This window comes from Zingiber officinale, chromosome 11A (genome assembly GCF_018446385.1).
Source record: "Zingiber officinale cultivar Zhangliang chromosome 11A, Zo_v1.1, whole genome shotgun sequence".
In the NCBI taxonomy this organism is placed as follows: Eukaryota; Viridiplantae; Streptophyta; class Magnoliopsida; order Zingiberales; family Zingiberaceae; genus Zingiber; species Zingiber officinale.
Genome location: NC_056006.1, coordinates 94,924,957 through 95,067,119, shown reverse-complemented (window position 1 = coordinate 95,067,119; position 142,163 = coordinate 94,924,957). Strand labels below are relative to the sequence as shown.

Below are 142,163 nucleotides of genomic sequence, written 5' to 3'. Positions count from 1 at the left end.
ATTTCTATCTTAGAGCCCATGGAAGATAAGAGTGCACTTTGCATTGGTTGCGGTAGCTTGGTTGCATCAAGATAACTGATGTTTACCTCCTTCGTTACCATCCCATGTTTAGATAGGTGGGATTTTCTTATCCGTAACTCTTGGTCTGTTTTTGAACCAGAGATTACTGATAGATGGAATCTTATGGACCCTACCTGTTATACAGGTAGGGTCCATAAATTTTCACCTATAAATAAAATGGTCAATCCTCTGGATTGTACTTTGTGGTCCAAAGGATCCAATCATGCTCATGAAATAACAGGTAGGGTCCATAAATTTTCACCTATAAATAAAATGGTCAATCCTCTGGATTGTACTTTGTGGTCCAAAGGATCCAATCAGAGTGAGCAAGATCTCAAAATCTAAGTTAAATCTAAATAATCGAATGAATTATTTTATTTTAAAAGTTTGAGTGGGTTAAATCAAAATTTTATATTTTAAAAAAATTAATCTCAATTTATTCGGTTCAATTTCGATTATAAAATTTAAATTCAGTTAAAACAATTAAATTGAACTGTCAATAGTCAACTGATACATTATAATCAATCAATTGTTGATTCACAAATCAATCACAATAAATTTAGAAATTAACTTATGCAGTCGACTATCCATATAGTAGGCAATTGTTAATAAAAAAAAGTTTGATTAATTTGATAACCGACCAAATTAATTATTTTATACTAGTTCGATTTACGATTTTAGTGGCAAACTTCAATTAATTCGGTTTGTTAAAATAAATGATTAGTTTGATAAGTTCGATTTTAATAGAATTCTCGACCCTACTCATGTTACCCTTAAAAAAACTTTCATCTTTTTATAGATTTCTATAAAAAAAATTGCATTTTTTTTTTTTGCTGAATTTGGAGATAAAGGTTTGTTGCGCAAAGAGAGGACAATACCTCTCAACCTCTAAACCACGGAAGAAGATAAAGAGAGAAAAGAGATCGCGTGAAACAACAAGACAAAGACGTACAAAAGGAGAGCAAACACGAGGAAGGAGAAGAAGAAGATAAAGAAAAAAGAATTACCGTGGTTCGGCGACTTACCTACTCCACAAAACGGCCGAAAATTTATTAGAATTCTCTCTACATAAGAGAATCACATCTAATGATTCTTGTGTTTTTGTTGTTGTGCAACAGACTTACAATAGTCCCTATAAATAATGCTAAACTCCATACCCGATAAAATCATAACAGAATTTTGTTATGAAAAATCACAACAAAATTCTGTTATATAAAATCTTAACAGAATTTTATTAAGAAAATTTTAACAGATTTTTCTTTCATAACATCCCTCATATTAACCTTTATCCAAATATCATTTCTCATATTAATCAAAGGATGTTAGGCTTCTGGGCTGGTTGTCACATGCGCTTCCCGATTTACCCTGGTGGCCGGTGGGAAACTTCCGTGGGACCGGGCCGGTTACCCCAGGCTCGACGTTACCCAGCCTGGTTAATCATTTTTTTTTATTCAAATATAAGCCACCCCCTCAACAATCTCCACCTTGGTGAATATTCACCACTTCGAAGAACACGAGTATCTGAACAAAACTCCATCTGGATCTCTAGGTCTGGGCTTCATTCCTCTAGCATCTAGAGATATGGATCAAGTTCAAGTAATGTTTAAACTTCTCTATGGTCACTGGCTTTGTCAGCATATTTGCAGCATTGCCTGCAGTATGAACTTTCTCAAGTTGAATTTCCCCAGAAGTAATCAACTCTCTGATCTTGTGAAACCTCACATCAATGTGCTTGGTTCTCGCATGATACACTTGATTCTTCACTAAATAGATAGCACTCTGACTATCGCATAACAACTTGACTCCACCTTGTTGAACACCCAGTTCTCTGACCAACCCTGTAAGCCATAAAGCTTCCTTCGCTGCTTCAGCTGCTGTCATGTACTCGGACTCCGTAATAGACAATGCAACAATAGATTGTATAATAGATTTCCAAAAAATAGGTCCTCCTACCATAGTGAACATGTATCCTGTAGTAGACCTTTTGTTATCTAAATCTCCTGCATAGTCCGCATCTACGTATCCAGCAACTGAAGGATCTTCCGGTTGTCTATTGAACATGATATCATAATCAGTTGTATTTCTCAAGTATCTGAAAATCCATTTCACTACATCCCAATGTGGTCGACTAGGATTTGAGAGAAACTTGCTCACCATATTAACTACTTGCGCCAAATCTAGTCTTGTGTAAACTATGGCATACATCAGACAACCAATTGCACTGGCATAAGGAACCTTTGCCATCTTTTGGATCTCGTCATCTATCTTTGGACACTGTGTACTGGATAACTTGAAGTGATGCACCAGGGGTGTGCTTACTGACTTTGCATTCTTCATGTTGAACCTATCTAATACCTTCTCCACATAGCTACGTTGAGACAACCATAATTTCCCTGCAGCTCTATCCCTGTGAATCTCCATCCCAAGAATCTTCTTTGCCTCTTCCAAATCTTTCATGTCAAATTCCTTGCTCAGTATTCTTTTCAATTTGTCAACCTCTTTCATCTTCTTCGCAACAATGAGCATGTCATCTACGTATAGTAGTAGGAAAATCAGTGATTCATCTTCAAGGCTCTTCACATATATGCAGCAGTCATACTCACATCTCTTATATCCGTTTTGAATCATGTATAAATCAAAAATGTTTGTACCATTGCCTAGGAGATTGTTTCAATCCATAGAGCGATTTCTTCAACTTGCAAACCAATCGCTCTTATCCGGGCTAACTAAATCCCTCGGGTTGTGACATAAAAATCTGCTCCTCCAAATATCCATGAAGAAATGTTGTCTTCACATCCATTTGCTCAAGATGCAAATCGTGATGTGCCACTAAAGCTAACACCGCTCTAATTGACGTATGTCTTACCACCGGAGAGAAAATTTCTTCATAGTCAATCCCCTTTCTCCGTGAATACCTCTTTGCTACCAACCGAGCCTTAAACTTAATTTCTTCTCCCTCTGATATTGCTTCTTTCTTCTTTAATATCCACTTGCACCCTATATCTTTCTCTCCTTCAAGAAGTTCCACTAGATCCCACATTTGGTTCTTATACAATGACTTCATCTCCTCTGTCATAGCACATGTCCACCTGTCCTTCTCAGAGCTATGTATCACCTCCTAAAAAGATGTAGAGTCTCTGCTACTAGTTATAAGTGCATAAGATACCAAGTCTTCGAATCCGTATCTAGTGGGTGGTTTTACGACTCGTCTCGTTCTACCACTAGCTATAGTGTGATGCTTCGTGTGCTCTGAGCTAGAATTATCAGAGTCATGAGTCTCTAGCTCCACCTGCACAATATCTTTCTCCATATTACTTTGTGGTGTTTCCTTTTCTTCTTCCTAAGTACGCTGTAATATGACTTTCTCGTCAAACACCATATCTCTGCTGATCACCACCTTGTTTGCCTTAGGATCCCAAACCTTGAAGCCTTTAACTTCTTTTTGATACCCCAGAAATATGCACTGCTTTGACTTCACATCCAGCTTTGAACTTTCCTCACTAGATATGTGCATATAGGTTGGACATCCTAAAACTCGAAGATGAGAGTAATATACTTGATTCCCTGTCCAAACTTCCTCTGATAATTTACCTTCTAGTGCTGCCCTTGGTGATCTATTAATGAGATAACATGCCATGTTAACCGCTTCCGCCCAGAAATTCTTTGCAAGCCCTACATTCAGCCTGAGACATCTTGCCTTCTCAATGATTGTCCTATTCAACCTTTCCGCTATCCTGTTCTGCTGAGGTGTTCTGCGAACCGAGAAATGCCTCATTATCCCATGCTGCTCACAAAATTCCTGAAACTTTGAATTCGTGTATTCAGTCCCATTGTCTGACCTAAGGCATTTGATCTTCCTCCCGGTCTGATTCTCCACTTCAGTTTTCCACAATTTAAACTTTGCAAAAGTTTCTGACTTGTGACACATAAAGTATACTCAATCCTTTCGTGAGAAATCATCAGTAAAACTCACAAAATACAAGTGCCCTCCACGTGATGTTACACTGGCTGGTCACCAGAGATCCGTATGTATGTAGTCCAGAATCCCCTTTGTCTTGTTTGCTGCCGTCTTGAATTGCACTTTGCTCTGTTTCCCAAGAACATAGAATTTGCAGAATTCAAGCTTGCATGTCTTGACACCCTTCAACAAATCTCTCTTGTGAAGTTCTAGCATCCCACGTTCACCCATATGCCCTAGCCGCATATGCCACAAGACAGTACTATCTGATTCAGACTCCATCGAGGCGACTCCACCTATAACTGAAGTCCCTATCAACTTATAGATGTTTCCTGCTACCTTTTATCCTTTCATTACCATCAAAGCTCCCTTGCTGACTTTCATCACCCCGCTCACTGATTTGTAATTACAACCAATACCATCCAGTGTGCCTAGTGAGATCAAGTTCTTCCTTAGCTCTGGTATATATCTGACATCACATAAAGTTCTGATCACACCATCAAACATCTTGATTCTGACATTCCCTATGTCGATAACTTTGCATGATGCATCGTTTCACATCAACACTTAACCAGAATCCATTGCCCTATAGGTGTCAAACCAATCCTTGTTTGGAGTCATGTGATATGAACATGCAGAGTCTAAAATCCATGCATCCGTCAGCTGCTTCCGAGCTTGACATAACTGATAGCATATCTCCATCACCGCTTTCTGAATTTCTTCTTTAACTATGTTTGCAGACTTTGCCGAACTACTTTTGTTCTCTACAACATATTTCTTTATCTCTGGACAATCTCTCTTGATATGACCTTTGCCTCCATATTTGTAGCACGTGATCACCTTCTTCCTTCTTGATTTAGAACGAGCCTTGTTGTTGCTACCCAATTCATGTCGAGATTTGCTCCTACCACGCTCTTGGTTGCTATTTACCACAAGTCCTTCTCCTTGAGAAATTTCATCGCTTGTTTTCTTCATTTGGTGAAAACCTAGCAACGCACTTGTGATCTCCTCCAATTTGAGAGTTTCCTTACCCCCACATTAAAGTAGTAACCAAATTCTCGTACGTAGGAGATGAAGATAGAGAATTCAACAACATCAGCGCCTTGTCTTCCTCTTTGATCTTCACATCAACCCGCTTCAAATCACTTACAATCTGGTTGAATACGTTGATGTGCTGGCTCAGATCAGTTCCTTCTTTCATCTTCAGCCCGAATAATTTCTGCTTGAGATACAACTTGTTTGTCAATGATTTTGACATGTTCGGCTTTCCAGCTTTTGCCAAACTGTCACCGGTGACTCCTCATCCATGACATGGTACATCACGTCATCCGTAAGACAAAGCCTAATTGTTGCTACTGCCTTCGCCTGAAGTTCTTCCCAATCTGATCTCTCCATGCTTTCCAGTTTTCTGTCTCCTAGCGCCTTCACCATGCCTTGTTGCACCAACAAGTCCTTGACCCTTCTCTACCATAATCCAAAGTTTCCGGTTCTGTCAAACTTCACCATATCAAACTTCGTAGAAGTCGTCCCCGACATGTTGAAGAAATCCGGCAAAAAAACCTGTAGCTCTGATACCAATAGTTGCGCAAAGAGAGGGCAATACCTCTCAACCTCTAAACCGCGGAAGAAGAGGAAGAGAGAAAAGAGATCGCGCGGAACAACAAGATAAAGACGCACAAAAAGGAGAGCAAACACGAGGAAGGAGAAGAAGAAGAGAAAGAAAAAAGAGTTATCGTGGTTCGGCGATTTGCCTACTCCACAAAATGGCCGAAGCTTTATTAGAATTCTCTCTACACAGGAGAATCACATCTAATGATTCTTGTATTTTTGTTGTTGTGCAATAGGCTTACAATAGTCCCTATAAATAATGCTAAACTTCAGATCCGATAAAATCGTAACAAAATTTTGTTATAAAAAATCATAATAAAATTCTGTTATATAAAATCTTAACAGAATTTTATTAAGAAAAATCTTAACAGATTTTTCTTTCATAACATCCCTCATATTAACCTTTATCCAAATATGAACCACCCCCTCAATAAGGTCAAAGTAAATTTGCTTGTAGTTGGAAAAAATTACTGTGGAACACTATTTATCTCTATGGAGTTGTGTTAATAGCCGAAACAACAGGTTCAATAAATAATTAAACTAATTAAATCATAATTATTAATTGCTAGAATTTTAGTTTATTATTTATATTAATTAGTTGGGATTCAATTTATTTTGTATCTGCACCTTATATAAACATTGACATAAATAGAGATAACAGTGTATTTATCTATCATTTTGTTACCGAAAACACAATAAAGCATACAACTCTAAACATTGAATGCCAAAATTTACATAGGCTTGTGTTTCAAGGAAGCAGAAAGTAGATTTGATAATAATGCTGGTGGTGGTAGCTTAGGTGAAATGCTTTATATCAATTTGCATCTGAAATGATCATCCTAGTTTGGATGAGTGTAGGCATCCAATTCTACCGGAGGCACCATCCTCAGTCGAGCCGGGCGGTACGCAACTCTTCATTTACTCTGCTTTTCAAATCGAAGCACTTAGGATAGGATCTCAGATCTTAATTTCTTCTACCCACTTGAATCTCTAACTACATGTATTCTCCATATATGGCATGGCGTCTTCCGGAGGCTTCAAATCATCAAATGGTATCAGATCTGGTAGGCCGATTCAATCCTAGGTATCATTCTAGTGGTGAAGATCTGAATTTACAGTAGATATATTTCCTACTCATTTTCGGCTCTTCGTCATCGTGCGCTCGGGCAAAATGAAGAATTTCTTTTAATTTGGTATAATGGGGATTTTTTGCCTGCGGATGGATGCCTACGGAATAGTTTGGACTGGACGCTAAATTGATCCAGTATTTTTTTTAATTTTATTTTAGGGTATATTATATGTATTTATGATTTAAAAGTTTAAGATTTAGAAGTTGAGTTATAACGGATTTGATTTAATAAGATTTTTTCTTTAGGGTTCAGGTTTCTTTTTTGGATTATAGTATTCCGGATTAAAAATTTTAGATAATGGAGTATATTATATATATTTAAAATTTACGATTTTAGAATCTAAAAGTTAGGTTATAATGAATTTAAGTTAATAAAATTTTCCTGGTTCAGGCTTCCCTGTTGAATTATAGTGTTAGAAATAAATTTAAATGCTGATGAGGTATAATATATATATTTAGAAGGCTTCAGATTTAAGATTTAAGATTTAAGATTTAAGATTTAAGATTTAAAAAAAAATGAGGTCCCTGGATTAAATCCAGGTACCTCGACCAAAAAAATTTTAAAAAAAAACAATTGAGATGCGTGGATTAATTTCAAGCAACTCAAAAAACTTATTGCGAATAGTTCTGTAGTGAACGATCGAATAGATGAATTTTCCAAGTAACGAGGGTATGATATCCATGTGGCACAAATAAATTCGTGTGGTGTTCAAACCACTCGTGGTATTGGGTTGTCTATTGTGATCCATCTACACTTTCCGGTTTTATTCGGTGGTCGGTGTGAAACTTTCATCGGGTTGGATTGGCCACATCTAGGTGAATGAAAAAAAAAATACCACTGAACCAAAAAGGAGCAGGCCGATTTTGTGGTAAATTGTAAAGCAGAGTTCCATCTGCTAAGCTTCTTACCACCACAAGAAGTCAACCGGATCGGAGCCTACGAGTCTGTGAAGGAGCTCTGAGAGAAATTCCTTGAACTACATGAAGGAACCTTGGAGGTGAAACTCGCGAGATGGGATCTGGTCAGAAACCAGGTCAGCAGCATCAAATTGGAAGAAGGCGAAATCGTTGCACACCTTCACTCAAGGATCAAGGAGTTCATCACTGGACTCACGAATCTCAGAAAAAAAGTACGTAACCGAGATTCACTAAGGTACGTTCTTAACACATTTCCTAGAAATACTGAATGGGTATCATTAGTAGATGTTTATTATATATCTAAGGATATAGATTTAACTACTTTAGAAGAATTATTTTCAACTTTTGAAGTCCATGAAACGATATGTGCAGTTCCAAAGAAGGAGCATAACATTGTCTTAGAGGCAAAGGCGGACGAATAAGATTCAGAATCTTCTCTTGATGATAATGAAACAACAGTGATGGTATGTAAATTTAAAAAGTTGTTTAAAACTAAAAGATTTAATCAAGTGCAGGGTAGAAAAAGAAGGATAATATACTACCACTACAATAAAGAAGTGCATGTGAAAGATAACTAACATAAATTGAAAGACAAGGATAAGAGCAAAAACAAGAAGCTGACCCAAGCAAACAAGTACAAGAATATGAAGGTGACATGGGATGAAACGTCGTTTGAATCAGAAATTAAAGTCATCGTCGGACTTGCGCTAGTGGCAAGTCACCAAGAAGAAGGAGATGAAGCAAGATCATCCGAAATGAGCATCAAAAACATCAATGAAGGGGAAGCGATATCGGAAGAAATCAGTACATCAAGGCTGCCAAGAAGAGTCAAATGAGTCGTGAGGGTCCGAGTGTTGAGAGAAATATACTCGGGATGGGAACCCTAGGTTTAGGGTTGTACCAGTCGACTGGTACTGGGATCAGTCGACTGGTGGTGAGCATAGAAGCTCTCTGTGCCCAAAACGGCTGGGACCAGTCGACTGATAGATAGTCGTTGGTGCAAGGACCAGTCGACTGGTGCAAGGACCAGTCGACTGGTAACGGGCAAATCAGCAAGGTTGATTTCCCCAAGCTCTATAAGAAGGAGATTGGTATGGCTGGCCAAGGTGACGAAATTAGACTTGATTAAGGTCTAATTAGTAGTCTACAAGTGTTCAAGAATTTCCCTTGTGTCCAAGAGGTCTTGGTGAGTTTGTGGTGAGGTTTCTCCACCCACAAGGAGGTTTGAGCTAGCCGGAGGTCTTCCAGGGAGTAATCCACCGACGATAGGGATCGTCCACCTTACGGACACGCCGTGGAGTAGGAGCTTTATCTCCGAACCACGTAAACGATTGTGTTAGCGGTTTGCATTTCCTTTCTTAGTTTTAGTCTTTCTACTTGTTTGTTTGTATTTCCGCTTGCGCACTAACATTGTAGAAAGAAGCAAACGATTTGGGGGTGCCGTCTATCCAACCCTCCTTCAAGCCGGCCACCGATCCACCTACAATTGGTATCAGAGTGAGGGCGCTCTCCGTTGGACTAACCGCCAAGGAAGCATAAGAAGATGGCCGGGTTGATTGTCCCTCCAAAGTTTGAAGGATGAAGCCTTGGGGACATCACATTTTGGATGATGAAGATGGAAGTCTTCTTCGATACGGATTGGGACACCATGATGGTGATCAAGGACCCGTTCGAAGTCCCAAGAAACAAGAAGGGAAAAAGACTCTGACCACGACATTGGACGGAGGAGCAAACCACACGATCGAAGGTAAATTCAAAGGTAATATCAATGCTGATTAATATTTTGCCTAATCATGTGATAAATGGTGTAGGTGAGTATAAGAATGCCCACGAGTTGTGGAGCAAGGTGAAGATGGTTCTACAAGAAGAACCTAAACCTACACAAGAGGAAGAAGAACCCAAGGAGATGGGTTTAATTGCTCAAGTTGAGGAGGAGCAAATGGAAGTTGAGTCACCCTCAACATCCGAGGAGGAGAAGGAAGATGAGGCATCATCAACATCCTCAAGAAGTGAAGAAAAATCCAAGACAAGTGAAGAGGATGAAGAAGAAGTCTTGGAAGTCAATCTAGCAAGCACCTCCACTGAAGTGAAGTCAAAGAACAACATAATTTGCTTCGGTTGCAATGAGAAGGGACACTACAAGAGTAGATGTCCTATGGGTAAGAAGGTAACTCCTAAACTCATTCAAGTTAATTTGAATACTAACAAGGGTTGTAGGAATGAAGAAACCCAAGAAAGGAGGATGCGCATCATATGCTTCACGTGTGGAGAGAAGGGCCACTACCACACCAAATGCCCCAAGAAGGGAGAAATTAAGAAGCTAGCGCATCTAAAGAAATGGGAGAAGAAGGAGAGAAGAAAGTGTCAAGGGGGAGCTTCAAGGGTAAGGGAGGTATACCCTAATTTGAAGTGTAATTCAAATTCAAATTCTTATGTTCCCATGCATGCTAGGAAAAATAATGATTATCATTATGTATCAATGAAAAATTTTGGATTTAGATATCATGATAGGAATAGGGTAAATGTTAGAGATAACCCTAGGAGACCTATGCATGATAAATCTAGAAACGGTAGACCTAAGGAGAACCTAGGCATTAATCCCAAGAAGGGGAGACATATGCCTAGAAATGGTAGGTCTAGGAATGTCCATGGTGGGCATGTTGACTCTAGGTTTAGGAACCTAGAAAGGGAAAATCAAGCTTTGAAGGCAAAGCTTGATCAATTAGAGAAATTCCTTAAGAGATTCACTATTGGATCTAAGGGATTAAGTATGATGTTGGGTAGCCAAAGACCCAATAATGATAGATCGGGTTTGGGATACCGATCTAGTCCCTCCAAGGCTAAAAGGAGACCATGTGCTAGAGTGGCACATGATAAGGGCAAGGGAGAGTCATCTAAAGCCAATGAGAAGAAATATGCTAGGGTTGCATATGATTATGGCCAGGATGATGTGTCCAAGGTGCACCATTATGGTTTAGCCATAATGGAGAAAGTATCTAAGAAGATGGTTAAGGCTAAGAGCTCTAGGGGGAGCTCAAAGAGTCAAATTGGGATTCGTGGCCAATGGATCTCAAGTGGGTACTACTTGGGAGTCTATAGGAGCCATGGAGTGTGCCAAATGGTTTGGAGACGGACTTAAGTCTTAAACCTAGGGATTTGGTACACATGGTTTGTGTTTCATGCAAGAAATATGATATTTGGGGTCATATAACATGATAATTGGTTTTGGATATATAGATGCTGTGTAAACCAATGCTAGGGATACATTGTGGGTTAGTATGGGCAAATACATCAAGAGGAAGCCAAAACTAGGACTTTAGGTCAAAGTTCAATTGAACCATTTAGCTAGTTTTGGATTTTGTGTCAATATTGGGATTGGTGATAGATACATTTTTTTAATATATTTTTCCCAAGTAGACAAGGGTATAATAGACCTCTCCACAAATTTTGGGGATTTTTGGAGGTCTAGGGAATTTCTGGTGCATTTCTGAAGTTGGCCTGAAAAGGTTAATTTTTTCATAAATAGGGTACCAGTCGACTGGTACAGATACCAGTCAACTGGTAACAGTGTTTTTGAGTACAGAATGTCTCTGTAAGCTCATTTTTATGAGGGAAGTCGACTGGTGCCGAGACCAGTCGACTGGTAACAGTAGATTTCGACCACAGAATGCTTCTGTAAGGTTCTGTCGAAGGGGGCAGTCGACTGGTACTTGGGGCAGTCGACTGATACCAGCCTGATATTATTTTTCAGAGTTGTTCTTGACCATGTAAACTCGCTTAGATGTATGGGATCCAAGGGGGATCAATACATGAGTTTAGGGTCAGTTTGGATGATAAGTTTTCAACAATTGGGATATTATTGGAGAACTTTTTGGATGTTAGGCAAAGGGGGATAAATAAGGTTTAATTGGGAAAACCTTAAGTTCCTTTGCGTAGGGGGAGCCTTAGGATAGGTTCTTAAAAAGCCCTGTGATAAAATCCTAGCTCAATGGGGAGCATAGGTGTAGGGGGAGCCTTGGGATAGGTTCTTAAAAAGCCTTGTGATAAAATCCTAGCTCATTGGGGAGCTTAGGTGTAGGGGGAGCCTTGGGATAGGTTCAAATGCATGTTGCATCTTATTTCTGCGGTTGCCAAGTGTGTAGCCTTGGCAACGTAAGTCCATTCGGCGGTGTAAGTCCAAGTGTGTAGCCTTGGCAACGTAAGTTCATTCGGCGGTGTAAGTCCAAGTGTGTAGCCTTGGCGACGTAAGTCCATTTGTTATTAGCATTGTTTATTTGCTATATGTTTTTCCTAACTTAAACGTATTGCCAAACACCAAAAAGGGGGAGATTGTTGGAGCAATCCCAATGGTCCGTAAGACCATGTGTTTTGGTGTTTGGGCAAAGAGTTTAAGTTAGGTTCACCCTTGTATTTGATATATGTACTTGAGTTGTGCAGGACTGCAGGTGACACATGTGACTCAGGTTGACGGCTTCGGGTCCGGTGAAGGATGGCATTGAGGATGAGCCGCGGGCTTGTATGCATCCGAGGGACCGTGGACAAGGCAGCGAGGACAAGGGCCGAGGGAAGCGACTTCGAGGCATACACAAAGGATGGCATTGGGACGAGCCGTGGGCTTGAATGCATCCGAGGGACGAGAGCCAAAGGAAGTAGACTTAAAGGCAAGAGGTCAAGGCTGTAAAGAAGAGTCAAATGAGTCGTGAGGATCCGAGTGCTGAGAGAAATGTACTCGGGATGGGAACACTAGGTTTAGGGTTGTACCAGTCGACTGGTACTGGGATCAGTCGATTGGTGGTGAGCACAGAAGCTCTCTGTGCCCAAAACGGCTGGGACCACTCGACTGATAAATAGCCGTTGGAGTGTCGTTGGGCTGGCACCAGTCGACTGGTGCAAGAACCAGTCGACTGGTAATGGGCAAATCAGCAAGGCTAATTTCCCCAAGCTCTATAAGAAGGAGCTTGGTATAGCCGGCCAAGACGACGAAATTAGACTTGGTTAAGGTCTAATTAATAGTCTACAAGTACTCAAGAGTTTCCCTTGTGTCCAAGAGGTCTTGGTGAGTATGTAGTGAGGTTTATCCACCCACAAGGAGGTTTGAGCTAGCCGGAGGTCTTCCGGGGAGTAATCCATCGACGGATAGGGATTGTCCACCTTATGGATACACCATGGAGTAGGAGCTTTATCTCCGAACCACGTAAACGATTGTGTTAGCGGTTTGCATTTCCTATCTTAGTTTTAGTCTTTCTACTTGTTTGTTTGTATTTTCGCTTGCGCACTAACATTGTAGAAAGAAGCAAACGATTTGGGGGTGCCGTCTATCCAACCCCCCTTCAAGCCGGCCACCGATCCACCTATACTTAGGAGCACAGGAAGTCAAGTGGAAGACGCGGCTAGTGAGAAGGACGACACGGGAGAGAGTCGACGGGCTCGGTGCGTCTGAAAGACGAGGTGTTGCAGAAGAGTACATCGACGGATAAGAAGGACGCGCGAGGTGGTCCGAGGGACAAGAAGCCGGAGCGGAAGTCTGCTCGAGGAGAAATCCAAAAAAAGGGTTCAGGTGAGCTCTATTCCGGTTGGTTGAAATCACCGAGGCAATTGGAGTGGCAAAAGAGCATAAAATGACTGTAAGCGCTGCTGGAGCCGCCTTCAAAGGAAGTTGAAGACGCCTTCCTTGACTGTAAGGCACTTTCTATGAACAGTACGAAGGCGCCTTCCAACTCTATGGAAGGCGCCTTCAACTAGGCAGATTTTGTCGTTGGAAGTGGATAAACTTTTATCCACTGGCGCCTTGCTGGAGGCGCCTTCCAACCCTATGGAAAGTGTCTTCCAACCCAGGATAAGATTTTCCAAGGGCTATAAAATGACTTATGAACCTAGGAAATAGAACACAACACTTGCAATTGAATTTTCTTGAGTTCTGTTCTATAATTGAGTGTGGTTCATTTTTGAATCTTCTCCGTCTGAAAGAGAGTTTTAGTACACTTTTAACTTCCTTGAATTAACAACCTCCCTGGTTGTAACCAAGTAAATCGATTGTGCCTCTTTTTCTTTATTTAATTTGCAAGTGTTGGATTTAATTACGTTATAAAAGTTCAAGGAAGGTTCATTTTTTATTGCAGAGCTATTCTCCCCCTCTAGCCAGCCGCTACCGGGACCAACAATTTCTCCCAGAGCTCTTTTGCAGACTCGTAGGCTCCGGTTCGGTTTACTTCTTGTGACAGCAAGACGTTTAGCAGATGAAACTCTGCTTTACCGTTTGCCATGAAATCGACCAACTCCTTTTTGGTCTAGTGGTATTTGTCTTTGCCTTTGGATGCTACAAAACTAAATTCCATTATAAAAAGTAAATCAAAATCAGTTTTGAAAAATACCTCCATCTTCTTTTTTTTAGTTGGCGAAATCCCCCTTGAATTTTGGTGGGTATAATGCTTGATCCGGCCATCTTGTATGCTTTATTTGGTGGTTAGTTCTCCTGAAGCGAACCTCGCTCTGATACCACTTGTTGGCCCAGTTAGGCCGGAGGGAGGGGAGGTGAACTATCTATTAAGAAAAACCTTCCTCGAACTTTTAACTCAGATTAGTAGTGCAAAAAAAAAAAAAAATAGAATAAATGAACAACAAAAAAAATGAGGCCAAAAGAGTTATTTGATTACAACCAGGGAGGATGTTAATTCAAGGCAAGTAAACGCACTAAAGATCTCCTTCTTTGAAGGCGAAGAAGCCTCTTACACTCGTTAGAAACTCAAAAAGTAACTAAGAAATGAATATAGAAGTTGTTACCCTATTTCCTAGGTCTAGGGGTCCTTTTGTAGCCCTTGGGAAAAGTTATCCGTGGTTGGAATGCACCTCCAACAGGTTGGAAGGCGCCTCCAGCGAGGCGCCAAAGGATAAAGCTTTATCCTTTGGCAACAGCTAAACTCAGCCTGGTCGAAGGCGCCTTCCAGCCCTATGGAAGGCACCTTCATACTATTCATCGAAGGTGCCTTCCACAGTGAAGGTGAGGAGGCGCCTTCAACTCCCTTTGAAGGCGCCTCCAACAATGTTTCCAACCTTTTTTTTTGCTCTTCTATTGCTTCGATCGCCTGGGTGATCGCGGTCATCCGAGATAGGGCTCATCCGAACCTATTTCCCAGTCTTCTCCTCGAGCAGGCTTCCACTCCGGCTTCTCGTCCCTCGGAATGTCGCGCATGTCCTTCTCGTCCACCAGTGTACTCTTCCGTAGCACTTCGTCCCTCGGATGCATAGAGCCCTTCGGCTCCCTTCTCGTGTCATCCTTCTCGCTAGTTGTGTTTTCCGCTCGATTTCTTGTGTTTCTAAACTCCTATACACTTAGACACAAAGGTTAAACACTAACAGGACCTAACCTGACTTGGATAATCACATCAAAACTACCACAGGGTACCAATAGTTTACCGATGGAATAACATATTCTGTCGGTAATTACTGACGAAATAGGTGATTCCGTCGGTAATTTTTGCTACGGAAATTCTTGTTCTGTCATAAAATAATAATTAAGGGAATTAATTCTATTAGAAATCACCGATTAAAAATAAAATTTCGCCGGTAAACTATTTTTCTATGAATTATCTCCTGTCAAATTAATTTTTATCGTAATTCCGTCAATAAACACCTACACCGATGGAATTACGATGAAATTTCTCATCAAAAAAGCCGCTTATTTTTGTTGTGCTCTAGTCCTGATGGAGGTCCCTTGGCACTTTGATCTAAGAACCCATAGCATGCCCCGATAGATGGGCATCTCTAGCCGCATATATTACCACACTCTGACTCTTCCCCACAGCTAGTTAATTAGCTGATATATGAAGAAGACATGCTTCAAAATCTCTTCTTCCTATTGACATCATGTTATTATTAATATTATAATAAAAAGTAATTATATTTGATACGGTGCTTAATTGTGAGGTCGGCAAGATGAGGTGGCTAGTAGTTAAGACTACGGAAGGGTCAGAAGTTCAGCCTCCGTGGCTGGTCGTGGTCAGAAGTTAAGTTTACGTAGAAGTCAAAAGTTCAGCCTCAGTGGTTGGTCGCGGTCAGAAGTCAAGCTTACGTGGAAGTCAAAAGTCTAGCATCCGTGGCCGGTCAAAAGTCCAGCCTCCATGGCTGGTCAGCGGTCAGAAGTCGAGTTTGCGTGGGGATTAGAAGTCATACCTACATGGCTGTAGTCAGGGCCTCGGTAAAGGGGGCCATCGAAAGATCAAGTTGGGCTAGGCTCGGCCTTGGTAGCAATCAAGAACAAGACCGAAACCCACAGTGCGGCATATAGCTGAAAACTAGACCCATGGGTCGAGTACAGCTGAGAAGTAAGCCCACGAGCTAGGTACAGGCGCAAAAGGAAAGACCTTCGATGAAATGATGCGGGTCGGGAAACAGACCCGTAGTGCAGATCGGGACGTACAGGCCGTGGATATTAGCAGATAGATGTGGGTCGGGAGACAGACCCAGAGTGCAGGTCAGGACGTACAGACCATGGATATTAGCAGACCGATGTGGGTCGGGAGACAGACCCAGAGTGCAGGTCAGGACGTACACGCCGTGGATATTAGCAAACAGATGTGGGTCGGGAGACAGACCCAGAGTGTAGGTCAGGATGTACATGCCATGGATAACAGCAGATAGATGCGGGTCGGGAAACAGACCCATCGTGCAGGTCAGGACGTACAGGCCGTGGATATAAACAGACAGATGCGGGATAGACCCAAAGTGTAGGTCAGGACGTACAAGTCATGGATATTAGCAGATAGATGTGGGTCGGGAGACAGACCCAGAGTGCAGGTCGGGACGTAGAGGCCATGGATATTAGCAGATAGATGTGGGTCGGGAGACAGACCCAGAGTGCAGGTCGGGACGTAGAGGCCGTGGATATTAGCAGACAGATGTGGGTCGGGAGACAGATCCAGAGTGCAGGTCAAGATGTACATGTTAGAGTGTATACTGAAAGCCTAAGCTTTTGTAAACATTTATTTTGAAATAAAAGAATCATATTGGTCAATATCTGCATTTATTTGTTAAATGTAATTTGTTCAATTAATTTATATTGTAGATAACATGGTGTGTGGTGTCACACACAGAAGATCGTGTTATCGGTTCTTTATAAATTATAAACAGTTGCTCGCGACTAAGATAGTAAGGAACAAACTATCAGAATAGTCGTAGTGTAAATAAGTATTAGTTTATCTTGACTAATAAATTACACTGATACACTTTAAGTGTATTGAGTAGAACCATTTAGGTAAGTTCTTTTTGTACTGACGTAGTAAAAGAACTAGACCTTAGTTATTATGGAAGTGTGTGCTCTTAATCCTAATATAATAACAAGCATATATATTTAATATTTATTTCTTTAACTTATCAAAGGGTGAGGTTTAGCTCGATAAATCAATATACCCGATAAGTTGGGAAATGATATTACTTATAGTATGTGTTGTTGATTATAGAAGGAATCTGTGTCCTAGTTATCTAGGTTGATAATGTCCCCAAGAGGAGCTCATAAGGATTGCCATGTTAAACCTTGTAGGTGGACTTAGTCTGACGTGACAATAAGGTTGAGTGGTACTACTCTTGGAACTAGATAATAATTATTTGAGTGTCAGTAGCTCATTTAATTAATGGACATCCGATATCTTAAACACAGGGAGACTAACATACTCATAATAAGAAGGAGCCCAAAATGTAATTTGGGATTGGTGCGGTAGTTCAATAATAGTTCTCTAGTGGAATGAATTATTATTGATAAAATTAAGTTGTGTGTTCGGGGCGAACACGGGATGCTTAATTTTATCGGGAGACCAAAACCAATTCCTCCTCTCGGTCCCTATCATAGCCTATTAGTTATAGAGTACTATACACACCTATACCCACCTTCGTACCCATATAATGGGGGCCGGCCAAGCCTTGCTTGGAGACCAAGCAAGTGGCCGGCCGAACCATGTTGATTATGGCCGGCCCAAGCATGGGTTCAACCCATGTGTGGCCGGCCATTAAAAATAAATAGAAAATTTTATTTTAAATTTTTTCTCATGTGGTAGATATGATTTAAAAGAAAAGTTTAAAAATTTTCCTTCATAAGGTTTTACAAAAGATTAAGAGAAGAGATAAATCTCTTTCTTTATTTGTAAATTAAAAAGATAGTTTGTAAATAACTTTCCTTAATTATAAATCATCCACAAGTTGAATAGATAAATTTAATTTATAAAATATTTCCTTTTATAATATCAACCATGAAGGGATTTTTGAGGATAAATTTTATTTTAAAATTTTTCCGAAAACAAATTAAAAAACTTTAATTTTTCTAGCGAAAAATTTCCTTCTTTGCTTCCATGATGTGGCCGACTATAATGAATAAGAAAGGGTTTTAATTTTAATTAATTAAAATTTTCTTTTTCAATGGCAAAAGAATTAAGGAAAGTTTTATTAAATTTTCCTTATTTGCCAAAGCTAAGTGATCCTGTCCGAAAGCTGAATCAACGGACGCTGGGCACGTGGCGCTTCCCGGTTGTTGACGAGGATCTCTGATCGGCTACCCGGACCTCCGGTGAACCTGCACAAAAGTCGGGCTGGGAAGAGGTTCCCGGCGACGACCCTCCGACGCTCAAGTCAGGTAAGCAAACAACGAAGTGGCTCTTAATAGCGTAGAATGCGTACCTCTAGCGAAGTGTAGAACCCCTTATATAGAGATGGGAAGGAGCTCGTACACATATACCGAGGCACATACGTGTCCTCAACCCATACCTCAATAAGGGCTTGTCAGCAGGCTTACCTGACACCATGCTGCTGCAGTCCAAGCATGTCTTAGATGGGACAGCAGAACCTCTTGTCATGAGACTCAAAGCATGGGCGGAAGACAGAGCATGCCCTATGTCAGACGATTCCTTTTGTCCTCTGCTCCTAGGCTAAGCGTCCGGCCGTTCGGCTCTCCTATTTAGTCCGACCGGACGCTTATATGGGTGGGAGCTTCCCGGTCAAGTGCTTGGATGAAACCAACAGCATGGCTACTTCATATTTAGACCGAGCTGATTATCCACTCGGCCTGGCGATCTCGATTACTGAGCGTCGGTAACCCAATTTCTATTCGGGTCGTCTTCATTTCTGCTTATGGGTCGTTAGGCCGATCGGTCACTTCTCTACCTGCTTTGCCGGTCGGCCGTCCTCACAGGTCTGCCCGTGAACCTGTTGACCTCCATGTGGCCTTGACTTCCCAGAAGGGGAGGTTCCCTATTCTTACCGCCGGATCACTTGCCTCCCCTTCAAGTCCAGTCGAAGGAGGCAATTAGTCCGACTGACTGGACCATTAGTTAATCCAAATGGCTTACTACAACTACCCTCCGCTCGGAGACACAGGGCGTAGATAAAACGCCAGTCAACGGTTGCCTTAATCGGCGTCTTTTCGAAGTTTTCGCCAATCCCAGTCATTAAGGTTGAGCACGCGCCCATTAAATGTGTTCTAATGACTGGCTGCCACGTGGTGATGCTATCGTAATCGTACGATGGCAGCGTGGTGCTTTGATGGGATCGAGGCAGTTCGAAATGGACGGTACGACGCGCGCTCTGATTCCCGTGACCTGGATCCAACGGCGGAGGCCGTTCGGCCTCCTCCCTATAAAATCTTCGTTCTGCTCCTTTCCACTGCATTTGCTGTCGTGATTTCTACCTCCGTCCTTGCTACTTTGGTGCTCCGGCGATCTCGCGTCTGCTCTCCGACGACCTCCATCTTTCTTCTTTCGACTTTCCTTCCCCGTAAGACTTTCTTTGCTATATCTTCGTTTCCCGGCGTTGTTCTTTTGTGTTTCTTTCCCGAGTTTTTATTCCGGGGTCACTGTTTTGTCGCCTTCTTCTTTGATCGTTATTTTTGATTCTGTCCGATCGGACCATGGCCCAATCTTCTAACTCCCCAGATCGATCCCTCGGCCCATGGTACACTACCATGGAGCCGTGCTTCGATCGGCGCGACGCCGATCGATTGATGAATACCTTCGAGATCCCCTTGGATATCGAAGTTATCTTACTCGGTCCCTCCGCTCGGCCTCACAAACCGCCGCGCGGAGCCTTCTGTGTTTTTTGTGACCAGTTTATTGCTGGTTTGCGCTTTCCTCTTCATCCCTTCATATCTGATATCTGCAACTTTTTCGGCATTCCGCTCGGAAGCCTTGTCCCCAACACTTTCCGCCTACTGTGCGAGGTAGTAGTCCTCTTCAAAATCCATAACATTCCCCTCCGCCCGGAGGTTTTCTATTATTTTTACTACCCCAAGCAATCCGAGCCGGGTACCTATATGTTTCAAGCTCGGCCCGGCTTGGTCTTCTTCAATAAACTGTCTTCCTCCAATAAGCATTGGAAGGAATTCTTCTTCTATCTTCGCTTGCCCGAGCAGGCTCCCTTCCGAACCCAATGGCAGGTTGGAAATCCTCTTTCCCCGGAACTCAAAAAATTCAAGACCCGACCAGATTATCTCCACGCTACTAATCTGCTGTCCGGTCTGCGGGTGGATATCAACAAGTTCCTTCCCGAAGGGGTTATGTATATCTTCGACCTGAGTCCGATTAGGACTCATCTTTCGGGCGGCTTCGATAAGAATTTCGCTTGGTAAATTCATTTTAATCGCTAACTGATTTTCTGGTTTCCTTTGCAGCTAATACTATTATGGAGTCGGTGATGACTGGCATCCTAAAGAGGAAGGCGGCGGCACTCGAAGCCGCAGCCGCAAAGGAGATGGAAACGCTGGGTATCCAGCCGGTCGGCTCTCAGGAAGAGGAGAGCGAGACACAGGCCGGGGAGCCAGCCGCTCAAGCTTCTCTCCCAGAGCTAGCGGCTGGTGCAACCCTTAGTCAAGAGCCTTCCGCTTGGGATGAAGGCTCAGCGCCGGAAGAGGAACAGCCTCGATAAAAAAGGCGACGCGTGGAGACTCCCGCCCGATCAGCCACTTCTGCGGTTCAACCGCCCGCTCGAGCTACTACAGGCGACCGAGGCAAGGCTCCTGCGGTTGAATCTATTTCATCCGATCGGACTCCCTCAGAATGGGACGAACCGGCGGACCCTCTTGAGGCTGTTCCGGTCAGCACTCTTCCGCCTGCTCATCCATCGGTTCAGCGTTCGACCCTCCTGTCTCAATTTTCGGCACCGGCTTCTGATCCCCTTCCGAACGCCGGTACAATCCCTGGTCGCGGTCACACGGTTCGGGTCACTCTGCATCTTCCAACCGAAGAGCTGCTACCAGAGGCCGATCAACCAACCGTGCCCGAGCACACTATCACCTTGAAGGGACCCTTAGCTGAGATGTGGGCCGACGCTCGGGCGAAAGTCGCGATGATTTCGCTCAGCAATCTGGCCAATAGCCACATGGGGCAGGCTACCGGGGTAAGTGCTTTTCCTTCCAAGTCCCTTATGTAAGTCTCCCGATCAGACGCTAACAATGATTGTGTTGCAGCGATGGGTGGAGGAGATAGCCGTCTCCAATCGCCTGGCGGAGGTGGAGGTAGAGCTGAAGCAACTAAAAGCTTCACGTGGTCCGTCCGGCTCCTTGGGCCCGACGTATGCCAAGCTGGAGAATCAGCTTAAGAAGACTAAGGATCAGTTGGCGGCCGAGCAGAAGAAAACGGCCGACCAAGCTCATCATCTGGCTGAGTTCGAGCGGCAAGTTAAGTCGCTCGACCAAAAATTTGCCCTGGCCACCACTCGGAAGAACACGACTATCTCCGATTTGGAGAAAAAGAATATGGAGGCCCGAGGCCTAGAGCAGAATGTGAAGGAGCTGATGGAGCAGCTTGACGCCGAGAAAGCAGGCCGCTCGGCTGACCTGGCCAAATAAGAGGGGGCGCTGCAAAAACTGTAGGAAGCCCTAACTACCTCCCAGACGGCCTTCAAGAGTACCAGGAGGGCGAGCCGAGTCGCGTCGCTGCTTTGCGCCAGAGCTACATTCGCTCGTCGGAATTCTCTGAAAAAGTTTGCGAGCGGATGTACACGGCCTTCAACCTTGCCATAGCCGCCACCATTACATATCTGAAGTCGAAGGGCCTTCTTCCAGATTCCACCGCCATTCCGGTCGGCGACCAGGTGGCGCTTCTAGACAACATCCCCAAGGATGTCTATGATTATATTGAGTAATCCTGTACATGTAATTCTGTCGTTCGGCTAAAAGATAGCCCTTTTGTAGTTAGGTCGCTCGGCCTAAAGTTCTAATTTAAATGCAACTCTTTCCTTTCACCTGCTTTGTCCTTTTACTAGTCCATTTGTACGTTTTTCCGCTCGCCCGTTATCGCATCCCGTGCCCCCCGGATTTGTCAGCAATCGTCGTAACCTTCTCACTCGGCTAAGTATACCATGCTACTAATTGATACAAGTACCTTTGGGTACTGGGCCGAGTGGAACGTAGAAGCAGCCGGACGAATTTGGCGGCAAATCCCTCGGATACTCGCAGTCCTTTTCATTACCCCCGTACGTTCGGAGGGTTTATAGACGTCGATCCGTCTCTCGATTTTTAACGACGGAGCTCGTCGGTCTTCCGATCGGAGGGTTTATAGACGCTGATCCGTCTCTCGATTTTTAACGACGGAGCTCGTCGGTCTTCCGATCGGAGGGTTTATAGACGCCGATTCGTCTCTCGATTTTTAACAATGGAGCTCGTCGGTCTTCCGATCGGAGGGTTTATAGACGCCGATCCGTCTCTCGAGTTTTAACGACGAAGCTTGTCGGTCTTCCGCTCGGCTTATTTATAGACGCCGGGTCGTCTCTCGATATTTAACGACGGAGCTCGTCGGTCTTCCGCACGGCTTATTTATAGACGTCGGCTTGTCTCTCGATATTTAATGACGGAGCTCGTCGGTCTTCCGATCGGAGGGTTTATAGACGCCGATTCGTCTCTCGATATTTAACGACGGAGCTCGTCGGTCTTCCGATCGGAGGGTTTATAGACGCCGATCCGTCTCTCGATTTTTAACGACGGAGCTCGTCGGTCTTCCGATCGGAGGGTTTATAGATGCCGATCCGTCTCTCGATTTTTAACGATGGAGCTCGTCGGTCTTCCGATCGGAGGGTTTATAGACGCCGATCCGTCTCTCGATTTTTAACGACGGAGCTCATCGGTCTTCCGCACGGCTTATTTATAGACGCTGGCTCGTCTCTCGATATTTAATGACGAAGCTCGTCGGTCTTCCGCACGACTTATTTATAGACGCCGGCTCGTCTCTCGATATTTAACGACGGAGCTCGTCGGTCTTCCGCTCGGCTTATTTATAGACGTCGGCTCGTCTCTCGATATTTAACGACAGAGCTCGTCGGTCTTCCGATCGGAGGGTTTATAGACGCCGATTCGTCTCTCGATTTTTAACGACGGAGCTCGTCGGTCTTCCGCTCGGCTTATTTATATACGCCAGCTTGTCTCTCGATATTTAACGACGGAGCTCGTCGACCTTCCGATCGGAGGGTTTATAGACGCCGATTCGTCTCTCGATTTTTAACGACGGAGCTCGTCGGTCTTCCGATCGGAGGGTTTATAGACGCCGATCCGTCTCTCGATTTTTAACGACAGAGCTTGTCGGTCTTCCGATCGGAGGGTTTATAGACGCCGATTCGTCTCTCGATTTTTAACGACGGAGCTCGTCGGTCTTCCGATCGGAGGGTTTATAGACGCCGATTCGTCTCTCGATTTTTAACGACGGAGCTCGTCGGTCTTCCGCTCGGCTTATTTATAGACGCCGGCTCGTCTCTCGATTTTTAACGACGGAGCTCGTCGGTCTTCCGATCGGAGGGTTTATAGACGCCGATTCGTCTCTCGATTTTTAACGACGGAGCTCGTCGGTCTTTCGCACGGCTTATTTATAGACGCCGGCTCGTTTCTCGATATTTAACGACGGAGCTCGTCGGTCTTCCGCACGGCTTATTTATAGACGCTGGCTCGTCTCTCGATATTTAACGACGGAGCTCGTCGGTCTTCCGCTCGGCTTATTTATAGACGCCGGCTCGTCTCTCGATATTTAACGACGGAGCTCGTCCGTCTTCCGATCGGAGGGTTTATAGACGCCGATTCATCTCTCGATTTTTAACGACGGAGCTCGTCGGTCTTCCGCTCGGCTTATTTATAGACGTCGGCTCGTCTCTCGATATTTAACGACGGAGCTCGTCGACCTTCCGATCGGAGGGTTTATAGACGTCGATTCGTCTCTCGATTTTTAACGACGGAGCTCGTCGGTCTTCCGATCGGAGGGTTTATAGACGCCGATCCGTCTCTCGATTTTTAACGACGGAGCTCGTCGGTCTTCCGATCGGAGGGTTTATAGATGCCGATACGTCTCTCGATTTTTAACGACGGAGCTCGTCGGTCTTCCGATCGGAGGGTTTATAGACGCCGATCCGTCTCTCGATTTTTAACGACGGAGCTCATCGGTCTTCCGCTCGGCTTATTTATAGACGCCGGCTCGTCTCTCGATATTTAACGACGGAGCTCGTCGACCTTCCGATCGGAGGGTTTATAGACGCCGATTCGTCTCTCGATTTTTAACGATGAAGCTCGTCGGTCTTCCGCTCGGCTTATTTATAGACGCCGGCTCGTCTCTTGATATTTAACAACGGAGCTCGTCGGTCTTCCGATTGGAGGGTTTTTAGACGCCGATTCGTCTCTCGATTTTTAACGACGGAGCTCGTCGGTCTTCCGCTCGGCTTATTTATAGGCGCCGGCTCGTCTCTCGATATTTAACGACGGAGCTCGTCGGTCTTCCGATCGGAGGGTTTATAGACGCCGATTCGTCTCTCGATTTTTAAAGGCTAACTTTAATGAAGTCGCTCGGCGAACCCATTAGCCATCTTTTAAATCATTTTTGCTTCCTGCATTACAAGGACATGGGAAACTAACATATTCAGAAAAATGAGTTGCATAAGGCTGGAGATGATTTGCGCTCCAGGGTCGGTCCAGCTGCCGCCCGTCTTCATCTTCCAAGTAGTAAGCGCCCGAGCGGAGCTTTTCGATAACCTTGAAGGGGCCTGCCCAGGGAGCTTCTAGCTTGCCGACATCGCCGACCGGCTTTACTTTTTTCCAGACTAGGTCGCCGACCTGGAACGTTCTGGGGATCACGCGCCGGTTGTAGTTTTGCTTCATCCTCTGTCGGTACGCCATCAGCCGGACCGATGCTTTGGCTCGCTCCTCATCAACCAAATCCAGCTCCATGTTTCTCCGCTCAGCGTTACCCTCATCGTAATTCTAGATCCGGACGGATTCGACACCTACCTCGACGGGAATCACCGCTTCGCCGTCGTACACCAGATGAAAAGGCGTGACGCCCGTTCCTTCCTTTGGAGTCGTTCGTATGGCCCATAGGACGCCCGACACTTCATCCACCCAACTTCCGCCCATATGGTCGAGCCGAGCCCGCAAAACACGAAGAATTTCCCGATTGGCTACTTCGGCTTGACCGTTGCTTTGAGGATAGGCTACAGATGTGAAGTGTTGCTCGATGTCATAGCTTTTGCACCAATCTTCAAGCAATTTTCCTGTGAACTGCCGCCCGTTATCGAAAATAAGCCGTCGGGGTACGCCGAACCGACAGATGATGTTCTGCCAGATAAACTTTTTAACCATCTGCTCGATAATCTTGGCTAGCGGCTCGGGCTCCACCCATTTGGAAAAATAATCCACCGCCACTAGCAGGAATTTCCGCTGTCCGGTCGCCATAGGAAACAGACCCACAATATCCATCCCCCATTGGTCGAACGGACAGGATACGGTAGCCGCTTTCATTTCTTCCGCCGGCCGGTGAGAGAAGTTATGATACTTCTGGCAAGAAAGACACGTCGCGACTGTCCGAGCGGCGTCTGTCTGTAGGGTCGGCCAGAAGTATCCGGCTAGCAATATCTTCTTAGCCAGCGATCGTCCGCCCGGATGTCCTCCGCATGATCCTTGATGCACTTCCTGGAGGATGTACTTCGAGTCTTCCGAGCTCACACATTTTAGCAACGGGCGAGAGAAAGCCTTCTTGTAGAGTTGATCTCCAATAAGTGTAAACCGACCGGCCCTCCTCCGGAGAAGTTGGGCTTCGTTATCGGATGGAGTAGCTCCTGAGCGGAGAAACTCCATGATGGGTGTTCTCCAATCACTTGGAAACGTGAGGCCCTCCATCCGGTCGACATGTGCTACTAGCGATACTTGTTCAATGGGATGTCGGCTGCTGACCGACATTAACGCACTCGCCAATTTGGCTAACTCATCTGCTGCTTGGTTGTCCACCCGAGGTATCTTCTGGATAATAACTTCCCCGAAACCAGCTTTAAGTTTTTCAAAGGCTTCGGCATAGAGCCTGAGCCGCATGTTGTTAATCTCAAAGGTACCAGAGAGCTGCTGTGCGGCTAGTTGAGAATCTGAATACAGTATCACCCGTCCGGCTCCCACATGCCGAGCTGCCTGCAAGCCGGCTATAAGGGCTTCATATTTGGCTTCATTATTTGTATCTCGGTAATCCAGCCGGACGGACAAGTGCATCTTTTCTCCTTGGGGAGAGAGTAGCAGTACTCCAATTCCGCTTCCAAGCCGAGTAGCCGACCCATCTACAAATATTTTCCATATGGCTTCGGGCTCGGGTTTTTGCACTTCGGTGATGAAATCTGCCAAGGATTGAGCTTTTATGGCCGAACGGGGTTGGTACTGAATATCAAACTCGCTTAACTCCGTTGTCCATTTAATGAGCCGTCCGGAGGCTTCTGGATTCAGTAATACTCGTCCGAGCGGGCTATTAGTCTTGACAATAATGGTGTGCGCCAGGAAATATGGACGAAGGCGCCGGGCGGCGAGGACCAGAGCAGAGGCCAACTTCTCGAGCCCAGTGTAGCGAGATTTGGCCTCTTTTAAAATATGGCTCAGAAAGTACACAGGCTCTTCTCCGCTCGCCCTCACTAGTGCCGAGCCGATTGCTTGCTTGGTTGAAGATAAGTAAATACAAAGTGGCTCACCTGCAGCTGGTTTGGCTAATACCGGGAGAGAGTTCAGATATGCCTTCAAATCTTCGAACGTCCGGTCGCATTCTTCGCTCCAGTGAAACTTGGTGGCCCTGCGCAAGATTCTGAAAAAAGGAAGGCTCCAGTCGGTCGTTCTGGAGATGAACCTGGACAGAGCCGTTATTCGACCGATCAAACGCTGCACTTCCCTCGTGTTTCTTGGAGGCGACATGTCTTGTAGAGCTTTCACCTTGCTGGGATTTGCCTCAATACCCCGCTCGGTCACTATTTAGCCCAGGAAACGTCCTCCTTTGGCTCCGAACAGACACTTCTGGGGATTTAGTTTAACGCCATACCTCCTTAGTGTTCGGAAAGTCTCCTCCATGTCTTCCAAGAGGTTGGCCGCTCGGACAGATTTGATGAGAATGTCGTCCACGTACACTTCTAGATTCCGCCCGATCTGCTCTTTGAATACTTTGTTCATCAATCGCTGATACGTGGCTCCCGCGTTCTTCAATCCGAACGGCGTCACATTATAGCAATAGGTGCCGTTGGCTGTAACGAAGTTGACTTTTTCTTGATCTTCACGGGCGAGCGGCACTTGATGATAGCCTTGGTAGGCGTCGAGCATACATATTAATTCGCAGTCAGCCGTAGAGTCCACCAGCTGATCAATCCGGGGTAGAGGATAAAAGTCTTTCGGGCAAGCTTTGTTGAGATCCCGAAAATCTATGCATACTCTCCACTTGTTGCCCGGCTTGGAGACTAATACTACGTTAGCCAGCCAACTCGGGAATTGCACTTCGCGTATATGGCCGGCCTCCAGAAGCTTCTCAACTTCCACCCGGATGATGGCATTTTGCTCAGCACTGAAATCTCTCTTCCTTTGTTTCACTGGTCGAGCGTCCGGTCGGACATGGAGCTCGTGTTGCGTTATACTTGGAGAAATTCCGGGCAGCTCATGCGTTGACCAGACGAATACATCAAAATTTCTCTGGAGGCATTGGATCACTCCTTCCTTTTGACTCGCCTCCAGATCCGACGCAATGAACGTTGTGGCCTCCGATCGGGTGGGGTGGATTGGCACTTCCTCTTTTTCTTCATAAATTAAAGAGGGTGGCTTTTCTGTGATGGTGTTTACCTCGATCCGGGGCGTCTTCTGAGCGGAATTGGCTTCTGCTCGGACTATCTCGACGTAGCACCGCCGAGCCGCAAGTTGATCTCCCCGTACTTCTCCCACCTTATCTTCGACGGGGAACTTGATCTTTTGATGGAAGGTGGAAACGGCTGCTCGGAACTCGCTGAGAGCTGGTCGTCCTAAAATGACGTTGTACGATGAAGGGGAGTCAACCACCACGAAATTTGCTGTCCCCGTCCTCCTGAGCGACTCTTCTCCCAATGAGATAGCCAGTCGGATCTGTCTGACCGGCAGAACTTCGTTGCCCGTGAACCCGTATAGAGGGGTCGTCATAAGCAGCAGATCGGCCCGATCTATTTGTAGTTGGTTGAAGGCCTTCTTGAACATGATGTTGACCGAGCTTCCTGTGTCAATAAAAACGCGATGAATGGTGTAGTTTGCTATTACCGCTTTGATAAGGAGAGCATCGTCATGTGGCACTTCAACTCCTTCTAAGTCCTTAGGCCCAAAGCTGATATCGGGTCCACTCGCCCTCTCCTGGCTGCAACCGACCGCATGAATCTGGAGTTGCCGAACGTTCGCCTTCCTTGCTCGGTTGGAGTCTCCTCCAGTCGGTCCACCGGCTATGATGCTGATCTCTCCTTGGGCAGCATTATTTATGTTCTCCTCTTCTCGAGTGGACGGTCGAGGCCGTTCCCTTGATATCCGAGGATTATTTTCGTGCCTCGGAGTGTGCTGCCGCTCGGGGGTTTGTCTTTGCCGTCGGTCAGGTCTCGTCTGATCGGCTTCCCGAGGTCTCTGTCTCCTGTCGGTGGATGGTGATCGTCGACCGCTACTCCGAGGGACGGGATGAGCGATCAAAGGTAGACTTCGATAATCTCTAATGTTGTGTGTGTCCGTTCGGTGAAATGAATAGAACATAGGAGTCCATCTTTTCTTCGGCTTTGGCTGCTCAGCTGCTACTTGTTGCACATGGGATCGCGCATGGGGGGAGCGGATTGCTTCAGCTCTCGGTCCTCGAGGCGGTTGATGAGCACTGTGGGGCCTTCGCTCAGTCTGTGGAGGCCGGTCGGCTGGAGTTTCCTTTTTTCGGGCCGCTTGGGCTTCCTCCACGTTGATGTACTCATTGGCCCGGTGTAGCATATGGTCGTAGTCTTGGGGCGGCTTTTGAACGAGCGAGCGGAAGAAATCCCCATCCACGAGGCCTTGTGTGAAGGCGTTCATCATAGTCTCCGAGGTGGCCGTTGGAATGTCCATGGCCACTTGATTGAACCTTTGGATATAAGCTCTGAGTGTCTCCTTGGGCTCTTGTTTGATAGCGAACAGGCTGACACTTGTCTTCTGATAGCACCGACTGCTCGCGAAATAGTGGAGGAAGGCCGTGCGGAAATCTTTGAAGCTTGTGATGGATCCGTCCGGTATCCTCCGAAACCACCGTTGAGCCGATCCCGAGAGGGTGGTGAGAAAAACTCGGCATTTCACCCCATCGGTATATTGGTGGAGGGTAGCCGTGTTGTCGAACTTACCTAAATGATCATCCGGATCGGTGGTTCCATTGTATTCACCAATCGTTGGAGGTACATAGTGCTTGGGCAGAGGGTCTCGCAGAATAGCTTCTGAAAATTGACGGTTGATCCGTTCGGGCGAAGAGTCCGCTCGGGGGGCCTTTCCCTTTCTGCTATCACGAATAGGCGCTTCATCTGATGAAGAGCCTCTGTCCCGATCGGCTTCAGCGGCTTCAGGTGTGCGGAATAGAGCCCGGTGGAACAGAACTGTAACTGGGGGGGGCTTCCGCTCGGCCACCAGATCCTGACGTTGCTTGTTGTTCAGGCCGGTCGGTCGATGCCTTCTATTTTTTCTCCACAAGTTTGGCGGCCCTTAGCTCGATCAGAGCATCGAGTTCCTCCGTGGACAGCGTTACCGTGTGTTGTCGTCCAGCCTCATCCATTGTTTCCTTTCGGATGCAAGAGCGTTCCCACAGATGGCGCCAAATTGATCATGTCCGAAAGCTGAATCAACGGACGCTGGGCACGTGGCGCTTCCCGGTTGTTGACGAGGATCTTTGATCGGCTACCCGGACCTCCGGTGAACCTGCACAAAAGTCGGGCCGGGAAGAGGTTCCCGACGACGACCCTCCGATGCTCAAGTCAAGTAAGCAAACAACGAAGTGACTCTTAATAGCATAGAATGCGTACCTCTAGCGAAGTGTAGAACCCCTTATATAGAGCTGGGAAGGAGCTCGTACACATATACCGAGGCACATACGTGTCCTCAACCCATACCTCAATAAGGGCTTGTCAGCAGGCTTACCTGAAACCATGTTGCTGCAGTCCAAGCATGTCTTAGATGGGACAGCAGAACCTCTTGTCATGAGACTCAGAGCATGGCCGGATGACAGAGCATGCCCTCTGTCAGACGATTCCTTTTGTCCTCTGCTCCTAGGCTAAGCGTCCGGTCATTCGGCTCTCCTATTTAGTCCGACCGGACGCTTATATGGGTGGGAGCTTCCCGGTCAAGTGCTTGGATGAAACCAACAGCATGGCTACTTCATATTTAGACCGAGCTGATTATCCACTCGGCCTGGCGACCTCAATTACTGAGCGTCGGAAACCCAATTTCTATTCGGGTCGTCTTCATTTCTGCTTATGGGTCGTTAGGTCGATCGGTCACTTCTCTACCTGCTTTGCCGGTCGGCCGTCCTCACAGGTCTGCCCGTGAACCTGTTGACCTCCATGTGGCCTTTGTTGGTGCAATTTCCAGTAGGTCAAGGTTGACCTAGTTGACCAAACATAAACCTTGGTCATGGTTTCGATGTTTGACAATATAGAAAGACATGTAGACATGGACAATGCAGGTGCAGTTGTCCATGCGGAGAGATACTGATCAGGGTCTGATCAAGTTGGATGAAGAAGAGTCAAGTAGGTCAAGGTTGATCGGATACTTGACTAGGAAGTCCTAACTGGGATGTTAGGCGATGGAAGTCCCGGTGAGTGGAGTCAGGCAGCTGAAAGTCCCGGTGAGTGAAGCTGGGCAGTAGGAAGTGAGGCTGTGAAAATCCTAGTGAGTGAAACTAGGTGAAAGTGAAAGTCCCGTGAGTGAAGCCAGGCGGTGAAAGTCCCGTGAGTGAAGCTGGGAAGTTGAAAAGTCCTGGTGAGCTGGGAAAGTCTGACCGGACAGGTGGGAAAGTCCTGTGAGTGAAGCAGGCAGATGGAAAGTCCCGTGAGTGAGCCGGTAGATTGGAAACCGGGAGTGAAGCAGTGTGAAACCCTAGTGAGTGAAGCTAGGTGAAAGTCCTGGTGAGTGAAGCCGGGCAAGGAAAGATCCAGATGGATCAAGGCTGATCGGACATCTGGTGTCGAGAAGGTCAAGTAGGTCAAGGGATTGACCGGATACTTGGTAGGGAGTCTTAGCAGGTCAAGGGAGTGACCGGATGCTAAGCATGATGTACCAACAGGTCAAAGTTGACCGGATGTTGGTTTGAAAGGCTTGGGATTTGGTTTGGGCAAAAACCAAGCTCTGGATCGGTCTGGTGACCGATCCAGAGATACGCTGGGTTATCTGATCGGTCTGGTGACCGATCGGTAACCAAACAGAAGCATTCTGCTGCTTATCTGATCGGTCAGCAGACCAATCAGTGATCGATCAGTATGCTCGGTGAAGTTCCTGATCGGTCATGGAGACGATCAGAAGGAGATCACCTTGGGGAGGGAAAGTGTTGGAACCCCAAGGTTGTTTTGGTGTGATCAACAAGTTAAGTTAGGTCCTGTGTATTTAACCTTGTGTCTAAGTGTACAGGAGCTTAGGAACACAGGTACTCGAGTGGAAGACGCAGCTAGAGAGAAGGACGGCACGCTGTGCGTCCGAGGGACGAGGCGCTGCGGAAGAGTACACCGGCGGACGAGAAGGAAGCGCGCGGTGGTTCCGAGGGACGAAAGCCGGAGCGGAAGATTGCTCGGGGAGCAAGAGACGCAGCTAGCGAGAAGGTCGAAGACCGAGGGACGAAGACTGCGGATGAGTACGCTGGCGGACGAGAAGGAAACACGCGGCAATTCCGAGGTACGAAAGCCGGAGCACGCTCGAGAAGACGGAAGTTGGGTTCGGGTGAGCCCTTTTCCAAGGCGAGATCACCCAAACGAGCGGATCCGAGCGGAAGAACCGGACCAAGGCGGGACTGAACCGGAGAAGTGCATGGATGAAAAGTCAATTGTGTTGACTTTTGGGTCCGGGGCGCCCGGAAGTGATTGTTGACAGGATCGAGAATTATCTCGATCCGACCGTTGAGGGATAAAATTTTATCCCCAGGCGCCGGAACCTTTCAGGCGCCCGACCAAGGCTATAAATCTGGCCTTGGTCCGAAGCTTACATCCATTCGTAAATTGTAACAACACTTGTGTGCTTCCATTGCTTTGATTAGCTTCTTTCTTTTTGTGCCTACACTGCTGTAAACGAGGCTTCTCCGCCTGAAGGAGTTTTTAGTGCAACAATCTTCCTTGGATTAACAACCTCCCCGGTTGTAACCAAGTCAAAACCGGTGCCTCGTTTTTATGCTTTATTTTCTGATTAATCTTTTTTTTTAAGTGTTAGCTTAATTGTCCGAGAAAGGATTGTGTTTTACTCAGGGCTATTCAACCCCCCCTTCTAGCCGGCCGCATCGGTTTTACAAGTGGTATCAGAGCCGAGGCGCTTCAGGAGGACTAACCGCCGAACGAAGCAACAAGATGGCCGGATCCAACATCCACGCACCAAAATTCGAAGGGGACTTCGCTAGCTGGAAAAAGCGAATGGAGGTATTTCTTGAAACAGATTATGATTTATTACTAACAATGGAATTTGGCTATGAAGCACCATAGGGCAAAGCAAGAAATCAATGGTCAAAGAAGGAGCAGGCTGACCACGTGGCAAACAAGAAAGCAGAATTTCATCTGCTAAGTGTACTTCCAACACAAGAAGTCAATCGAGTCGGTACCTACAACTCGGCAAAGGAGCTTTGGGATAAATTCCTTGAGTTACACGAAGGAACATCCGAAGCCAAACTTGCAAGACGGGATTTACTTCGTAACCAGCTTACAAACCTCTGATTTGAAGAAGGTGAAACAATTGCACATCTACACTCGAGGATTCAGGATCTCATCACCAGACTTACGAATCTCGGAGAAGAGGTAAGTAACCGAGATTCGCTAAGGTATGCCCTAAATTCCTTTCCTAGAAACTCAAAATGGGCATCACTAGTAGATGCCTTTTACATTTCAAAAATCTAGAAAAATTTCATTAGACGAATTCTTTTCAACTTTTGAAGTGCATGAGTCAAGATGTGCAGGTCCGAAGGAGCCCAAGAATAATGTCGCCTTAAAGCTTCGAGAGACGAACCTGAGTCGGAATCTTCTCTCGACGACGAGGAAATGGTAATGATGGTAAGACGATTTAAAAATATTTGTAAATCTAGGAAATCTAACCATCCGTAGGGGAAAAAGAAAAGAACCATCCGCTGCTACCATTGCGATGAAGAAGGGCACGTCAAGGACAATTGCCCTAAACTGAAGAACAACGGAAAGGACAAGGGTAAGAAGCCTATCCAAAATCGCAAGGCCCTAAAAGCGACGTGGGACGATACGTCGTCCGAATCGAAAGTCAAGGAGTTCTCCGGGCTCGCGTTAATGGCGAGTCATCAAGACGACGACTGCAAATCAAGCTCTTCCGAAATGAGCATCGAAGCATCAATGAAGGGGAGCCACGTCCAAGAGAGCAGCAGTTCAGGGGAGAAACCGACAACGAGATCGACAAGGTAAGTGAGGTACGATCTCTTCCTCCTAATAAAATGTTTAAATTCATTAAATTTTAACAAAAGATTGCTGCAAATTAGAAAATGAAAATAAAGATTTAAAAGCAATATTAGCTACATCTTGTCCGTTAGAAATGCTAGATAAATCAAATTTAGAAAATGAAAAATTAAAATTAGAAATTCAAAATTTAATTTTTCAAGTAGAAAATTTGAAAAACTCTGCTTGCTCATCTAAAACCAATTTTAGAAGGTTCAATAATTTGAATTGGTATTATAGATATCACAAGGGACAAATTAAAAATATCTCTAGAAAATATGTCCCTAAAAACTTTTTAGTTAATCCAGTAGGTTGAAACCTATATTGGGTTCCTAAATCATGCTTAAATTAATTTTAAAAGTAAAATTAGCGCTTTAAGTGAGAAAATTAAATAAAGAATTTCTTTATGAGGCTTTGTCTAAGGAAGTGGTTGTTGCTCCAATAACCAAGAAGGCCTAGTGCCTCGCCACGACCTGGAAGCCAAAATATTGAAATAAATGTTTAATTAACTTACTAATGAAGCATTAATACAAGAATTAATTAGTGCTTGAAAAAGGTTATTCAAAACATTTTATTTCAATTTACCTACTTAGAATTTTTTTTTTTTTTTTTATACTTAGAAATATTCTCAAAAATTATTTTTTCCTAAGTTAAGAACTTTTTTTCTTGAAACTAGAAATCTCAGCTTTAATTACTTAGAAAATTTTTCTAAATTTCTTAAAAACTTAGATTTTTTTTAGAAATATTTTTTCTAAGTCTTTAACCCTTAGATTATTTTTCTTGGAACCCCATTTTTTTTGTGATCAAAGGGGGAGAAGGGAAAGTATAAGTCTAGGGGGAGGTAGATAGAATTTAATTTTTTTTCTATCTTTTTGCACTTAAATTGCAATTTAAGTTAATTTACTTAATTCAATTTTATGTCTATTTTAACCCTAGCTTAACTTGGGTTGATCACACCAAAAAGGGGGAGATTGTTGGAACCCCAAGGTTGTTTTGGTGTGATCAACAAGTTAAGTTAGGTCCCGTATTTAACCTTGTGTCTAAGTGTACAGGAGCTTAGGAACACAGGTACTCGGTAGAAGACGCAAGCGAGAAGGATGGCACGTTGTGCGTCCGAGGGACGAGGAAGAGTACATGGCGGACGAGAAGGAAGCGCTGGTGGTTCCGAGGGAGAAAGCCGAGCGGAAGATTGCTCGGGAGCAAGAGACGCAACTAGCGAGAAGGTCAGGACGAGGGACGAAGACTGCGGATGAGTACGCGGACGAGAAGGAAACACGCGCAATTCCGAGGGACGAGAAGCCGAGGAAGCACGCTCGAGAAGACGGAAAGTTGGGTTCGGGTGAGCCCTTTTCCAAGGCGAGATCACCCAAACGAGCGGATCCGAGCGGAAGAACCGGACCGGCGGGACTGAACCAGAGAAGTCCGAAAAAGTCAATCGTGTTGACTTTGAGTTCCGGGAGCCAATGCCCGAATCCTATCGCCGGAACCTTCCTAACAAGATTGTTGACTTGAAGATGAGAAATCATGGCTGGCGATAAAATTTATCTCGTAGTTACAACCTTCAGGCGCCCGACCAAGGCTATAAATACAGCCTTGGTCCAGAAGCTTTCACATCAGTTCAGAAATTGTAACAACACTTGTGTGCTTCCATTGCTTTGATTAGCTTCTTTCTTTTTGTGCCTACACTGCTGTAAACGAGGCTTCTCCGCCTGAAGGAGTTTTTAGTGCAACAATCTTCCTTGGATTAACAACCTCCCCGGTTGTAACCAAGTCAAAACCGGTGCCTCGTTTTTATGCTTTATTTTCTGATTAATCTATTTTTTTTAAGTGTTAGCTTAATTGTCCGAGAAAGGATTGTGTTTTACTCAGGGCTATTCAACCCCCCCTTCTAGCCGGCCGCATCGGTCTTACAGAAAGGTCCTGATCGGTCATGGGACCGATCAGGGAAGGACCTGATCGGTCTTCATGACCGATCAGGGAAGGGCCTGATCGGTCTTTGTGACCGATCAGGACCCTTGTGGGCCGATCAGGATGAAGCCTGATCGGTCCACGTCCTAGCCGTTGCGTAGCAACGGCTAGTCTCTTCTGGCTTCTTCTTCGCAGGTATAAAGGGATATAATACTGCTTCTCCGATAACTACTGTTGTTACTGGTTCCTACCTCTTGCTGCTGCAAGTTCTTCTGTGAGCTTTGCTGAGCTCTTCGTTCCTGAAGCTTTTTGTGAGCTTCCACTCGGCTGGGACCAACTGATCAGTTGCTATTGCTGTTGTGGTTGGATCCGAGAAGCTGCTGCTTTATCCAGTCGAAGAGAAGGCAAGTAAGCGAAGGTGTTTCATACATTTGTATTGTATTTTGCTTCTTGCTGCTTTATACTCCTGTATTGCTTTTGCAAAACATTGTGGCGAGGTTTCTCCACCCAGAAGGAGTTTGTATTAGCCGATTTTCCGGGGACTCATCCACCGATGGATTGATAGGCTTCGTCCACCTTACGGACACGCTGAGGAGTAGGAGTTTCATCTCCGAACCTCGTTACATCATCGAGTTGAGGTTTGAGTTTCTTCACTTTCGTTTCTACGTTTTATTTTCCGCTGCGCTAACGAATTGTAGGAAGAAACGCGAATATTTGGGGTCGGCTATTCACAACCCCCTCTCTAGCCGCGATCATCGACCCTAACAAGTGGTATCAGAGCGAGGTCGCTCTTTGTCGGATTAACACCCGAAGGAGTACAAGCTAGAAATGGATCTATTCGGAGAAGATGTCACGATTCCACCCTTCTACGATCGTGACGACTTCGCGTTTTGGAAGGTAAGAATGAAGTACTTTCTTATGACTAACCTTGAAAATTGGAGTTATGTTCAATTAGGTTTCAAGCCTCCGATGGACAAGAAAGGAGAAACCCTAGAGAAGAAGGAGTGGACCAAGGAACAAGTCCACCAATCCCTAGTCAACGATGAGGTATTGAAAATTTTTGAATTCTCTTTACCTAATGACATTTTGTGTAAGGTAGGTGGATATAACAATGCCAAGGAGTTGTGGAACAACTTGGCCAAGCTCCATGAGGGAAGCTCCATTTCAAGTCATGAAGAGGAGTCAAGTGAGCCAAGTAGCTCACATCATGGAGGAGAGGAATTAGAAGTTGAGGGCTACTCAACATCTAAGGAAGAAGAGGAGGAGAGTTCTTCTTCAAGAATGGAGCAAGAAGAAGAAGCTTCTACCTCCGGAAGGGATGAAGGAGAGAGCGTTCATCCATCCTCAACCCTAGGTAACTCAAGCCATTTAGTTTCTAGCAAATTATACATAATGTGCTTTGAGTGTAGGGAATTTGGACATTACAAGAGTAAATGTCCAAAGAGGGTTAGAAAGACTCCACCGGCACCAAAAGTCAAGGAAGCCGGAGTCCCGGCACGCAAAGGCAAGGAGCACGTGGTGTGCTTCCAATGCAAGCGAAAGGGACATTATAGGAGTCAATGTCCGAGGGGGAGGCAACCTCACAAGGACAAGAGACCGAGCACGTCAATAGGGGGAGCTAAGGTAAACCCTAAGGTAACATTTAAGTCTCATTCTTGCAATAGGACACATGTTAATAGTAGTTTTGTTGCAATTGTCAATAAAGATAGGCATGATAACAATAGAAATCAATACATGAGCTTAGGAGCCAAACATGTTAGCTTAAATAAGGACAACTCTAGAAATGTCAACCCTAGAATTAACCCATCTAAGGCTAAGGAGAACTTAGATAGGAATCCCAAATCAACTAGACACATGCCTAGGAATACCTCAAAGAAAAGTGATAAACTAAAGCTTGAGGTATTAGAGAAAGAAAATCAAGTCTTGAGGTCAAGACTTGACTCTCTAGAAAAGGCTCTTGAAGATTTGACTCTAGGGTCTAGGGGTCAAAAACCCAAGTCCAAGGACAAGAAAGGTTTGGGTCACAAATCTAAGTCCCAAGCGGTCAAGCCCACTTATCACAATGTTCCATTCGATTATGGAACAAAATCTAGGGCTAGGAAGACCACCACCGAGGTCACAAGGGGAGTCACCCCTAGAGTTGATCTTGATGAATCCCAAATGACCAAGGCTTCAAAGCCTAGGAGGGTCATTAGAAGGGTTGCTAGGGAAGTCATCCCTAGTGAATATTTAGTGAACCCAATGAGCTCAAATAGGTATTGGGTTCCTAGGAGCGTGATTTCATCACGCTAGATGAGTTAGGGTGTGCCAACCTTACTTGAATAGGTAGTTAACCTAATCATGGCAAGAGGTTGCACTTTAGGAATTTTCAAGGTGTGATCAAGCCTTGGAAATGAAATGGAAAATTATTCCTAAGATAATTAGGATGTGCCAATCACATTTGAGGAGTTTTCTAGAGTCAATCTAATTGGCACATAGTGATCTAAAGATCTTTGGTATATGATTTTAGGTCTATTACACTTAGGAATATAAAACCTATGGCAAAATGATCTAAACTATCAAAAATGGCAATTAAGGCTAGAATTAGGTATCTTCTATACCTTTACATGTTATTTGCCATATATTGTTTGTCATATGCCATGTCATGACATCATATTTATTTTATGATCATTTAAAATGTCATGATAATACTTAGGCTAGTTAAATGTCATGCTCTATTTAAGTTTCATACTTTATGCCATGACATCATGACATTGGCACATGTTTTCATTTATGATATCATTATATGCCATGTCATCATCTTTTGCATTTATAATCAATTGATTTGATGTAAGGACAAAAACACAATTTGATATGGAGATCAAATTGTTGTTTAGAAAATGCATGAGAACTTAGCCTAAGATGACCTAAACCCATATCTCACATCAAAATTGACTTGGATGTGTTTGATACACCTTAGATGTGTGTGAGATATTAGGATCATGAGTTAGGATCAAGGTACATAGTTCTTGTACCTAGATTAGCCTAATTCGAGATTGGGGATCATAGGGAAAGCTTGTGTACAAGTCATGTACATTTAGCCCTAAGATTGTGGTCCTAAATTAAATGGTTTAAAATCATTTCAAAATTGATTTGAAAAACCTTGATGAAGCTTTTCTAGTGATAGCATTCATCATTGAGCAAATTGATACAAAGTTTTTGAAACTTTGAGCTATTTCAAGACTTTTTGAACTTTGTATCAAGATTTGAAAATGGAAGTTATTTTCATAGAAAACTATTTTTCCATGATAGTATATGTTATGAGGAATGTATCCTCAAAATTTCACAATTTTTAGAATTTTTTGTAATTTTCTAGAGGTTTCTGAATTTCGGGAGAAGAAAAATTCAGAAATCAGAAATCAGAGGTCGTGGACCGATCAGGACGTTCCCTGATCGGTTCAGGTCTGTGTGGATCGGTCACTGTGACCGATCCAGAGGGAGCCTGATCGGTCTGGTGACCGATCAGGGCGTGCCAAATTGCTGAATTTCGACTGTTTGTCTGAAATTGCAGCTATGGAAGTTGGTGGCTTAGATTTCTAAAGGTTTGAAACTCTCCAAGACATTGTTGGTGCAATGGTCAAGGGGGAGTTGACCTTTAGGGGGAGTTTTACCTATTAGTCAAGGGGGAGTTGACTTTTAGGGGGAGTTTTTACTCCTAAAGACTTGAGTGATATGGGATTATCACTAAGTTAATTGTTGACCTTAGTATCAAGGGGGGAATTAAGAGTTTCAATGAAAGGTATGGGACTTTCATTAGGAAGAAACTCTTGACCTTGATTCACTCTTTTTGATGTGTGTCAAAAAGGGGGAGAATGGAGAATGTCTAGAGAATGTTCAAGGAAGAACATTGGAGTTAGTGGGAGAATTTGTTGATCACAACGAGTGAAGTTGTGAACAACGATAACTTACTCTTCAGGAGGAGAGTTTGTTGATGTGTGCCAATAGGGGGAGAATGAAGGGTTTAAGTTAGGCCTTCATTATCTAAGAAGGAGGTTGCCTTCTTAGAAGGAGAATGCAAGGTTGTAACTTATGTTTCATTACCTAGTGGCATGAAGAAAGTTGAGGCTATTGGATTAGCCTAACTTAAAGGTATTGTCAAACATCAAAAAGGGGGAGATTGTTGGTGCAATTTCCAGTAGGTCAAGGTTGACCTAGTTGACCAAGCGTAAACCTTGGTCATGGTTTCGATGTTTGACAATACAGAAAGACATGTAGACATGGACAATACAGGTGCAGTTGTCCATGCGGAGAGATACTGATCAGGGTCTGATCAGGTTGGATGAAGAAGAGTCAAGTAGGTCAAGGTTGACCGGATACTTGACTGGGAAGTCCTAACTGGGATGTTAGGCAGTTCGGAAAGTCCTGGTGAGTGGAGTCAGGCAGTTCGGAAAGTCCTGGTGAGTGAAGCCAGGCAGTCAGGAAATCCTGGTGAGTGAAGCCAGGTGAAAATCCTAGTGAGTGAAACTAGGTGAAAGTGAAAGTCCTGGTGAGTGAAGCCAGGCAGTTGGAGAAAGTCCTGGTGAGTGAAGCCAGGCAGTTGAAGAAAGTCCTGGTGAGTGAAGCCAGGCAAGGGAAAGTCCTGGTAAGTGAAGCCAGGCAGTGGGAAAGTCCTGGTGAGTGAAGCCAGGCAGTTGTGAAAGTCCTGGTGAGTGAAGCCAGGCAGTTGAAGAAAGTCCTGGTGAGTGAAGCCAGGCAAGGGAAAGTCCTGGTAAGTGAAGCCAGGCAGTGGGAAAGTCCTGGTGAGTGAAGCCAGGCAGTTGTGAAAGTCCTGGTGAGTGAAGCCGGGTAGATTGGAAATCCTGGTGAGTGAAGCCAGGTGAAAACCCTAGTGAGTGAAGCTAGGTGAAAGTCCTGGTGAGTGAAGTCGGGCAAGGAAAGATCCAGATGGATCAAGGCCGATCGGACATCTGGTGTCGAGAAGGTCAAGTAGGTCAAGGGATTGATCGGATACTTGGTAGGGAGTCTTAGCAGGTCAAGGGAGTGACCGGATGCTAAGCATGATGTACCAACAGGTCAAGGTTGACCGGATGTTGGTTTGGAAGGCTTGGGATTTGGTTTGGGCAAAAACCAAGCTCTGGATCGGTCTGGTGACCGATCCAGAGATACGCTGGGTTATCTGATCGGTCTGGTGACCGATCAGTAACCAAACAGAAGCATTCTGTTGCTTATCTGATCGGTCAGCAGACCAATCAGTGATCGATCAGTATGCTCGGTGAAGTTCCTGATCGGTCATGGAGACGATCAGAAGACGATCAGAAGGAGATCACCTTGGGGAGGGAAAGGTCCTGATCGGTCATGGGACCGATCAGGGAAGGACCTGATCGGTCTTCATGACTGATCAGGGAAGGGCCTGATCGGTCTTTGTGACCGATCAGGACCCTTGTGGACCGATCAGGATGAAGCCTGATCGGTCCACGTCCTAGCCGTTGCGTAGCAACGGCTAGTCTCTTCTGGCTTCTTCTTCGCAGGTATAAAGGGATATAATACTGCTTCTCCGATAACTACTGTTGTTACTGGTTCCTACCTCTTGCTGCTGCAAGTTCTTCTGTGAGCTTTGCTGAGCTCTTCGTTCCTGAAGCTTTTTGTGAGCTTCCACTCGGCTGGGACCAACTGATCAGTTGCTGTTGCTGTTGTGGTTGGATCCGAGAAGCTGCTGCTTCATCCAGTCGAAGAGAAGGCAAGTAAGCGAAGGTGTTTCATACATTTGTATTATATTTTGCTTCTTGCTGCTTTCTACTCCTGTATTGCTTTTGCAAAACATTGTGGCGAGGTTTCTCCACCCAGAAGGAGTTTGTATTAGCCGGTTTTCCGGGGACTCATCCACCGACGGATTGATAGGATTCGTCCACCTTACGGACACGCCGAGGAGTAGGAGTTTCATCTCTGAACCTCGTTACATCATCGAGTTGAGGTTTGAGTTTCTTCACTTTCGTTTCTATGTTTTATTTTCCGCTGCGCTAACGAATTGTAGGAAGAAACGCGAATATTTGGGGTCGGCTATTCACACCCCCCTCTCTAGCCGCGATCATCGATCCTAACAGCCTTGACTTCCCAGAAGGGGAGGTTCCCTATTCTTACCGCCGGATCACTAAGGATTATAAAAGAGGGGGTTGGGGTGCCTTCATGAGACACAACCTCTATTCTATTTTTCCCTCTTTTCTTCCTTGGTGTGGCCAACCCTTCTCTTTCTCTTCTCTCCATCCTTGTGGCCGAAACTCTCTTCTCTCTTAGAGAACAAGTGGTGGCCGGATCCTAGCTTGGAGAATAAGGAGAGAAAGCTTGCATCCCTTGGAGCTTAGTTGGTGGAAAAAGATCTTCTTCCTTGGAAAGTCTTGCTTGGCTGAAACTTGTGTAGGACCGTTGCGGCCGGCTAGAAGGGGGGTTGAATAGTCCTGAAAAGTAAAAGCAACCCTTCTCGAACTCTTAAGCTAACACTTGCATAAAATTAATTAAGTAGATAAATAAAGGCATAAAAGAAGAGGCATCGAATTTGACTTGGTTACAACCGGGGTGGTTGTTAATCCAAGAAAGATGATCACACTATCAATCTCCTTCAGGCGGAGAAGCCTCTTACAGCAGTGAAAGCACAGAAGACAGAAGTTAAACTAAAGCAGTGAGCGTACAAGTGTTTGGAATGCTAATTACTGAGTTGATGTTTAATGTGCGGATCAGTACTATATTTATAGTACTGGTCCGGGCGCCTGGAAGGGGTTCCGGGTGCCCCCAGGGGGATAAAATTTTATCCCCAACGTTCAGATTGCAAAAAATCGCAATCCTGGTCAAAATTATGGTCCGGGCGCCCGGATTGGTTCCGGGCGCCCCGGAGCAAAAAGTCAACTATGGTTGACTTTTTGTCCTTGACCACTTCTCCGTTAAGTCCCCGTCTCGGTCCGGGTCTTCTGCTCCGGATCCGCTTGATTGGGTGATCTCTGACATCCGGAATAGGGCTCACCCGAACCCATCTTCCGGTCTTCTCGAGCGTGCTTCCCTCCGGCTTCTCGTCCCTCGGAATTGCCGCGTGTCCCTTCTCGTCCACCAGCGTACTCATCCGCAGACTTCGTCCCTCGATCGTACCCCGTGCCGACCTTCGCGCTATCTTCCGCTCCGGCTTTCGTACCTTGGAACCATCGCGCGCACTTCCTTCTCGTCCGCCGGTGTACTCTTCCGCAGCACCTCGCCCCTCGGACGCACCGCGTGCCGTCCTTCTCGCTAGCTGCGTCTTCCGCTCGAGTACCTGTGCTCCTAAGCTCTTGCACACTTAGACACAAGGTTAGAAACAACACAGGACCTAACTTAACTTGTTGATCACACCAAAACAACCTTGGAGTTCCAACAATCTCCCCCTTTTTGGTGTGATCAACCCAAGTTAAGGTAGGGTCAAAAAATTAGATAAAAATTAAGACTAACTTAATTTTCATTTTAGTGCAAAAAGATAGAAACATTAAATTTCAAAACTTTCTACCTCCCCCTAGACTTATATTTTTTCTTCTCCCCCTTTGATCACAAAAAAAATGGGGTCCAAGAAACACAATTAAGGGTTTAGAAAAAAAATTCTAAGTGTTAAGAAGTACAGAAAATTTTTCTAAGTAATTTAAGCTGAACTTTCTAGTTTTAGAAAAAAAATTTAACTTAACAAAAATGATTTTTGAGAATTTTTAAAAAAAATATTTAAGTAAAAAATATTTAGTTTTAAATAATTTTTTCAAACTTTGAGAATTTTCTTAAGTAAGAATTTGACTTAGGCAAAAAGTGTTTTTCTAAGTATAACAGTATTTTGAACAAAATGTTTTTAAAAGAAAACTTTGAAAGCATTAATTAATTCTGATTTTAATGTTTTGACAGAAAGTTAATTAAACATTTATTTCAATATTTTAGCTTCCAGGTCGTGGCGAGGCACTAGGCCTTCTTGGTTATTGGAGCAACAATCACTTCCTTAGACAAAGCCTCATAGAGAAACTTATTGTTTAATTTTCTCACTGAATAGCGCTAATTTTAATTTTAAAATTTAGACTAAGCAAGATTTAGGAACCCAATAAAGGTTCCAGCCTACTGGATTAATTAAAAATTTCTTAGGGACATATTTTCTTGAGATATTTTTAATTTGTCCCGGGTGACATCTATAATACCAATTTAAATTTTTAATTTTTCTAGAATTAGATGAACATGCATAATTTTTCAAGTTATCTACTTGAATTTTCAAATCATTATTTTCAAGTTTCAATTTTTCATTTTCCAAATTTGATTTATCTAATTCTTCTAGAGGGCAAGATTTAGCTAAAATTATTTTTAAATTTTTTATTTCTCTTTCTAATTTACAGCGGTCTTTAGTTAATAACTTAACAAATTTATAAAGTTTATCGGGAGCAAGAGAACGTACCTGACTTACCTTGTCGAGTTCGTTGTCCGTATCTCCCCCTGAACTGCTGCTTTCTTCTGACGAAGCTCCCCCTTCATCGATGCTCTCGATGCTCTCGATGCTCATTTCGGAAGAGGTCGACTCGCAGTCTTCATCTTGATGACTTGCCATTAGAGCAAGTCCGGAGAATGCCTTAACTTCCAACTCCGACGATGTATCGTCCCACGTCGCCTTTAGGGCTTTTCGCTTTTGGATAGGCTTCTTACCCTTTTCCTTGTTCTTGTTCTTCAGCTTGGAGCAATTGTCCTTGACGTGTCCTTCTTCGTCGCAGTGGTAGCAGCGGATCGTTCTTTTCTTCTTTCCCTGCGGATGGTTAGTAGATCTGGATTTACAAAGTTTCTTGAATCTTCTTACCATCATTACCATTTCCTCGTCGTTGAGAGAAGATTCTGACTCGGGTTCGTCTCTCAAGGCTTTGAGGGCGACGTTCTTGGGCTCCTTCATTTCTGCACATCTTGACTCATGCACTTCAAAAGTTGAAAACAATTCTTCTAATGGAATTTTTTCTAAGTCCTTCGAAATGTAAAAAGCATCTACTAGTGATGCCCATTTTGAATTTCTTGGGAATGAGTTTAACGCGTACCTAAGTGAATCTCGGTTACTTACCTTTTCTCCGAGATTCGTGAGTCCGGTGATTATTTCTTTAATTCTGGAGTGCAGATGTGCGACTGTCTCGTCTTCCCCAAGTCGCAGGCTTGTGAGCTGATTCCGAAGCAGATCTCTTCTAGCGAGCTTGGCTTTGGACGTCCCTTCGTGCAGCTCGAGGAACTTTTCCCAAAGTTCCTTTGCCGAGTTGTATTTACCGATCCTATTGACTTCTTGAGGCGGAAGAACGCTTAGCAGATGGTACTCTGCTTTGCCATTCGCCACAAAGTCAGCCTGCTCCTTTTTTATCCATTTATCTATTTCCTTGTCCTCTGGAGCTTCAAAGCCAAATTTCATTGTTAAAAATAGTTCAATATCTGTTGTAAGAAATACCTGCATCAGTTTTTTCCATGTGGCGAAATCCCCTTCGAACTTCGGCGGGTGGATGTTTGGTCCGACCATTTCGTTGCTTCGTTCGGCGATTAATCCTCCTGAAGTGCCTCGGCTCTGATACCACTTGTAGGACCGTTGCGGCCGGCTAGAAGGGGGGTTGAATAGCCCTGAAAAGTAAAAGCAACCCTTCTCGAACTCTTAAGCTAACACTTGCATAAAATTAATTAAGTAGATAAATAAAGGCATAAAAGAAGAGGCACCGAATTTGACTTGGTTACAACCGGGGTGGTTGTTAATCCAAGAAAGATGATCGCACTATCAATCTCCTTCAGGCGGAGAAGCCTCTTACAGTAGTGAAAGCACAAAAGACAGAAGTTAAACTAAAGCAGTGAGCGTACAAGTGTTTGGAATGTTAATTACTAAGTTGATGTTTAATGTGAGGATCAGTACTATATTTATAGTACTGGTCCGGGCGCCTGGAAGGGGTTCCGGGCGCCCCTAGGGGGATAAAATTTTATCCCCAACGTTCAGATTGCAAAAAATCACAATCCTGGTCAAAATCATGGTCCGGGCGCCCGGAAGCATTCCGGGCGCCCCCGACAGCTTCGGGAGCCCGGAGCAAAAAGTCAACTATGGTTGACTTTTTATCCGGGACCACTTCTCCGTTAAGTCCCCGTCTCGGTCCGGGTCTTCTGCTCCGGATCCGCTTGATTGGGTGATCTCTGACATCCGGAATAGGGCTCACCCGAACCCATCTTCCGGTCTTCTCGAGCGTGCTTCCCTCCGGCTTCTCGTCCCTCGGAATTGCCGTGTGTCCCTTCTCGTCCACCAGCGTACTCATCCGTAGACTTCGTCCCTCGATCGTACCCCGTGCCGACCTTCGCGCTAGCTGCGTCTCTTGCTCCCCGAGCAATCTTCCGCTCCGGCTTTCGTACCTCGGAACCATCGCGCGCACTTCCTTCTCGTCCGCCGGTGTACTCTTCCGCAGCACCTCATCCCTCGGACGCACCGCGTGCCGTCCTTCTCGCTAGCTGCGTCTTCCGCTCGAGTACCTGTGCTCCTAAGCTCCTGCACATTAGACACAAGGTTAGAAACAACACAGGACCTAACTTAACTTGTTGATCACACCAAAACAACCTTGGGGTTCCAACAACTTGAAGGAAGGAAGAAGAAGGTGACTTAGTGGTTCTCGTCTTGAAAGATCGTTACCCACACAACGTCCGAGATTAGAAGAGGAATACGGTGGAAGATCAAGAGGTCATTATCAAAAAGAAAGGTATAACTAGCAATAGTTTTCCGCATCATGTTAGTTTAGTTTATTTGTAAAAATACCAAATACAAGAGGCATGCGATTCTAGATTTTCGAATTTGTTTTCGATGTTGTGTTCTTTTATTATTCTTTTCCTTGTGATTCGATTATTCTTTTTGGTTAACCTAGAGTTATTTAAGGAAATTAAATATTAGCTTTCCTTAAAAGACTTTGTCTAGGATGTGGTCGTTGCTCCCATATCCAAGAAGGCCATGTGCTTCGCCATGCAGTACTGGAAGCCAATTTTGGAAATTAATATTTAATGGAATTAATAACCTAGGTGATTTGGATCGAACGTGTTAAGTTCCGCAGGAGATCTAAGTCTAAACCTAAAAGAACAAATAAGTTAAACTTAGGATCAAACGTGTAATGTTCCGCAGGCGATCCAAGTTTAATTTAAAAGAACACATGGTAGCTAGGAAAAGGTTCAGATCTTTGTACAAAAAAATTTTTGTACAGTGGAACCATTAGGTTTTCTGAGTAGAAACCAACAATTGATATCAGAGCTTGGGTTTTGCTTCTGTGTATTTGGTATTAGTTTAATTATGCACATGTCATATATAATTTAGGCGGGATAATAGTAAGATGTGTTAACTTTGTGGAGAAAGGATCCAACTATTATGCTTATAGATTTTGTGTGTATGATTGGACCCTTGGACATGTCAAAGGTATTTTATTGTGTGTGTATGATTGTATTATAAAATACAGCAGGAGCTGTATTTAGTTATTAGGATTTTATTTTTGATCTAGATATATGTACATTCCTTCGAGGAATATAGGATCGAAAAATGTAAAATTCTATTTATGTCGCGGATCGAATCTTGCAAGACGTGGAACCTTTTGAGGACCAGAGGCGCAATAGAACAAGGAGCAAGATGGATGCGACAACTAGACCCGAAGGTGGTGGCCAATGATGGCAGCAGTTAGGGTTGACGACACACGGAGGACAATAGATAAAAGCCATAATAGTTGAAAATTAGTTTTTCTATTTATTGCTTTTATACTGTGCTGTGTGTGCTTGTTAGTATGCATGTTAAGTAGGCTAGCATAGTCAAAATTCCTCATTTTAAATAACTAAGTGGGAGAGGGATTTTAAATAAATTCTACGGTCTCCATTACTGGTTTGTAAGTGATGCAAACAAACTTGCGTGTTGGCTCTGAGTGCCTTCCTCCATATCGGATGAGTTTGTTTATGGATCACTAGATCAAATTTCCATTTAGGATGACTATAGGAAATTAATTAAGAGCGTGTGATCTTCCCCATCGGAAGGGGCACAATCTTATTAATGAACTTAGTGTCAAGTAATGGTATACACTTAGGTACGACTAATAGTATCCTCCCCATCGGAGTCACTGCTATTATTTGTGTGACCGAAGAAAACCAACTATTAATTTTATTTGTCAAAAAGTTAGGTTGACAAGATAATAAAATTAAAGGGTTATACCCTCCTTTTACAAATGTTGAATTTGTATATGTCCACACTATCGTGGCATATAAAATTCACGATGTTTTGAGGTGTTGGTTAATTTAAAATAGTATTGTTCGAGGAATCAATATTATTCTAAATTTAGAGTCCTGACCAAAGTTATTTGTGATTCTTAGGATGACTTTCAACCCACTGGCCATCATACTAAAAGAGAACAGACTTACTGGTCCTAACTACATAGATTGGAAAAGGAACCTGGACATTATTCTTACTGCTGAAAGCTATAAGTTTGTACTGACTGAGCCTTGCCCTGATGCACCCAATGGTGAATCTACCCAAGAGGAGATTGAGTATCATAAGAAATGGGTAAAAGCAGATGAGATGACACGGTGTTACATTTTGGCTTCAATGTCAAATGTATTGCAACATCAGCATCAAGATTTACCAGCAGCTTATGATATTATGAACAATCTCAAGGAACTCTTTGGTCACCAAGATCGGGCCTCTAGGCAAGAAGCCATGAGAAAGTTAATGACGACCACCATGCAAGAGGGTACTCCCGTGAGGGATCATATCCTAGAGATGATGGCTTATCTGAATGACATACAAATCCTTGGAGGAGAAATTGATGGGGAAACTCAGATCGATATGATCCTCCAAACGCTACCTAGAAGTTTTGAGCAATTCCGCCTAAATTATAATATGAATAAAATGATATATTCATTGGCGAAACTACTGAAAGAACTTCAGGCAGCAGAAGGGTTGTTTCGTCACAATTCTCAGATTCACTATGCTGAAAATGGTTCTACTTCTAAACCGAAAGGCAAAAAGAAGAAGAAACAAGTTGGCTCAGTAAAGAAGGTGAATAAATCTCAGAGTATAGGACCTAAAGCTGGAATGAAGAAGCCGAAGGGCAAGTGCTTCATCTGCAAGCAATCAGGGCATTGGAAGGCGGCGGACTGTCATCGTAGGAATCAAAACAACAAAGGTATATCTCATGCTCTAGTTGTTGAAACATGTTTAGCGGTGTTATCTACCAGCACCTGGTGTGTAGATACGGGAGCCACTGATCATGTCTGTAATTCTTTACAGGGGTTCCAGGAAACCCGATGACTATATGAAGGAGAGATAACCGTCTATATGGGCAATGCTACTAAGGTGACAGCTGTTGCAGTGGGAGACGTCTACTTATCTTTTGATAGAAATAGGAAATTGGTTTTAAGAAATTATCTTTATGTACCCAGTTTTAGAAAGAATTTAATTTCAGTTTCTAAACTGTATTTGGATGGATATTCAGTTTCCTTTAGTAACAATATAGTTATTAAGAGAAATAAAGTGATTATCTGTTCTGGTACATTAGTTGGTAATTTATATACTTTAAATCTAATTTCTCCCACAAAGTAAAATATGGAAATTAATAACATATCCTCTAACTTGAATAAGAGAAAAGAACCTTCGGAAATGAACCAAACACATCTTTGGCATCTAAGGCTTGGTCATATTAACCTAAATAAGATTCAAAGGCTTGTATCCGATGGACTCTTGGGTCCATTAGAGTTGGAAAATTTTCCAACTTGTGAATCTTGCTTGGAAGGTAAAATGACCAAGAGGCCTTTTAAGGCTAAGGGGTATAGAACCAAAGAAGCATTAGAATTGGTTCATTCTGATTTGTGTGGTCCTATATCTATCCAGGCAAGAGGTGGTTTTGAATATTTTGTCTCTTTTATAGACAATTATTCAAGATACGGATATATTTACCTAATGCATCGCAAGTCCGAGTGTTTTGATAAGTTCAAAGAGTACAAGGCTGATGTGGAAAAATATCTAGGTAAAAGTATCAAGACACTACGGTCTGATCGTGGTGGCGAATACCTCTTAGAAGAATTTAGGAATTACTTATCAGAAGCTGGGATTTAATCCCAATTAACCGCACCTGGAACACCCCAATAGAATGGTGTGACAGAACGAAGGAATAGAACTCTTTTTGAGATAGTTAGATCAATGATGAGTTATTCAGAATTACCAAATTCGTTTTGGGGATATGCTCTGGAAATGGCAGCGCACATTCTGAACTTAGTACCTTCTAAATCAGTATCTTCTACTCCCACAGAATTGTGGAATGGGTGAAAGCCCAGTATAAGACATATTCAGCTTTGTGGAAGTCCAACACATGTGCTGAAACCAGATGCTGATAAGTTAGAATCTCGTACAGAAGTTCGTGTGTTTGTGGGTTATCCTAGAGGAACAAAAGGTGGTTTATTTTATAGTTCTAAAGACCAGAAGGTCATTGTTAGTACCAATGCCCAGTTTTTAGAAGAAGACTATATAATGGATCACAAGCCCAGTAGTAAAATTATTTTAGAAGAACTTAGAGAGGATATGTCTACTTTAGTAGCAACAGTACAAGATAAAGTACCACAAGAGACTGCAACACGTGTCACACATGATACACAACCACAGACAGTGCCTCGTCGTAGTGGGAGAGTTGTGCGGGAACCTGAGAGATTCATGTTTTTGGGAGAGTCTTCAGACTTGATCCCGGGTAAACATGAACCAGATCACCGAACATATGACGAAGAAATCCAAGATATAGATGCAGTATCTTGGCAAAAGGCAATGAATTCTGAAATAGAGTATATGTACTCTAATAAGGTCTGAGAGCTTATAGAACCACCTGATGGTGTAAAAGCCGTTGGATGCAAGTGGATCTACAAAAGGAAAAGAGGGACAGACGGGAAGGTAGAAACCTTCAAAGCAAGGCTTGTTGCGAAAGGGTACACTCAGAAAGAGAGAATCAATTATGAGGAGACATTTTCACCGGTTGCCATGCTTAAGTCTATCCGGATACTCTTATCTATTGCCACTCATATGGATTATGAAATTTGGTAAATGGATGTCAAGACAGCTTTCCTTAATGGAAGTCTTGAAAAAACATCCATATGAAGCAACCAGAAGGGTTCATTGAAAAGGGCAAAGAGCATCTAGTATGCAAGCTCAATCGGTCCATTTATGGACTGAAGCAAGCTTCAAGGTCTTGGAATATCCGGTTTAAGGAAGTAATCCAGTCATATGGATTTATTCAGTGTCCGGATGAGTCTTGTGTATACAAGAAGTGTAATGGAAATGTGGTGATATTTCTTGTACTATACGTAGATGATATTTTGTTAATTGACAACAATGTCAAGGTATTATCGGACGTAAGGGTATAGTTGTCCAAACAATTTGATATGAAGGACTTAGGAGAATGTGCACACATTCTTGGGATCAAAGTTATAAGGGATTGCAAGAAAAGAATGTTGTGTCTGTCCCAAGCTTCATATATAGATACAATTCTTGCTCATTTTAGCATGCAGAATTCCAAGAAAGGTTTCTTACCTTTTAGACATGGAGTAGCTCTATCTAAAGAGATGTCTCCGAAGACATCAAAGAAGATAGAGGACATGAAAGCAGTTCCTTATGTTTCGGCTGTAGGAAGCCTTATGTATGCAATGCTGTGTACGAGACCTGATATCTGTTTTACCGTAGGCATGGTTAGCAGATATCAGAGTAACCTTGGACAAGGACATTGGACTGCGGTAAAGCATATATTAAAGTACCTGAGAAGGACTAAAGATTATATGCTAGTTTACCAAGCAGACGATTTACTCCCTGCGGGTTATACGGATTCAGATTTCCAATCGGATAAGGACAACAGTAAGTCTACATCAGGCTATGTGTTTACTTTAGGAGATGGAGCCATTACATGGAGGAGTGTTAAGCAGAAATGTGTTTCAGACTCAACCATGGAAGCTGAGTATGTGGCAGCCTCTAAGACAACCAAAAAAGCAGTATGGCTCAGGAACTTTCTAATGGACTTAGATGTGATTCCTGGTTTGCCCAAATCATCACAATTTATTGTGATAATAGCGGTGCAGTTGCAAACTCGAAGGAACCACGAGCCCATAAGGTAAGTAAACATATAGAGCGCAAGTACCACCTGATACGAGATATCGTGAAGCGAGGAGAAGTTGTCATCGCCAAGATTGCATCAGCAGATAACCTGGCAGATCCTTTCACTAAGGCCCTTCAAGAGAAAGCTTTCGATCGGCATGTGGAGGGGATGGGAATCAGATGTATGGCAATAGATATGACAGCTTAGTCTTTTAGTATAAGTGGGAGATTGTTAGAGTGTATACTAAAAGTCTAAGCTTTTGTAAACATTTATTTTGAAATAAAAGAATCACATTGGTCAATATCTGTATTTATTTGTTAAATGTAATTTGTTCAATTAATTTATATTGTAGATAACATGGTGTATGGTGTCACACACAGAAAATCATGTTATCGGTTTTTTATAAATTATAAACAGTTGCTCGCGACTAAGATAGTAAGGAACAAACTATCAGAATAGTCGTAGTGTAAATAAGTATTAGTTTATCTTGACTAATAAATTACACCGATACACTTTAAGTGTATTGAGTAGGACCATTTAGATAAGTTCTTTTTGTACTGACTTAGTAAAAGAACTAGACCTTAGTTATTATGGAAGTGTGTGCTCTTAATCCTAATATAATAACAAGCATATATATTTAATATTTATTTCTTTGACTTATCAAAGGGTGAGGTTTAGCTCGATAAATCAATATACCCGATAAGTTGGGAAATGATATTACTTATAGTATGTGTTGTTGATTATAGAAGGAATCTGTGTCCTAGTTATCTAGGTTGATAATGTCCCCAAGAGGAGCTCATAAGGATTGCCATGTTAAACCCTGCAGGTGGACTTAGTCCGACATAACAATAAGGTTGAGTAGTACTACTCTTGGAACTAGATATTAATTATTTGAGTGTTAGTAGCTCATTTAATTAACGGACATCCGATATCTTAAACACAAGGAGACTAACACACTTATAATAAGAATGAGCCCAAAATGTAATTTGGGATTGGTGCGGTAGTTCAATAATAGTTCTCTAGTGGAATGAATTATTATTGATAAAATTAAGTTGTGTGTTCGGGGCGAACACGGGATACTTAATTTTATCGGGAGACCAAAATCAATTCCTCCTCTCGGTCCCTATCGTAGCCTCTTAGTTATAGAGTACTATACCCACCTATACCCACCTTCGTACCCATCTAATGGGGGCCGGCCAAGCCTTGCTTGGAGACCAAGCATGTGGCCGGCCGAACCATGTTGATTGTGGCCGGCCCAAGCATGGGTTCAACCCATGTGTGGTCGGCCATTAAAAATAAATAGGAAATTTTATTTTAAATTTTTTCTCATGTGGTAGATATGATTTAAAAGAAAAGTTTAAAAACTTTCCTTTATAAGGTTTTACAAAAGATTAAGAGAAGAGATAAATCTTTTTCCTTATTTGTAAATTAAAAGGATAGTATGTAAATAACTTTCCTTAATTATAAATCATCCACAAGTTGAATAGATAAATTTAATTTATAAAATATTTCCTTTTATAATATCAACCATGAAGGGATTTTTGAGGAAAAATTTTATTTTAAAATTTTTCCGAAAACAAATTAGGAAACTTTAATTTTTCTAGCGAAAAATTTCCTTTTTTGCTTTCATGATGTGGTCGGCCATAATGAATAAGAAAGAGTTTTAATTTTAATTAATTAAAATTTTCTTTTTCAATGGCAAAAGAATTAAGGAAAGTTTTATTAAATTTTCCTTATTTGCCAAAGCTAAGGATTATAAAAGAGAGGGTTGAGGTGCCTTCATGAGATACAACCTCTATTCTATTTCTCCCTCTTTTCTTCCTTGGTGTGGTCGGCCCTTCCCTTTCTCTTCTCTCCATCCTTGTGGCCGAAACTCTCTTCTCTCTTGGAGAACAAGTGATGGTCGGATCCTAGCTTGGAGAAGAAGGAGAGAAAGCTTGCATTTCTTGGAGCTTGGTTGGTGTAAAAAGATCTTCTTCCTTGGAAACTCTTGCTTGGCCGAAACTTGAAGGAAGGAAGAAGAAGGTGACTTGGTGGTTCTCATCTTGGAAGATCGTTGCCCACACAACGTCCGAGATTAGAAGAGGAATACGTTAGACGATCAAGAGGTCATTATCAAAAAGAAAGGTATAACTAGTAATAGTTTTCCGCATCATGTTAGTTTAGCTTCTTTGTAAAAATACCAAATGCAAGAGGCATGCGATTCTAGTTTTTCAAATTAGTTTTCGATTAGTTTAGTTATTCTTTTCGATTGCGATTCTTTTATTATTCTTTTCCTTGTGATTTGATTATTCTTTTTGGTTAACCTAGAATTATTTAAGGAAATTAAATATTAGTTTTCCTTAAAAGGCTTTGTCTAGGTGGTGGTGGTTGCTCTCATATCCAAGAAGGTCATGTGCCTTGCCATGCAGTCCTGGAAGCCAATTTTGGAAATTAATATTTAATGGAATTAATAACCTAGGTGATTTGGGTCGAACGTGTTAAGTTTCGCAGGAGATCCAAGTCTAAACCTAAAAGAACAAATAAGTTAAACTTAGGATCAAACGTGTAAAGTTCCGCAGGCGATCCAAGTTTAATTTAAAAGAACACATGGTAGCTAGGAAAAAGTTCAGATCTTTGTACAAATTTTTTTTTTGCAATGGAACCGTTAGGTTTTCCGAGTAGCAACCAACAGTACATGCCATGGATAACAGCAGACAGATACGGGTCGAGAAACAGACTCGTCGTGCAGGTCGGGGCGTACATGCCATGGATAACAGCAGACAGATGCGGGTCGGGAAACAGACTCATCGTGCAGGTCAGGACATACAGGCCGTGGATATGAACAGACAGATGCGGGTCGAGAGACAGACCCAGAGTGCAGGTCGGGACGTACATGCCGTGGATATTAGCAGACAGGTGTGGGTCAGAAGACAGACCCAGAGTGCAAGTCAGGACGTACATGCCATGGATAACAACAGACATATGCAGGTCGGGTAGGGCGGAAGATAGATCACGGAATATAAACTTAGGGTATGGGCACAATAGGACAAGCGAACAAGCTAGGGAATCATAATCGCTTTGCAGGGAGTAATCATCACATGTCAGGGAATATTTTAACGGTTTAGGACTCATTTGCTTCTTGATTCCTCCGCCAGCCTATAGGAGGAGGCCACGTGTCGATCACCGTCAGACAAAGTCTGACACCCGACATTCCCTGACAACCGCCAGGTCCCGGAAACATCCGTTGCAGTATAAAAAGGGATGTCTTGTCCCTTATACAGGTACGCTCACTCGTCATTTCTCACTAGTCTTTACTTTTCCGTCCTTTCTCTGTATTTTCTGGGGAAAAAGTACCTGACTTGAGCGTCGGAGGACCTGATTCGGGGACTTTTCCCCTAGTTTCTGGTCCCTAACGGCTTGTGGGATCGTCTGAGTGTGTGCAAAGTTCTACCGTCATCCTGATCATCCTCCCTCGTCATCCACCCGTGGCAGCCTTTCCGGGGGTGCCAGGTAGATCCAACTCTACGTCGATTTTCTGTCAACTTCCAGTACACCAAGACCCAACTTCATCTGACTCAACTTCCAGACGGGATCAATATTCATTCCTAACGCTCTTACGGAGAGGTTGTTCTTGATATTGATTGCATGGGAGAGTAATTTTAATAATCTTTTTGATTTGTTTATTTCATAAAAAAAAAAATCAAATCTACATTTCAAGTAGACAATGCACTGAACGAAGATACGAATTTTTAAGACTGTCAATCTGACTAAACGAAAAACTAAATCATTTGTCAAAGATAATGCGAATAATTAATTCTCAAAATAGAATCCACATCATGCCTAATCACTTGATTAATTGAACCAGCCACTCGTAAATAACCAGCGATCAATCGTGGAAACGGAAGAAAAATCAATCCTGAGCTTAATCGATATCCAGTTCGTCACATTCTCACGAAGAAGATGGTCAAATCGGGACCGGGACCATCGTCGGGGCTCGTCATGTACAGAGTCTCTGCGTCACGAGACGCAATGATGTGATCGAAGCCGGCCCTGAGGTAAGCCACCTCTTCCTCCCCCTCCGCCCTCGCCGGCAGCACTCCGGCGCCCATCGACACCACCCGCAGCGTCTCCATCACCCCAAGATCGTCCTCCGTTGGCTCCCGCCGCACCCCGTATCCGTTCCTCTTCCCGTTGCAAAACAGAGTCCACAGCGGCTCCTCCAGCAGGGCCCTCGACGACAAAGACGCCGCCTTTCCGTCGTTAGCGGCGTTGCCGCTGTTCTTCTCGCACTCCAGCGCGATGCGAACCATGCCGGTGCTCATCTCCCGGAGCAGAACGTGCGTCAGCAGGGAGAGCTCGACGACGAGGGAGGGCAGGCACCGCGGGTTCTCCTGGATCGAGAAGGAGACGCGTCCCTTGCGGCAGCCGAAGAGGGTGCCGGTGACGAGACTGTTCCTCCGCGAATCGGTGCCCGAGAGGGGGGAGGCGACGGCGGAGCAGGCAACGGTGGTGGCGGCGCCGACGGAGATCTTGCACTTGGGGGTGAAGATGGGGAGGGTGCGGCAGATGGAGCGGAAGACGCGGACGACGCGGGCGGGGCGCCGGCGGCGGTAATGCGAGGAGGGGGCGACGAGGGAAACCTGGGGCGACGGGCTGAGGTGGTGGAGCATCGGCTGCTTTGGGTGCTCGTCCTGATCAGCAACGCTGCTAGGACCGGGATGCGATGGCACTGCGGTGGCGAAGGCGGCGGCCATGGAGGAGGGGGCGGCGAGGCCGAGAAGGTGGGGCCGCGCCACCGACCGGCTAGGGAAGGCGGAAAGAGAGGAGACGAGGTGGTGAATTGATTGGCTAAGGAGGAGCGGTGTTTATCACGACCACTGCCGTCTGTGTCTTGCTATATTTACGCTGTTTATTTTTTATGGATCGGTTAGTGGTTCCGTCTAACGAACCAACGGCCAATTACTATGATAGAGGTGTTCGAGTTAGGCCCAAAATAGTTTTTCTTTTATTTTACGCCAACTTGTTCTTTTGTTACCGTTCCAACGACTGCTAATTAAAAAATTGAGATAATTCCACAAATAAATAAATAAAATAGACAGCAGTCGCGAAATCGCACACGCAGCGCTTTGCTTCTCCTCGAAGTTATTATTTATAAAACGCTCTTTTTTGTTATTTAAATTATTTGCTACTCTCACTCCCTGCTTCGCACGCGGTGTCACATGCCCGAACCACGTAACCCGATCTGATTCGGGTCGGGTTACGTTCCGCCATGGACGCGGCGAGCCACGGCGCCATTGACCGGCGCCAGCCGCTCCTCGTCCATCAGATCTCCGTCCTCCTCCTCACCTTCTCCGCCTACGCCGCCTTCCACGCCTCCCGCAAGCCGCCCAGCATCGTCAAGAGCGTCCTCGGCTCCGAGACGCCCTCCGCCGGCGCTGGTGGCGGAGGATGGCCGCCCTTCGACGGCCCCAGCGGCACCCGCCGCCTCGGCGAGCTCGATCTCGCCTTCCTTTCCTCCTACTCCGCCGGAATGTACCTCGCGGGCCACGTCGCCGATCGCGTCGACCTCCGCCGCTTCCTCGCCTTCGGGATGCTCGCCAGCGGCGTTTCCACGGCTGCGTTCGGCGCCGCCTACTGGTGGGGCGTCCACAGCCTGGGGTTCTTCCTCGCTGTCCAAGTCTCCAGCGGGATCGTCCAGTCCATCGGCTGGCCCTGCGTCATCGCCGTCGTCGGCAACTGGTTTGGGAACTCGCCTCGGCGTGGGCTCATCATGGGTGTCTGGAACTCCAACACTTCCGTTGGAAACATCTTGGGATCGATCATCGCCTCCTCGGTGGTCGAATTCGGGTGGGGTTGGTCCTTCCTTTTGCCGGGGCTCCTCGTCGCCGCCGTGGGTGTCTTAGTTTGGGTGTTCTTGGTCTCCGATCCAAGAGATTTAGGGTTCGAAACCACCTCCAAGGAGGTCGAGATGAATGAACCCGGCGTTGAAACGACGGAAAGCTCGGACCTTGGAAACGGGGAGGAGAGCGGTCTTCTTGGTTCTGAGCAAACAGACGAAGTGGATTCGACGACGACGGCAATTGGATTCTTAGAGGCGTGGAGATTGCCTGGCGTGGCGCCGTTTGCATTCTGCCTCTTCTTCTCCAAGCTTGTCGCATACACCTTCCTCTATTGGTTGCCATTCTACATCCGCAATACTGGTATGTCATTCATGCATTTCTCTTTTCAAATTTGGGGATAAATGACTTTAAATTTCTACAAAAAAAAAAAAAACAGAGGCAATTTTCGATGAACAATTCAGTGGCACTTTACAACTGTAGATTTTGATGCAAACGAGCTTGGATTTCAAGATGTTAATAGATTTCAATGCACCTGCCAATCAACTCTTCTGAATAACATACAAATGCTTGATTGGTAGAATTATGTTTATGTATCAGGGATGTTTCTATGCACCTGCAAATCAACATTTCTTAAGAACATACAAATACTTGATTGGTAGAATTATGTTCGTGTACCAGGGATGTTTCCTAGACAATTACTTGATCTCTAATTAAGAAAAATAGACTTGGCAGAGTTTGGTTGTGATTTGGTTGGAATCTAGTATGCTTGTTCTTAAGGATATAGTGCTTGATGTTAAATTCTCATGATCAAACTAGTTAGTTACTACAAGGGATATTGATATTGCTGTTTGTCATTGTAGATGTTGCCGGCAAGCATGTATCACATATGATATTTGGTTGGAATATACTATGCTTGTTCTTAAGGATATACTGCTTGGTGTTAAATTCTCATGATCAAAGTAGTTAGTTACTACAAGGGGCATTGATGTTGCTGTTTGTCATTGTAGATGTTGCTGGCAAGCATGCATCACATAAAACTGCAGGAATCCTTTCAACAATATTCGATGTTGGAGGCGTACTCGGCGGAGTATCAGCCGGATTTATGTCGGATCGGTTGAATGCTCGTGCCAGCACTTGTATCTTTTTCCTTTTTTTCTCCATCCCGACACTGATCGCATACAGATCATACGGGAGCATGTCGATGCAACTCAACATCAGCTTAATGTTTCTGTCTGGATACTTTGTCAATGGCCCCTACTCACTGATAACAACTGCAGTATCAGCCGAGTTGGGCACGCAGGAAATGATCCAAGGTAACTCGAGAGCATTGGCTACTGTCACGGCGATTATCGATGCTACCGGCTCCGTCGGGGCAGCTTTGGGGCCTTTGCTTACAGGGTATATTTCAACAAGAGGCTGGAACAATGTCTTCCTGATGCTGATCTGCTCAACTGCTTTTGCCATGACCTTTTTGATACGCCTTGCAAAAGCTGAAGTTAGCAGCAAGATGAGCTAAAGAACGTCGAGTGGGACTTCTGACTTCGATAGGTCAATTATAGTGAAGTAGGCTAAAGAAATACAGAGTTCTCCAATTCTTTGGGCTGAAGAACAATATCAAATTACAAATAGAAAGAAAAGTACGACTGAATCAACGGCGCCGTCCATGTGGTACTCGTGCGCGTTGTCTAAATAGATCAATTCACTCTCTCACTATGAACCCACGTAACAATTTCCAAAAATATTTTCTTTTATTTATCTCTTTTTATTCTTGTTTTAGTTTAGATTGTTCTACCGTGCGGAATACAAATACAATGAATCATAGCTTCTGTCCTTTTCAAGCTACAAGTAGCCTTCACGTTTCTGCAGATTGTATGTAATTCACCAATGGCTGGCGCCTGACAGAGTTCAATGAATTATGAAGCCTTCTTTATCCTCTTTCATCTTTTATTTTATATTCTGATTGATAAAGACGTTCCTGTTGATGATTATGTTTAATTAAAATTAAAATATAGCTAGCTATGGCACACTAAACCCAGTCAAACTAAGAAGTCATTAATTTCTCCTCTAGTGTTCATCTGCCAACAAAGAAACCTCCCCGACTGACTCATATCTCATCACTACTGACTCATCCTTGGCGGCTATAATTGTTTATTCTTTAAAATTTATGGGTAATCATTGTCTCTCTATATATACTTGAACAATATATTTGTTCTATAGTTCTCAGTTTTCAAACAAGAAGTGCAATGGATTCAAGGAGCCCATCCTCCTCTTTCTACTCTTCCAATTCCGGCCGGCGGAGCAGCTGCCTTTGTGCTCCGACGACGCATCCCGGCTCATTCCGGTGCAGTTTCCACAGAAATACTGCTGCTGCTACTCGCAAGCAATTAAACCGGTCGGTGAATTATAGTGGTAATTCTCCGAGTCATGGAGGAACGCCGCCGAAGGCAAGGACTACGGCGAGGGCGGTTCTGTTGAAGAAGATCATCGCTCCTAATTCCGGCAGCGCTCGTGATCATCTCCGGCGGCGGCGGAGGGATTTCCAGCCCAAACCATCAAGGTTTCAGTCGATGTCCGTCGTCTGATGATGATGCTTGAGAAAAGGGGGCAAACTTGTTAAACAAGAAACATTAATGGTTGTAAGAATATTGTAGATATAGATAATTTTGGTGATTAATTATATGGAGACGAAAATTCCGCCAAGAGATTTTATGCTGATAGTTATTTATACGAGTGCAAGATTTAAATATATAAATGTACAATTAGCTCAGACAATGAAGAAAATGGACAAAAGAAAATTAATGACGCAATATATATTTTTTGGGGATAATGCAAGAAAATAAGAACTTCGAAAGAAACTTCCAAGAATCTTCTTGAGAAAATGATATTCTTTGGATCGGTTTCAAGCTGATGACAGCATTCAATTGATGGAAAAACAAGTGGTGAATTTGACAAATACAAGACAATCATTGTCATTGAAAAACGAACGAGGACAAAACGATACTTTGCTCTCCATTCTGCAGGCAAAAGGAGCAACCACATCACACAGAAACGCCACGAACGATAAAAAAACAACAACAACAGCAAACATTTAATCGATCCGTTTGGGGCTTTCGTTTGATTCTGAGATCGATGGGTTTCAAGATCCATTTGCTTCGTTTTCATTTAATTTTATGATCACGAAGGCAAGAATTGATACAAATCAGAAGGACACGAACTCGTCTTTGCTCCAATTCCGCCGATATCCTATCTATTATATTTTTAAAAAAAAAAAAAGGAAAAGAAAACAGAAGAAACTGATTGGATTTTAGCAAAAACCTGATTCCAGATCGTGGGGACCTAGCTCTCATCGGCTGCGGACATCACGGAGAGGCGGGTGGAGCGCGGTCGGAAGTCCTCCCTCCGCCGCTGCTGGTGCGAGGACGGCCGGATGAGGGATGACTCGCCGTCCACGGCACCGATCCGGACCAGCGAGTTCGTCATCCCGGATCGGCCAGCATTCAGGCGAATCGAAGCGGCCGAGGAAGCAACAAGGCGGAGGTGAGAGAAGCGGAGGCCCTTGTGGAGGGTGCAACGAAAGGGGCCGGGGTGGGCGGTTGGGGAGCACATGAATTAGGTCAGGCGGTGGAAGAGTGAGGTGGTGCCGATTAAAACGATGGGAATTTAAAGTTTTCAAGAAATATTTTAATAATTTAAAATTCTAAATAATGCTTTTTTAAAAAAAGAAAATAATTCGGGGGCAAAATAAAAAAATTGCTCTCGCGTCGCCCCTTCGCTCGCTTCCTTATAAAAGGCAGCACAAGAGGCACCGCTGCCACTCACCACTGCGTCTGCCGCCGTTCTCGAAGCTGCAGCATCCCACCACCACCGATCAGAGAGAGTAGAGCGAGGCGCTTCGTGGGATCAGCGAGATGGCTAGAGCGGTGACTCCCGGCAGCCGGCAGCCGTGGTTGGGATTTGCAGCATCGGTGCTGGTGCAGGTGGCTGGAGGGACGGGTTACACCTTCCCCCTCTACTCCCATTCCCTCAAGAAGGCAATGGGATACAAGCAGCGTCAGATCACCCTCCTCGGCGTCGCCAACGACTTCGGCGAGAACTTCGGCATCATCGCCGGCCTCCTATGCAATCGCTTTCCTCCCTGGTCCATTCTCCTCGTCGGCGCCACTTGCTGCTTTCTTGGCTTCGGCGCCCTCTGGTCCGCTGTTAGCCTCACATTTCCCAATCTCCATTACTGGCTGGTGCGCCGACGCCTCCCTTTTCGCATCTTTCTTTTTTCTTGGTTGATCAATCTGTTAAAGATTCAAGATTTCGAATAGAAGTTCATCATCAATCCTTCTCAAACTGAAATAATTAGAAATTCAGTGTTATGCAGATTTGCTTACAGAAATTTTGATGAATCTTTATTCAATCTTTGTTCAGTTATGGCTAGCACTATGCATAGCTACCAATAGCAGCGCCTGGTTTGGCACAGGGGTGATCGTCACCAACCTACGAAATTTCCCACATAGAAGAGGTACTGTCGCCGGCATTCTCAAGGGTTATGCTGGTCTTGGTGGTGCAGTATACACTATATTGTACACCAGTGTACTCCATGGTTCGTCAACAAAATTGTTGTGGTTCATGACTGTTGGGGTGCCTTTCGTAAGCCTCGCGACGATGTTTTTTGTTAGGCCTTTCGTTCCACCTTTGGAAACTAACCACCCATCGGAACAACGCCATTTTATGTTTATCCAAATAGCGAGCTTCTTTCTTGGCATCTATATCCTTGTCTACACGATCGTGGATTATCTTCTCCCATTGTCTGACGCCGTCATCTCTGTTTTGTTTGGAGTGATGATCCTTCTTCTCTTTGCCCCGCTTGCCATCCCGATAAAGATGACTCTCTTTCCGAGCAGAACAGAGGACGACAACACAGAGGAAAACGAACCCTTGCTGGCTGCATCATCATCATCCAACGATCCAGGCGACGCCCAGGAAAACGAACAGTTGCAGGCTGCATCATCATCCAACGATCCAGGCCGCACACAGGAAATCGAGCAGTTGGTGGCTGCATCACAGGAAATTGTACCGTTGCTGGCTGCATCAACAACCAACGATCCGGAGAACGCGCCGGAAATTTCTGAAGCTTTTGATCTGAACGCACTTCTAGCCGAGGAGGAAAGTGGTACCAGGAGGAGAAGACCCAGGAGGGGAGAGAATTTTGAATTTCACCAAGCCTTGATCAAAGCCGACTTTTGGCTTCTCTTTATGGCATACTTTCTTGGGGTTGGATCAGGTGTCACCGTGCTTAATAATCTGGCTCAAATTGGAGTCGCAGCTGGTCTTGAAGATACGACTCTATTGCTATGTATCTTCAGTTTTTGCAACTTTGTTGGTCGTATTGGTGGTGGTTCAGCCTCAGAGTATCTTGCTAGGTGATGCAGATTCTCCTCCTCTTTTTTTCTTAACAATATTTCTGGATTGTTTAACAGACTGCATTTTTTGCAGATCAAGATCGGTTTCTAGGACGATTTGGATGACTGCTACCCAAGCAATCATGGTTATAGCATTCCTTCTCTATGCTTCAGATATCAATGGCACGCTTTATGTTTCCACTGGCATGCTCGGTGTCGGCTACGGGGTGCAGTTCTCCGTCATGCTTCCGACGGTTTCCGAGATCTTCGGCCTGAAGCATTTTGGACTTCTCTACAACTTTATGTTGTTAGGAAATCCACTCGGAGCGTTCTTGTTCTCAGGTCTTCTTGCTGGGTACCTTTATGACAAGGAAGCTGCAAAGCAACTTCCAGATTCGAGCACTTGTTTGGGGCCCAACTGCTTCCGGTCGACATTCTTATTTCTCGCTGGGATGTGCACTTTGGGAAGTTTGCTGAGCTCAATTCTATCGACGAGATTAACATCAGTATACCAGAATCTGTATGCTGCTGGATCCCCTAGGACTCCTCGAGCTCCACTTCGCTGAGAAACTGTTTTGTTTTCTAATTGATTCATTCATGCATTGTACAAAGAAACTTCTTAACCAGACTAGATTCATTTTCATATATCCAGGTTTTTTTTTCGTGTAGCATTGAATCCAACTCCAGTATTGATCATTTTGTGTAGTGCAAGCTCACTATTTTTTTTGTAAGAATCTATATTAGACTTCTGTTTTGGAGATTACATTGATGCATGCATAAGATCTCCATAGCTTCTCTCTGCAACATACTGCATAAGTACTCAGTTGGGTTTCAGGTCCTGAGGCATGAAACCCCATCTGATATCCTCGTCGCACTTTTCACTCTTCTTATGCCTGCAGACCGTGGGGCTCGGGCTGCGGGGTACCCGGATCGGAGTGGGAGATAGTGATACCACCGGAGCAGTGCCCTGAACCTTCTTGTTCCTCTTCAACATGGAGGGGTTCCTCGGGACGACGGGGACCCTCGAGTCATCTCTTTTGAGAAGACTCTGAACGTGCTCTGTTATATAAATCTTGGTCCTGTTGATGGCGGCGAAGAGGCTATATTTAGTTTTGGAATCCGACTTGTTAGCCACCTTAAGTATCTCGAGCCTGTGCTTAGCTATGGAGACGCCCATGCTTTGCAGGAACTCATGGTTGAAGTGTTTGATATCGTCTTCCTCGAGCTCGTTGGCGGTGAAGAGAAGAGAGTAGTCATAGACGAGGAGTGGGTCGAGGGTGGATTTGGATAACCACCAGTACCAATCCATGGCTCGAGATGTGTTGAGTTATTGAAGTTAATGGATTCAGTGGGTTTAAATGCTCCCTTCGTATTCTTTTTTGGGGAAGAGTTGAGCAGGAAGACAAAGTTCAGGTGGGTGGTGATTCGAGCTGAGGGGAGGAAAAGCTCAGGTGGGTTTAAATGCTGCTTTAATTTGGATTTTGTTTCGATCTTTTCATGGAATACCGTGTTATTAAAACATGTTCAAATGGAGATGGAGAATGACCCAACTAGTGAAGTGGCATTGGCACCAAAGAGATTGAAGCTGGGGAAACTTCTAAATGGCATTGATGTTAGTGCTTTGGTTTTAGTTTCCAATTATTTTCCTTGTTAACTTCAACAACCTTATTGATTGCTCCAGTAAATGCTGTAGTGCTAGTTATGTCAGAAAATTGATGACCAAAGAAACAAGGAGACTAACATGATTCACAAAAATGGATTTGCAAATCAGCAAACGAGCAAAATGACACTAGTAAGTGCAATATGATTTCTCATACCTCCACAAGCGCATACTTCAGTTTCCTCATCATCTCAATTTTTTACCTTTTCTGCTCCAAAGAGAAACAGATGAACGGAAAACATAAGACCAACAAGAAAGAGTAGCCTTCAATTCAGGTAAATAAACTAAAAAAATGAATGAGATTATCAATACTAGCAACAGAGTAGCCTTCACTCAACGAAAATAAACTAAAACATGAATGTAATTAGGAACAGGACGTCTGACATTCTCCTCGATCTATTTCTTTTGCTTGAAATAAACCACAGAAGGTGGGCTACGAAATCCTAAACAACAAAGCTTATTCTACAAACTAAAGTTTGTATGGTGTATCATGACCCAAAATTCTCATCTAACAAAAGTTCCATTAGGATTAGGGTAATGTAAATCAAACTAAGGATTGGTACAATCACGAGCTGCTCGTTAGATGAGCAGGAAAGAATCTGACATGTCTACACTGTCTCAACTTAACTACAGCATTTTGTGTTCTCCTCAGTAGGAGGTCGACATAGATGCCACCAAGCACAGCTCTAGGATTGTCCGGTAGCACACTCAGGGCTTTGTTCACAAACATATCAGCTTGTTCTGCATTTCCCTGTATCGCAGACAATGCTGCAAGATTTACATACAGTGCTCCGCGAGCCACTTCAGGCTTCTGAAAGATTATACCTTGGACTTCACTACTTTTCGCATTTTGTGTACCAGCAAACTCATATGCATCCCCACTCTTATCTATTCGCCACTTCTCCATGTCTTCATCACTGTAAGGTAATTGGACATCGTTTGTCTCTGAAACATAAATGGACAAATGCTCAAGTGCTTCTCCAACTCGGTCCAGATAACAAAGTGCTTCTGCAGCATATACATGACCCAGAAATGTGTACATTTTGGAACAGTCTGGCAATTGCAGAATTTCTTTTGCTGCAGATAGTGCTCTCACTGGATTTCCTAAACTCAACTCTAGATATGCTAGATTGGCCAGGACAGCCTGTCTTATCATGTTGTTTTCCTTTCTACGCATTTCCTCATGCAAAGAAATAGAGCTTTGTAATGTCATACTTGAGAGCGTACCTCCCTTGGTTTCTTTAAGTTCACCATTAGTAGAAGGCATGGAAGCAGATGTTGCATTAAAAGCCTTAGAATCACTTGTCACTGTGTTCTTCTGGCTCAAGCTCTTGGCACTTGCAGAGGTTGATTGGTTGGTCTCTTCTTTACTCGATAGAGATGCACTTGACTGTAAATTTTCAGTATAATCCAACAAATACAGAGCATTGAGTAAACATCGGCGAGCAAAAGGGACTGAAAGTCTAAGTTTTCCATCAGGAATAACTACAGCATCCTCTCCCAAGCACTTGTGATATCTGTTTGTCAAACTCAAATCATCAATCACCAAGTGTCTCCACTTGCCTGATCCAACTACATGAACCTTAACCACGTCACCCTCTGATGATGAAAAATCACTTTTTCCTAGAAGACCTTTCTCCAGTGCTGACAAGCAGCATTCAGCAAACCGAAGCCATATAATGGGTCTTGAATAAAATATGGGCTTGGATTTATCAAAACATTGAGCTGCAACCACCGGTTTTCCACAATGTAGGTATTGCAAACCACAATTATATAGTATAAATAGTGACTTTTCTTGAGACAAGGAGGAAAGTTTCAGAGGTTTCTCTGATCGAAGAGAGGTGCTACATTTCAAGGCCTTGGAGAAAAACAAAGTTGAAATGTGATGTTTGCCAAGCTGTTGGTATATGCATCCCATATTGTTGTTGAACATACAAAGTATTCCTTGATCAGACCTGTTATTGGATGTTGTCATCAAAAGTTTTATGGCTTTCCGATGGTTGCCACGAGCATACTCCAACTGAGACTTCAAAAGAAGTGCTGTTGATGAATCTCCAAAACGTGCTATGTTCATGGCAAGCTTGATTTCACGCTTTGCAGCCTTCAGGTTCCTTGCAAGTAGCATTAGTCGGACCTTGTAAAGATGCAAATTTAGCTTAAGGTCAATAGAAGAAGCTTCTTGATCAGGCGATAACTTCAAATTATCATTTGAAATGGGTCTCTCCAATTTCTCACTAACAGTATCCAATGTTGAATATAAGGTCTCATATTCTAGTGTCTCGTCAGTTAAAGTTCTTCCCAAAGCATTATCAGAAGAATTCCCATTTCCACTTGAATCTGTAGTAGAGACATCTGGAGCAGTGACACTGCTTGTAATTGCAATTTTCATCCCTTGGTTAGACTGTTGTTGGGTGCTGCAACCACTATCTACTTGTCCTACCGCATGAGTAATACCAAAAGATTTTTCCAGATACTGAATGACACCCTGAAATAAAAGCATAAGACGTTTGAATGTAAAATGAATAAAATGAAGGGGGGAAATCATCTTAATGCAAGCATTGAATTTCACATGGTATAAATCAGCTGAACAGATCCAAGATCTAAATAAAGATGTGATTTAATTTGTTTTATAGTCTTGAATTTTTATTATCTACATTCTCCAACCTCCAGGTTAGGCTGTTATCTGACATTACCTGCCACTATGAACTGATAGCAGTTTCTTCACGTTCATAAAGACAAAGGCAGCATTTAGGTTTTACATTATCTTTACTACTACTATCACGAACTTTTTAAGTAATAACAATTATAGGCAAACATGATTCTGATAGGCTATAACAAAGTGTGATAATGATAGGAAGTTAATCAAAATGTAGGTAGATCTCTTAGTGCACAGATTCCACAAATGCATCTAGATAAATTATCCATTATAGACTAAAATCAAAAATAATTAGATATTTTTTGCTTTGTGATAGCTCTACTAGGTTTGGAGGAAGAGAATCATTATATCAAGGTAAAAAGTTACTAATCATAAAAAAGCTTTCCCTCACAACTCTGAGAAGTTGCTAGTTAAAGATTGACCAGAAAAAGTAATTTTTATGGCTCTAATAAACAAAATTGAAATCATAGGCAAAAAGTCATTTGTGAAAGGGGCAACCACTAAATCAAAGTTTAAAACCTCATTATGAGCCAATGTTTTCGTCCCTAGCCGAAATGAAATTGTTGGGTGTTGTTTTCATCCATGCGGACAAATAGACAGTCACTTTGATGAGCAAGAAGAGGAGGGGAGAGAATAAGAAAAAGACGGGGAATAGAAATAGGAGAAGAGGAAGCTTAACCTAAAGTGGACAGACATCACTAAAGCTGGAGAAGAAACATAAGTTGCAAAACAAAATCTGTCGCTGGAACATGAATCATGACACGTGAGCCAACATTGAAGAGAAGTTTCGGCGAGGAGGGTTTGGTGAAAAGGAACATCCGGCGGCGTGGAGCTTCTTAAATCACGCCTTTTGGTGCTGAGGAAACAACAAAAAGCATTGTTGCGACAAAGGAATGACTTAGATCTTCTCATATGAGCTCTCAATTAGAAGCCTAATGTGATAAACTATTCAGAGAAGTAGGAATTTCTCACAAAGACACGGGGGAACAAAACATCTCATGATGAAGTTGCGAATGCAAATATTAGGTTTCTCTCGTCATATCGAGGACGACTCGAGATTCTAATCCCTTCTTAAATATATAATCACCATGGATCATCGTAATGAGGGACTGTGGATGTGGAACATTCTAGCTTCAATAATCTTAAAGTTACTTTTAAGTTATTTTTAAATCTGAATCCCAATTGATTACAACAAATATTCAAAAAAATAAATGGATGGAGATAGTGTCTTCCTAAACCCAAATATTTTATACAGAGGGAGATGATATACAGAGTGAGAATACATGAGGCGATCAGTTCAAGTTGTTGGACATCAAACCAAAAGAAAAAAAAACCACTAAAGAGCAGACTATGGCAAAATCTTAATGATAGACTAAGTCTCTCGAAAAAGACATTAATGTGGACTATAATGGTGTAAATATATAAATGAAAAATCTTAATGACAAACTAAGTGCTAAAGTTATACATGCAGAACCTTAATGAGTCTTGCAAAATTTCAGGAAGCTTAGAAAGAATCTTAAATAGCATGTCTAGTGCATATAAATAAACTATGCTTCAAAACCACAAAAAACTCAAAAAGTCATTTAGACGCAGAGAATGAGATCCAATCATGTTTTGACCAGTAAAAGCCAAATTTCCCAAGTGCCAAAAGATACTGATAATGCTCCCTGAATTGTGTTGGACTTTTAAGGCTCAAAAAGCCAAATCCGATCTAGCAACTGAAAAACAGATATTCGACAATTTCATTTTGTGCTGGAAAGCAAAAATTAGAGGCACCACAGCAGAAAGTAAAAAGTACAAATCACAAATAAACTTACTGCAGCTTTTGAAACATCTTCACAAACTAATGCCACGTCCAGTAAAAGAAGACACACACGAAGAGCTATTTGCTGTACAGGAAAAACTATTAAGGCAGAATAAAAGGCATAATTCTATCATGAATGCATAAGATGACTAAATTAAAGCATATACCTCTTCAATTGGCTCAATATTCTGGTACAGCTTTTCGAGAACAGATAATGACTGTGAATACTCATGGATATGGTAGAGGATGATTGCCTGTGAAGAATCTAATTAACAAAAGTAACAAGAAGAGAACCATCTCCAAACTCATTCAATGATTTTGGAAAGGTAAATTCAGTCGAAATACAAAGTAATACATACAATGTTTAGCAACGTTACTGAAGTGTCAAAATCTTGGGCATAGACAACTCTGCTGCTATTTATAGCAGAACTTTGATGAATTGAAGCACTATTTGATTTAGACCCTGGAACCATATCGCTTCCACTGCTATTCTCAGACTCAATCTGTTCCCCACAAGAATGAGCAAGCTTTTCACTTTGCTCCTGTAACCAAAATAGTAATTTAGTCAAAAAGTGTGAGTGGAGGAAAATAGCTTTTCATTGCATGAACATTATTAGTGAAAGAATATCCTAGAATATTAATTGAATGGATAAACATGGATTTAATTATCTTTTTCAGTTTCTGAACAAAGATAGAAAAATTGGTAAAATTATATGAAATTATAATAAAATAATAGCATATGTAGAATACCATGATGAAAAAGAGATGATCTAAAAGAGCAGATGCATTTTCTGCTATAGAAGAATGCATGATTCTAACAAACTGTTTAACCTTATTATATAGCATGTTAAATATGATCATACAACATAATGTGATAGGTTAAATATGATCATAATTTTAATGTTGACATAGTTAGTTTCCTCAAGAATATGAATATGAAGTTGAGAAGATGTTAGTATGAAAATTTCTTCAGGAATTAATTCAAACATAGATTTCAGTCCTGTAACTTGCATCTTTTTCAATTTTAGTCCTGTTATGAGTTAATTTACGTTCTTAGTCAACTTATAATATTTTTTAATTTTAGTCTTTTTTCCTCCAAAATTAAAATTTTTCAACGGAAAATATCTAATTTGTGGTTGGAATATAAAAAACACATGGGTCATAAAAAATCAAAATCCCCAAATTCAATTTACAACTCATTATTTTTCGTTGAAAATTTTCAATTTTTGAGGAAAAAGGATTGAAATTGAAAAATATTACAAGTTATAGGATTAAAAATATAAATTGACTTATAACAAGACTAAAATTGGAAAAAAAAATATAAATTACAGGATTAAAAATATAATTTTCTCAAGTTCAGTACAACTTACTTTAAGCTTGTTTAATGCATCAAGAAGATTCCTAGGATCAGTGAAACCTTCTCGCAAGTATTCTGCAACAGCAATATTATGAAGGACCTGAAATAAATAGAAAAAGTATAGCGAAGAGTTTACTCAACGAAGAAATGTACATAGGTGAATAAACATACTCTTCTATTGTATGCAACTCAACAACAAATTATCATATACTTTAGAAATGAATTGATTCAAGAAAAAAAAATAGACTTGCTTTGTATAAGAGATAATTGATGCATTTTGACAAGAGAAACAACATCAAGGCCTGAGTCACAGCTATTCAGGGTTGGCTAAAGACAAACTGTGTAAAAGCCTTTGCGCACATAATCATGCACACAAACTAGAAGTGCGGGTACCAAATTAGGCATCTTCTTCTTACATATGAAGACCATATTATATCATACTCTGGGAAACATTGAGATTTCAATTAAAATAGAAAACTTGCATGATTTAATATTTTTGATTTGTATAACTACCACAATTGACCTCGGTATGTAGAAAGACCAAGTAAAACAGTGTAAAATCCTTAGCATGAGTAAAAGCTTATTTAACTTACTGACATAATAATCGAAGTTTATAAATAAAACAACTAGATATTGGAGCCAGTTCAATGCCTAAGACATGCTAAACAAGCAAACTCAATTTAAAGGTTTATGAATCCCGGTGCTACACATGAAAAGTAATGATACTGTGAAGTAAATGCAACTAAACACAGTAACTTTTATCGCAGTTGATGCCTTATGGAAGTTCAGGTGCAAGACAAGATAAGTGCATCTTGAGGTCTAATCTTAACAAGTTAACATCTAAGGACACTAAATGAAGGCTCCTGACTTTGACTCTAAAATTTACAGTACCCAAAGCTCACACACGTTTACAGTAAAATCTTCTTCCTAATGAATTCACCAGCAAACAACACAGAATGAGAGTTAAAAAAAGGTCCATCAAGCAAGATTGACCGTAGAAAAAGTTAAATCCTGTCGCTTTCACTTGTCGTTTTGCCAAATCTCTAAACAGAAACAATTAATCCCAGCATTGGTCGTGAACTTTCTGCAATCCCCTCATACAAGTTATAAAATCTCTACTAGCTCACAAATAAGCTATCCTTACACCACTAAAATCATGTGCGAGCCATGTTCGTCTTCTCTCCATCTTTTTTAGAACCTCATTCAAGCGCAATTGTCAATGAAAATCCATGTTAATGCGCCAGCTCAACCAGCTAGAAGCTTTTCATAAATATACAGAAAAAGAAACAATTGATACAATTCAAAGTCCTAAAACCATAAGTTGGCATTCCAACTTTCAGGAGTTAAAAAGGAATTGCACATTAGCACATCCTTTGGGAATATAAAGATGAGGAAGAAACAACAAAAGGACCATGATAGGCGTAAGTAACAAAGAATCCAATAAGTTAGCAAAAGCAACAAAGTATTTCCAACCTCCCTAACCAGAAATGGACCAGGCTGCAAAATCACAGTATCATAAAGAACATAAATCAGACGCACCTTTGCATCACCCTTCTTTTTTTCAAGGAGATGGTTCAATACATCGACGCACTCCTCGAACCGCCGGTTCTGGAATAGGAAAGCAGCTTCCTTGGCCAGCCCTTCGGCATCGGAGAGATTCCCTTCGTCGTTCGCAAGCCCATCCTTGCTCCCGGCCAAGGCCGTTGTGGCTGATGAAGAATCCGACGAATCCTTGACTTCCATTCTTCAGATCGGAGACGTCCGATCAGATCCGGTGCAGCAAGCCGCGCGAATAAGAGGTCAAAGTGGCGACAGGGGAGAGCGATGATCCGGCTGCAAACTAGGGCGGGGTATGAGCAAGGGTTTCGGCGGCAATTGTGAGGTTTTGAAGAGGGGAAGCAAGCTAGGGTTAGGGTTCCGAGTGGAGGAGAGATGGACAAGAGCAGAAGAAGATTCGAAAGATAGTGGGGGAGTGGAGTTTGCAGATCGCCGTCGCTTCCTCCGCCGGAGAAGGAGATTGCGACGGGCGGAGAGTTAAGAGCTAAGAAGAAGTCGGCGAGTATATACAAACAGTGAGGGAGATGCCGAGATGCAAAGGAAAAGGAGAGAGGACGAAGACGGTAGAAGAGGAAGCGGTCCCGATTGGGTCGCGTTTTTATTAGCGCGTGCTTTTCTCGTGCTTGAATTAATTTGTTGTTATTTTTTCGACAAATGTCCTAAAACAATTTTATTTCATTAATGATTTTTTTCTTCTTCTTTAAAATAACAAATAAAAAAATATTATTGGCTCCTAGTGAATCTTAGGGGTGTAAATAAATTAAGTGTTTGTGAATTGTGAGCCGCTCTCAAATATTTCGATCAAATCGAGCTGGAGTCAAGCTCGAGCCGATCTCGAGTCCAATTACTATTTCAAAATAAAATAATTAAGTTGAAGAAGTATTTGTGACTAGAGTATTTTCTTTAATTTGTCAAAAGTTGAAGGTTTAAATCCTAAACTGCACAAGTTTATTCACCATTTCGAAACGAGCTCAAGCCTCTTAATTTTCTCGAACTCGGCTCGACTCATTTACACCTCCAGTAAAATGTGCCAGATTGCTGAGAACAATTTTATAACTTTGCAATCGATTCCAATAAAATTAGAGGCATTTTTTACAAGATTTATTTGGGCATTTGATTCCAAGAGAATTAGAAGCCAATTAGCGGTTTCTTACAAATTCAGACAGTATCAATACCATGTCTCTATTTTGTTGTTGTTAATCCAAATTCAGAATGCGATGGTTGGGATATACAATATGCGAAATTCATTGATCAAATAGATCGGAACAAGAACATCGGTTGGGAAGCGAACAATTCGGGATCATAAGAATCTCATCTCCCCGGCATTGCAAGTATGATGCACACATTGAGAGTCTTGCTCCGCATACATGTATGGCACCACCTCTTTAGGAAACAGCCTCACACATGAATTCCGTATAGTCGAATCCTGAGAAGTGCGTCGAATTCCTTCTTGTGTTTGTTTCGAGTTAGCAAAGTACTTCAGAACCAATCTGTTCTATGTTGAAGGGCGATAGAAGTGAATGTTCTAGCTCATCTCTTGTTGCCTCTGTAAACTGAACATGTACCAATGAAAAGTCCCTGTATTGATGGGCACTATGGTTTGATGCCAAAGTTTCACGAACCTCTTTTATAAACATAGATATGGTAGTAATGTAAATGTTGACCTTCTCGTGGCATTGAGGAATTCTTTTTATCTCAGCTTGAACACCCTTCAAAACTGATCTGTAAATCTTTAAGCCAGCATCTAGTGTCAGACTTCTGCATTCACTTGTCATAATCTCAAATTTTTCAGGAAGGATGATTGAGAAAACCACATTTAACTGCTCGCTCACGTCCTTGATATCCCATGGCAACCACTTGATAGGACGATCCACTGCTCCAGATTGGTCAGTTTGTTCAGCTGGAAAGAGTGAGAGCTTCTCACCATTCAGGATCGTTTTGCCAACAGTAAGTTTTGACAAAAGAAATTCATCAAGCAAATCAATGCAAGTGTTCCAAACATGCCTGTTCTCATCATTGGGTCCCTTCAAAAATACCACTTTAAGAGTTTGCCAAAAGGTTGTGGAAATAACTGAAGGATAGTTTACCGAAAGATCCAATTTACGTAGAAGATACCTCCATGTAAGCAAACACCGCAACTGAACTGATAGATCACATTTGCTTGACAAGATTCCATGTATTGGGGTCATCAGAACTTTTATTCTTCGTAGCAGGCCATCAATTTTTACATCAGGAGCAGCAGCTGTTGCTGGTCTAGTTTGCTTAATCTCATTTTGAATTATATTTATCCAAATTTCAGTAAACTGAGATGGCAGAAGTGCATCGATTAAAGATTCCCATGCAACCTGTATGGCCAATATTTCAACAAAAGACTGATAAAATGAGATCCAATGGCAATGATGCACAAGCTTAATCTGCTTACCAGCGTAGCCATTTGAACTTGAATATCAGGATCAACAAATGTTTGCTCAGGAATTTTGAGCATTTTATTAACTAAATGTCTATCTTTAAGTGCGTCGGAACCAAGAAGGCTGATATACCATCCCCAAGTTTGGATAATGGCAATTTTTTGTCTTTGATCTTGTGTAACTTCCATCATGTCCATCATTGTTGGAAGAAGTTTTCGCTTAACGTCAGACATCACTGCCTGCTCAAAAAGGAGCAAGAAAAGCAACAAAAATATAAGAAAGCTCAGAAAGTCTTACTAGAGGTAGAAATTTAATACTTTTCCCAAGCAGGAAAACATAGAGATGCAACAATTTGTTTCCAATGTGGTTCAATCCATCTGGATAACACCAAAAACTTAGTTGGCAGGTCAAGCTAATAAACTCTAATTGGTCAAACAATATAACATAAGAACTATAAATATTTAATACGTATAAAGTATATACCACTGCCATCATAATTGAAAACTGATCAATATTGTGATGCAATGTAAAAAAATTTACAATGAATATAACAATCATCAAATGCTGAAAGATGTGTGCAAGTTCAAACTTTTATTAGCTCGAGTGGAAAGGAGATCTTCATATGAGTATGCTTTAAGCGGAATTTTGTGTTGTTAATTGAGTTTGAATAGGAGGTAAGAAAAAATTGGATACGGAACTTTCCAATAAGCATGCCAACTGAAATAGCATTATGACAAAAGATGACAAATTGCGAGATTAAGCACTGTGTAAGTTATTCCATAAAAATATCAAATAATGAGATAGTACCATGGAAAGAATAATTGGCGAAGGGCATATAATGGATTTTGTCCTCAGGAGGCATCTCTCTGCTATATCCCTTTCTCTCTTGTTGTTGCTAATAAGTCTTCTGCACAGTGGCAGAACCCAAATGTTTGACATGCTTCTCATTTCCACAGAAAACTTAGATAATGCCATTAAAGCCTAGAATAAGGACATAAAGAACTTAGAGACAAATCTACAAGTAGCATCACAAATTACTAAATGCAAAATTCTGCAGTAGGATTGTCACTAATCATCTTTATGGCAAGTTTTAGAAACTAAACGTGTATTAGTGAAGTAGCATATAGTTCTGAGATGGTTATGCCAGGCTCACTAAGGTATTGATAGGACAAATAATTATAAGAGATGTTTTGCTAGGGAAGGGCATCACAATAAGTGATGAATCTCACGACTTATGTGATGGAAAGAAGGAAAATATCACACATCTATTTAATAAATGCAGCCCTTTGAAGCATTCTGGAACTACAGCAGCAGGATCTTTAATATTCCTGTTGATAATTGTTTTGAACGTTTCATTCAAGGAGGGAGACATGGAAAGCTATGCAGGGCAACAAATTCCTTTTTCATAGAAATGTGTCTTATGGAATCAAAAAAAAAAGTCATTTTCAAGGAATACGGTTCAAAATTTTCCATTGAAAAGCTGGCTTTTACATGGGTACTCCTGGTTAGGCAGAGCCCCCAAAGAAAGAAGTGGGTTACCTTTCTGATGAAGGAATTGAAGAAACTACATAATTGATGGATATTATTTTTTTCACTTTGTACGTCTGCTACCATTGCATTTATTACTTCGGACTAATATTCTTACTAGATATGCAGCTTTCTGGATTGCTTAGACTAATCAATGGATAGTTAGCCAACTTTACCTCTTTTTTTTTTTGATTTTTTCCAAAATAATAGGTATTAAAGTAATATATGGGAAGTAGAAGTTAGTATCTAAGCAATTTCTTATCATATCTTTCTAATGTTGTAGTTACATAATGTTGGAAGAATCTCTCCAAAAAAACAAATCATTTAGAATCTACTTGATTTTAACATTTCTAATAACCTTGTTATTCATTTCTTTATATCCCCAATTAGCATTAACAACACTAATTAAATTTAAGATTTCACTTCAAACTTCGTTAGCAGACTTCCTGTTGCATACATAAGTGTGCATTTGCAGTTAAGCTTACGATCATATCCCAACAATAAGTATTGTAGAGGCCATATTGCATGAATATACTCCAACAAACTATCTTCATAATGTACTCATGCTTAAACTAAATGGATTATCATATTGCTGAAAGCTACTTTCACCTTAATAATAATCATGTCTTGACGTTGTCAACTTAAGGGTCCTTAGCATGATAAACAGGGCATTCATATATGTTATCCTCATCCTACATTATCCCTGCAAAGGCAATGCAATGGATGGAAGATGAGATAACAATGTCAATGTTTGATAACGATATCATCAAGGAGGAAAAAAAATGTAAGAAGACCAAGATACAAAATTATCAAGACACAAATAATAAACTGATTATACATCTAACAAATGAGCCTATAGAGGATACATCTATATGGCTGGACATGACACAGTCTGCTGCATATATTATAGTCTCCTCATTAAAGATTGATATGAGCAGCAAAACCTGACCTGAGTGGCCTCATATGTAATTGACAGAGAACCAAAAGGGTTGTCAAGTGCGTGAATAATGGCTTCCAATATCAAGTGCAAGCAGAACTTGACAGCCGAAGGTCCTATTTGCTGAACGGCGAAGCACCACACGCCCAAGTTACATATATGCTGCAATGAGAAAACAATGAATCCATTAATCACTAATTCATAGGGACACGATCACCTATCACTACATGGAAAAAACCAAAAACATCCAACCTTCATCCTTGTTATAGTTATCAGCTTCGCAAGCGATTCCAGGGCCAGGATCGCGCCGTCCTCTGCGAAGCCCGGCACACTCACATGAAACATCAAAAACTAGGCATGAGAAAATTGGGGGAAAAAGAAGGCATTTTTAGACCTGAAATCCTCGTTACGAGAGAAGGGTGGTACAGCATGAAGCCGAGGCACTTCAGAGAATACGCGGCGCTGATTTAGGGCACCGAATCAGAATGTGAATAGATGGTGAGCGCTCATTTTGGATCATTAAGGAAGCGAAGCAATAGAAGGGAAGTCTACGTACGTCTCTTCGTCAAAGTGGTGGATGTCGGAGAGCAGGAGGGGGAGGAGATACGGGAAGGAATCGGCGAGGGCTTCGAGGGAAGGAGGATGGTCGGAGGCGCCGCGGTGGAGGGCCTGGAGGAGGGCGGCGTAGGCAGCGGCACGGTCAGTGAGCGTCTTGATCTCTTCGATCTGCCGACAGACGAGGAAGAGCAGGCCTTCAGCCTCCCCCGCCATGGGAAACGTCAGACGAAGCTATGGCGTTGGCGGCAACAAGGATAGAGCCGGAGGTAGTAGAACCAAAAAAGACCTTTTTATCGTTACTTGGGAAATTATTCGGTTTCCCAAAAGATTAAAAAAATGTGGAACTGTCACATCAATAATTCTCTAGAATCGATTCCATTAATATAGAGGGAGATAAATATAGATACACAAATTTCCCAAAAGATTTAAAATTTGAGTCTTAATTTGCGCATGTATTTTTCTATTTGACTAAGAGTGTTGGGTGCATAGTGTTGGGTGTGAGTTGTCCGCGAGCATTTTCTAATTTGATTTGAATATAGTATAGATATTCTGATGTCACAATAAAATATTTAAATTATCATATAAATATTTAACGAAGAGTACAATTAAATATATTTATAAAAAAAAATTCTTCAAATGAAGATTACAATCAAAAAAATATTTCTAGATTGATCATTTAGAATGGGATCGATGATCTCAAAATAATGACTAATTAAAATTATTATTATTTTTTTTATACTGTATCGAAAAAAAATAATGACTAATTTAGTTGTTTTGGCAATTATTAAATAACCACAAATTTTATGTGAAAAGTGTTGGTAATTTGAGAGCATGAAATCGAAACTATACAAAGATAAAACAAAGCGATGCGGTAATTATAAACTCACAGTGATCTCCCGAAGTGTTGTTGAAGATGCCGGCGGTCGACGAAGAGGTTGTCGTTGTCGGAAGCACGATCACGGAGCAACCGGAAAGCGCTTCAAAGTTCACGAGCCAAATCCCAACCGAATGCTCTCACACGATCTCTCCCTTTACGATCACCTCGGTGCTCCCTGATCACCTTCGCCAAAAGCTCCTTTTTTTTTTATCTGCACTTGGACGCCTCTTATAAGAAGGCTAAGGAAGACGAAGGGGAAAGGACGTCCCTTCGTCTCCTTGGCGTTTGCAGCAAAAGGAGAGTAACGAAGGGAAACCCTTCGTCTCCAGTAACGTCCAAACGCCCAACATCTCCCACTCGTCCAAATAAATCCATATGGTTACATAAACCATGTCAGTCACATAGACTACAAGGTGATCATGTCACGAAGACCAGAGCGAAATTAGTCACAAAGACTAAATAAGTCACGTAGACTTTATGAGGATCAAGTCACGAAGACCAGAACAAAATTTAATCACAAAGACCAAATAAGTCACGAAGACTTTATGGAGATCAAGTCACGAAGACCAGAGTAAAATTTAGTCACAAAGACCAAATAAGAACATCCATTCCATATATTAAGGAAAATGGTTCGTGCGACAGCAAGCACAATGAGCATTCAATTGCTAAGAAGATTGTCACACCTTACTTAGCTGCTCCATAGAACAAATCAAAGACATAAATGTCCATAGAACGAATCAAAGACATAAATGGCTTGCCTTTATCCCAGATTAAATTATTTACATCATCATGAACATCTCTAATCCCTCATATTGACCATATGTCAAGAGCATGTTCAACATCTCAAATCAAACAAATTATTCACAATTACATTTTATGTACTGAACTAAAAATGTAACCGGTACCAATGAATAAATGTCACAAATGTAAATCAATCTTAATCTTGCTTTTTAGCTAGAATCCATTCATTCTAATCAGTAGCTTTCCTAGTTATGCTCCATAGACCGAATCATCCATAGCCAATAGGAAACATGCTAAAGTAGCAGACACTTATCAGAACTTCAAGTAGACAGCTAAATAGTCACTTAGGGTAAAATTGAGATTAACTTATAATCTCAAGGGTCTCACATAGTAGAGAAGTAGGGATCTATTCTCCTACTACCCTTCTTGTCGTCATAGCACATGTGGTATGAATCACATGCTACGATGTTATTCTCTTTACCAAAAAGAGCGCATGTTTTTTTTTAAATTTAACATCGTACAGATTTCGATCTAGACATTCCCAATGTCTAATCTGAATTCAACATATGAATTCTAATCTGGCTTCAAGCAGATTCAGTAAATGGTGGGTGCATTTACTCCAATCATTACATAAATGATCTCATCTTGACACAAATATCAAGGCGACCTTAACTTATGGGTATGTCTCTATTCACAGCTACATAAGTTGTCCCATAAGCAACGATCTTACCTCTATTCGTACTTAACAAATAGCGATGATTGTCCATGTGAGTAGACCAATCCCAATCTGCCAACATGCTTATCGAGACTTTTATTCGAATGTAACCAAGACATATACACTGAATAGATCATGACATTTTTCATTTATCAAAATGTCTTTACAATTGTTACATTCTTTGAAGTCCCAAAGACTTCATATGCCCATGAAATGACTCTTTAGTCAATGGCTTAGTAAAAGGATCAGCAAGCATATTCCGTGTAGGGATGTACTCAAGAATAACCTTTTTCTTGTCAACAATATCCCTTACAAAATTATACTTAATTTCTATATGATTGTCTTTGCTGTGATATTTGGGATCCTTGGAAAAAGCTATTGCAGCTTGACTGTCACAGTACACTGTAACAGGACTCCCACTATCCTCAGCAATCTTCAGATGCTTCAGGAACCTTCTTAGCCAAACAGCCTCTTGCACAGCCGCTACACAAGCCACATACTCAGCTTCCATTGTCGACAAGGCTACACAAGCCTGCTTCTTGTTGTTCCATGAGATGACGTCACCATTCAGCAAGAAGACATAGCCAGATGTGGATTTCCTATCATCAAGGTCTCCTGCCCAATCTACATCTGAGTAGCCACTAAGACTCATATCTGATCCTTGGAAACAGAGACAATAATCAGTTGTTCCTTTAAGATATCTGAATATCCTCTTCACCGCTTTCCAGTGTCTCGATCCTGGGTTTGACTGGAAACAACTAACTAAGCCAACAGCATAGCTTATATCGGGACGAGTACACAACATAGTGTACATCAAACTACCAATAGCACTGACATATGGTTTTTTCTTCATTTCGGCTATTTCCTCAGGAGTCTTGGGATACATACTTTTGCTCAAAACAGTACCTTTTGCTATAGGCGTCTGTTCAATATTGCAATCTGACATATTGAAGTGTTGCAGCATCTTAGTGATATAAGCTTCTTGAGACAAACCCAAAAGCCTCTTTGATCGGTCTCTAACGATCTTCACTCCTAAGATGTACTCTGCTTCTCCCATATCTATTATGTCAAATTGTGATGAAAGTCAACTTTTGACTTCTATCACATTTTTTATGTCACTTCCAGCTATTAGCATATCATCAACATATAATGATAAAATGACAAGCTTTCCTTTTTCCTTTCTTAGGTAAACACAATGATCCTCATTGATCATTTCGAAATCATAAGATAATATTACATAATTAAATCTTATGTTTCATTGTCTTGACGCTTGCTTTAGCTCATATATAGACTTCCGAAGTCTACATACTCTTTTCTCTTGGCCTTCAACAACATAACCTTCTGGCTGTACCATATAGATTTCTTCGTCAAGATTACCATTAAGGAAAACCGTTTTTACATCCATCTGATGTAATTCCATGTCATAGTGCGCTACTATAGCTAGGATGACACGTATTGACACAAACTTCACAACTGGGGAGAATGTCTCTTCAAAGTCAATACCCTCCATTTAGGTATATCATTTTGCAACCAATCGAGCTTTGTATCAATTAATCGATCCATCTGCTTTCCTCTTTACTTTGAGAATCCACTTATTCGCAATAGCCCTTCGGCCCGGAGGAAGATCGACTAAATCCCAAACTTGATTCTTTCTCATTGACTCCATTTCTTCATCCATTGTAATTTTCCATTCTTTTCTAACTAAGCTTCCTCAACTGTTCGAGGTTCCTCATCATCAACTGGAAGAACCATCAATGCCTCATTCTCAATATCAAACCTTCTCCGAGGAATAATCTGACGACTACTTCTTCGAAGGTTAGACTGTTGAGAAACTGACTCATTCAGTGGCAAATTACTCCTACTCGGTTGACTAGATTCAAACATCTCCTGATTTGTTGATAAAGGAACATTATCCTCCTCCTCTATCTCATATAGAGGAATTGTCTTATCAACTTCACCTCATGTTGGGAACTCAGTTTCTAGAAAAGTAGCATCTCTTGACTCTATTTCAGAGATGGTTCCATCTTTTCGCTCACCAATAAAAACATAACCCTTAGAAGTCTCAGAGTACCTTATAAAGATACACTTATTACCTCTAGGTCCTAATTTTTCATATTTGTGAGTCTTATCATGAACGTAGGCAGCTGACCCCAGGGTCTCAGATTACTCAAATCCGGCTTTCTGCCTGTCCAACGTTCATGTGGGGATAGATGGAACTGACTTTGAAGACACTTTGTTAAGTATATAGGTCGCAACTAATAATACATCTCCCCAATAGGAGATTGGTAAATTAGCATGCGCCATCATAGACTTAACCATTTCAAGAAGAGTCCTATTTCTTCTTTCAGTAACCCCATTTTGCTGTGGAGTTCCAAGGATAGTTAGTTGTCTAATAATCCCTTTATCATTACACATTGTCTTGAACTGATCAGACAAATATTCTCCTCCACGGTCAGTGCGCAAGGTTTTAATCTTACGTTCCAATTGATTCTCAACTTCGTTCAAATAACGAATAAATCAATTCAATGCTTCAGATTTGTGAGAAATCAAATACACATGACCAAAACGTGTGAAGTCATCGATAAATATAATGAAATAAGAACTTCCATTTCTAGCCTTCACATTCATTGGACCACAAATATCTGAATGAATTAATTGCAATGGTGATTCAGCCCTAATAGCCTTACCAAATGATTTCCTAGTGTCTTTCCAGCAAGACAATGCTCACATATAGACAAGTTAATCTTAGCATGAGTGCCTAAGAGTCCCTCCTTAGCTAATCTATTCATTCGTTCCTGTCCTATATGTCCCAATCTAGCATGCCAAATTTCATCATTAACATCAGCATTACTAGTAAGAGCAATGTTTGAAAAACAACTATTATTATTTGGTTCTACATCAAGAACCATAAAACCATTTGTTACATAATCATATTCAATTAACACAGAGTTAATTCGAAGTTCCACACAACAGCTATAAAAATTTACATTGTAACCTAAATCAAGAAGACAAATGACGGAAACCAGATTCCGTCAAATCTCAGGAGCGTACAGAACATCATGTAGAAACAAAGTGCCTCCACCACGTAGGTTGAGCTTGCAAGTGCCAATTTCTTTGACTTCAATTCTTGCATTGTTTCATACATATATCCATTTGTTGTCAGCTGGTACCCAATGATACTCCACATATGTAGCTCGATCACGAGCTACGTGGTTCGTTGCTCCTGAATCTACAATCCACAAAGGATATGAATCAGCTAACAATACTGTACTTGCAACATATTGCTCGTGGAAAGAAGACAAAAATGGATTTACCTTTTTAGGATCAGTACAATCCCGAGCAAAATGGCCCTTCTTACCATAATTGAAGCAAGTCAACCTGCTCTTAGGTTTTTGTCCATATTTTTTTCCTTTCTTCTTGATTTGGTTTTTCGCAGCAACAGCATTAGCCTCTTTTCCTTTCCCCTTTCCTTTCTTGAACCACTTGTTCTTATTCTTGGAACCAGAACCTTCAGCTATAAAAGCTTGACCCGAAATCCTTGCGGATTCAATCCTCTCCGCCTCAAGTTCCACATAACGTGAGACATCAGTGAAAGTCTTGATACTCTCACTATGGGTCAGGTTCTGTTTCATCGTTTCCCAAGAATCAGGAAGGGAACGGATAACTACCTGAACCTGTTGTTCATCGGTCAACGTATAACCAGCAGTCTTAAGTTCTCGAATCATGTTACCCATCTCCTTGAGATGTTGGGCCATGGTAACATTCGAGCGCTTCTTACAACTATCAAACTTGATAATTAGCTGACGGAGCTTACTCAGACTGACTCCACTGTACTTCTCTCTAAGGGCTACCCAGACAGCATGAGCCGATGGTAATGGCTCATATTCAAATACTAGGTCATCTACCATTGAACTAATCAATATGCCCTTAGCAATGGAGTCCTTCCTTTTCCATGCCTTATAGGCATCAAGGTCACGTATGTGCTGTGTTGAAGAACCATCAACCGGTTCCTCCATAATTTGGTTTACAGCCTCTAGAACTTCTTGTTCCTCAAGAACATATAGTATCTTGAGGTGCCAGATTTTGTAGTTATCCCCATATAATTTCTCACCCTTATTGAGTTCAGTTATGATGTTTTTAGTTGTCATGATCTACATAAATAAACAAATTATTTATTATTTCAGTGTAATTCATATATGTGCAATTAATCATTGACTCAGTGTAAATTAGAATTAGTTTACAAAATCAAGTGATAACATTGTTTCCACTCATCATTTGTATGTTCTAATCTAATCAACATTGATCAATTTTATTGCACACATCCCATCTAATGAACGAATCATATTTATATGAACTAATCATTTCCAAGTTAGTTAACATATAACATAACTTTTATTATATAATTCTGTTCGTACAAAACAACAGAAAATATTACATGACTCAAAAAACTAGATGAGCTAACATTGTTCGTACATAACGATAGTAAACAGAACACTAATAGACTAGATAAGCTAGCACTACTCCTACTAGGATAAATGCTAGAGCAGTGGGTAATTGCATCCCGTTCATCCCGGATTCTATGATGGGTGGATTAACCTCAGATGCATCCATCAGATCCATTTCTGGATCTTCTACACATTCTTGAGGATCCTCCTCTGATTCTTCTAGATCCATCTCTAGATCATCTTCGGGATCCATCTCTGGATCCTCCTCTGAATCTTCAGGATCCATTTCTGGGTCCTCTTCAAATTCTTCGAGGTTCATTTCCTGATCATCTTCAGATTCTTCGGGATTTGGATCCTCTTCAGAATCCATTTCTGGATCCTCCTCGGATTCTTCAATGTCCATATTTTCGGGATTTGGATTCTCTTCAGATTCATCAGGACCCCATTCCAAATGAAGTAATTGTCTACACATCTCTGAGTATGAGATGTGCCCTTCAGACTCATCCCAAAGTTGGAATGCTATCTGCCTTAGATGTTCCGATAATGAATAAACCAGATACCATCTTTTTTCTGTTTCCTGAACTGGATACCCTTCTTGCTCGAGATTCCAGAACAACTAATCGAGCCGACCAATAAGCCTACCGACTTCGTGATCCGGGTCATATTCCAGCTTCTTGATCTCCTCCCACAGCTCATGTTGTCGTTCATAGCGACTAGTCATCGTGTATATCGTTCTTTGTATCTGGAATTGAAAAACATGATGTCAGTACAAAACCGACTGACCAGTACAAAACCGGTCAAATTCAATTCACACATATAGAACAAAATATACAGTGTACACAAGCAATTAAGAAAAACAAATTTCCTTATTTTGGGGAGTCTCATGTGACTGACACATTTGATTGGTCGATCATGAATCCGAATCTTAAGCTTAATCTATTGTCCTCATTAGAACTAATCTAATTGGACCTATGTTCTGTTATTGTTTAAGCCCATTTGAGTCAACCTCAGACTTATTGATCAAACTTAGGTCCGTTTGATTCATCCAATGCCCATTGGATTAAGTCTGACTCATTAGAATAAATCCAATGTTTCTGATCAAATTTGACACAACGGAACTAATCCGGTCATATTTAATCAACCCAAGTTCTGTAATCAAGAATACCCAATTAATTCAATAATAAACCGAACTGGTTAAACTAACAAATAATTTAAACCAACTTTAGGTATCATTGAATCAAATTAGTCTGCCTAAATCAATTAATAATTTAAACCAGACCTGGGTTTGATTGATCAAGTTGGTAGGGTTCTATTTTCGATAAATTGAACCATAAATTAATTAAATATATTTATTTATTAATTAATAATACATTTCTGTATGTATTTAATTAATAAATAAAAGTATTTAACTAACATCACTGTTTTTGTATGTGAAGAAAAAAAACAACATGCATGCAATTCTTCTTTACACGATTTATTTTTTTATTTAATCGATTCAAATTTGTAATTGAATCGATTCAAAATAAAAAAAAAAGCATGCATGCGACACCGTGCTTCGTCAAATTTGAGCACTGTTCATTTCGATTTTTTTTTCAATCGATTGAAGAATCGATTATGTGAGCAAAAAAAATTTTCAATCGATTCATGAATCGATTCATTCACTGTGCCATGAATTGAATCGATTCAATTCCTTTTCAATCAATTCAATTATTTGAATCGATTGCACAATCGATTAAAACAACAAAATATGCATTGTTCGTGTTTTTTAATTCCTCTTCAATCGATCCATGAATCGATCAAGCAATCTATGCGATTTTTGAATCGATTCAATTGCACTGTTCATCTTCTTCTTCGCGACAGAAGAAGAAAAAACGCAAGCTTTTTCGCGTCGATTTCCATGCTTTCAAAAATATGCACGCTCTGATACCATTGTTGGTAATTTGAGAGCATGAAATCGAAACTATATAAAGATAAAACAAAGCGCTGCGGTAATTATAAACTCACAGTGATCTCCCGAAGTGCTGTTGAAGACGCCGGCGGTCGACGAAGAGGTTGCCGCTGTCGGAAGCACGATCACGGAGCAACCGGAAAGCGCTTCAAAGTTCACGAGCCAAATCCCAGCCGAATGCTCTCCCTTTGCTCTCACACGATCTCTCCCTTTACGATCACCTCGGTGCTCCCTGATCACCTTCGCCAAAAGCTCCTTTTTTTTTCTTGATATGCACTTGGATGCCTCTTATAAGAAGGCTAAGGAAGACGAAGGGGAAAGGACGCCCCTTCGTCTCCTTGGCGTTTGCAGCAAAAGGAGAGTAACGAAGGAAAACCCTTCGTCTCCAGTAACGTCCAAACGCCCAACAAAAAGTTGGTTGATAGATCCCTCACAACTTCCTTAAATACGGTGATCCTGTCCGAATCACTGAACCAACGGACGCTGGGCACGTGGCGCTCTCCGAGTCGCTGATGGAGATCCCCGGCTAGTCATACGAAGCTCCGGCGAACCTGCACAAAAGTCGGGCCGGGAAGGGGTTCCCGGCGGCGACCCTCCGACGCTCAAGTCAGGCAAGCTAGCAGTAAAACAAGTGGCTCTAAAGTTGTATCTCGCGTACCTCCGGCGAAGTATGAGACTCTTTATATAAAGTGGCGAAAGAGTTCCTACACGTTCACCGAGGCGCATACATGTCCGCAGCCCATACCTCGGTATGTGTCTGTCAGAAAGCTTACCTGACGCCATACTGCTACAGTCCAAGCATGTCTTCGATGGGACAACAGAACACCTCGTTGTCAGACTTGGAGCATGGCCTAGCCATAGGACTTGACAGCTGTCATAAGATGTTCTTATCCCTCTCTACCGATCACAGGCCAGGGCGTCCGGCAAGCTGGCTAGACGGGGAGTCCACCCGGCCAGCCCTCATCTTAAGCGCTGGCCGGACGGAACTCACATCTCGTCCGGCCTGCCGTTGGCATCGATATGCTAGGGATATTTTCGGTAGGGTGCCATGTAGGGACTGTTTAGCAGTGTCACCTTCTCTTAGGCCTTCCGCTCGGCTCTTTGCTACTGTTCAATTGAGCGTCGGAACCCCGACCTCTGTCGGGGCGACTTTTGCCATCGGCTATTCACCGGTCGGCCGGCCGGGAGGTCGGCCCCTCCTTTTCCGATCGGCCACCTGGCCTTTTGACTCCCGCGTGGCATTGACCCCTCAAAATGGGGGTCCCCTGTTCTAACCGCCGGATCACTTGCCTCCCCCTCAAGTCTAGTCGAGGGAGGTGAAGTCCGACTGACTGGACTGTCGATCTGACTGGATAACGGCTGCTATACTAGTCCGCTCGGCTAGGCATAGAGATGCACATCCGGTCGGTGGTGTCTCGCTCGTGCCTTGTATTCCCTGGAAATTCCTATCAAATCCTTTCCCTTACTGCCAATCACGTGGGCCGCACACGGTAAGGTGCGTTCATTAAATGCAACCTGTGTCCTGCTGACACGTGGTGACCCTGCTCTTGTCAGCGTATGGCGGTGGCGTTACCTCCGATGGGACAGCATCCGTTTGAAATGAATGGCTGGATGATGACCTCGTTCTTCGTGACCTGAATCGGACGGCCACGGCCGTTCGACGCTAACGCTATAAATCTCGCGGCCAATTCTCTCCGCCGCCTTCTTGTTTCATCGACTTCACCCTCACGCTGCTCTCTCTGCTCCGGCGATCCTCATTCCCTGCCTGTTTGGTGCGCTCGCCATCTTCTTCCTTTCCTCTATCTTCCTTGTACCCGTAAGCCTTCCTTTTCAGCTACCCGCCTCCTGTATTGCTTCCTTTTGCATTCTATCGGCATTTTCTTTTAGTTTTTCTGTCGATTATCGCTTCTGTTTCGACCATGGCGAGTACTTCTACGCCTATAGTCGGTGCTCCTAGTCTCTGGTATACGACTATGGAGAGCCGATTCGATGAAGAAGACGCATTGCGTCTCATTCGGACGTATGAAATTCCGGCCAACCACGAAATAGTTGTAGCCACTCCTTCCGATCGGCCCAATGATCCGCCGCCCGACACCATTTGCTTCTTCCGTGATCAATTTTTAGCCGGGCTGCGCTTTCCTCCACATCCGTTCATCATCAAAATATGCAACCACTTTCGCCTCCCGCTCGGCCAATTAGTCCCGAACTCGATTAGGTTGCTGAGCGGGGTGATAGTCCTTTTCAAGTTGAATGATATCCCCTTGGACCCCCAAATCTTCCACTATTTCTTCTACCCAAAACAATCCGAGTGGGGGACCTTCATATTTCAATCTAGGACGGGGTTCGTCCTATTTACCAACATGCCGAGCTCCAATAAGCATTGGAAGGAGCATTTCTTTTTTATGCGTCTCCCCGAGCGGTCGGCCTTCCGAACGAAGTGGCAGACGGCGGTGCCGAATCAACTGGGTCTTGGCAAATTCAAGAGCCATCCGGCGTATCTTCATGTGGCGAACCAGCTGGTCAGCCAACGTTACGATATCGACAAGTTGCTCCTTCCTGGAGTAATGTACATATTTGGCTTGTCTCCTATCCAAGCCGATCTGCCTTGTAGCATGAGTAAGCGATTCTTATCCCCCCTTTTTCTTTTGTGCTAACTGATTTATTCTTTGTTTCTGCAGCTGAAGTTATGTGGCATGCTAAGGCAACCGAAAAGCTCAAGCTGAAAGCCGCCAATATTGAGGCGGTGAAGGACAAAGAGGTAGCCGAACGGGGTGTGGTTCCGACCGGCCCTGCAACTGAAGGGAGCGAGGGAACTCAAGTTGCTCCCGAGGCATCGGCCGCCCGCGTCTTCACTGACAAGGCCGCGATCAATATCACAACATCTGCCCAGGGCGAGGAGGAAGGCCGATCGGCTGACGAGACACCTTTGGTGACTCGAAAGCGCCGTCGGCTAGAGCAAGCCGCTCAACAGCCTCCACTAAGGGAACAGCTTTCCGAGCGGAGCGATGAGGCTCATGCGGTTTTTGAGGCGGTCTCCTCGGAGCACACTCCGACTCAGCTTGACTTGCCGCCGACTATCCCCAAGGCGCAACCTTCCACCTCTCGGACTTTACGTCGTCTTAGGCAACCGGGCGACCATCCGGTCACGATCGGCGAGACTTCTGGCCATGCTGCTGCATCTCAAGATGATTCGAGCGGCCCGAGGGTGATAAAAACTGTCCTAAGATTTCCCTCGGAGGAATACCTACTGGCCGCCGATCGGCCATCGGTTCCCGAACAGCAGATCACCCTCACCGGTCCGCTCGCCAAAGTTTGGGAGGACGCGCGCGTACGCGTCGCGCTCATGTCCCCCAGCCAGCTAGGGGACAGTAACTTGCAGCAGGCGACCGGGGTATGCATTTCTGCTTTACTGATACTTTTTGTTTTAGCTTTTAACTTAACTGCCTTCGTTCGCAGAGTTGGGTAGAGCAAATTGCGATTAGCAATCGCCTGGCTGAGCTGGAGGAAGAAATGAAAAAACTCAAACTTTCGGAGGCGAACCAAGGGCAATCCACGGCTGCTCTGGAGAAAAGCAAAAAGCTTTTGGAAGCCGAACGGAAACGGGCTTCCGATCTGGCGAGCGAGGTTGCTCGGCTTGAAGCTATGGTCAAACAACGGGATAAAGAAATCAAGACGGCGACCACTCGGAAGCGCAAGGCCATCGACGACATGGACCTAATGAAGGTGGAGATCAGAGGGCTAGAGCAACGCATCAAGGATCTGGATGCCCTTCTAGCCACCGAGAAGGAGAGCCGTTCGGCCGATCGGCTTAAATTTGAAGCGGACTTGCAGGATCTCCAGACAGCCAACGATGCTTCCCGAGTCGCGCTCAAAGAGTATCAGGATGGGGAGTCGGCTCGCTCTGACGAAGTGAGGAAGGCATTTGTCCGCTCGGACGACTTCGGAGAGAAATTCACCGACAAGATTTCCCTCACTTTCGAAGAGGCGATCAAGGCGGCGGTGGATTACTTGAAGACTAAAGGCCACCTTCCTGCCGAGCTGACCATCCCCCCAGAGGATTTGGCTACCGTGATGGGCGCCATTCCTGATGCCCTTTTTGATTTTGACGCGTGAGGAGTGTTTTTTTATCAACTTTTTTGTATCCTCGTCGTTCGGCAAAACTTATTTTTGCTGTAACTTCTTTGGTCTGCCCAGTGTTTGGCGTAAATAGATCATCTTTTCGTTCGTGCAACCTTTGTTTTGGCAAGAAAATTTTCTTTCGTCATGTTTGAAGTGTTCTTTAAAACTCCTCCGCTCGGCTTCATACTTTAACATGGACTCAAGCCGATTGTCTTCAAAAAATGTCTTTCGCCATGCAACTGCGTAGCCGCTCGGCGCGCGAACGTCACTCGTTCACGAGCTCACATCTTTAATTCCTATTAACCATCTATTGCTTTGCACCTTACCTCATAGGGTTTTTCATATATTTTTGCTAAGCGAGCCGTTCGGCCGTATGTTGGCCTTCAAGAACAGGCTCTGTCGTCAGTCGGCTCTTACCGCCAGAATGTATCACGTGGATGGTCATCCGCTCGGACGTTTATAGACGCCGGCTCGTCTCTCGATATTTAACGTCGGAGCTCGACGGTATTCTGCTCGGACGTTTATAGACGCCGGCTCGTCTCTCGATATTTAACGTCGGAGCTTGACGGTCTTCCGCTCGGACGTTTATAGACGCCGGCTCGTCTCTCGATTTTTAACGTCGGAGCTCGACGGTCTTCCGCTCGGACGTTTATAGACGCCGGCTCGTCTCTCGATTTTTAACGTCGGAGCTCGACGGTCTTCCGCTCGGACGTTTATAGTCGCCGGCTCGTCTCTCGATTTTTAACGTCGGAGCTCGACGGTCTTCCGCTCGGACGTTCAAATTGATCCTGTCCGAATCGCTGAACCAACGGACGCTGGGCACGTGGCGCTCTCCGAGTCGCTGATGGAGATCCCCGGCTAGTCGTACGAAGCTCCGGCGAACCTGCACAAAAGTCGGGCCGGGAAGGGGTTCCCGGCGGCGACCCTCCGACGCTCAAGTCAGGCAAGCTAGCAGTAAAACAAGTGGCTCCAAAGTTGTATCTCGCGTACCTCCGGCGAAGTATGAGGCTCTTTATATAGAGTGGCGAAAGAGTTCCTACACGTTCACCGAGGCGCATACGTGTCCGCAGCCCATACCTCGGTATGTGTCTGTCAGAAAGCTTACCTGACGCCATATTGCTACAGTCCAAGCACGTCTTCGATAGGACAACAGAACACCTCGTTGTCAGACTTGGAGTATGGCCTAGCCATAGGACTTGACAGCTGTCATAAGATGTTCTTGTCCCTCTCTACCGATCACAGGCCAGGGCGTCCGGCAAGCCGGCTGGACGGGGAGTCCACCCGGCCAACCCTCATCTTAAGCGCTGGCCGGACGGAACTCACATCCCGTCCGGCCTGCCGTTGGCATCGATATGCTGGGGATATTTTCGGTAGGGTGCCATGTAGGGACTTTTTAGCAGTGTCACCTTCTCTTAGGCCTTCCGCTCGGCTCTTTGTTACTGTTCAATTGAGCGTCGGAACCCCGACCTCTGTCGGGGCGACTTTTGCCATCAGCTATTCACCGGTCGGCCGGCCGGGAGGTCGGCCCCTCCTTTTCCGATCGGTCACCTGACCTTTTGACTCCCGCGTGGCATTGACCCCTCAGAATGGGGGTCCCCTGTTCTAACCGCCGGATCATACGGCTTTTTCAGAAGTTGGCATATCCTAACTGTTATGATTAACTTTCCACCTTGTGAAGCCCGTACTCTCTCTACATACAAGAATGTCATGAAAACAATTGATGAAGTCCTTCCTCGCTCCGGCTACTACTCTCTCTCTCTTTCTTTTTGGAACGGTAGTTGTCTGTCCTATGGCCGGTCAAAATTCGATATAGTCAAAATCATGTCAACCTCACGTGTATGCGAGTGAATGGTTCGAAAGAGAAGAATAACCTCCACTATAAATCTCCACCGAATCCTACGTAGCCGATGAGAGATAATGTCTACATAGCTGGTCATGCGAGCCCTATTTGAGTCACATAAGTGACCGTAGGAGTGAAGCCTCACCTGCAGACTAGCAGCACGCATGAAGGTAGAGCGCCAAGGGCGACGATTGTTTGGTAATACCTATAGCATTGTCGAGCCATTAGTGTTAAAAAGTGGAAAGGATGCCTCTTCCTCTTTATCTTTTAATGTTTTCATCTTCCTCTATTAAGAGAGGTAGAGAGAGAGTCATCTTTCTCTATAAAAAAGTATCCAAGGTAATTAGCGCAAAAGAAAAAAGAAAGAGGAGTGTATACATCGAGAAAAGGTTATTACATTGTGTATGCAAATGAGATCGAAGCACAACAAAAGTATTATCAGAATTCTATCGAGATTGTGTGTCTTGCAGAGAAGAAGAACATCTGAGGCTTGAGATTTGGTTCGTAAAATCATGAAGAGCTTTCCGATTCGTTCGTGATCGTTCTTCCTACGACAAGTTATTTTTTGATATCTTCTCCGATCTTCTTCTCCGAGTATCATCATGAAATTTTTCATTTTGTACGAAAAGCGAAAATCAATATCTACTATGTGGGAGATCATTGTGAGTTTTACGGCTGATGCGGCGATAGGAGGAGGTCTACCTAACACGGGGTCAATCGTCAGAGTGGAGGTCAAAGTCAAGATGGTCAACGCCCAAGTGTCAAAGGGTTGAACGGACGATGTAACGACCACTCGGGACAGGTAGGTCTTGATCAGTGGGAGATAGGTTCGAGCGGGCAATCCTTCCAACTCGGGAGGATATCATAGGTAGGGGCTCGTCATTATCAAGACGCTAAGAGAGGTCGGATATGTGGTCTGAACAGAGGAAGGCAAGTTACTACACAGACCTCACAGAAGGGCAACTAGAGTTGGCAGAGCGGATTCCTCCAGGCCGAGCGGCCGAGCAGCTACCCGCTCAGCCAAGCAGTAGGACCTGATCGTGGACGGAGCGCAGTCCTGGCCGAGCAACTGATCCGCTCAGCCAAGCAGCAGGACTGTGGTTCTCGCAATATCCTTTCATAGGACCTAGTGGAGGACATGACCTCGAACATGTTGGAGAACGTGGCCACGATTGTGTTGGAGAACGTGGCCACGAACGTGTCGAAGAACATGCTCATGCCTCGAGAAGCATGTATGTCGCCCATCATGGCTTTATATAAAGGGGGATCTATCACCGGCGGAGGTACATGTTGTTGGGGTTGCAAGGTTGCAAACATAGTCGCACATTGAAAACACATGGGAAAGATCATGGGTTTATAAGAGAAAAGATATCTCCATTGGTATGAGGTCTTTTGGGGAGAGCCCAAGAGCAAAGTCATGAGGGCCTAGGACTAAAGTGGACAATATCATACTATTGTGAAGATATCTAAATTATTTTTGATCCTACAATTGGTATCAGAGCCCAGACTGCCAGAAGGTTTAACCACCGACTGTGCATAAAAGCTATGGTCTGATTGAGCCATATGGGTACAATATTGACCTCGAACAAAGAAAGTAGGAGCTCCTATGTTCGGATCAAGAGGACCAGACACCAGGCAGGAAGTCCTAGTTGTGATTAGGCAAGGAAATCCTAGTAAGTCGAGTGGACCGAGGGGCAGGAAAATCTGGTGGGTCGAGGATCCGACGTGGGAAGTTTGTAGCCCTTTGTTTAAGGGGAGATTGTTGGAGTTGCAAGGTTGCACACATAGTCCTACATTAAAAACATATGGGAAAGATCATGGGTTTATAAGAAAAAAGATATCTCCATTGACATGAAGCCTTTTGGGGAGAACCCAAGAGGAAAGTCATGAGGGCCTAGGACCAAAATAGACAATATCATACCATTGTGGAGATATCTAAATTCTTTTCGATCCTACATGTGTGATCTACTTTTTGCGCATATTTCTACTGTTGCTTTGCTTTTGCTCCACATTCTAGTGACTGACTTGAGCTTCGGAGGGTCAACACCGGGGATCCCTTCCCTATCCCGGCACTGACATCATCTATTTTGTAGAGTGGAGCAAAGTCTGCATTCGATCAGCGAAGCCGCCACCTTCCAGCTTTCCAATCGTCCACTTTCGGACAGGATTATTTTGGTGTCGTCTGTGGGAACGTAGCCTGCATTTGAAACGAGGAGATGGAAGACGCTGGACGACCCCACACGATGACATTGGCGCAAGAAGAGCTCGATGCGCTGATACAAGCCTGAGCATCTAAGATAGTGGAGCAACAACAACAATAAGCGCTGGCCGAGCGCCAAACACCAGAGCCTGGGCCTCAACTACAGGTCGATCGACCGAATGAGTAGAGTAAGCTGGCCAAATAGCCACTCAGGAGCAGACTAAGAAGCCGCTTGGCACCTATGGGGAAGCCCCTCATGCACCGATCTCATTCCATCAAGTACTATTCTAGACTCCATCGGAAGAGAGGGGTCGGGCGGATAGAGATTGAGGATCTTCTTCAAATAAGGGGCCCGTTCGGAATGCAAGAAAAATAAAAGCACCAAAGGAAGATGATTCACCCGAGCGGATCAATCAACAGTTCTCGCAGGAGATTCTGAACGACCCTCTGCCGAAGCATTTCACACCGCCGATGATCGAAGAATATAATAGAGCAACGGACCTGGACGATCATTTGGCCAAGTTTGATAACGTTTCCACACTTCACCAGTACATGGATGGAGTGAAGTGTCGGGTCTTTCTCACTACGCTATCTGGATCGGTACAACGTTGATTCAAGCAGTTGTCGAGCGGCTCGATCCACAGCTTCAAGGACTTCCGAGCGACCTTCCTACATCACTTCGCCAACAGTCGCCGCCAGCAGAAGATGAGCATCAACTTGTTGGCTCTAAAGCAAGGGCCTAGGGAAGCATTGAGGTCCTACATCCAACGCTTCAATTATGTGGCGATGGATATCTCGACGGTCTCCTCAGATGTGTTGATGAACGCCTTCACCCAGGGACTCACAGAAGGGGAGTTCTTCCTATCACTCATTCGGAGGCTGCCATGGGACTTCGAACACCTTCAGAAAAAGGCCACGGAGTACATTAACGTGGAAGAAGCCCAAGCGGCAAGAAAGAGGGAAACACCTGCCGAGCCAGCAAACACATCTGAATGGAGGCAACCGAGCAACCATCAACCTCCGAAGGGGCCCCGATCGGGTGGAGCCCATTAAGAGCCAAGGACGCATGTCGTACAACATGTGGCGGCCGGTTGCTCAAAGGTCGCAAAAGGCAAGGTATGAGCACCCCTTTTCTGCTCCTTCCATCAGTCGGTGACACACAACACGCGGGACTGCTATGATCTGAAGCCGATAGCTAGTAGACCAACCCCGTAAGGATATCGTCATCGATAATCGTCTCTTGATCGACGACATCGAGGATGACCTACAAGGCGAAGGGAAGAGGAGAGGAGGACGGTTGAGCCACGCCATCATCAATCCCCTCGGACCGCCCGAGCTTCTGCCGAGCAGATCAGACCATCAAAACGGGATAAGGAAAACCGAAGCAACGCTGCTCGGGGAGAAATAGGAATGATCACCAGTGGGCCAACCGGCGGTGATTCTAATCGAGCGAGAAAGTCGCACGCTCGGTGACTCGAGATCCACATTGTTGGCTGCAGCAAGGAGAGACTCGGAGGACTCGAGATCAGCTTTGGCCCAAAAGACTTAGAAGGAGTGGAAATTCCTCATGACGATACATTGATCATCCGAACGGTAATTGCTAATTATATAGTTCATAAAACTTTTGTTGATACAGTGAGTGGTGAACATCATATTCAAGAAGGCGTTCGATCAGTTGCAAATCGACCGGAGCGAGCTGCTGCCAATGACGACCCTGTTGGGACCGAAAATGTAGCTAGAGGGGGGGTGAATATCTCGGCGCGATCTCGTGGTCGTCGTTGCTTGTTTCTTCAAGATGATAGCAACAGAAAATACAAGAAACAACACAACAACGCTAACTCTAGGGATTTACTTGGTATCCACCTCAAGAAGAGGTGACTAGTCCAAGGATCCACACACTCACACACCCTCCACTATGTAAACACTCCTTCTAGGTAACTACCGAAGGCGGAGAAGCCTTACAACCTCACAATACAATAATGAGAAAGAAAGAAGCAAAATACAAATGAATCTTATAAGATTGCAATGAAAACCCTAGCTTCTTCTTCTTCTTGTTGCAACTCGCCTCTTGACTTAGATGAGCCTCCAAGAACCTTCAAGAACTGGCGGTGAGGAAGAAAATATCGCTGTGGAGAGCAGCTTTGATCGCCCGTGGAGAAGAATCGAAGAAGTGCCGAAGGAATCGCTCGCCAACGGCTTTATCTACACCAACGGTCGAATCCCAATCGATTGGATTGCTCCCAATCGATTAGAGAGGCTTTGGATCGATCGGTCGATCGATCCAGAACTCCTCTGTGCTCTCGAAAATTATCTGGATCGATCGGCTAATCGATCAAGGGCTTATCGCGCAGAATCACTGCTCCCAATCGATCAGCCGATCGATTGGAGGCTCCCAATCGATCGATCGATTGATTGGGAGACTTTCTGTGTGAACGACGATTTCCCCCAATCGATCCACTGATTGATTGGGAGGATTTCCTTCAGCGAGACTCACCCAATCGATCAACCGATCGATTGGGCATGAGCCAATCGATCGGTTGATCGATCCAGCCCATGTGAGACTTTTCCAAATCAAGTCCAAATGTCCCTTAAACCAACATACGGTCAACCATGACCTGTTGGTATATCATGCCTAGCATCCGGTCACCCTCGACCTGCTAAGACTCCCTCACCAAGTATCCGGTCAATCCCTTTGACCCACTTGGACTTTTCTCCTCGTACCAAGTGTCCGGTCATCCTTGAATCACTTGGACTTATCTCCACCAGGTGTCCGATCAACATTGATCCATCTGGATTTCCCGTGTCTGGCTTTACTCACCAGGACTTCCCTTCCGCCTAGCTTCACTCACTAGGACTTCCCTTCTGCCTAGCTTAACTCACTAGAACTTCCCTTCTGCCTAGCTTCACTCACTAGGACTTCTCATCTGCCTGACTTCACTCACTAGGACTTTCACCTGGCTTTACTCACCAGGATTTTCCATACTGCATAGCTTCACTCACTAGGACTTTCACCTGGCTTCACTCACCAGGATTTTCCATACTGCCTAGCTTCACTCACTAGGTCTTTTCATCTAGCTTCACTCATTAGGATTTCCCAGTCAAGTATCCAGTTAACCTTGACCTACTTGACTCTCCTTCACAATCTCCCCACATGAGCAATTGCACCTGCAATCTCCATGTGTCGTCTCCATGTATTGTCAAACATCGAAACTCAAACATCAAGACTCGAGCTTGAACCAATTCAAGCTTAATCAACCAGGTCAACCTTGACTTAGGGAATATTGCACCAACAGACCCCGCTCTACGACTTTACGGGTAACGAAGTGTTGTCGATCGGACAGACCAAGCTGGCCATCTCGCTGAGAGAGGAGCCCCTGAAGAGGACAAGAACCACCAACTTCATCGTGGTGAACGTGCCTTCGGCCTACAACGTCATCCTAGGCCAACCAGCGCTCAACAAATTCCGAGCGGTGGTGTCCACCTACTGCCAGAAGATCAAATTCCCGATGGACGACAAGGGAGGAGAAGTCAAAAGCGATCAATTAGCCGCTCGGCGATGCTACATCGAGATAGTCAGAGCAGAAGCAAAGGCCGCTTAGAAAAATCTACATTTGGAAGTGAGCGCTATTGTTGAATCGTAGAAGTCGCTAGGGGGGTGAATAGCAATAGAAAATTTGTTATCGAAATAGAGTAAGCAGCGAAAAGGAAAAACAAAACACAATGCTAACACGAACTAATTTTACTTGGTTCAGAGCTTTCGCCGACTCCTACTCCAAGGCCCGCACTCATCGAGTGCTTTCATTGGCCAATTCACTAACAGTTCGAAAAATGATTACAAAGTTAAGTACAGGAATAAAATACTGACAACAGAAAAGCAATAAGCTCGAATCGTAGGTTGTCGGAGTAGCCTCGCAGCGTCGCAGGAGTAGTGCGCAATGGAGCAGTCGTAGGAAGAAGTTATTTTTCTCAGCTTTGGAGGTAGGCCCCTTTTATAGGAGTACTCCGAGCGCCCGGATCCCTTCCGTAGGCCTGGCCAATTAGCGTGCTCCATATCTGTGACGGGATAAAATTTTGCCTTCCGGGCGCCCGGACCATCATTTTCCAAAAATTCCTTTTCCTACAAGAAAATGTTAGTCCAAGGCAAAATAAAGATTAAACTACCCTGCAAAATAAAAGTTATCACAAATATAATAAAACAGGGTAATAATTATATTCCATCTCACCGTGATCGGAATTTAGTCACGATCTCAACTTAGATTCCTGAAATGATTTTAAGTTGGATCGACACCTAAGTTCCTTAACTAGAAACACGTCCTCACCAAGTCACTCCCCTACAGTGACTTACCTTAACTTACCTGCCAAATGCCCGGTCAACCCGTCGACCCGTCTGAACTTCGTGCCAACTATCAGGTCAGCCCGTCAACCTAGCTGGACTTCGTGCCAGACATCCGATCAGCCCATCGACCAGTCTGGACTTCGTGCCAGCTATCAGGTCAACCCGTCGACCTTGCTGGGCTTCGTGTCATCTATCCGGTCGGCCCGTCGACCTAGCTAGGCTTCTCCTGCACACTTCATCAAAGTGTTAGATCACATCGAAACTAACTTAACCTACTTTGCCATTCATCAAAACCTGAGTTAGGTCATTAGTGCTAACTGCACCAACAACTATTATCAAGGAGAAGAAGGCCGATCTGGAGAGCACGAAGAAGGCCGAGCTAGTCACCTGCCTTTGGTGAAATCATGACGTGTTCGCCTGGTCGACCCATGAACTCCCTGAAATCTCGCCGAGCGTCTCTCAGCACGAGCTTCATGTTCAACCGGATGCTCGACCTATAAAGCAAAAGAAAAGGGAATTCAGCGCAGAGCAAAACCTAATTATCCAAGCTGAGATAAAGAAATTATTGGAGGTCGATCATATACAGGAAGTCCAATTCCCGAGCTGGCTAGCTAATGTGGTGTTTGTCTCCAAGTCGGGCAACAAATGGCAGGTCTGCATCGACTTCCGTGACTTGAACAAAGTGTGCCCGAAGGATTTCTATCCACTGCCTAGGATAGATCAAATGGTGGATTCACGGTGAGCTGCGAGCTGGTCTGCATGCTCGACGCGTATCAAGGTTACCACTAAGTGTCGCTCACCCGAGACGATCAGGAGAAGATTAGCTTCATTACAGCCTACGGAACATACTGTTACAATGTCATGCTGTTCGAACTAAAGAACGCTGGCGCCACCTATCAAAAGTTGATGAACAAAGTGTTCCGAAGGCAGATCGACCATAATATGGAGGTATATGTTGATGACATTTTAATAAGATCCCTCCAAGATGTCGATCTTTATGCAGACATCGACGAGACATGCCAAACTCTTAGGGCCTATGGAATAAAGTTGAACTCAAACAAGTGTTTGTTCAACACGAGGAGCGGTCGATTCCTAGGTTACATCGTCACCGCCCGGGGGGATAGAGGCGAATCCGAGTAAGGTGAAGGCGCTGTAAGACATGCCTTCGCCACGCAGCTTAAAGGAGGTCCAACGGTTGACCGGACGGATCACAGCATTGTCCAGATTCATATCTAAGTCATCCGACCGGAGCCTACAGTTCTTCAAGGTGCTGCGTCGAATGACAAAATTCCAGTGGAACGCGGAGTGCGACCGGGCATTGGAAGAACTCAAGGAATATCTTACCTCCTTGCCTGTGTTAGCTAAGCCAAGCGTTGGGGAGCCACTCTGGATCTATCTGTCGTCCACTGAGTATACGGTCGACTCGGCATTAGTTAAGCAGAGTGGCCATGAATAACAACCTATGTACTTTTTAAGTCATATATTGAAAGATGTCGAGTCTTGCTTAGCAGTGTGTATGTCTTTGTTACATTTTGAATTAAAGTCTCGATGAGCATATTGGCAGGTTGAGATTGGTCCACTCACATGGACAATCATCTTTATTTGTTAAGTATAAATAGAGATAAGATCGTTACTTATGTGACAACTTATATAGTTGTGAATAAAGGCATACATATAAATTAAGATCGTCTTGATAATTGTGTCAAGATGAGATCATTTATGTAATGATCGGAGTAAATGTACTCACCATTTACTAAATCTGTTTAAGGTTATATTGGAATTCATATGTTGAATTCAAGATTATACATTAGATATGTCTAGATCGACATCAGTACGATGTTAAAATTTGAGAAAAACATGCGCTCTTTTTTAGTAAAGACATCGTAACATGTGATTCATACCACATGTGCTATAGCGACAAGAAGGGTAGTAGAAGAATGGATCCCTGCTTCTCTATTGTGTAAGACCTTTGAGATTATAAGTTAATCTTAATTTTACCCTAAGTGACTATTTAGCTGTCTACTTGAAGTTATAATCAGTGTCTGCTACTTAAGCATGTTTCCTATTGGTTATGGATGATTCGGTTTATGGAGCATAACTAGGAAAGTGACTTATTAGAATGAATAAATTCTAGCTAAAAAAGAAGATTAAATAAATTTTCATCTTTTGATGTTGTTCACTGGTCAATTCATTTCTATTATGTATAGAAATAATTTATGAATATTAAATATGAAATATGCTCTTGACATAATAGTTATTGTGAGAGATTAGATATGTTCATATTGCTGTAAATGAAAATTATTTAATATGAGTAAATAGCAAAACATGGATATCTCCAAGATAATAGTTGTGTGCCACTGGAGATTGGATGTTTTCTAGATAATGGATATGTACCGCTAGGAGAGAGGCTATATGCCATTATGAGAATGTCTATGATTCGTTCTATAGAGCAGCTATGTAAGGTGTAACAATCTTCTTAGCAATAATTGTTCAGTGTGCTTGCTGTCGCACGAATTATTTTCCCTAAAGTATGAATTAGATGTTCTTATTTGGTCTTTGTGACTAACTAGTTCTTATTTGATCTTTGTGAATAATTAATGTTTTGTTCTGGTCTTTATGACTTGATTATAATATAGTCTATGTTACTTATATGGTCTTTGTGACTAATTAAGCTTTAAGGATTGACTTGAATGAGTGAAAATGTTGGTGTTAAGAAGGTGAAAGGATGTCTCTTCCCCTTCATCTTCCAACCCTTTCACCTTCCTCCATTAATAGAAGTAGAGGAAGAATCATTTTCCTCTATAAAAGAGTGTTCAAGGCAATTGGTGCAAAAGAAATAGAAAGTGGAGTGCATGCATCAATAAAAGGTTACTGTATTGTGTACGCGCAGATGAGATCGAAGCACAACAGAAGTACTGTCAGAATTCTGTCGAGACTGTGTCCGGCAGAGAAGAAGAACATCCAAGGCTTGAGATTTGATTCGTGGAATCATGAAAAGTTTTCCGATTCGTGCGTGATTATTCTTTCTATGGCAAGTTATTTTTCAATATCTTCTCTGATCGTCTTCTCCGAGTATTACTGTCAATTTTTTCATTTTGTACGAAAAGTGAAAACCAAGATCTATTACGGGAGATCACTGTGAGTTTTACAATTTTTGTATTTATGTATTTTTTTATACTTTAGAACTATCAACAGTAAGTCTGGTGTCACTTATAGCGTAGGCTGCATCATTAGGATCGGTGCTGCATTAGGTAATATCGGAGGTTGAGGTCGAAGAGAGCCCACTCAGAAGTAGCTCCTTTCTCGTACAGATATCGCTGTAGCTGAGCAAGTCGAGGAAGCTGAGCCGACTCGAACCCTTAGGGAGCATCTAACAGTGCGGGGTGGTAACGAGGGCGACGGTCCTACCGAATAATCTGTGCCGCATCAACATTGTTAGGGTTATAATACGTATAGGTTAGTACCTGTGCTCAGCACGACTTCACGTGCTCTGCATTCCTCGCCTTGGTCACATTACATATGCCAATTACCCCACAGTTGGGTACAGCTGCTGCTCTGCAATCCCACAAGAAGCCCAGAGCATGAGAAAGACTGTTCCTGCAGTCCTATCTCCTTCACCCTCCCACTAAATTAACTAACCCAATTTGAGAGATTCCTACAAACACAACTCCCATCGTTGTCCAGTGGTCAAAATGGACTGTATACACTTGTACAAATACGTACAGAATTTGTCCCCTTTTCTCGAAGCCCATGCACGGATGCAACACAGCATGCAAGGGACAATGAAGCTGGTAAAAGATTCATGCATGTGACGGAAGGGAAGGGAAAATGAAGCTGGTAAAAGATTCACCAGCGGCATATTTTGGGCGGAGAGACGCAACCGTCGATGCGCGTTACGAGCGAGCGTTTTGATTCAGTGCCGGGTGGTGCTCGTCGATGTACGTGATTAAGTTAATCGGATTTCGCTTTGCAGGGCGTGGCAATCCAATGAAATCGGAGTCATGGAACGCACACCTTGTCAACCACCATTCCGGTGTCCAATCAGTGGATCGTACGTGTCGATGTTTTTGCTGTTGAATGCGAGACATTCCAACCATTCTAATGGAGACGTAGCAGACAACTTGCCCTTCAAGGCATGGACAGAAACTAATAGGTCAGGGAGAGAGAAGTCACCGGAGGAAGGCAGCTTTTTAAAAGTCCTCCCGCACCTCAAGCCGCGACAGGCCCAGCACAGGGATAGAACCTTGTCGGTGGGGCACATAAAAAAAATGCTCCAGTTCCCTCAAAACCCTGCATCCTGTCCCCTCTCGTGTCCCCTCTAGATTCTCATAATCTCTACCTGGATATATATAGAGAAAGAGGCTCGCAGGTATTCTCATGTCGCTCCTTTGATCTCTACTTCTCAGAGAACGAGAGAGAGATACAACTGTTTAGAATGGAGTTGGAGCTCGGCCTTTCACTCCCCAGCTCAGATATGATGATGGAGAAGAGGATCAAGACTAACTTTTGCAAGAAAAGAAGCTTCGACGAGGTGCTCGACGAAAAGACTGTCACTTTACCCCTCTTCCTGCAGAGGGAGGAAGATGGCCACGGCAACAGCGACAGTGAGCTTAACTAGTGAGTTCAATTTCTGCAAGCTAAACTGATGGGTCATACTAATGAACAGAGGTTTTGGATGAGTTAACTGTGCGCGTGTGTCTCTGCGTTTATGCAGTGGTGGAGGTAGAGTTATAGTTGGTTGGCCGCCGGTGAAATTGCCGAGGAGGAGGACGAACTGTGTGAAGGTGAACATGGAGGGGATTGCGATAGGCAGGAAGGTGGACCTCTCCCTCCATGATTCTTACCAGGCTCTCTTCCGCACGTTGTACATGATGTTTCCTAAGAAACATGAAGACTTAACATATGCACATGTACGTCGTACAGAGGAAGAAGATGGAGGGTGTGACTATAAGGTGACTTATGAGGATGAGGATGGGGACTGGATGCTGGTCGGAGATGTGCCGTGGGAGTAAGTGTTGTTGTCATTTATCACCCCAAATCTGCATTAACTAGTGAAAAATTAAGAAACTATTAGAGATTTAATTTGTTGTGATGCTTGTTGCAGAGCTTTCATCATGACAGCAAAGCGTCTCAGGATAATCAACTAGGAAGCAAAAGGAAAGATGATTAATACTAGCCAGCAATATCTAGTTGCTATATATGTGTATTTTAGTTTCTCTGAATGAATCTCCAGTTAAACAGTAATCTTTAATCTTGTGTTGCAAGCGAACAGTTGGAAACTTTCAATTTAATTCGAATTGTTCATCTAGCTCATAAGTCCTAAGCAGAATGATCAATACTTCAAAACATAATTTAGAGTTGGAGATGACAATATGATAAGAAATGCAATGATCACAAATAACAGAGTAGGATTTCATACCACACAGCAAATGTTGCCTTATTTCTGAGAATCTTCCGAGATGCCATTGCTATCCACAGGCCATATCGCAATTTCTGAGTAACCCTCTTCTGTAGCACAGGCTCTGAACATTCCTGTTGTGTTAAAAGGCATAGTCACCTCTCCATTGGCAGATACTGCAACAAGGCCGACATTGCCTTTAGGAACTTTTTCGACGACGTAAGCTGCTGCTTCTTTCAGAGAAAGCCCCTTGTACTCCATCAACGCAGCAACATCACGCGCGACCGTGGCACGGATTATGGATTCACCTTTGCCAGTAGCAGAGACGGCGCAGAATGAATTGGCGTAAGTTCCTGAGCCAATGATGGGTGTATCACCTATTCTGCCAACCATCTTGTTAACTAACCCCCCAGTTGATGTTGCTGAAGCTAAGTTTCCATGGTTGTCGACTGCGACACATCCTACAGTCCCAATTTGGCTGTCACCTTGGTCATTTGTTGAATTTGCCTTGATGGGCTGGGTATAATCAATCTGCAAAGTGCTTCATCTTATTATCATTTGATTGCTAGAGAATGGCTCTCAATCACATAACGACCTAAGAGACGCAATGGCTACGGACAATCCTTAGGCCTATATTGATATTACTTAAGGGGAGACCATCAATCAATGTTAAGAAAATGTAGAACCAGTTTAAACATTGGCAATGAATGCCTTTTTGCCTTCTGCCACATAATTATTTGAGACCAGATCACCCTATGATGCTACATTCTTGATTCTACAGAACGAAATCCAACAAATCAAATGAAAATAAATACTGACGTGCAATGCAAACTCAGAACAAAATGATTCCAGAATTATAATTGCTACAAACCATGAAAGAATACACAGACATGTAAGTGAAGAATGGGTTAAAATGCACCTGGACTCTGTTAGCTTCTTTTGCATTCTTCAGCCTTTCAATGTTTTCTGGAGTTATGAAGTGGCTTGGATCCATAATTTCTACACCCTAAATGTCCACCAACATGATTAGAATGATATTCATAAAAAATTCCAGCAACATGATAAAAAGTAACTTGCTCATAAAGGAAATAAAACCAAAAATGAAAGTACATATGAAAATCAACTTATGTTCATGAAAGCAAATAGTCAAATTCCTGGATCCAAATTTGCAATATGATTTCTGCAGTTTTCAGTAGCACCAGAAAATTTTAGTTCCCAATATTGCAAAAGAAAAGAAACATCTCAAATCTCAGACAATTTTTTTTAATTAACTTGGATAGTGGACTACTAAAAACTAATGATCTATGACAACTTAACCTGTTCTCTTGCAAATGCCTCAGCACCATCAAATGCCAAATAAATATGTGGGGTTTTCTCCATGACAAGTCGTGCCAGAGATATAGCATTAACAACAGTCGAAAGACCTGACACAGCCCCACAATTGTTTGTGTTACCATCCATAATGCACGCTTCCATTTCTACCGTCCCAGCAGTAGTCAATACAGAACCTTTTCCAGCATTGTAGCATGGGCTATTTTCTAGCTCGCGAACCTGCAAACAGTTCCCCATTAGTCTGAAAATTAGAATCTGGAAGATAGAAAACCATGGTATGAGAATCAATTGCAAAAGAGCAATGCTTGGTTCCTGACCAAGAGGATAGGGCATGCCTCTATTAACCAGTATGTTGATTACATTGAGCATTTTAGGAAATAACTAAAGTGATGCAATATAAACTTACAATGAGCGCATTAACTCAATTACAAGAAAAATTATTTAGAATGTGCTACACATTAAAAAAAAACATGAAAAAGAGTGGCAGTCTGGACTCTGGAACACTAAAAAAAATTTCCTTTTTCGTGATCAACCAACAATATATTTACTTTAAGTAAATGACTAATCCAGGACTGCAAATTCACGTGAGTTTGGGCCTGTAAATTTTGGAGCACACAAGGAAGTAAATAACCTTTGTAGCTTAGATTAGTGTACAATACACCTTACCAATATGCAAATAACAAAGAAAAGGTGAGTAGAATTTTCTTTGAACTTGCCTTTTGATTGTCATGTGTGTAACAATTTGGGACTTAACATAAGAAGTGTTATTGAATTGAACTTGAAACTATCATATAAAATATGAGACAGTACCCTATTTGTTGAACTTACAAAGAAGCATCCACAAGTACCACATGTAATTGCCAATGAACTGTAAAGTATCAATTTTAGCTAACTGAAAAATATATTTTGTTCATTCTACAAACTAATAATATGAATGCATAAACTGAACCCTTCAACAAAATCTTAAGATTATGAGACAAGTAGTCACTTAATAAGACATGAGAAAAAAATGACACAAATCAACCAAAGTATTTCAGTTGGGCTAGTCTAGTCATGCCTACAAGCAAGGGATAGGTAGAAATGACCCTAAATTACGCTAATCTATTAGAAATGACGCTAATTTTAATTGAATAGAGCTAGAACAAGTTCCATTCATATTCATAAATGGCGTTGATCAATCTCAACCACAACCTGCCTTTCCATAAAACAATATCTAAGCTTATCGTGAGCAAAATTGATGTTCAACTTGGTAAGAGTTTGTCTATGTTTGTTAAATATTAATTAAATAAATAAGCTTGAACAACTTATTAAACTAAATAAAAAAGCTTGGAGACATATGTGTGCAATTTGTTAATGTTCCTGAATAGAGATTGTGAATTGTTTATGAACAACATTCACAATCTAAGTTTGTAAACCATATTCATCAATAAAGTTCCTAACAAACTTCAAAATAAACAAAAAAAAAATCTCTCAAAACAAAACAAATGAACAAACAAGCTTGTGATATCAAGCTCACTAATCATCCAATCAAGTTTTAAAAATGTAAAAAATTAAACCACCAAACAAACTCGAATTAAGAGCTCGATAATATTTAAACGAACCAAGCTCAAGCTCAGGAAAAAAAAAACAAGCTTGAACACCAATTTACAAGAGTAGTTCATTTTAGGCTCAGTTTTGACAAGCTTGAACAACATAAAGCTTGATTCGCATGGCTCATTTACAGGCCTAACACCACCACCAATAATAATAATCATGATAATGATAATAGTAGTAATAGTAATAATAATCTGTCCTTGCCAACTTCCTGCAGAGAACACATTTGCAAATAAAACAGGACCAAAGGACGCAGTAGATGTTCTGTATATATAAAAAGAAACAACAAACTATAAGAGTATGCTCATCGAATTACAGATCTATTAAAGATCGGTTTTTTCTCGATAAGGACTGTGGAATGGCATTAAAGATCAAGACTAGACGCGGTACCACAAGCTCAACGACGTCCAGGGGTGGTCGGTTGGCTCTGAGGGCGGCGACGCCGAGGTCGAGGCAGTGACGGAGGGTGGCCTCACGCGGAGCCCGACGCTCCTCAGGGAGCGAGAACGGGATGTCGCCGGCTCCGCCATGGAGAGCGATTGCCCAACCCATCCCCGGCTCTGAGGCGGCTAACTGCTCATTAGTTTATTTGTGGCCACTCGCCTTGCGTTTTATTGAATGGATTTAGGTCGAACATAATAGTTGACGTCTTTACTAGTATTTAATTGATCAAATAAAATTTATAATATATCTTTTTACTAAATCACACTTCAATCCTATCTTGAATCTAAAATTACACTTGAAAATGTATAGATTCTATTTCTACAGTAATGCTTTGTTGATATTGTATGTAAATTTATGATTTTAACACCCAACCTATTTGCACAAAATGTATAACAAGTTAATTTCTAGATTAGCTTGCAATATGTTTTTTTTAAAAAAAAAACTATGTTTAAACATCTTCTAACCTAATATGATCAATTTTAGATATTTCAAATCTTAAAGGACATATAAATTTGTGATTTTAATGACAAAGTATTGAGATACTTGAGGAATTCTTAAAAAAAAATCTGAAAAACACACTAGTTTTTTTTCTGAGGAAAACTTTAACTCAACCAAAAAAGTGTTGGACTATCAAAAATCAATAGGTCGTTTATTATAATAACCCAAGTTTGAAGGATTACAGTCTGCAAAAATATCAAATGGCAACTCAGAAGATAACTAAGCCAAAAACAATAATAATAAATAAGAACTACATCTGAAGCATGAAACCAGAAGCAACACGTTCTTTCATGTGATATTGACTCTATTTTCCCTTGGTCGAACCATTGGCGAGTGTTCCAGATGGGTTGAGCTGATCCCAGGCCTCAATCCATGTAACCATGGCATCTGCAAGCTTATTGAAGTAAGGATCAATTTTCCCTAGTTTTTCTTTCACCTGCTTTGACAGTTCGAAGTAGCATTTTTGCACAGTGCTGCATTCTTTTGAAAGGGTGGCCGATTGGAAGAAGGGGATGATATCTTCTTGCCAAAAGATGCCATTGTACTCCTTCTTCAGGTTGACAAATGGGTTACTAGCCTTACTGTGCCAGATGTAGGGTAAGCCAGTCTTCACGCCGAGTCCCAAGTGATCACAGATGACCTAAAGTATCATCAACCAACATTGTTATACTGTTTGAAGCAGCCAAGGTGTCTTAGGGTGGTTATAGAGTTCCATTTTTGCAATTAGATAACAATGTGGGCAATTGTTCTCTTTTTCAGTTACAGAGTTCCATTTGTGCAAATAAAAACAAGAAAAGCTAGCTACTTCATGTGCCACAGCAATGTGAGGGTTTACCTCACAGAAGACAGAACAAAGAAAAGCATTAAGGCCATTAGAAAGACTGACCTTGACACACCATCCAGCCCACATATCGTCATAGCGTCCAATAGGTTGGCCATCGCCCATAAGACCAAAGTACATAGCCGGGCCAATGAGCTCACGGTCGAATGCCAAGTTCATTCCACACATGGGAAACAATGATCCCTTAGGTATTGTAAGAACTGCATCCACGTACCTGATAAATAAAAGACATAGGATTCACAAATCAAATTCTTTTGGGAGGAAAAGAAATTCCATAAATAGTACAAACTTGAATCTATTAGTGATAGATACCTTTGGTTCCTCTCTCGAGGCTTGACAAGCTGGGTGGGAGCATCATAGTCAGGAATGTTAAGCCAAAGTCCATGAGAGACGGCTGTTTTAGCACCTTCGCGGAGGCTGAAGGGATATCCACGAACAAAGTCAGCACCTTCTCTGTATGGATCATACAATGTGTTGAAGAAGAAGGGAGTAGATGGCGATAGAAGATTTTTAATATGTTGTTGCAGTGCATTGATCTCTTTGCCAGATGGGTCTTTAGCAACCTGTACAAGACAAAATAAATAGTTACAAATTGCCGCGAGATCAAATAACCAACCAAAGAAGGGCAAATAAGGGTTCATAATTCACATGACGATGCAGAAATAATGGTTCTCCACAACCTATAGTAGTTTATAAAAGTATAAACTTTTTGTTTGTTGTTCATTGAGGCAAGAAATAGATGGAAACACAATTAATGTACTAACTAACAACCACATGCCGTGATGGCAGAATAAAGGGCACTTTTAAAAAAATGTTCCTTAGCTTCAAAACTAGAATATTGTAATCGTTAGCCAATCATTCCAAAAATTACAAGATCTCAACTAGAGAAAAGAAACATCTGAATGAAACCTGTATTTTATGAATGATAATGAGAGGATCATTTGATTCAAAATACATTTGAATCAAAATGCTGCTAAAATTTCAAAAAAAATGGGAAAAAAATCCATGAGCTACCCTCGAACAAAGTAAAAATTTGTCTAATTCTACTGTAGCAAAAGGTAATTACACTCACCCTAAGCGCCCCTTATATTCCATACCCAAGTTATGCGAAGGGAAAATATGTCAAACTCTAGACACAGACTAAGGACGTTGAACAATGGTAAAAGAGATCTTCAATCTTTGGATAACTTACAAATTAACGGATCTCTCACATAAAAATCTAGATCTGTTTTCTGCCCCCTATTCTGCACCACAACACTTACTGTACATACATGGAATTATCAAACTCTACTCTTTTTTGCATTTCTAATTCAAAAGCTATCACGACATGCCCTCTTCAAAGAAATTTCGTTGATTGAACTCTTAAACAGTTAGATCTGTCAAAAATGTAACCTCTAAATCAATTTGCATGGCATTACTGAGTTCTAAAAGTAAAGCAATACAATAGCTCTCCAAATCAATAAAAAAAATAAATAAATAACTAACAAAGAAAACACGAAATCATAAAAACTTCGTGTATAACTTAAAGAAATTGCGCCTTTAAGGCAATCGGGCAGGCATCGTTTTCTAAATTGCAGTTACCAAGTCCAGATCTAGAAGAAAAAAAAACAACAATACCGCGATTCTAATAGGGAAGGAGATCTTACGAAGCAATCATCGTCAATGGTGTAGATGTACTTCTTCTTGGAGACCATGTAGCCGAAGCATCGGCAGGCGGAGTCCTTGAAGGAGATGCAGGAGGCCTTGGGGCCGAGAATCCGATTGATGTCATTGCGGTTGTATAGCTCGTAGTCGAACCCCTCGGGCACCTTGATCGTCTTGCTCGGATCTCCATCCTGCACAATGATCAGGTGGTAGGGCTGGAAGAACGGCCGCCACATCTCCAGGAAGTCAAGGTTCCGGATCGTGGGGATCACGATATCGAGCTCATCCTTCAGCAGCGGAGTGCTAGGGATAGAAGAAGACGATGATGCCTTGCTCGCCATCGCTCGATCGGTGTATCAACAACAAAATCGGAGGAAAAAACAAGAAGAAGCGCTTTTCTTTTCTCCCGTCTTCGGAACAGATCTCGGTCGCGCCTGGTTATATAGCGATGGAGTTCGTGGCCGAAGGCGTTTGGGGAGGAATCGCGATCAGCAAGGTGGAAGAACGGACGGATAAAACCTGCGCCGGAGCACCGACGGATAATCTGGACCGTAAATTGTTGTCGGCTTTCCACTGCGAGTAGTTCTACATTTCATACGATGAAAGCTCGCTCACGTTTACCTGGGGCGACCCTGTCGCATGCGGAAGAACTAATTATTATCTTACCTCTCTCTATGTGAACATATCTTTTTCATTCTTTTAAGTGAGTTAATTGACACCAAAAAAAAAAAAAAATTCAAAATTTAGTCACTCTTCAATTGGGAGGGAATCATAAACCATGTGAGAATATGCAAGTATGATGGTTCAAGGTGCACATCGAAGTTAGACCACAAACATGGCTTCATTCCTCTCTTAATTACCTAACCATTTTGTATTCATTTATGCGTACCTAACATAACGTGGTGCCTAACATGATGGACTTTATACATGTATATATTTGAAGAAGTCAACTTTAGTGAAAAATTATTGAGTTTGATTATCCTTAAAATGAATGTTTAAACAAGGGCATGTGATCATGTCTAGAAATTGAGTCGGACAGATTATTGGAGTGATGTGGTTGAAATATTGACAGAATCATTATGACTCAGAAGGGAGGTATGCTGAGCTACCTTCTATATTGACTAAGTCGTCAGAAGTTCTCTGATCAACGCTACCTGCAGCCAGCGATCGGATTGCCCCTGTCTTTAGTACCCCGATACTTAAGGCAGATCTAACGAATATATAAGGAACATAACAAATAATAGAGTAATGAAATGCATATATAATAAGAATGAAGAACATACCTTGGCTCAAAAGGACGTCCTCTGGTAGATAAGTGAGCTGGTTGTCGCGCTGATAGTAAATGAATGTGAGCCGAATGAGGAGCTGGATCTGACGGCACGGAGCCGAATGCGACCTGGACCCAGAAGGCGGCATACATGTCAGGACCTAACAGCGACACGCAGGCCGGGATATGATATCGACACACAAACCAGAATATAATAACGGCACGAAGGCCAGAACACGATTGCGGCTCGAAGGCTGGAGACAAGCTAGATTAGAAAGGCCGACCAGGAATAGACAAAGCCGAATGGGGCATCTAATCTACAGGACAGAGAGAAATACAATGAGTGCACATTAACTAGGACTCGGAGGCCCAATTGACGGCTAAAGCATACAACAATGCAAATTGAGAGCCGAATTAATGAAGCAGAAGGCGAGAGTGTCAAGTAGTCGGATTCGATGGCGGGGGTGCTGGCAGCGGCGCCAGTGGCTGGGGATTGCTCATCGTGGGTTGTGGGGTGGATGATGACGCTAGAAGGCGAAGGCAGCGGCGTCGATGACAGTTTCCTGCGGCGGCACTGGAAAGGGAGAGGGAGGCGATGCCGGGAGCAGTTGCGTGCGTGAGACGGAGACGATGCTGGTGAGAAAACTACCGGTGGCGACTGTGGACGCTAGAATAGAGAGATGGAGGTTCTATCATCGTGCGTAAGGAGAGGGAGGTGATGTCGGTGTCGAAGGAGGAGAGTGTTGGTGCAATATCCTTTAGGTCAAGGTTGACTGAGTTGACCAAGCTTGGGTCTTGGTCATAGTTTCGATGTTTGACAATACATGTAGACACATGGACAATGCAGGTGCAGTTGTTCATGTGGGGAGATTCTGATCAGGGATTGATCAGTGTGATTGAAGGAGAGTCAAGTAGGTCAAGAGTGATTGGATACCTGACTAGGAAGTCCTAACTGGTATGTTAGGCAGCAGAAGTGAAAGTCCTGGTGAGTGAAGCCAGGCAGAAGGAAAGCCCTAGTGAGTGAAGCTAGGCAGATTGGAAATCCTGGTGAGTGAAGCCAGGTGAAAGTCCTGGTGAGTGAAGCCAGGCAGAAGGAAAGCCCTAGTGAGTGAAGCTAGGCAGAAAGGAAATCCTGGTAAGTGAAGCCAGGTGAAAGTCCTGGTGAGTGAAGCCAGGCAAGGGAAAATCCAGATGGATCAAGGATGATCAGACATCTGGTGGAAGTCCTAGCAGGTCAAAGGAGTGACCAGATGCTAGGCATGATGTATCAACAGGTCAAGGTTGACCGGATGTTGGTTGGAGAGGCTTGGGACTTGGTTTTGGGCAAAAACCAAGTGCTGGATCGATCAGTGGATCGATCCAGGCCTTTCCTAGCGAACAGAGAGCCTCTGGATCGATTCGTGGATCGATCCAGATGTCCAAATCGATCAGTGGATCGATTGGGACGCGGCTGCTTTGCGCGATAAGCGCTGGATCAATCCGTGGATCGATCCAGGCGTTTTTCCAGAGCACAGAGGCGCTCTGGATCGATCCGTGGATCGATCCAAAGCCTCCCCGATCGATTGGGAATATTCGAATCGATCGGGATCCGACCGTTGCGTCGTATTTGAGCTGCAAGCGTGCGTTGGCTGCAGTATCTCTTCACCGATTCACTCCAGATCTCTCGCCAGCTTCTCCACAGCACTTGCAAAGCTCAGATCGCCAGTTCTTGAAGGATCTTGGAAGGTTTCCAAGTCAAGAGGCGGATCAAAGTCAAGAAGAGAAGCTAGGGTTAGGGTTTGTACTCATTGTAAGCTTGTAAGCTTGTATTTCTTGTATCCTTTCCCTCTCTTCTTGTACTGAGTCTTGTAGGGCTTCTCTGCCCTCGGTAGTTACCGAAAAGGAGTGTTTCATAGTGGAGGGTGCGTGTGTGGTGTGGATCCTTGGATTAGTCACCTCCTTTGGAGGTGGATACCAAGTAAAATCCTAGTGTTAGCGTGGTTGTATTTGTTTCTGTATTTTCCGCTGCATATTCTTGAAGAAACAAGCAACGCCAAGCATCGAGCGAACGCGACGAGCTATTCACCCCCCCTCTAGCTACTTTTGGTCCTAACAAGTGGTATCAGAGCGAGGCCGCTCTTCACCGGAATCATCGCCGGAAGGGTCAAGCATATCAAGAAAAGCTAGAGGGTGAAGAAGTTGGAGCAAACTCTTCAAGTTCAAGACTTTATCAAGCTAAACTTCAAGATGCAATTCCAAGATGGACTTGGATTTGACACAAGGGTGGCTCCACCATACACTTCCACGAGTTTCGATTCTTGGAAATCAAGAATCGAAAATTTTCTTATGATGGAGATAGAGCAATGGTTTGCTCTAATGGAAGGTTTCGAGGCTCCAAGAAATTCAAAGGGCAAAGTTCTCAAGAGGAGCAAGTGGAGCCAAGAGCAAGTCCAAAGGTGCGAGGCCAATGACAAAGTGACCAAGCTCTTGGTCAATTTATTGCCAAGCACCATCCTTTGCAAAATTGGAGAATTTGAAGATGCAAAGGATTTATGGAGCAAATTGGCCAAGCTTCATGAAGAGATCCCCTCCACTGTACAAGAGCAAGAAGTATCCGGAGAGGGTGACTCTTTGGAGCAAGACCAAGAGGAGGACTCCAAGGTTGAGAGATGCTCAACCTCCGAAGAAGAGGAAATCCAAGAAGCTTCATCTTCAAGGGAAAGCAATGAAGAGAACAAGGAGGGAGCATACTCCTTGTTCCATGAACAAGATGAAGATGAGGAAGCCTCCACCTCTAGGATTGAGGGGAAGAGATCTTCTTTGACCCCAGAGCAAGAAGAAGTATCCACATCCGGGTCAAGAGAAGAAGAGGATGAAGAAGTTTCCACCTCCAAAATTCAAGAAATATCAAATGGAGGAGCAAGTGTCATCCCTACACAAGAAGGTATAAATGCCTCAATTAAAAATAAAAATCATATAATATGTTTTGAGTGTAGGGAAAGTGGGCACTACAAGAGCAAGTGTCCCAACTTGGCCAAGAAGAAGGGTCAAGTGACACAAAAGGGCAAGGAGAAGCCCAAGGAGACCACCCCCGGGACAAAGAAGAGCAAGGAGCACATTGTGTGCTTCTTGTGTCAACAAAAAGGGCATTACCAAAGTCAATGCCCCAAGGGGAAGAAGATGGTCAAGGCTCAAGGAGGCACTAGTCAAGGGGGAGCCTCCAAGGTAAAGAAGAAGGTAACATTTATTGAGCCTACCCCTTTACATTATGGTAAAAAGCATGATAGTTCAAATTTTTATCATTTTAATGCAATTTACCATAAGAATAGAAAGCATGAGGGCATTAAGGTAAAGTATGTGGCCCTACATGCCAAGACTACCCAACCTAAGGTTAGGAAGGTAGATAGACATTTGGGCAAAAACACTAAGGATAATAGATACAAGCCCAAGAATAAAAATGCTCATAAATTTAATGGAAAACCAAAAACTAAGGACTTAGTGATAGAAAATCAAGTCTTGAGGTCAAGGCTTGATAAAATGAAAAAGACCCTAAAAAGGATGAAAAATATCCTAAAAGGGCAAAATGAGCATAGTCTAGGTCTAGGAGCACAAAGGTCATCTAATGGCCATAGGGGTTTGGGATACAAACCAAAGGCTAAGAAGGATGTAATCTCTTACCATAGGGTTCCATATAGTTATGGAACCAACCCTAGGTCTAGAGGTCAAGTCAAGGATACAAGGGAAGATATCCCTAGAAGTATCTTTGCAACCAAAGTGACTAAGACTTCTAAGAAGTCTAAGAAAGTCACTAACAAGGTCACAAGGGAGGCTATCCCTAGAGTTGACCTAGAAAATGTGACCAAGGCTTCTAAGAAGCCCAACAAGGTCACTAGGAAGGTATCTAGGGAAGTTATCCCTAGTGAGTACCTAGAACATCCAAGGAGCATCAATAGGTGTTGGGTTCCTAGGAGCATCTTCTCTACCCCATAAATGGGTTAGAGAGTGTCAACTCTAAGTGAAAGGGTAGTTAACCCAATCATGAAGAAATTGACACTCAAGGAGCATTTTCAAGGTTTTTGTTAACCTTTGAAAATGAAATGGAACTATTATTTACTCCTTGAAAGAGTAAAATGTGCCTATTGGTGGAAGAATTGATTTTAATCTTAAATGGCACATATTGAGAAATTCATAAGAACTATCAAGTTGGGATTTTGGTATGTTCTTAGGCAATTTAAGGCAATCCGGGCCTTAATTTAAAAGTGCTACTCTTGTGGAAAAATGGAATATGCCAACATTTGAGGAATATGCTTAATTTCAATTGGCATAAATTAATCAAGGGAATTAGAAATGCCAATTTAGGCTTTGGCATTGTCTTGAAGCACTTTAGGGCAATCTAGGTTTAAGTTGAAACTAGTGGTATTTTGAGTTAGCTAAGTGGTTAAGGATACTTAGATAGATAATCTAGGTATATTTTATTTATGCTAAATATTGCCATGATTGTTTGCCCATCATATGCCATGACATCATGTCTATTTTTGCACTCATACCTTATTATGAAAATACAAAAATACCATGTCATGTCATACATACATCATGTAATTATAGGAATCTTTCTTTTGAAAGTTATTTCATTTTGATGTATGTCATAGCATAATCATGCATTAAGTTTAATTCCTTGTAATTAAGGACAAATGGCATTTAACAACACTTATTAACAAGTGACATCCTGGGTGGATATCTAATATCTCTAAAATGCCTAGATAGATATGCATGATCCCTAGAATAGGGCAAAACTAAAATCTCACATCTCACAAGGACTATAAGGTGACTTGTATGTGTTTTAGTGCACATTAGATACAAGTGAGATGTTAGAAAGATGAACAAAACTCAAGATGTTGATTTAGTGCATTCTTTTGAGTTTTAGGTTCATCAAAACACATAGTTATGTGTTTTCTCATCATTGGGAAAGCTAATGTACAAGTCATGTGCACTAAGCCCAAGGAATGTGATGGGATATTGGTTTTGAAAATTATTTCAAAATGCTTTTGGAAAACCTTGGTGAAGGCTATCTTTTGATAGTAATCACCATTGAATAGTTAGACACAAACTTGAAGAAAACGCTAAAGTTTTAGCATGTTTTCAAGTTTGTGTCAATATTTGAAAATATGAAGTATTTTCATAGAAAACTATTTTTCCATGATAAAGTATGCCCTAAATAATGTCTACATGAAATTTCATGATTTTTAGATTTTTGTAGAATTTTCTAGGGGTTTCTGAAGTTGGCTGAATTTGAAATTCAGCAACTATCAGAGCTCCAATCGATCCATGGATCGATTGAAGTGCCTGAATCGATCCGTGGATCGATCCAGAAGGCAATTCTCGCTAGCAGAAGCTCACTGGATCGATCAGCCGATCGATCCACACATCCTGAATCGATCAGTGGATCGATTCAAATAGGTTGAATCGATTGGAACTCAACTCCAATCGATCCAGGACGCTGATTTTGGCTGGGAAGGTCTGATTTCAACACTCTAAACCTATTTTAGTCAATGTAACCATTCTAAACCCCTGAAAATACATTTGTATACATAAAAAGGGTGTTTTCGTGTGGAAAACAAGGATGGATTGGTTAAGGAAGGCTAAGTTGAAGTTTAGGTTGAGGTTTGTTTCAAATTTTGAATATTTGAACCTCAAAACTTCTAAATTTGGGTTTCCTAAAGTTTTGGGGATTCCAAGTCATTGTTGGTGCAATGACAGAAGTTACCACCATGTCTTTAGGGGGAGGGACTCTTTAAAGACATGAAAATTATTTTTCATGAACCTTGGAAGGTGGTCAACCTTCCGTTAAGAACATGCTCAAGGTTGAGCATTTGAACTTTAATGGGGAGTGGATATCCTCATTGTTCAAGTGGGTTCTAGTGGATAATGCTCAAGGATGGGCATTTGCCTACATTAGGGGAGAATGTAAGGTTAAGGATAATGAAGGGTATGGGACCTTCATTATCGTGTTGACCACAACGAGTGAAGTTGTGAACAACGATGAGCAACCCTTCAGGGGGAGAGTTTTCAACAATGGGGCATTTGTTGAAGTGTGCCAAAAATTGAGGCATGGGTTGATGTGTGCTCAAAGATGGGTTGATGTGTGCCAATAGGGGGAGAATGTGTGGTTTAAGCTAGGCTTTCATTACCTATGGGGGAGCTCATAGGGGGAGAATGAAAGGAACCAACATTCATACTTTTGGCATGAATGGAGTTAAGGCTATGGGATTAGCTTAACTCAAAATGGTCCTAACTTAAAGGTATTGTCAAACATCAAAAAGGGGGAGATTGTTGGTGCAATATCCTTTAGGTCAAGGTTGACTGAGTTGACCAAGCTTGGGTCTTGGTCATAGTTTCGATGTTTGACAATACATGTAGACACATGGACAATGCAGGTGCAGTTGTTCATGTGGGGAGATTCTGATCAGGGATTGATCAGTGTGATTGAAGGAGAGTCAAGTAGGTCAAGAGTGACCGGATACCTGACTAGGAAGTCCTAACTGGTATGTTAGGCAGCAGAAGTGAAAGTCCTGGTGAGTGAAGCCAGGCAGAAGGAAAGCCCTAGTGAGTGAAGCTAGGCAGATTGGAAATCCTGGTGAGTGAAGCCAGGTGAAAGTCCTGGTGAGTGAAGCCAGGCAGAAGGAAAGCCCTAGTGAGTGAAGCTAGGCAGAAAGGAAATCCTGGTGAGTGAAGCCAGGTGAAAGTCCTGGTGAGTGAAGCCAGGCAAGGGAAAATCCAGATGGATCAAGGATGATCAGACATCTGGTGGAAGTCCTAGCAGGTCAAAGGAGTGACCAGATGCTAGGCATGATGTATCAACAGGTCAAGGTTGACCGGATGTTGGTTGGAGAGGCTTGGGACTTGGTTTTGGGCAAAAACCAAGTGCTGGATCGATCAGTGGATCGATCCAGGAGCTGGATCGATCAGTGGATCGATCCAGGCCTTTCCTATCGAACAGAGAGCCTCTGGATCGATTCGTGGATCGATCCAGATGTCCAAATCGATCAGTGGATCGATTGGGACGCGGCTGCTTTGCGCGATAAGCGCTGGATCGATCCAGGCGTTTTTCCAGAGCACAGAGGCGCTCTGGATCGATCCGTGGATCGATCCAAAGCCTCCCCGATCGATTGGGAATATTCGAATCGATCGGGATCCGACCGTTGCGTCGTATTTGAGCTGCAGGCGTGCGTTGGCTGCAGCATCTCTTCACCGATTCACTCCAGATCTCTCGCCAGCTTCTCCACAGCACTTGCAAAGCTCAGATCGCCAGTTCTTGAAGGATCTTGGAAGGTTTTCAAGTCAAGAGGCGGATCAAAGTCAAGAAGAGAAGCTAGGGTTAGGGTTTGTACTCATTGTAAGCTTGTAAGCTTGTATTTCTTGTATCCTTTCCCTCTCTTCTTGTACTGAGTCTTGTAGGGCTTCTTCGCCCTCGGTAGTTACCGAAAAGGAGTGTTTCATAGTGGAGGGTGTGTGTGTGGTGTGGATCCTTGGATTAGTCACCTCCTTTGGAGGTGGATACCAAGTAAAATCCTAGTGTTAGCGTGGTTGTATTTGTTTCTGTATTTTCCGCTGCATATTCTTGAAGAAACAAGCAACGCCAAGCATCGAGCGAACGCGACGAGCTATTCACCCCCCCCCCCCCTCTAGCTACTTTTGGTCCTAACAGAGAGGAGGTGGCGGCAGCGTGCAGAGGGAAGCAACCTGGCCATCGAAGAGAGGTTGGGGACCGGACGCAAGGGAAGAGGAGCAGATGTCATCGCCGGGGGCGTGGTCAACGACGTCCGTAACGGAGGTGTCCCGAGCGAAAGAAGAAAGGAGGTTGTCACCGTGAGGGAGAAGGCGACAGGTCACAGAGGTGGCCAATGGTCGACGAGGAAGGTAATGCTAGAGGCAGCGAGGGGTTGGTGTGGCCGGCGACAGAGGCGGCCTAAGCGACATCCGCGTGCATGGACATGGCGACGGCCTCCTAAACGAAGACCCCCTTTCCTCATGAATAGCGTGCCTTTAAAGCCCTAAATAGTGTAATGACAAAAATGACCTCGCCCCCTCCCTAATTCCTCTTGGGTCCCTAACATACATCCACATCACAAGTCTCCCCTTAAAGTCCAATAGAATGAAGCACAAGTCCGATTGACTAGGCCAAACCTAACGTAAAGCGGAATCGCTCCTGAATGCAGAGTCAAATTGCTGGGCTTGTCGTATAACATCGAACGAATAGCGATGAACGACGAGCGCCTGGCAGAGCAACGAGAAAAATAAGTGTCAACCGAGCGGTGAAAAATAATGGGGAGTGAGCGATAAGTCAAGCAATTACTGATCAAGTGGCAAGTGGGATGCCGAGCTAAACAGGGAATGGAAAGCCGAGTAGGGGATCGAGCGGATGCTTAAGGGGCGATCGATCAAATAAAGGTGTGCCAAGCTGAGCGATGCAAGGAATGTCAAGCTGAGCGACGTAAGAAATAATGTCAAGCGTATGCCAAGTAAGCGATCAGTCGAATGCAGAGGGAGACCGAGTGATATCGAGAAGACGGTCGGGCGATGCTGAGTAGAGCGATCGAGCGATTATGCAAATGTCAAGCAAGAAGTAAAAGCAGGTGTCGATCGGGTGGTGAATGCGAGGTAGATCGACAAGTGAGACGCGAGCGGCGAGTAAGACGCGAACGATGAGTACTGGGCAGAGCGGTGAGTGAGATGAGAAAGATGAGTGCCGAGCAGAGCGGCGAGTGAGGCGCGAGCGATGAATGTCGACCAAGCGACGAGTGTCAAATAGAGCGGCAAGTGAGACCAGCACCTCATCAGGGAGAGAACCTGGCCGACTAGTCGTTGTGCCCAACCGAGAGGTTGTTGACCACGAGCACCCAACTGAGAGGTCGTTGGTTATGAGAGCTTGACCGAGAGGTCGTTGGTCATGAGAGTCATGCTCGTTTATAACTCGTACTGGGGCGAGAGTCTGGAAAGCCTACCAGAAGGTCGTTGGTCGCGAGAACCATGCTCGCTTATAACTCGCACTGGGACGAGAATCTGGAAAGCCGACCAGGAGGTTGTTGGTCGTGAGAGCTATGTTCGCTTATAACTGGCACAGGGGTGAGAGTTAAGAAAGCCGACTGGGAGGTCGTTAGTCGTGAGAGTCATGCTTACTTATAACTCACACTGGGATGAGAGTTTGGAAAGTCAACTGGGAGGTCAATAAAGATACTTCGGTTCGAGAAGGGTGGCGATACTTCGGTTCGAGACGGGTGGCGATACTTCGATTCGAGACGGGTGGCGATACTTCAATTCGAGACGGGTGGCGATACTTCGGTTCGAGAAGAGTGGCGATACTCCGGTCCGAAATCAGTGACGATACTTCGGTCTGAGACTGGTGGCGATACTCCGGTTCAAGATTGGTGGCGATACTCGGGTCCGAGATACTCCTGTCTGAGACTGGTGGCGATACTCCGGTCCGAGACTGGTGGCGATACTCCGGTCCGAGACCGGTGGAGATACTCCGATCTGAGACCGGTGGAGATACTCCGATCTGAGACAGGTGTCGATACTCTGGTCCAAGACCGGTGGCGATACTTCGGTCCGAGATCGGTGGTGATACTCCGGTCCGAGATCGGTGGTGATACTTCGGTCTGAGATCGGTGGCGATACTCTAGTCCGAGACCGATGGCGATACTCCGGTCTGAGATCGGTGGCGATACTCCGGTCTGAGATCGGTGGCAATACTTTAGTCTGAGACCGATGGCGATACTCTGGTTTGAGACGAAAAAAACGGTGGCGATACTTCGGTTCGAGACTGGTGGCGATACTCTGGTTTGAGACCGGTGGCGATACTTTGGTCCGAGACTAGTGGCGATACTCTGATCCGAGGCTAGTGGTGATACTTCCAACATAATCCATCTTCACGTTCCAGAATAGTTGGAGGAGGTTCCCACGGACGACATCAAATTAATCCTGCCCGGAAGTTGAGTCAAACTGACTGCCGGGGTGATGTTGCTGGAATGTTGACCGAATCACTATAGCCCGAAGGGGGGGTATGCTGAGCTGCCTTCTATGTTGACCAAGTCGTCGAAAGTCCTCTGGTTAATGCTACCTACAGCCAATGACCAGGTTTCCCTGGTCCTTAGTACCTCGATGCTCGAGGCAGATCTAACAAATATATAGGGAACATAACAAATAATATAATAATGAAATGAATGAATAGTGAATACAATAAATGTACCCTGGCCCAAGGGGCGCCCTCTGGTGGATTGGTGAGCTGGTTGTGGTGCTGATAGAGTTGTCGTGACCCAGAAGAGTAAATGAATGTGAGCCGGATGAGGAGTTGGATCTGACGACACACAACCGAATGCGACCTGGACCCGGAAGTGGCATACATGCCAGGACTTAACAGCGACATGCAGGCGCGATATGACATCGGCACAGGCCGAGATGTGACAGCAGCACAAAGGCCGGAACACAATGACGGCTCAAAGGCGGGGGATAGGTCAAATTGGAGCATAATCGCAGCAGTGGCCCAGAGGCCTGAACAACATCAGAGGCATGCGACAGTGTGAATGGCCCGGAAATGGCCTCTGATGAGGTAATACGAGAGGCGATGATGTGGCATCCTAGAGGAGGAAGTTGTGGGGCGGCTGTTAAGGCTATAAAGATGGAACTGGAGGCCAGACTTGGTTGTCGACGGTTTGGAGGGCGGCGACCGTTGGAAACGGCTGTGGACGCAGGAATGCCAAGGCAAAGGGAGACTGCGTGCGTAGCAGCGACTTGACCCACAATGTGGCAGAGAGGCCTGTTGGCGTCGACGGCGAGAGTGGCGTGAGGAGGAAGGGAAGAGGTGACCGTGGTGCTCCTCAGTAGCGGCAGTGTGAAGAATGGTGAGCGGAGGCGGTGCTGGCCGCGGGGGGTGAGAGGAGAGGGGTGATCCGGCCAAGGAGGTGGCAAGCATCGACAACAGGTAGTGTCAGAGGCGGCGTTCACGACAGTGGGGTACTTTTCCTAGTGTGAGGCGGCAGCACTGGGGGTGCCACCGAAGGCGGCATGGAGAGGAGAAAGGGGGAGGAGGAGTTGGCAACATCGACGTGGAGAGGAAGAAGAGGCGTCAGCGTCGGCGCCGACGTGAGAGCGTGGCGACGAAAGGAGTGACGCCTTAGAGCTTTTGTCGGTGTGAGGGGAGTGGGCTGCCGGGGTGACACCGGAGGCTATGTGAGCAGCAACCCCCCCCCCCCCGCGTGCTACTATGGTGGCGGCATCAAAAATCCCCATACTAAGAAGAAGCCCCGTATGAATAGTGTCGTCTCCTCCTCTTAATGTCGTAAACCATGATTTAACAAAGCTACCTCTCCTTTTCCTCTTAATTCCTCATGCACCCTTAAGTTATATCCGTATCACAAGTCTCCCCTTCAAATCTAGTCGAAGGAGGCGCAAGTCTGACTAACTAGACCAAGCCTCACGTAAAGCGGAATTGTTACTGAATGCGGAATTAGATCGCTAGGCTCGTCATATAATGTCGAACGAGTAGCTGTGGCGATGCCGAGTAAGTGACTAAAATAGTGTCACGCAAGCAATGAAAAATAGTGTCGAGCATATGTTGAGCAGATGCTCAATCGAATGTTGAGCGAGAGATCGAGCAGTATCGAGCAATGTTGAGCAAAGCGATCAGGCAGTTATGCAAATGCCAAGCAGGTCATAAAACGGGTGTTGACAGAGCGGCGAGTGACGGATAAAGCTGTGAGTGAGACGCAAGCAATGAGTGCCGAGCAGAGCGACGAGTGAGACACGAGCGGTGAGTGCCGGGTAAAGTAGCAAATGAGACGCGCATGGTGAGTGTAATATAGAATGACTGTTAAGATAGGTACCCGTCCTGGGATTTACCCCAACCAAGAAATCAATGGGTCATATGAGCAATGCACGCTTATAACTCGCTTTCGGGCAGGAGTCTGGGAACCCAACCAAGAGAGTACCAAACGGGCGATCGAATGGTACCGAGCAGCTGTAAAGAGGATGGGTGAGCAAAGTCTAGCGATCGACCGAGAAAATGCCGATCGGACAATAGAAATAATGTCAGGCGGGTGGAAAAATGATGGACAAGCGGTTACAAGAGCGCGACCGAGAAAATGCTTATCGAGCAATTGGGAGAATGCTGAGCTGGTGGAAAGATAACAGACGAGCGATCCCAAGCGCACTACTGAGAAAATGTCGACCGGGTAATAGGGAGAATGTCGAGCTGGTGAAAAGACGACGTACGAGCGATTCCGGGCACACCGCCGAGAAAATGCCGACCGGGTTATAGGGAGAATGTCGAGCGGGTGGCCTTAAGAATGTCATGTGATACAAGCGAGTGATTAAACGGATGGTCGTACGATACTGATAGGTTGGCTAAGAGAATGCCGACTGGGCGCCTGTAAGAATGTCAAGCGATACAAGCGAGTGGCTAAATGGATGGTCGGGCAATACTAATCGGTCAGCTAAGAGAGTGTTGATTGGGCTCCCGAAAGAATGGCGAGTGGGTGCAAACCTTGTGTGCTCTGTGAGCAGAGTTAGGAACGGATCTCGAGAGATCAAAAGACATAATGTCGCTACTGTTGAATGGGCATGAAGCCCATGAGATTGAAGGTGAATGCGAGAGGGGGCAAAGCCAGGGAGTCGAGTGGGCATGATGCCCGTGAGCCTAGCGGCGAATGGGACGAGTGCCAACTGAGCGACAAGTCAAGCAAAGCGATGAGTGAAACGAGTGTGAGTGCCGGTCAGAGGAGCAAACCTGACTAACTAGTCGTTGTGCCCAATCGAGAGATCGTTGGTCAAGAGAGTCCGACTGAGAGGTCGTTTGTCGCGAGAGCCCTGCTCGCTTATAACTCACACTGGGGCAAGAGTCTGCAAAGGCGACCAGGAGGTCGTTGGTCACGAAAGCATTGCTCGCTTATAACTCGTACTGGGCAAGAGTTTGGAAAGCCGACCAGGAGGTCGTTGGTCGCGAGAGCCTTACTTGCTTATAACTAGAACTGGGGTGAGAGTCTGGAAAGCCGACTGGGAGGTCGTTGGTTGTGAGAGCATTGCTCGCTTATAACTCGCACTGGGGCGAGAGTCTGGAAAGTCTACCGGGAGGTCGTTGGTTGCGAGAGCCTTGTTCGCTTATAACTCACACTGGGTCAAGAGTTTGGAAAGCCAACCAGGAGGTCGTTGGTCGCAAGAGTCTTGCTCGCTTCTAACTCGCACTGGGACGAGAGTCTAGAAAGTTGACCGAGAGGTCGTTGGCCATAAGAGTCTTGCTCGCTTATAACTCACACTGGGGCGAGAGTCTGGAAAACCGACCAGAAGGTCGTTGGTGATACTCCTGTCTGAGACCGGTGGCGATATTCCAGTTCGAGATTGGTGGCGATACTCCTGTCCGAGACCAGTGGTGATACTCTGGTCCGCGACCAGTAGCGGTACTCCGATCCGAGACCGGTGGTGATACTTCGATCCGAGACCGGTGACGATACTCCAATTTGAGACAGGTGGCGTACTCGCGATACTTCCAACATCGTCCATCTTTACGTTCCAAAACAGGTGAAGGAGATTCCCACAGACGACGCAAATTAATCCTGTCCGAAAGCTGAGTCAGACGAACTGCAGGGGTGATGTGACTGGAATGTTAACCGAATCGCTATGGCCCGGAGTGCGGTATGTTAAACTACCTTCTATGTTAACCAAGTCGTCAAAAGTCCTCTGGTCAATGCTACCTGCAGCCAAGGACCGGGTTGCCTCAGTTCTTGGTACCCCGATGTTTGAGGCAGATTCAACGAATATATAAGGAACATAACAAATAGCAGAGTAATGAAATACGTATAGAATAAGAATGGAGAACGTACCCTGGCCCATGGGGGCGCCCTCTGGTGGATCGGTGAGCTGGTTGTGGCACTAATCGAGTTGCAGTGACCCGGAAGAGTAAATGAATGCGAGCCGGATGAGGAGCTGGATCTAATGGCACAGAGTCGAACGCGACCTAGACCCTGAAGGTGACATGCAGACCAGGACCTAACAGCGACATGTAGGCTGGGATATGATATCGGTATACAGACCGGGATACAATAAAGCACGAAGGTTGGAACATGACGGCGGCTTGAAGGCTGGAGACAAACTAAATCAGAAGGGCCGGCTAGGAATAGACGAAGCCGAATGGGGCGTCTGATTGATTGGACAGAGAGAAACACAACGGGTGCACATTAACAAGGACTCGGAGGCCTGATCGACGACGAAAGCATACAACAATGCAAATCGAGAGCCGGATCAACGGATCGGAAGGCGAGAGTGTCGAGTAGTTGGATCCAACGGTGGGGGTGCCGACAGCGGCATCGACAGCTAGGGACTGCTCGTCGTGGGTTGTGGGGTGGATGATGGCGCTGGAAAGTGAAGGCAGTGGCGTTGTGGCGTCGATGGCAATTTAGTCCCCTATGGTGGCAATGGAATTGGAGAGGGAGGCGACGCCGGGAGCAACTGCGTGCGTGAGATAGAGATGGTGCTGGTGAAAAAGCTACCGGCGACAACTGTGGATGCCAGAATAGAGATATGGAGGTTCTGCCATCACGTGTAAGGAGATGGAGATGACGTCAGTGTCAAAGGAGGAGAGGACACAGCATCGGCGTGCAGAGGAAAGCGACCTAGCCACCAAAGAGAGGTTGGGGGTCGAACGCAAGGGAAGAGGAGCAGATGTCATCGCCAGAGGCATGGTCAACGACGTCTGTAGCGGAGGCGTCCCGAGCGAAAGAAGAAAGGAGGCTATCGCCATGAGGGAGAAGGGGATAGGCCACGACACGAAGGTGGCTAGTGGTCGACGAGGAAGGTAATGCCAAAGGCAGCGTGGGGTTGGCGTCGCCGGCGACGGAGGCGGCGTCCGCGTGCATGGACGTGGCAGCGGCCTCCTAAACGAAGACCCCCCCTTTTTCCTCATGAATAGTGTGTCTTTAAAGCACTAAATAGTGGAATGACAAAAATGCCCCTCTCCCCATTCCTAATTCCTCCTGAGTCACTAAGATATATCCACATCAACATGAATAATGATTATTTAATTGGTTATATATATTTGTTACGCTATGGACCTTCTGTTGCAAGCTCATCCGGACCTAACCCGAGGTGCCTTCATCAATTGTTTTTTAATTTTCATTTTATAGTGTTGAAGCGTTTGGATCAAATCCAAGCCCCTCAATTTGACACAGTATATTTTTATATTTTTTTTAGCTTCGGGTTAAACCAATTAGATTTTATCTTTAGGGTTTAGGAGTTAAATTATAGTGTTCAAGTTAAAAAAAAATAAAATTTAAAAAATTTAAGTGCTTATGGGGTATATACTTAGGGTGTGGGGATTGAGTTATAATGTTCAAGCTAAAAATCTATATAATTTTTTTAAAAAAATAGGTATTCATTTAAGGTTTAGAAAACATTTATAAAAAAAGATTGAATTGAGACACTTGATGGCACCTCAAGCCAGGGCGCGTGCGCATGAGTCCGCAGGTGCCAATCTGCAATATACCAATATATAATAACCATCGAGAAATAATGAACTTCATGGAAGAATCGGTTGGAAATGTGAATGAAATAAAGAGGTGGAGACGAAGAGACTCTATTATGCATGGGTTATTAGTCCCACATTAAAAACCTCTTGGTTTTATTACTGGTTGAAATTATGGTACATGCATTGATGTTGTAAACATATGCATGGGAAGAAACTTTCTCACGCAAGGGTGGGTGCAAATCCAGGGTCCGGATTGTATTGAAGCGAGATTGACTCGTGTGCGAGCACGACCTGCGCACGTTGAATGTCGGACCGGTCGAGACAAGATTTGCTCAAGTGAATAAACCAATATTTTGCCACCTGAATCTCTTTTTGCTACCTGCTTAAAAGTGTAACGGAAGTATTAATATGAAATTAATGACGATTCCATAACATTTCAACATTAATGACGACATTAAACCCATTAATAATGATTCCGTAACGTCTCAATATTAATAAAGACATTAAATCCATTAATGATAATATTAAACCCAACAAAAGATGACCATAATTTGATCATTCATTGCAGGCAAGGTGAGAGCTCCTATATAAGGAGGCTGGATCTTAAGCAAAGCGAGAGCGAAAGTAAAAGAATTCCTCCACCTTAGTTACCTGATTCTTTTCTCTTAATCGTGCATCCATTCGATTGAACTACTCGTGATAGCACTCGGGTGCATTCTCAATTCGCCACGAACAACCAATGTTTGGTTGTTTGTTTAGATTCTCAGTCGCGCTTTGTACTCTTTATTTCTCATATACTTTTATATTTATCAACACGGCTATTTTTTCCTCGTCTCAATTTCTACACGAACTACTCATGATCACATGGATCTTATTCTTCAATTTAACTTTTATAAAGGCCATATCACTAGAAATTTTCAGATCAATAAAATCACTTTTTATTGCATTACCTAATGTTCCTTTCATTTTCCTATACCCTATAAACCGAGCAGAGCGACGAGTGAGACACGAGCGGTGAGTACCGGGCAAAGTAGCAAATGAGACGCGCGTGGTGAGTGTAATATAGAATGGTTGTTAAGATAGGTACCCGTCCTGGGATTTGCCCCGATCGAGAAATCAATGGGTCATATGAGCAATGCACGCTTATAACTCGCTTTTCGGGCAGGAGTCTGGGAACCCAACCAAGAGAGTACCAAACGGATGATCGAACGGTATTGAGCAACTGTAAAGAGGATGGGTGAGCAAAGCCTAGCAAGCGACCGAGAAAATGCCGACCGGGCAACAGAAATAATGTCGGGCGGGTGGAAAGAAGACGGACGAGCGGTTACAAGAGCGCGACCGAGAAAATGCTGACCAAGCAATAGAGAGAATATCAAGCTGGTAGAAAGACAATGAACGAGCGATTCCGAGTGTGCGACTGAGAAAATGTCGACCGGATAATAGGGAGAATGTCGAGATGGTGGAAAGATGATGTACGAGCGGTTCTGAGCACACCACCGAGAAAATGCCGACCAGGTAATAGGGAGAATGTCGAACGGGTGGCCGTAAGAATGTCATGCGATACAAGCGAGTGACTAAACGAATGGTCGGGCGATACTGATCAGTCGGCTAAGAGAATACCGACTGGGCGCCCGTAAAAATGTCAAGCGATACAAGCGAATGGCTAAATGGATGGCCGAGCAATACTGATCGGTCGACTAAGAGTGTCAACTGAGCTCCTGAAAGAATGTCGAGTGGGTGCAAACCTTGTGTGCTCTGTGAGCTGAGTTAGGAGCGGATCTTGAGAGATCAAAAGACACAACGTCACTACACTGAATGGGCCTGAAGCCCATGAGATCGAAGGTCAATGCGAGAGGAGGCAAAGCCGGGGAGCCGAGTGGACACGAAGCCTATGAGCTTAGTGGCGAATGGGACACGATGCCCGTGAGCCTATTGTGCATGGGTTATTAGTCCCACATTACAAGTCTCTTAGTTTTATTATTGGTTTAAATTATGATACATGCATTAATGTTATAAATATATGTATGGGGAAAGACTCTCTCACGCGTGGGTGCGCAGGGGTGGGTGCAAATCCAGGGTCCGGATTGTACTAAAACGAGATTGACTCATGTGCAAGCACGACCTGCGCACATTGAATGTCGGACCGGTCGAGGCAAGATTTGCCCAAGTGAATAAATCAATAATTCGCCACCTGAATCTCTTTTTGCTACCTGCTCAAAAGTGTAACAGAAGTACTAATATAAAATTAATGATGATTCTGTAACGTCTTGACATTAATAGCGACATTAAACTCATTAATGGTGATTTCGTAACGTTTTAGCATTAATGACGACATTAAACTCATTAATAATGATTCTGTAACGTCTCAACATTAATAAAGACATTAAATCCATTAATGATAATATTAAACCCAACAAAAGATGATCATAATTTGGTCATTCATTGCAGGCAAGGTGAGAGCTCATATATAAGGAGACTGGATCTTGAGCAAAGCAAGAGCGAAAGTAAAAGAATTCCTCCACCTTCGTTCCCTGATTCTTTTCTCTTAGTCGTGCATCCGTTCGGTTGAACTACTCGTGATAGCACTCGAATACATTCTCAGTTCACCACAAACAACCAATGCTTGATTGCGTACGTGGTTTTAGATTCTCAGTCGTGCTTTGTACTCTTTATTTCTCATATATTCCTCGTCTCAATTTTTACACCAACTACTCATGATCACATAGATCTTATTCTTCAATTTTTACACCAACTACTCATGATCACATAGATCTTATTCTTCAATTTAACTTTTATAAAGGTCATATCACTAGAAATTTTCAAATCAATAAAATCATTTTTTATTGCATTACCTAATATTCCTTTCATTTCCCTATTCCCTATAAACCTTCAACTCTAATTGAATTGATTGGTCATCTTTGAACATAGTACCAACCCAAACCAACTTTTGGAACTGCTTCTAATTGCAAATGATCTATTGGCTGTTAAGCTAGTCAAGGAAAAACAGGAAGAGACTCGGAAGAAATACAAATCATAAAATCCTTATGTTTCCTTCATAATTTCTCAATCCTTAAGAACAAAGCAAAAGAATACATCTACAAAGGAGAAACCAAAACAATAACAGGAAATCAAATCGAATTTGCAAATGAAATTGAAAACTCTAACCAGGTAGTTCTTAGAATCTTTTGGAGACTAAAATTGGATGCACATTCCAAGGTACAAATTCTATATAGTAACACAAGCATAACAAGTAACCAACCAAGATTTGTGAAATTGAGCAAAAGCATCAATGAATAGGAAAATCCAAATAGGTGTGTTAGCTATTGTTGAAAATTATTTACCTGGTTCTCAGCCTTCTTTGCTAACAAGAGAAGAACTTTGCCAATTTCATACAAAACAAGGAGGATAAGGTGCCCATGCATTCTCACAACTTCAATCTCTTCTTGGATACACAATATAATTATAGAGATCTGCTCTTTTGATGGAATGCTTCCACGATTAGATACTATAAATATGCTACTTACATTATCCGAAAGATGATTTACGCATAACATAAGAAATGCTGTTTGGAATATGTTAATGGCAGCAACCAGTTGTTCCTTTCCTTCTGGCTTCAGAGCAGGTAGAACCCCCATCACATTAGTGTCATGTGAAATTCTTTCAAGAAGATTCTCAATCATAGAGAACAACTTTGGGTACCCATGTGTAAATGCTTCTTTGGCAAAACCAGATGCCGTGAAAGCAGACTTAATTTGACGAGCTAAAGTGTTTACAAGTGCTTCCCAGACCCGTTCTGTTAATGGAGGATCACCATCCTGTACCAGGTCCAGAAAAGTGAAATAAGAAACAAAAGTTTAAACAATAAAGTGCATCAAAACATCAACAAAAACAAAATTAAGTTAAAAAGAATAATCCATAATGATCCTGTCCAAACGCTGAATCAACGGACGCTGGGCGCGTGGCGCTCTCCGAACTGATGACGTGGATCTCCGACCGGCCGTATGTATCTCCGGCGAACCTGCAAGGAAGTCGGGCCGGGAAGGAGTTCCCGGCGACGACCCTCTGACGCTCAAGTCAGGCAAGAAGAAACTATGAAGTGGCTTCGTAGATGCGAGAGCGCGTGATTGCCTACCTTCGTCGAAGTATGAGGGCTCTTATATAGAGCTGTGGGGAGGCTTGTGCACACTTACCAAGGTGTACACGTGTCGTTTCCCATACCGTAGTATGGGCTTGTCAGAGAAACATGCCTGACACCATATTGTTACAGTCTGATCACCTCTCTGATGGGACAGCAGAACCTTCCGTCGTACGATTCTGCGTATGGCCTGGTCGTCGAACATGTCCGCTGTCAGAAAAAGATGTTCCCCAATGTTCCCTCTGCCCTTGTCTTCTTTTTCCCCGAGCCGAGCATCCCTCCACTCAGCAAGCATCGATCCGACCGGACATAGGTATCGGTCCGAACGGGTGCTCGGCTCAAACTGTTCCTTTACAGTATCGATGTTTTAAGCCTCGGTCGAGCGAGCTACCCGCTCGGCCTGGCGACTCTGTTCACCATGAGCGTCGGAAACCCAACTCCCTGTCGGGTTGTTTTTGATTCCGCCCGGACCCGATTGGCCAGTTGACCCGGCCCTTCCCCCGATTGGATGGACCTCATGCTGACCATGTTGTCTTTCGACTTCCACGTGGCGTTGACTCCCCTCAAAAGGGGTCCCCTGTCCTTACCGCCGGATCACATAACATGGTGTAGAATTCAAAAGAACAAAGGATATGTTGATTCTTGTGGCCAATTGCTACAATAACACGACCTTTATATTAATTTCTATCTTCACTGAGATAACAGAATATACCAAGGGAAACAGATTTATCACAGATAACATAGTCAACCGCATGTTAATGTAGCCTAACTCTATGTAATTTACAACTAAATTAATGAGATATGGAGGCCGCTACTCGCAAGATAGGTTCCTTACCTCCGATTCCCACCACCCATTTGGTTGATCATTTTCCATAACTCAATATCCCACTTCAACTGCATGTTATGTATCCTAACTCTGCATAATTTGCAACTAAATCAATGAGATATGGAAGTATAGACCGCAAAGCAGGATCCTTTCCTCCAATTCCAACCACCCATCAGGTTGATCTGTCTTCTGCAAGCTCAATCTCCCACTAACAGTTTCATCAACCTAGTTGAAAGGATCAGACCACTAAACAGAGTAAAATGTACATTTAAGCTGTTCGATTTGATGAAACAAATGTGAAAGTAGATTGTGAAACAATTATGAATTTCATTAAAGCACACAGAAAGCAACATAGATTATGCAAGGAAAAAAGAATTTGCGTTTATAAAAGCATATACTAGCTGAAAGAAACCTAAGAAACAGAATTTATTACAGACGGAATTTTGCAGCAACCATAATGCACTGGGAAAATCTTCTAGAAATTTTCTCTCCTATGATAACTTCATGGTTCCAAAAGCGCAGATAAAAAATGCAACAAAGAAAAAACCAGTTTCTGAATCAAAGTCTCGTCGAAGTAGTCTGATATGTCAAACAAATTACTCACCTGCCAGACCTCATTGAGGAATAGGACCTGCTTAAATGGCACCCTCTTCTTTGATAGCACGGTCTGTAGATGTCATACCGCAGTCACGACCTTGTGAAGTTCGTCCATGCATTTCCCCATCCTTTCCCAAAGGGCATCTGTAGCCCTCTTCCGTCCACCAATCTGTGGTGTCCCGCTCCTTTGAACCACACCAGGACCAAAAACCCCACCAGGACCAAAACCTGCCGATGATGTTGAGATCGCCTTCATGTCGAGCGCTGCTCCTATGCTCTTGAACCCGATACCCTTGTATTTGCTGACAATGGTATCGACAGCAGATCTAAGCTCACCAAGGTTGCAGAACACTGGTCCTGAAGATCACACCAAATGTCGTTCTGGTTGGACTCATCCATGCCTCTCTCGACGGTCTTCATAGCCTCAGTCCTCAAGCGAGTCCCTATCCCCGAGAGCCAACGGATCTCGTCCTCGACAACAGAGATACCAGAAAGGCCGCGCTCCTGGTAGAGGAGCTCGATCTCGTGATGCATCTCGGCGGGTTTGGAGAGGTCAAGACGGTCGGGACTCGGGAGGGCCTGATGAGACGAGATCTCGCAGCTTGCGTGAGAACGTGAGAAGCGGAGGAGTCGAGCAGCGGAAGCGAGGATATCGGCAGAGGCGTGGAGGTTGGATAGCTGGATAGTGTGGGAACGAACCACCTGGCGAGGCTCGGCGAGATCGAGACGGGAGCGGCGGAGTGAGGACTGAAGAGTGAAGGGACTCGACACCAGAGCGGACGGATGCGAGGGAAGACTCAGAGGAGCGGAGGGAGGCGAGCTGGGAAAGAAAGGCAGGATGGCTGGACAGCACCTCCATTCGGAGATGACTCTGAATGAGGCGAATGGCGTCCTGGAGGGACTCAGCCAGGGCGGCAACGGAACCGGAGCTGAGGGCCTGGGAAGAGAAGCGGTCAGAATCAAACTCGGGGGAGAGGAAGGCGGAGAAGATGGGATCGGAAGCGAAGGCCTCAAGGGGCGAAGGCGAGCGGGAGGCGTCGGCGGAAGAAGCGGCAGTGTTGGAGGTGGAAGGGTTCTTGAAGGTTCCGAGCTTTTGTAGCGGGGAAGACGGGAGGATGCCCGGCGACGCTCTTATCAGTGCTCGTAGTCGCAGCACCCGATCACGATCTCGTCCCTCGTCGGGTCTTCTCCTCTTCGTTCTCGTTTCTACGCTGAACACTAATTTTTGGGCTTGGCAACCAGCCTTCTCCAGATCGTCGTTCCGCAAGACTCCTCGGGTTTATTAATTGCTAGCGCATGATGCGTATTGTCATCGTGAAATTTATCAATCCCGATAAAATTAAAATAAATATTATTTTTATATATTATTCATTATTTCAAAGATTAATAGTCATCTGTAATTTATCTTCATCATATTAATCCTGAGACGAATTGATGAAACAGCTGAAGACGAGCTTATTTATCTTTTACTACTAGATCGTCGATCCACAATCTCTAATTTCTTTCTCTAATTTCTCTGGGATGACGGCTCAGAATCTGACTAAAATTATAATTTTGGATTGAGCTAGAATGATAGGAAAATTGTATGGTATCAAGCAAGTGGCAGATAATAACCTAGGTGAGAAGGTAAATACAGAGAAAATCTAATTTTGACTGCGATCCGCCATATAAATTATGACTTCTCTGGATTTATACGTGGGATCATGGTTGAAATCTAAATTTATATGTGGGATCATGGTTGAAATCCAATTAAAATTGACTGTAGTCTTCCCAAACTAATTTTAAATTTAATAATAATAATAAAAGGATAAATCATCCTCGCCTACGCCGCTCGGCTGGCCAAAATATCATTTCTAATACCTCCCTGTTACATACTCTAGGGCAGATAGTGGAGGGCATTTGGATAGTTTAACTAGAATATTTGAATAGTTATTATTTTAAAAATTTATAGTCATCCATGATTTATCTTTTTCGTGTTAGTCTTGTGACAATCTTGTGATAGGTTGACAGGAGTAGTGTGGATGAATAAATCATCTTTTACCATCCTAATTAAACTAGAGCCTAGAGTGAAAGAGGAGAGTATAAGATATTGTGGGACACTTATATAAAATTATGATATTGTATTAACTGACACACAAGCTAGGTCGGAATGATAAGAAAGATGGTAGTATTGGATTGGAATGAGAAGTACTATGTTAGAAAGTTCGGTATCAGGTGCTGAATTAAAATTATTAACACCACTATATTACTGGATTGGAAAAATCAAAACATGGTGTTGGATTAGAAAATTCAGTCCTACTGTGGTGTTGGGTTAGAATGATCAGCACCATTATATGTTGGGTTAGAGGAATCAGAATGACTATAACGCTGGGTTAGAAAATTCAATAGTTGTGTTGAGTTAGCATCATCAGCCACTACAAAAAATAAGATATTCTGGGATAAATTTTGGGACAAATTTTTAAAAAAAAATTCGTTACAAAATTTTTTGGGACGAAATCAGGGACAAAAATATTTTCGTCCCAAAATATTTGATGCCAACTTTTGGAACGAATTATGGTTTGTTGTAAATTCGGCAACGAATTTGGGGACAAAATTGGCGACGAATAAAATTTTCGTCCCCAAATTCGTCGCAAAAAAGGAACGAATAATTTTTTGTTGCAAACTTAGCAACGAATTTGGGGATGAATTCAGTTCGGAGGAAATAATTTTTTGTTGCCAAATTTGTCCCTATTTTTGCAACAAATTTGGGGACGAATTCGGTGTCAAATTATTTTTTGTTGCTAAGTTTGTCCCTAATATTGCAACGAATTTGGGGACGAATTCGGTGACAAATTTTTTTTTTGTTGCCAAATTTGTCCCTAATTTTGCAACGAATAATAAATTTGTTGCAAAATTGGCAATGATAATTTTCATAATCATTTGCGACGAATTTGGGGACAAAAATACTAATTTAATTAATAAATAAATTTTTGTCCCAAAATTCGTTCCAGAATCTGGGACGAATTTTGTGAATTCGTCCCAAATTCTGGAACGAATCCACATATTCGTCCCAAATTCTGGGACGAAAAAAAAATTGTCGCAAAATTATCAAGGATTACGATAGAATGGGAACAAATCGTTTTCGTCGCCAAATTCGTCCCTAATATTAAATTTTTTTCCAGATTAAATTTCTTTCTGTAATTCAATCCATAGATACATAAACACCAAATTCAAATAACATATTATATACATTCAACACATCCTAATTTCACATACAGGAGTAATAATTGAACTCGATCAACTCATAATTCAACAAATTTTACAAGATCTATCTTGTTCAAGCTTCTAGAAAATATTATAAAGTTCAACAATCTAATGTTATATAAGTCCATCATCCATCCAAGGAGGTAAATAAACTAAGAATACATCAAGTCATCTTCGTCTGCCACAAAAGCTTTGCACCCCCTCAAATCTCCTTTGCCTACATAACAACAAACAAATAAACCAAATCATGTGTAACAAGAAAGATTGTAAATATGATACGATATGCCCATGAAACAAGAAAGATTTGAAACAAGACATAACTGTGAAATTCCTTAAACATTCAAATAAATGCCCTATTTACCAACGATATGAATCATCCATGTCATAAAATTATAAGAAGTATCTTGAAGCTAAGTAAAAGTATCGTAAATATGATATAACCTAATATAAATGGCACATCAAATTGTTATAATAATACCTATTTCACCATATCAATCAATAGCTACAAATATTCTATGTCCATGTGACATGGAGAGCATGAAAGATATTCTTAAAATTTCCTAACATATGAAAATAGCTCAAATAAAGAAAACACAAACTAATTAAACTTAATTTTTTCGTGATACAAGTGTTTTAGTAATCATGGTTACTTGGTTGCTAGGTAAACTCTAATCATAATTTGCAATTTGAACTAATAATGCAGTAGTAACAAATTTCAATAAATTAAAAGCAATTAAAAAATAAATAAATAAAATTAAAAGTTTAACATATTACTTAATACTTACTTTTTTTCTCGGACCTTTAGTTCGCCTCACAAACCCTATTAAAAACAAATTGATAATATTAATTAAAATAAAAATTAGAAAAGTTAACAAGTCATTGATTAATGTGTAAAACAGTAAACATGAGACAAATAATCATCATACATAATTATGAGAAATTTCTTTAAATAAGCTAACAAAACTTACCCATCATCAAAAATCAAAGTCATCATTGTGATTATCATCCTCCTCCTCCTCCTCTTCCTCATTCTGCATTATACCTGAATTCTTGTTATACATCCAACTTCACTCATTCTGCATTTTACCTGAATTCAGCTATTTAGTTAAACATTATTAAAAGAGATAAATCTTATCATTGAAGACAAAACAATAAAGAACAGTTTATCAAAAAGAAGAAACGTAATTAATCAACTATAACAGATCATTAAATGCATATTAATGAACTTAGGAATACTGAAAAGAGGTAAACAAATACAGCTGTCTTCAACTACACTGAGATCACGCCAAATTGAGACCTGCACAAACAACATTATCAATTATTATAGTATTATTCTAACAATTTTAATAGAGTTGAAGCAATTGTAATTAAATTAAAATAATAATATTTTAATGGAACAAAATTTGGAAAAAACAAAATTACTCTCTATATTAGAGCAATTGTGGATCAGAATTGACATTTTTTAGATGAAAAGTAAAATATTTTAATAAGGATGTTTTTGAGATAAAAAATAGAATAGGGCCGCTTCTGTTATTTTCTTTAAAAGAAAATCTTTTTAACAGTAATAATAATCATGAGCACCCTTTAAATTTTGTATCAAAGAAAAAAAAACATGTCAACTCTATTGTAATTTGTCCCTCCATTAATTAATTCCAATCTAAAAACTATCCTACAAGTATTTGTAATGATAAAGAGGATCAGTACACAGAAAATCAAAGGTAAATTTATACCTATGGTATATTGGAGCTCCCCATACATTTAGGATTCGAAACCCTAGTATCAAAATTTTGCCCTAGTGTAGTTGAGATTTTATTACTTCCACACCCCTAAACTGCACATCTATATGCAAGAAGAACTACAAATCTTTATCCAAAAACAGCCCTAAATCCTATTTCACAAATCATTGGTCATTGACATCTAAGTGATCAAGAGTTGTAGTGCTTTTCTTTGTTAACAAACAAGAATGAAGTCCTAAATTTCACAGATCAGTACTCCACCATTCCAAATCTTGCGACATCAGTGCTAGCAGCGGCGACTCGCGGCCAACTGCCGCTAGCTACGGCCAGTCGCAGCCAGGCGCGGCCGTGGCCACGCGCGGCCAGCCGCGGCCTCGCGAGAAGAAGTGGGCAGATGTGGGAGAAGGGAGAGGGAAGAGGGGAGAAGGGAGAGGGTTACCTGTGCCGCAGCCGATCGGGAAGGAATCAGCCGCCGCAAGAGTTGCAGTGAAGGTATGAGTGAAGGGGCAGATGGGTGGGAGGAGATTTAGGGTTAACTTATAAACAAAAATATTTTTGTTGCCATTGTTGTCCCAATTTTTTGGGACGAATCTAGGAATTCGTCCCTAAATCTGGGACGAATTCCAGAATTCGTCCCAAAATATAAACAATTTAAAAAAATAGAAAAATGATTCGGAGACACTAAATATGGGCTTAGAGATGTCGGATTTTCGTGAAACAAGTTTCTATGACTTTCTAATTTTCTCGTGATCTTAAAAATATTTTCTTCTTTAATTTTAATATAATATAATGACTTTGGTGATTTTTTACCTTGGATTAGGTCATATTCGAGTTAAAAAAATCACTACACTCAAAATATTAAGTTAAAATTTAGGATTAGGATATTTCTATGATCGATACAAAATTAGGAACCCATAGAAACATGTTTCATTGAATTCCGACATCTCTAGGTCCATATTTAGTGCTTTCGAATTTATTTTTTTTTAAAAAAAAAAATTTAAAGTTTGGGACGAATCCAGAGATTCGTCCAAAAAATTTAATTATTTAAAAAAAATAAAACAAAATTGGACGCCTTAAATACGGACCTAGAGACATCGGAATTTGATGAAACAAGTTTCTATATGCTCGCATCATTGTCCTGATCGTAAATCTATCAATAAAAATATTTTTTACAAAATATATATATTTTTGGAATTTTTTAATCCCAATTTGACCTAATTTGGTGTTAAAAATTTAAATCACTGAAAATATTAATTAAAAATTATGGATGATGGCGTATTTACGATCACCTCAATGATACAAACGCATAGAAACTTGTTTCATCAAATTTCGATGTCTCTAGGTCCATATTTAAGCCTTAGGTGTTGATTTTATTTATTTAAAAATATTTTCAGTTTTGGGACGAATCCAGGAATTCGTCCCAAAAATTTAATTATTTAAAAAAAAACAAAACAAAATTGGACGCCTTAAATACGGACCTAGAGACATCGGAATTTGATGAAACAAGTTTCTATGTGCTCGTATCTTTATCCTGATCGTAAATCTATCAATAAAAATATTTTTGACCAAATATATTTATTTTTAGAATTTTTTAATCCCAATTTGACCTAATTGGGTGTTAAAAATTCAAATCACTGAAAATATTAATTAAAAATTATGGATGATGACGTATTTAGGATCAGCTCTACGATACGAATGCATAGAAACTTATTTCATCAAATTCCGATGTCTCTAGGTCCATATTTAGGCCTTAGGTGTTTGATTTTATTTATTTAAAAATATTTCCAGTTTTGGGACGAATCTTGGATTCGTCCCAAATTTTGGGACGAATCCAGGAATTCGTCCCAAATTTTGGGACGAATCCAGAGATTCGTCCCAAATATTTATTTATTAAAAAAAACAAACAAAATTGGACGCCTTAAATACGGACCTAGAGATATCGGAATTTGATGAAACAAGTTTCTATGTGCTCTTATCTTTATCCTGATCGTAAATCTATCAATAAAAATATTTTTTAGCAAATATATATATATTTGGAATTTTTAAACCCCAATTTAACCTAATTTGGTGTTTAAAATTCAAATCACTGAAAATATTAATTAAAAATTATGGATGAAAACGTATTTACGATCAGCTCAATGATACAGACGCATAGAAACTTGTTTCATCAAATTCTGATGTTTCTAGGTCCATATTTAGGCCTTAGGTGTTTGATTATATTTTTTAAAAATATTTTCAGTTTTGGGACGAATCCTGGATTCATCCCAAATTTTGGGACGAATCCAGAGATTCGTCCCAAAAATTTATTTATTAAAAAAAAAACAAACAAAATTGGACGCCTTAAATATGAACCTAGAGACATCGGAATTTGATGAAACAAGTTTCTATGTGCTCATATCTTTATCCTGATCGTAAATCTATCAATAAAAATATTTTTTACCAAATATATATATATTTGGAATTTTTAAACCCCAATTTGACCTAATTTGGTGTTAAAAATTCAAATCACTGAAAATATTAATTAAAAATTATGGATGAAAATGTATTTACGATCAGCTCAATGATACGGACGCATAGAAACTTGTTTCATCAAATTCTGATGTCTCTAGGTCCATATTTAAGCCTTAGGTGTTTGATTTTATTTTTTAAAAATATTTTCAGTTTTGGGACGAATCCTGGATTCGTCCCAAAGTTTGGGACGAATCCAGAGATTCGTCCCAAATTTTGGGACGAATCCAGAGATTCGTCCCAAAAATTTATTTATTAAAAAAAACAAACAAAATTGGACGCCTTAAATACGGACCTAGAGACATCGGAATTTGATGAAACAAGTTTCTATGTGTTCGTATCTTTATCCTAATCATAAATCTATCAATAATAATATTTTTTACCAAATATATATATTTTTGGAATTTTGTAATCCCAATTTGACCTAATTTGGTGTTAAAAATTCAAATCACTTAAAATATTAATTAAAAATTATGGATGATGACGTATTTACGATCAGCTCAATGATACGGACGCATAGAAACTTGTTTCATCAAATTCCGATGTCTCAAGGTCCATATTTAAGCTTTCAGACACTAATTTACAACCGTTTACTACACAACACATTTTTAGTTATTATCAACCTATATATGTTTTAAAAAATATATACCTAGAGACATCGGAATTTGATGAAACAAGTTTCTATGTGCTCGTATCTTTATCCTGATCGTAAATCTATCAATAAAAATATTTTTGACCAAATATATTTATTTTTAGAATTTTTTAATCCCAATTTGACCTAATTGGGTGTTAAAAATTCAAATCACTGAAAATATTAATTAAAAATTATGGATGATGACATATTTATGATCAGCTCAACGATACGGACGCATAGAAACTTGTTTCATCAAATTCTGATGTCTGTAGGTCCATATTTAGGCCTTAGGTGTTTGATTTTATTTTTTAAAAATATTTTGAGTTTTGGGACAAATCTAGAGATTCGTCCCAAAAATTTATTTATTAAAAAAAAGCAAACAAAATTGGACGTCTTAAATACGGACATAGAGATATCGGAATTTGATGATACAAGTTTCTATGTGCTCGTATCTTTATCTTGATCGTAAATCTATCAATAAAAATATTTTTTACCAAATATATATATTTTTGGAATTTTTTAATCCCGATTTGACCTAATTTGGTGTTAAAAATTCAAATCATTGAAAATATTAATTTAAAATTATGGATGATGATGTATTTTACGATCAGCTCAATGATACGGACGCATAGAAACTTGTTTCATCAAATTCCGATGTCTCTAGGTCCATATTTAAGCTTTCGGACACTAATTTATAACCGTTCACTACACAACATATTTTTAGTTATTATCAACCTATATATGTTTTAAAAAATATATATCTAGAGACATCGGAATTTGATGAAACAAGTTTCTATACGTTCGTAACGTTGCCTTGATTGTAAATACATAAATAAAAATATTTTTGACCAAATATATTTATTTTTAGAATTTCTTAATCCCAATTTCACCTAATTGGGTGTTAAAAATTCAAATCATTGAAAATATTAATTAAAAATTATGGATGATGACGTATTTAGGATCAGCTCAACGATACGAACGTATAGAAACTTGTTTCATCAAATTCCGATCTCTGTAGGTCCATATTTAGGCCTTAGGTGTTTGATTTTATTTTTTAAAAATATTTTCAGTTTTGGGACGAATCCTGGATTCGTCCCAAAAATTTATTTATTAAAAAAAACAAACAAAATTGGACGCCTTAAATACGGACCTAGAGACATCGGAATTTGATGAAACAAGTTTCTATGTGCTCGTATCTTTATCCTGATCGTAAATCTATCAATAAAAATATTTTTTACCAAATATATATATTTTTGGAATTTTTTAATCCCAATTTGACCTAATTTGGTGTTAAAAATTTAAATCACTGAAATGATTAATTAAAAATTATGGATGATGATGTATTTACGATCAGCTCAATGATACGGACGCATAGAAACTTGTTTCATCAAATTCCGATGTCTCTAGGTCCATATTTAAGCTTTCGGACACTAATTTACAATCGTTCACTACACAACACATTTTTAGTTATTATCAACCTATATATGTTTTAAAAAATATATACCTAGAGAC

At 42.8% G+C, this 142,163-nt stretch overlaps 10 protein-coding genes and 1 pseudogene across 12 annotated transcripts; 4 read left to right on the top strand and 7 right to left on the bottom strand.

Moving 5' to 3' along the window:
* Window positions 1-55,346: 55,346 nt before the first annotated feature.
* On the bottom strand, window positions 55,347-56,534 carry LOC122032361 (protein MIZU-KUSSEI 1-like). The gene has a single exon (XM_042591644.1). It carries the CDS (start codon window positions 56,302-56,304, stop codon window positions 55,492-55,494), a length of 813 nt encoding a protein of 270 aa, XP_042447578.1. The 5' UTR covers window positions 56,305-56,534; the 3' UTR covers window positions 55,347-55,491.
* A 196-nt stretch (window positions 56,535-56,730) lies between these two features.
* LOC122032055 (putative glycerol-3-phosphate transporter 5) lies at window positions 56,731-59,328 on the top strand. The gene is made up of 2 exons (XM_042591306.1): window positions 56,731-57,750; window positions 58,398-59,328. The coding sequence occupies exons 1-2, from the start codon at window positions 56,820-56,822 to the stop codon at window positions 58,904-58,906; spliced, it is 1,440 nt and encodes a 479-aa protein (XP_042447240.1). The 5' UTR covers window positions 56,731-56,819; the 3' UTR covers window positions 58,907-59,328.
* A 305-nt stretch (window positions 59,329-59,633) lies between these two features.
* Window positions 59,634-59,972, top strand: LOC122031617. Its single transcript, XM_042590709.1, has one exon. The coding sequence runs from the start codon at window positions 59,634-59,636 to the stop codon at window positions 59,970-59,972; it is 339 nt and encodes a 112-aa protein (XP_042446643.1).
* A 1,326-nt stretch (window positions 59,973-61,298) lies between these two features.
* LOC122030957 (protein NUCLEAR FUSION DEFECTIVE 4-like) lies at window positions 61,299-63,346 on the top strand. The gene is made up of 4 exons (XM_042589998.1): window positions 61,299-61,625; window positions 61,807-62,369; window positions 62,508-62,801; window positions 62,875-63,346. Exons 1-4 carry the CDS (start codon window positions 61,299-61,301, stop codon window positions 63,344-63,346), a joined length of 1,656 nt encoding a protein of 551 aa, XP_042445932.1.
* A 254-nt stretch (window positions 63,347-63,600) lies between these two features.
* Window positions 63,601-64,089, bottom strand: LOC122031616. The gene has a single exon (XM_042590708.1). It carries the CDS (start codon window positions 64,087-64,089, stop codon window positions 63,601-63,603), a length of 489 nt encoding a protein of 162 aa, XP_042446642.1.
* An 858-nt stretch (window positions 64,090-64,947) lies between these two features.
* Window positions 64,948-72,385, bottom strand: LOC122031064 (CCR4-NOT transcription complex subunit 10-like). 2 transcript variants are annotated; one of them, XM_042590122.1, is made up of 6 exons: window positions 71,797-72,385; window positions 70,271-70,357; window positions 69,260-69,442; window positions 69,068-69,154; window positions 68,914-68,985; window positions 64,948-66,925 (listed from the first exon to the last, which is right to left on the bottom strand). In XM_042590122.1, exons 1-6 carry the CDS (start codon window positions 71,998-72,000, stop codon window positions 65,006-65,008), a joined length of 2,553 nt encoding a protein of 850 aa, XP_042446056.1. In that variant the 5' UTR covers window positions 72,001-72,385; the 3' UTR covers window positions 64,948-65,005. The 2 variants fall into 2 exon arrangements, with proteins under 2 accessions (XP_042446056.1, XP_042446057.1); XM_042590123.1 differs by having other exon boundaries at window positions 70,271-70,332; window positions 71,797-71,933.
* A 498-nt stretch (window positions 72,386-72,883) lies between these two features.
* Window positions 72,884-77,507, bottom strand: LOC122032392. Of its 2 annotated transcripts, XM_042591685.1 has the most exons (8): window positions 77,243-77,507; window positions 77,081-77,148; window positions 76,939-77,000; window positions 76,699-76,848; window positions 75,030-75,203; window positions 74,237-74,461; window positions 73,930-74,159; window positions 73,606-73,838 (listed from the first exon to the last, which is right to left on the bottom strand). In XM_042591685.1, exons 1-8 carry the CDS (start codon window positions 77,455-77,457, stop codon window positions 73,742-73,744), a joined length of 1,221 nt encoding a protein of 406 aa, XP_042447619.1. In that variant the 5' UTR covers window positions 77,458-77,507; the 3' UTR covers window positions 73,606-73,741. The 2 variants fall into 2 exon arrangements, with proteins under 2 accessions (XP_042447618.1, XP_042447619.1); XM_042591684.1 differs by having other exon boundaries at window positions 72,884-74,159.
* Window positions 77,508-102,533: 25,026 nt separating this feature from the next.
* LOC122032356 (auxin-responsive protein IAA20-like) lies at window positions 102,534-103,709 on the top strand. The gene is made up of 3 exons (XM_042591639.1): window positions 102,534-103,082; window positions 103,180-103,473; window positions 103,570-103,709. Exons 1-3 carry the CDS (start codon window positions 102,901-102,903, stop codon window positions 103,610-103,612), a joined length of 519 nt encoding a protein of 172 aa, XP_042447573.1. The 5' UTR covers window positions 102,534-102,900; the 3' UTR covers window positions 103,613-103,709.
* Window positions 103,710-103,737: 28 nt separating this feature from the next.
* On the bottom strand, window positions 103,738-107,413 carry LOC122032355 (isoaspartyl peptidase/L-asparaginase 1-like). Its single transcript, XM_042591637.1, has 4 exons — window positions 107,179-107,413; window positions 105,181-105,414; window positions 104,783-104,869; window positions 103,738-104,394 (listed from the first exon to the last, which is right to left on the bottom strand). The coding sequence occupies exons 1-4, from the start codon at window positions 107,338-107,340 to the stop codon at window positions 103,903-103,905; spliced, it is 975 nt and encodes a 324-aa protein (XP_042447571.1). The 5' UTR covers window positions 107,341-107,413; the 3' UTR covers window positions 103,738-103,902.
* A 447-nt stretch (window positions 107,414-107,860) lies between these two features.
* Window positions 107,861-110,753, bottom strand: LOC122032339 (UDP-arabinopyranose mutase 1-like). The gene is made up of 4 exons (XM_042591618.1): window positions 110,218-110,753; window positions 108,884-109,134; window positions 108,617-108,785; window positions 107,861-108,370 (listed from the first exon to the last, which is right to left on the bottom strand). The coding sequence occupies exons 1-4, from the start codon at window positions 110,554-110,556 to the stop codon at window positions 108,035-108,037; spliced, it is 1,095 nt and encodes a 364-aa protein (XP_042447552.1). The 5' UTR covers window positions 110,557-110,753; the 3' UTR covers window positions 107,861-108,034.
* Window positions 110,754-130,274: 19,521 nt separating this feature from the next.
* LOC122031615 lies at window positions 130,275-133,809 on the bottom strand (annotated as a pseudogene).
* Between the last annotated feature and the right edge of the window lie 8,354 nt (window positions 133,810-142,163).

What these genes read in the sequence shown, in the direction of transcription:
- LOC122032339 (XM_042591618.1), bottom strand. Translation starts at nt 110,556, where the DNA reads ATGGCGAGCAAGGCATCATCGTCTTCTTCTATCCCTAGCACTCCGCTG. An exon ending in CCATTGACGATGATTGCTTC is followed by an intron (nt 109,135 to 110,217) that starts GTAAGATCTCCT and finishes TGTCTTGTACAG; the next exon opens with GTTGCTAAAGACCCATCTGG. An exon ending in GGGCTGGATGGTGTGTCAAG is followed by an intron (nt 108,371 to 108,616) that starts GTCAGTCTTTCT and finishes ATGATACTTTAG; the next exon opens with GTCATCTGTGATCACTTGGG.
- LOC122031064 (XM_042590122.1), bottom strand. Translation starts at nt 72,000, where the DNA reads ATGGAAGTCAAGGATTCGTCGGATTCTTCATCAGCCACAACGGCCTTG. An exon ending in ATATTGAGCCAATTGAAGAG is followed by an intron (nt 68,986 to 69,067) that starts GTATATGCTTTA and finishes TTTCCTGTACAG; the next exon opens with CAAATAGCTCTTCGTGTGTG. An exon ending in AAGATGTTTCAAAAGCTGCA is followed by an intron (nt 66,926 to 68,913) that starts GTAAGTTTATTT and finishes CTTTTATTTCAG; the next exon opens with GGTGTCATTCAGTATCTGGA.
- LOC122032361 (XM_042591644.1), bottom strand. Translation starts at nt 56,304, where the DNA reads ATGGCCGCCGCCTTCGCCACCGCAGTGCCATCGCATCCCGGTCCTAGC.
- LOC122032355 (XM_042591637.1), bottom strand. Translation starts at nt 107,340, where the DNA reads ATGGGTTGGGCAATCGCTCTCCATGGCGGAGCCGGCGACATCCCGTTC. An exon ending in TGGACGTCGTTGAGCTTGTG is followed by an intron (nt 105,415 to 107,178) that starts GTACCGCGTCTA and finishes AACTGTTTGCAG; the next exon opens with GTTCGCGAGCTAGAAAATAG. An exon ending in AAGAAGCTAACAGAGTCCAG is followed by an intron (nt 104,395 to 104,782) that starts GTGCATTTTAAC and finishes AGCACTTTGCAG; the next exon opens with ATTGATTATACCCAGCCCAT.
- LOC122032055 (XM_042591306.1), top strand. Translation starts at nt 56,820, where the DNA reads ATGGACGCGGCGAGCCACGGCGCCATTGACCGGCGCCAGCCGCTCCTC. An exon ending in ATTCTACATCCGCAATACTG is followed by an intron (nt 57,751 to 58,397) that starts GTATGTCATTCA and finishes TTGTCATTGTAG; the next exon opens with ATGTTGCTGGCAAGCATGCA.
- LOC122032356 (XM_042591639.1), top strand. Translation starts at nt 102,901, where the DNA reads ATGGAGTTGGAGCTCGGCCTTTCACTCCCCAGCTCAGATATGATGATG. An exon ending in AGCGACAGTGAGCTTAACTA is followed by an intron (nt 103,083 to 103,179) that starts GTGAGTTCAATT and finishes GCGTTTATGCAG; the next exon opens with TGGTGGAGGTAGAGTTATAG. An exon ending in GTCGGAGATGTGCCGTGGGA is followed by an intron (nt 103,474 to 103,569) that starts GTAAGTGTTGTT and finishes TGCTTGTTGCAG; the next exon opens with AGCTTTCATCATGACAGCAA.
- LOC122031616 (XM_042590708.1), bottom strand. Translation starts at nt 64,089, where the DNA reads ATGGATTGGTACTGGTGGTTATCCAAATCCACCCTCGACCCACTCCTC.
- LOC122030957 (XM_042589998.1), top strand. Translation starts at nt 61,299, where the DNA reads ATGGCTAGAGCGGTGACTCCCGGCAGCCGGCAGCCGTGGTTGGGATTT. An exon ending in CCAATCTCCATTACTGGCTG is followed by an intron (nt 61,626 to 61,806) that starts GTGCGCCGACGC and finishes ATCTTTGTTCAG; the next exon opens with TTATGGCTAGCACTATGCAT. An exon ending in GGCGACGCCCAGGAAAACGA is followed by an intron (nt 62,370 to 62,507) that starts ACAGTTGCAGGC and finishes GCCGGAAATTTC; the next exon opens with TGAAGCTTTTGATCTGAACG.
- LOC122032392 (XM_042591684.1), bottom strand. Translation starts at nt 77,457, where the DNA reads ATGGCGGGGGAGGCTGAAGGCCTGCTCTTCCTCGTCTGTCGGCAGATC. An exon ending in TTACATATGAGGCCACTCAG is followed by an intron (nt 75,204 to 76,698) that starts GTCAGGTTTTGC and finishes TCCTTATTCTAG; the next exon opens with GCTTTAATGGCATTATCTAA. An exon ending in AAGTTCAAATGGCTACGCTG is followed by an intron (nt 74,160 to 74,236) that starts GTAAGCAGATTA and finishes TTGGCCATACAG; the next exon opens with GTTGCATGGGAATCTTTAAT.
- LOC122031617 (XM_042590709.1), top strand. Translation starts at nt 59,634, where the DNA reads ATGGATTCAAGGAGCCCATCCTCCTCTTTCTACTCTTCCAATTCCGGC.